Genomic DNA, 110,318 nt, shown 5'->3' on the forward strand with positions numbered 1-110,318 from the left:
CTAAGTAGCATGATGTGGGGAAGAGTAGCAATGAACTGCACAAACCAGCTTGAGATCCTGTGTGAGTACCTGGCAGCTGGTGCCCAAGCTATTCAAACTACACTGCCACCTCTAGATTTCAGTGTAAAGACATTCTTGGTTAATACCAGACAGTTTTAGTAATGTTATTCTCTGCAAATAAATAAATAAATAAATATCAAATAAATAAATAAATATGACACAATCATACTGGCTTGGACAGAAGGAAGATTCATCCACACAGCCCAAATACACTAGAGCTTGCAAGCTAAATGAGCCTGAGCTGACCCATGCTGGAACGTTCTATGTACAACAAACATAAATCAAGAGATCATAGCTGAACCTCTGGAAAGTTTAGACCATGGAAAACCACACAGATAAGGGACTTCATTTGGCTTCCTTGACACTGCAGTGCTATCAGAGGGGACAAAGAAGCAGACCTGTAAGTTATTAGTTGAAGATACAGTGCAAAAAAACAGTCTTAACACACAGGTGAGAAGAATGGCATTTGGAAAGAAAAAAAAAGAGATACAGATGCTTCAGACACCTTTCTGTGGCACCTTTTCTGATGGCACCTTTCCGTTTTTCTACTAATGCCAGTGAATAGATGATGGGAGCGGGCAGGTCAACTTTCCCATGGTGAGAACAACGATGGGAGCAGCTCCATGGTATGACAGCTGCTAGAAATGACAGCTCTGCTTCTACCTTTCTCTTCCTTGCACTCAGCTGTGTGGTCTTCTCCCAGCTCATTCACCAGGTACTTTGTTTTGACAAGGCATTTGTCCTAGTGGGATCACTTTCCACAGCTGCAAAATAGGAATAATACACCCAGTCTTGTAAAATGCTTTGAGAACTACTGGCATGAACCTCAAACAGCAATGCAAAGTGTTTTTAAGTGAAGTTTTACTTTCATAAGTTTTACTACTTGCTTTGTAACAGTTTTACAACACAAAGGCATTATGTCCTCGCCACAGTTGCTTCATTAATTACTAGTTTGGAGGTAGTAGTAATTAAACAGTTGTGTTCTGGTTTGCACTGGATAGGTACCTGCTAATGCTTTTATACCTGGTATCCTTGCTACTTCTTCCAAAGACATTTCTAATTTATATACAGAAATAATGAGACAGAAAAATGTTAAAAGGGTTGCCTGAAAGCTACAGATCACTTCTGTCAATAATTATTTATCAGACCACCATTTAGTCTGTGTATATTTTATTCTTCCTCACCATATATATAACAACAAATTACTTTGCAGAATGAAAGCTGCTTATTTTAAACTTACGATGCTCTCTTTGACCTGTCACAAACAATGAGCATAGTGGAGAATAGTGGAGGATATATGCACATTTCACACGTAATAATATTTTGGTGTTAATTTATTTATATGCATCTGGGTGCTTTCCCAATATAATAGACCAGTCTTCCTTCCATAATGAAAGCAGTCATGGGAAACTTGCTAGAGGTGCTGTAATGAAAGACGATATATTACGATATGTCTTTAGCAGAGTGGGTTAAGCATGAGTACCTTGTGTATTAACTGTTTGTTTCACCTGTGCAGTACAAATTTAGCACTAACAGTAACACCGTATTAGCATTTTGCACAGCAAAGAGTCAACATAACTAAATATCCGTGTCACAACCCCAGAGAGAGGAGAATGTCATTAACCTCTTTTACAGATGAGGAGGCAGTGTTGGATTAGCATTGCAACTCCACTGATTTCCATGGAGTTATTCCACATTTACACCAGTAGAAATGATACTAACAGTAGTCCCCCAAAGATTAAGCCATTTGTTTATGGTTATCCAGTCACACAGCTGCACACTCAGGATTAGAAACTCAAGACATCCTTGTTTCTTTCCCTGTTATTATGAGGCTTGCTCCTGAAATAGCATCCTTATACCTTTAGCTAGGATAATATAAAAACAAACAAACAACAACAAAAACAGAATCTTACCTTGTTCTACCACTTGTGCCTAGAAATAATTGCCCTGTGTCTAGGTTTGCATCTTATGGAAATAAATGAAGAATAAATTATTTTTCATGAACTTCCACTTGACCAGCAATGTGAATGTTTTTCTAGGTAAATTTAACAGCAGCAAAGAAAAATGGGCTTCTGAAGATTGCCAATGAGCAAAGAATGTGAGTTAAAAGCCTTTTTATATGCAAATACTTTATTATGTTTTTTTTTTTTCCTTTTTTTTTTTCTTTCAATTTTTCAAAAGCAAATGCACAATGGGACATCAGTTATTTCGATTTACATATGAATACTGAGAATTCACTTTTCACTTACAGCTATTCCAGGCCCTGGTGGTACCTGTCAGCATTTGAGGTCTGGAGTAAAGTGGGAGTGTGCTGACTCCTCTAGACTGAGTGCTCTGCAGAAATTAAGAGCCTTCGCTGTTTCTGCAAAAATAGAAAACCATTTTGCAAAATATCTGTTCATTTCCAAGTGAGTGGTAGTAACAGCATTATTTGTGAAGCAGCACAACTTGAAAACACTTACAACTACAACTATCATGTCTCCTAGTTAATTTATTTCCAATTTATACATTATAAAAATGCTTAACTGGCAGCTATAGTATACTCACTGCAAGTCTGGGAACTAGAGCTGAAATTCAGCTTTACACCAAGGATCGGTACTGAGCTTCATGCGTGAGCCTTATTCAAAACAAGGTTATGTCCTTCTCACCATTTTCCTTATTCTGAGTGGCACTTATGGGTTGAATGGTCATGGACTGCACTGGTTGCTTCCCTTGCCATGGCCAAGTCGTACCCTAAGTGTTCAAATTCCTTCTTGAAATTAGGTAGGAAGGTAACTGTAACCAATTCTTGAGTATTTGAGATGAAATAATGCTGGATCTGCAAACTGCAAAACTGCTTTCTGCATCAGAAACCAACATGAAGGCCAAATTGTATGAAACAGTTCAGTGACACCAGTGACTCTATGCATATGTAAATTTATAGAGAAGCTGGTCTGCTGAAATTCAAATTAATATTTCAATTGGATTTAATATTCTTTATATTTATTGATATTTAAAATCTGAAAATCTAAATAGGAAATAAAACATTTATTTATTCAGACATTGTTTCTCACATTAAACTCCTTCCAAAGGTAAGGCTACAAGAAAATGAATTATGCTGAAGTCATTGCACGACCAACTTTGAGTCAGAAAATTAAATCAAATCAAATTTTATCAGAACTCTGTAGAACAGTCTATTTCCAAAACTTTGCAGAAGTGACAATAAGGCAAGGAAACCCCAATAATCTGAAAAATCAAATGCAGAATTTTTAGAAGTATGTATTGATTTATAGTAGTACTTACATATAGTAGTACTTATGCTCATGTAAGTAAAGATTACTGTAAATTTGCCAAAGCATTCACTTAGAATAATAATTAATATTCAAAACCTGAACTTGTAAAGGGATTTTGGAAAATACTTATCACTGTTTCATTATTCCTATCACCCATAAGTGCTGCTTTTCTTTCTCTATCAGAGATGCCTCTTTCCTAATACAGCTTATCATCAGGTGGGATTTTTATCCGTCTTGCATGCAAGACTTGAATGCATGAGAGATGCTGGCAAGTCTAAAATTTTGTGTGGAAGACTTTTCCTTTGTAAGCAGTAATGACAACCTTGCTATAGAACTGTGTAGAAAGCCTTTGGATTTCCTGGTTTTAGTTAAACAGCCTAGAAGGTGAATCCTGTCTCATTGGCTGATGCTTGCTTATTCACCTTTATTTCTAATTAATTGTGCTAATAAAACACAATGGGTTTTAGGTGCTAAATACAGAGAATGAGATAAATTCTCCCCAGGGAAAATTTATGATTTATATGTGGATCTTTAGTCTTACATGGTGGGGAAGTGACCACATCCAGCGCTGTCCTTTCTCTGCCTTCTCCTAGCACGGCTTGCAGGTGGATCAGCTCACAGCCCGACATCACAGCAGACCATTCTTTTTCAGGCTCAGCATACCACCAGGTGTGCAGTGTGAATAACTTATCCAGGGGTTGCATTCACCCAACATTTAAAGCACTCAGCCTCCTGTTAAGCTTGCTTTCTAGCATGGGTTTGGCATAATAGAAACTGGCAAGTCAGCCTGGGAGATGACAGGATCAGGCCAGTGCTTAACCAAGAGTACAGAATTTGGATTCCTTCAGAATTATGCTCTGTTAGCTGGCCTTGTGGGTTTCAAAAGCACAGAGCAGGAACTGAGCAAAATTTCAGCTGCCAAGGTGAGTTTCTTTACATGGTTTATCTTACAAATTCCTTGGGAAACACAGTATAAAGTGCTCTAGGATGGTTGCTTGCACAACTGCTGCAGTAGCAGCCAAACGAATGAATCACAGCAAACGTGGTCCTAATGTCCTACGTCTCACCACTTAGATAAAATTTATTTTGGCAACAAAAGATGGCTGGGAGTCTGAAACTCTTTTTGGATAAAGTAATGCCTCCAGTCCAAAACCAAGAATTTCCACATCCCCTCTATTTGAAGACTCCCATGGCTGTGATGCAGGCAGGGAAGTCAGAGGATATGAGTCCTAATCCCAGCTCTTCCACAAACCTTTGTTTTTTACTGGGGCAAACCAAGCAAGGGCTGCTCCAACTCCTTCTGCAGACAGTGGGATCAACTCCAGTTGACTTCGCTGAGGTTGGTTCAGGCCCTTAATCTCTCTGAACACATTTCCTTTTGAACAAGCAGCAGGTATCGATATTACCAGAGAAAAGGAGGGCGACATGAATCAATTTCCAAACAAAAGAGATTTAGGGGCTAGCTGGAATAAAGCACATCCATTTTCTTTAAAGCTAATGAGTAGCATGATCCGATAATAATTTTATCTTACACTTTTCATAAAGCTCTTAAGGCATTTCATAATCAATTAACAGCTCAAGCACGTCATCATTACAGAACATTTTGCAATAATCCATTAGGAATTAATGGAGAGCGAGCATTCCAGCACCATTAAACAAACTGCTACACGGCTAGGATTCACGCCAACCAGACAGGCTTTGAATTTTCTAACGAAGATTATGACCTGCATGCATATTGCCAGGACTTGCTATTCCCCACCACCTGCAATCTTTGTTTTGTTTTGTTTAGCCTTTTCTCTTTCCTCTGGTGAGATTAATAACATCCAGTCTCGCTGTGCCACATTACCTTTGATTCAAATATTTAGGCCAAGATGGATCATAGGAAATGCAATATGAGGTAGTTATATTTCTGGAATGGAAATCAGTCCCTAAAGTGGTTTCATGTATTTCTGAAGTATCTCTTAACCACTCTGTGAATATGGCTTTTAAATACACATTTGTTGACTCTTAAGTCTTACTACACCTCCATTTTTTTTCCAAGTTAATTGTCCTGGATGCATCCCTATCTCCTCAAATGAAGCTCAGCAGGATGGAGAGAGCACCTATGCAAGTATTTCCTGGCTCTTGCCAGATCTAGCAATTAAGTGTGTGGCTCCCACGGGTACTTAGAGCAGCAGCAATGCATTTAGGCTCCTTACAGCACAGAGACAGTCTGGATCTAAAATTCAAGCTTGCACTTAAACAGCTCCCTCGTCTGGCAAGCAGTAGGCTGTTCCCTTCCCATGTGAGCTGATTCTCATCCTCTGCCCAGCAACAGTTTGTCCCTATCTGCAGCAACAGTTTAATGTAAGCATCTTGCCCTGAGATCAGCAGCAGGGATTTTCAGTGTGATTTACAAGGGAAAAAAAAAAAAAAAAAAAAAAAAAAAAAAAAAAAAAAAAGCTGCTTCTTCAAAGATTAAAACTCCTTTAGATGTCTGACGCTGGGCGCCCATACTGACAGCATCACATGGGAGGTAACTTTTAAGCGGTTTAAACAAGACATGTTTTCTGTTGTACAAAGACAGCACATGGGTCTATTATTAATATTTTGCATGAGAGGCATGGCAGTTTCCCCACCGTTATGCCAGACAATATGGTTTGATTGCTGCTGCCTCCTGTCAAGACTCCAACTGTAAATATATAATGTGAAGAGAAGTGCATCAACACAGATAAGGATGCGATGAGGTAGTTAAAACAATGCGGGGGTAATTAAGGATTGGTATCTATACAACGAGCAAAACAAGCCTACTGTGTTCAAGGTATGATTAGCACTGCAGGATTGTAAGACTACCAATTATACATACTCTGAACAAAGTTGAAGGAGAAAAATCATCTTAAAAGAGGAAAGTTTGACACTAAATGCTGCACGTTGGGAATGTTTAATTTATTTAAAGGTTTTCAGGAGAGGTTTTCTGCCAAGCAGAACCAGGAACAGAAGATGGGGTTTGCAGCTGCCATAGCAGCAAGTTATATAGTGAGAGGCCACTCTGATCTTTTTGCTAACATGTACTGCATTGTTATTATGTGCTCAGACCTATGGCAAATGTAGCAATAAGAAAGGGGAACAAATGCCAGTGGCAGAAAAAGCTAGCAGCAACAGATTACATAAAACATGAGGAATTCTTCTTGTGCATGCCACACTTGTAATAAATAAATAAATAATATATAAAAAAAATGAGCTCCGTCTTTCTCTGCACCGAAAAATGATGAAGCAGTGCCTAGAAGAGCAGTGCTAAACCTCGAATTGCTCTTATTAATGCTATACCATGCAACTTCAAAAGCAACCTGCTCCGGAAGGTGCCAGAATGCAAGCGATGGAGTGAGGTTTTCTGTTAGGTTTCTGATCCCTGACTACTGTTCTTCTGCATTTTTTTTTTTTTTTTTTTTTTTTAGAGATTGTCTTTGGTACCCTGCAGCTTTGCAAGGATTGGTGACTCCTGTGTCCAGCTGCACTTCTTTGACTCTTCTGGAAAGTCATTGATTCATGAGTCTTTAATTCTATATTTACAAAGTGATGATCCCTCTCCTTTGGAGAAGAAATCCTCTGTGCACACAGCTGTTGGGTTATATCCCCAGCTGGCAGTGTGGGAAAAAGGGAACTGGGGAATAGGTGGAAGCATTTACTCTCATTGGCTTCAAATGGCACGTACAACCAATAAAGAAAATCTCCTTTCAAAAGATAAAGGAAAACTGAATGAAACATTTCCCTCCAAAAGATACACTGCATCTCCTTCTCCCTCCTGCTAATCATGCCTTGTCCTGTACACGCTGTCATCATGTCTCTTTTAGACGAGGGGGATACTTGTGCAGTGCTAGCTTCGCTCAAACTGAGAATATTCTTACTTTATTTCCCAAAGTGAATGTATCAATTGAACCAGCTCGTCAACTGGAAATTGCTGTGCTGTGAGCCAACCCAAGCTTTCTGTGTTGTCAACGGAATGATGCAGATTGCTGACAAGCTCGACAAAACAGGCCATTTCGCAGTTGTGAGCTGCAGAGGGATGGAGCCAAAGCAGGCTGCCAGCAGTGTGCTTTCCCAAAGAGCTACTGCTGCACACCCCCCTCGTGATACTACAAGCTTTAGGGGCGCTCTACCCTCATTCCTTCTGCTTGGAAAAAAAAAAAATATACTGCAGTGATTTTTCTAAGTAACGATTAACACCAGAGGAAGGAATATTAATGTCAGCAGTGGTCCTGTGACTAACGTACTGCTGGGAGGCTGCTTAGATTAGATTCAAGGCTAAGCTCTGCTGGATGGTCCTGATAAGTCCTTCCTAGCTAACAGCTCTCTGATAAGGAGCCTGGATTTGAATTCAGTCCAGGACACAAACGGCCCAGTTGCTTCTTTTGGCTGAAAGGTTTGAGGTTGTTTTCCCACAAAGTGCCATAATGACCAGGTCACAGAGCACTCTGAGTGTCTCTCTTGACCACCTTTGTTGTCCTCTAGGTGGAGAATAATCAGCATTCACTGGGATCTGAGAAACTATGGCTCTGAAATGTAGTGATTGAGGTAGGCATTTGGAGAGGGATGGGCTTTCTTATCTGTTCTCCAGGAAATGTATGACTTTTAATTTACTAACTATGTGACTGAACATTTATGATGAATGCTGGATAGGAAATGTACAATGACACAGGCTTAAATTTGGTCATAACACTACTTGAAGCCAAACTGCTGTGGTAAAGGAGCATCTTTTCTACTTACTTTTCTGACGTGGATCTGGTGCCTTCTGAAGTAACTTCAAATTGTGGTCAGTGCTACACTCCTGGGTAATTCCCATTTCTGTAGGGTTAAGAACAACGGCACATGGTCAGTGTGCTGGAGGAGTACCTTCCTCTGACTACAGCTAAAGAACGAGGCAGCTACAGGCTCCTTGGATGCACTGGGGGATGTTTAAGCATTTTAAATTAGCTCCTGTTACATTGCTGGGCAATAAAACTGGGATATGGCAAATCTCAATAGGTCTCTAAAAAGTGAAACTTATTTCCAATCTTTTTTTTAATGATCTTGACACAAGGATTTTGAGTTATAACATTTTGCAAAAATGATTGATTCAATATTCAGGAATTAGTAAAAGATTCCTATTGGTTTCAGAGGCTGACAGAAATTACCCACTCCAAACCTGCAGAGTTCATCTTTGAAAATCAGTGATAGACGAGACTAGTTATACTTTTTTTATTGAAACAATTATCTTTGGAAAGTGCCATTTCTACAGAAGTGGAGTTTTTATGTGAAACTATCAATTTCATAACAATTTCTATTAGGAAATAGTTGAAATCTTCCTCTTTCAGTATTCCCCACATGAGACACGTTGATTTTTATCTTCAATAGTCTTTGCCATTTAGCAACAAAGCTCATATAAGAAAAGTTTAAATTGAAACAAAAGATTTGGATTAGGTTAAGTTAAGACATCTAAACTCACCTACAATTAATCAATTAATTTATTTTTATCTAACAAATTAACAGAGACAATTCTTAGCCCCCTCATCTCCCCACTGATCAAAGAATAAAAAATAAAATGAAATAAATAAAAATCCCTCATCCGTCTTGGAATACAGAAAACTTCCATCCCACTGGGAAAAAGAAGAGTTTCCTTCAAGATTTACAGACTGAGAAAAGCATTTCCCAGCCAACTGTAAGAAATAGACTATTGTGTCTCAGAGCAGTAAATACAGTTTGCAGATCTTGCATCTGTTTTTTGTTTATAGTGATGGCAAGATATCTGTATAGATAGATAAGTCAGGTTTTCCATGACAACAGCGTGCACTTCTACATTTCTAGCCAGTAGTGGTGGTTCTTGAAAACACAAGAATAAAAGAATACAGACAAGAACCTTACAAAACAAGCAACCAACCAAACAAAAAACCAGCAAGAATCCAAAGAGAAAGAATTAGGTAATGCATAGAGTAGCTGAGCTTGTTCAAGTAGGTAATTGTGTTAGTATTGACTCAGTGTAACCATATCTCGTTCATAAATGAATGCTTTGCATGACTGGTTTTCTCTGAGTATAAATGCATTGGATTTTTTCTTGTTATTGAATTTTATAGAAAAAATAACACAACAGTATAGCACTCCAGCTACATAGATGGAAGTGAAAAGAGCTAATCTCTAATATTTCCGTATGAAGAGCATACATAGCAATGAATCTGAATGTAACCAGAGATTATTTCAACTGCTAGGGTGCATAATCATACTTAACTCCACTGGAAAAGATCCCAAACAAGAACTACAAACCTGAAACTGCTAGGAATGCACTATTACAAATACCCTTCCACCTGACTGTGAATTTCCACATGGGTCTAGTTTCAAAACAGCATTTCACGCCCATCTCGCCGTTGTGAGATTGCTCCCATAGCCGAGTAGCACCTACTCATGCAAGTTATTAGATTGAAGGAGAAAGGATTTAGGAGTGTCTCCCCCCTTCATTTCTTTCAACATTGCAATAAAGTGCAATATCTATCTTTGCATTATAAATATAAAACCTTGGAGGGAAGAAAGGTTATGGACTTAGACTCTGAGATCCTCAGGACTGAACATTCACAGATACAATATCAGATATTACAACCATGATATAATATGGAGAAATACTTTAGAAATGAGTTCAGGCAAAACTGATGAAATGAGACGGAATCTCTTACATTTTTCCTAAAATCTCAAAGTCAGACATTAAAAAATAAAAAAGGTTTTAAGTCTGGAATTAAACTTGCATAGTTTTCTGAGGGACAGGTCTTTACTGACTAGTTCCATTTGCACAAGACTACAACCCTCAGACTGCCCAAGCTTTCAAGAAATGTGCTAGTTAGAAAGGTAAACACCAAGGGGTTGGTTAACTCACCAAATTCTCTTCAGCTGGAATTAAACAGGAACCAAACATTCTGTCTTTACCATTATATGTATGAAAGTGTCCTATGGTGCCATCATCAGTGATATCTCCAGAAGTAGCTGATCTACAGCCAAAATCTATTCCATTCATCCACCCAACTGCAAGCATAATTTCCTGGCACCCTCCCTTCTGACAGAAACACCCACGTCCACCTTGCTGTCCAAGCCTTAGTGATCTCTCTTCCTAAGTCCAAAGCTGGCTTGTGAACAAGATGTACCAACCAGCCAGTCTGAAATCTTTTCCCATGGACTCCCTCTCCAGTCCATGCAATCCAGCATCTCATCCTTGATGGTGTTGATGGAAGAGGAAAAGATAAGTAAAATAAAAAGTAAAGTAAAGATAAGTAAAATAAAGCTACATCTGCCCAGTTCTGCATAGGCAAGTGAGGGGGCAAGGAAGAGAAAACTTCCTGATCACTTCAGGGAATTGAGACTCAAGGTATGAAAATTATTTACTTTGTACCATGAGCACAGTAAGGACCACAAGCACAATTCTGCTCACCATGTAAGGACCCATGAAGAAACACTCCCCAGATTCATATTTTCTGAGACCGAAAGGAACTGCAATGTCTCCAGCTCATAACCCCAGCATGCAGGCTGTACATTTCTTCCAGATGACTAATGCATATTTTATAAAGAGGATATTAACACTTACTTTAAAAAAAACTTAAATTATATGAATCTATGGTTTCCTTGCTAAGGCATCCTACTGTTTAATTATTCTCACAGATTGTGTTTTATTTCAGGGTTGAATCGATCCCACTTTGACTTAAAGCTTTTGCTTTTTGCTATGTCATCACATGTGAAGGGTTGTCGTAAAGAATTATAGTGACACCTATGTCAAAAAAAGCACACGACCCCTCTCTCTGTTAAATATGCTAAGGACAAAGCTGGATAATATTGCTATGTGATTTTCTAACATTGTCTGGGGATACCTACACTCACTAATTATATTATTTTGCTTCCCTGGTCACTGTGAGATGATCATCAGTGAAGCAGGAGGAAGCAGAAGGCTCTGTAATGTGCCAGAAAGAATAAAGGGCATGCTGTAAACAGTATCTGTGTGCCAAATGCTACCGGACCTTTCAACAGATCATTGAGCAGTCAACAGCTCTGGCCTGGAATTAGGCTGATTGTTTAGAGAAAAAGTCCTCAACTGAATCAGCCTTTTGGATATCTGGCTGCTACGATTTAGGAAAAATACAGAAAAGCTCACAGCATTACGATGTTTATATACATAAGGGAGGCAAAAAAGCTGCTGAAAGTCATGGAACTGCACATTAACTTTTAAAACCAAAAGCTTTTTGTCCTCTAACACTGAAAATAGCATACCGAAGAAAACACAACAGCAGAAGAAGATTATGACTGGTGTGAGAATTGTAAAAGGAACAACAGTAGGTGCTTGCACATTAAGTCAAACTATACCCCAAAGTAATCACGGATATGTAAGTTAATAGAATTCATTTGCACTTGATTCTTTAAAAGTCTCAACTCTTCCTGTAAATAGATGAATGCGTTCAGTTCCTAAAGATCAACAGGAGTTGAAAGCTTTTAGTAACTTGGAGGAAGCTGCTCAGCACTACATGACTGTTTATAGACCCAGTCTATATATATACATGCAGTCTATATATCTATATATAGAGTCTATATATCTATCTATAGTCTGTTTATACAGTGCAGATTTTGAAAGTCTGGCTGGTATGACAGGTTCTTCAGAAAGAAGGAAATCTTGAAGCAAAGAAAATCTTTTCTCAGGCATTCATCTACAGGGATTCACCACAAGTCACATAACTGTTAATATATTGATGATGACTGACTGTGGAAGTGTTGTACACAGACATCAACTCTCAAAATGCTTGTGATTTAGAGACCTGGAGGTGTTGCTTTTGTAAATTTCACATAGTTCAGTGCCAAAACAATAGAAAGTGTGAAAAATTATAGGCAGAGCTCCTAAACAATTTGTATCAATAGCCTGTGCTGAAGAAAGCTTTGTCAATGTCCAGGACTTCTTTCTCTACTTCTGTAAAACATGGTACAGATGGAACTGTCTAATCTGACTTTTAGTCACAATATTTAGCTACCTGGAAGATAAAGTATAGTGTAACACCATACATTTCTGTTCTTCCAGTCTATCTTAGCTTTGGAATTTTGAGCCATTGAAAGTAGATGACATACTCAATTGTTATCAAGTAAATTTTTTCCTGTCGTTTGATCACTTTTGACAGCAAAAGAAATGTAAAAAGACTAAACATGCACTGCAGAATTAGCCTGTGAAAGTTAATCATTATTGCAGTGTATGCAATGCTTAAAATGTAAATTAGCTCATAGAAGTTTCTGAATTTTAATGCTTTTCAGATAAGATCAGCAAAAGTTTTGGTGATGTCACATTTCTATAGGACCTTTCAGAACTTCACACATTTTATTTTTTTAAAAAAGGGACTCTGTTATCCTGCTGTAAACAGGAGTTTTAGGGGAAAGGAATAACATCTCAGTTTGTTTCAATCTTAGCTTCAAATGCTCATAGATCAGAATTTCTTCTTGTGTAAATAAGTATATTTTCATGGACTTAAGTGGAGCCATGCCAAGTTATAGCAGCAGATGAATCCAGTCTTTTGTTTTCTATCACAACTGATATATTCTTCTAAAGGTTATTTTAGTCTCAACACTGAGCAAACTGTAGAGATTGTGCAACTGTTTTCCAGACTTCAGAAGAAAAGAGTTTTTGCAGCAGGGTGACAGTGCAAACCACTTCGTGTCCTTGTCAATATGGACATACTTTCTGTTTGAAGAACTTATCCAATATTTTGTAAAGTCAGAAGAAAGCACTGTTATAACTGACTCCAACTTTCTGCATATAGAGATCATCACAAGTTCTGGACTCAATTCTTGTGGGAAATACAGCAATTTTTTAGGAAAACATCTTGTTGGAATTTATTCATGGTTGGTATTGCTAGAACTTTTCAACTCATCCTGTTTTGTACATTTCTCTCATATATTTGCTTACCTCTTTCTAATCTCATTCTTACTGTGAATATGTTTAGTTTTAATTTTCATCTGAGAGCCTGAAGTGTTTCTTTCTGAAGTCTTGTTCCCCACATAGGTACTTCCAGCTTACAGCCAATTCACTACTATGAGCATCTCTTTGATAAACTTGGTCTACCACAGTTAGATTGAGCTCCAAGAGTGTCTTCTCTCCAGAAGAGAGCAAAAGAGTAATGTAATCTCTGGGACAGTTCAGTGAGCAACATTTATAATGAACTCATCTTTGAGAATACAGATGAAGAGCTAAGTGTATTCTCTCATTTTTCAGAGGCTACCAAGCTACTTTCAGAGAGTAATGACTAATGGTCACTCACCTTCTGAGGTAGCTGCTGAGCTGGAAAAGAAGGCATTTGTTATCCATCACCTCAGGTACCAACCACACCTCCTGAAAAAAAATATTTCAGGACCTTATCTTTCACTACTGAAATTAGTCAGAGTTTGCCTATGGCTTCACTAGTGACAGAGAAGTCTCATAAAATGGAATTCATCTCACCCAGCTTTAAATGTCAAAATGTGATCCACTTCTCGAATACTTTTTATAACCAGGAAAACATCAATAGGCACTTCTGTGACATAGCCCTCTTATCCTAAATATTACAGTTGAATATCATCTAGTGCAAGGGTATCAGATATGAATACAGGAGGCCTCCTGGATGCTTAGAGATGGAATGTGTTTAACATAAGAGAATGAAAACTCAGGTGATGTGCTTCAGGGAGGGTCCCACAGGAGTATGGTGTGAACAGAGTAAAGAAAACAAGAGTCCGGAGTCAATCTGCAGGAAGTGTGGAACCAGAAAGAAATCAAACAAAGGTAAAGGAGTTTTTGAAAACATTTGAAAGGTAAAAACAGCAGCAGAACCCAGAGGTGGACCTGCATAGAGGTGGGCTGGTTTTGCTGTTGCTCCCTCACCCTTTGGGGAAAAAGAACTTCAGAACTGGTGTAGTCTGTAGAAATAAAATCCAAAGAGCCTAGACAACCCACATCTGTTTCTTAGCTGGGAAAGACGTTATCTGGAAGGTTTTGCCACTGTAAGTTCTCTGAAAAGGAAAGATTCTCCTTGAAGAGGCTCTTGTAGTGTTTATAGTGCACCCATAAAAGTGTAGTTTGTATTTGAACTTGTAACTACTTCAAGAGTCATTGCAATTTGATTACTGTTTATGTGTGATTTTTCTCTTTCTCTCCATACACACAGATTTTTAAAAGCATATGTATATATTAAAAGACTAAGCTGCTACCATCACAGAGGTAGCATACCAAAAAAGAAAAAAAAAATCAGAACTTAATAGCATTTCCCATCCTTTTATGCTACTGTATATAAAATCTATAAAGTCTAAGCAGGTTTAAGGGAGGATTACTGCATACAGATAATTCAAAACAATCTGAAAAGACTTTTTTTTTTTTTTTCTAGATTAAAAATAAAGTAATAAAGATTACAATATAATCCTGGCAGCAGATTTTACATCTACATCCAAAGGAGGTGCAGGTTTATTAAAGAACAGTGCAATGTCTTAAAATGTGAACCAAACCTTCTACCGAGCTGTACCGCAGACTCCGCTGCTGCAATCAATACTCCAAACAGCCCTATTTTTCTTGGACAAAAAAACATACATATATCTGACATTTGAGGAAGCCAGGTGAATAAATCAATAGCTAAACAAAAATGCACTTAATCATATCTATTGTGGACAGATGCAGATGGGAAAATCCTATATGGTCCACATATATCCTTCTGCTTAAAGGTTAGAAATGAAACTGTGTTTCCTAAAGGGCAATGTCCTGTTGTTACAGAGTGGTGCTGAAGCTAGAATGATTACAGTAGTAATTACCTGCGTGCCACCCAGCATGGGGCAGATCTCTCCCTGCAACAAGTTCAGATGTAGTTTGTTGTTCACGTACTTCAGCATAAATGCATGACTTAATAGCCAACACTTTATGTCCTTTATAAGGGTAATAGCTTTACTGGAGTAGGTAGGAAGAATTCACATGTACACTGTAATCCTAAATTGACTGAACTGCATGTTCTTACATAGAGTCAGCCCAAGGATGAATTTGATATACGCACACTTTATATTTCCTTAATGGTTTTAAGTGATGACCACTATAGGAAATTTCTCGTGCCATTGCAGGTGATCATTAAACATACATAATAGCCCTATTAAATGTTTATGGATAACTCCAGTGTCTTGGCCAAAAAAAAAATCTGTGTCCGAAGGTACATTTGTGCACAGAATGGCTGCTTTGCTTAAAGGTGTCCCTTTACTTGACATTACTTCGTAAAGCCCTTTGAGATAACCATGGTGCGAGAGATGTTTTAGAAAAACACAATTTTATTTCTTCTCTGCTTTAGCCCTAAGCAGTTCAGTGTTATTTGAACATCAGGAACAGCACTTCTTTACAACTTCAAAGTCAGATTCTAATCTCAAATTGGCAGTACGCCTCGAGATTAAAAAAATCTGCCCACAACTGGAAGAAATGGATGTTTTCAGCAGAGAGAAGTGCAATAGGAAGTAACAACATGACACTCCAATATCACTCAATTAGGAGGTATATTAAGGTTACGCGAAGGTGCCTGATGAGAATGCTCTTGCAGGAAACATTTTGAACTCTGAGAAAAGCACTAGGAGAAGGATGACACCATTAAGCTCGAGAGCAGCTCTGAAGCTGTTATTAACCTGGGGGAAGGGGGAGATCCCTCCCGGCTGACCTTCTGAGTGTAAACCTCCGTGTCAGGCATTCAGAAACCATGAAGCCCAGGTGACGTCTCCTATTTTCAAAATGCAGTCCTGCAAAGAGGAAAATGCAAATAGATGTCTGGGATCTTTTATTGCCTACCAGTTGTGGCTACTGTCTCTTCAGGAACACAGCAAGGGATTTCTTCTCAGTGAGAAAGGAGAGCATCTCCGTGGTGGAGCCAGCCTAAGCCATGGAAACCGCGCAGCACCTACAGATGTTTGGGGTCCTGCTGGTGCAGGCAGCAGCTTGGGGTGGGTTCAATAGGGTTTCTCAGTGAATTCACATTCACACTGTCCCTGTTCACTTGGAGGACAGCAGGGATCCCTCTATGTGTGTTTGGGATGATCATTTCAGAGTGTGACCAACTCCATGCCGCAACAAGTACTTCCCTCCTAATACTATGAAAGTACCTGCTGCTCTAATTCCACTTTTTTTTTTCCACACTCCCCTATTTAATGAACAGACAAACGCACTTGTGATAAGCCTTTTACTGCAACACCAGACAGAGACATCTCCTCAGGAACAGACGATGATTTTGCGCCAGCCTTTCCAGCCGGCTGCTATGCACCTGTCCCGTAGGACCAGACGCAGTGGGGGTCCTATGGGAGGATAATAGGGGACCGGTGGGGGACCAGGGGTCCGGTGGGGGACCGGTGGGGGTCCCTTCACCCTCTTCTACCGAGAAAAGCCACCGAGGGGCTCCCCTGGCCGGTGCCCGCCCGGGGAAGGCAGCGCTGAGGCGGCGGCCGCCCGCCCTCACCTCAGGGCTCGCCTCAGGGGCGCCGCGCCATGAGGGGAGCGGGACGAAGCTGGGGGGACAGCGGGAGCCTCGGCGGGCGGCAGAGGGCGCCCCGAATTCCGCCAGAGAGGGGCCGGGAGGAGCCTCCGGCTCGGCTCGGCCGAGGAGGGAGGGAGGAAAGGAGGAGAAGGAGGAGGAGGAGGAGGAGGAGGGAGCTGCCACGTCCTCTGCGCCGAGCGGCGCCAGCCCCGCGCCTCACTCAGCCCCACGTGTGGCGGAGCGGGGGAAGTTGCGGCGGGGAGCCCGGACTCTGCCCCTCGCTGGCCGCCTGTCCCTGCTCTCAGGAGGGCGCAGCTCCGAGTAAGGACTCGCGGCTGTCCCGGGGAGGAGATGGAGGGGAGGGAAGGGAGAGCTGAGTGGGGAGCGGTCGGGGCTCCGGGAGCCCGCTCCGGGATCCTCCCGGGGGGAGTCGCTGAGCTGAGGGGCTCCGGGCCGGTTGGCTTGCCGAGGACTTCCAGGGGGGCTCCGAGTGCTCCAGGGAGGTTAAAAGCGGAAAGTTTTGAAGTGAGGGGAAGCAGGGAGCCGGCCCCGGGAAGGAGGGACCCGGCTGTGAGGCGCCGGGGACGGCCCGGCCCCGCCGGGGTTGAACGGCGACCCTGCTGGAGGGGGGATCCGTGAGGAAAATAACTCTTGGAAATGTGGAAAAAAACTCCTCAAAAGGCTCGAAACTTCCGCATCTGGAGTCTATTTCTTTAATTTCGCTTCCTCATTCGCGAGCGTGTGTGAGGAAGGACCAAGACCTGTGTTTAAGCAGCCGGCCGAGAGGGGAAGTAAGCTCAGGAAAGCATTAAAAGGTGACCCAGGGGAAAGAAAAATACGATAATCCCTTCTGAATGCAAATATGCTGCTTTTACCCCTTCCTTAAGCGCATTGGATTCATTTGTTCGTGTGTTGTCCCTGCCGTGTGCTGCCGTGAGTTCAATTTGTAGCCTTTTTCGGGTCTCTGTACAGTTGGGTACCTTAAAAAACAATTTACTTTCCGCTGTGTTTCTAAAGCCGTTATGCTTCACACCTTTTAAGACGGTAGGGAAAATAAATGTTGTCATGGTATGGAGATTTCCATATTTCCATTCCGTGGTCCTGCCCCAAATTTGTGTCAGGTTTTTGTGGGCTCGAGCAGTGCCCTGGCTGCGCTGGGGCCTCCTGGGGATTTTCGTGATCCTCTCAATTTGGAAAACCTGATTGTGTGTTATTTTTAGGTCTGATGAAATTGTCTCCTTTAAATGAAACAAATGTCTTGTAGTAATTCCCTGATACCCTGTTAAAAAAAAAAAGTTTCTAATTAGTGCATTTTTAATAACTTTATCTCTCTTCTAACTGCCTTTAGTGGCCTATTTATGCCACGCAGACCTCCTTGACTGAAGTTAAGAAGAAAGCAGGTTTTAGACTGTTCTTAAGCTCTGTAGTTGGAAATTTCACTCATCTTTGTCAGATAAATGAACAGCTCGTTGTTATAGCAATTTTAGCTGTTACTTTCCCTCATGATATGCAGGAAATGTAGAAGGGACATTTACCAACAGGGATTTGGAGTGTGGTTGTCAAATACTTTTTATAACGTAGGAAATTCTAGGAACTACCTGTTTCTTTAGTGCTCTTTCCAGCAGGGACTCGCAAAACTGTTATCTTCTGCTCCTCAAGGGTTTTGGCGAAGCTGTTGACTGCAAATGCAGGGTGATACAGAAGAGCATGGACAGCACTGATACAGACAGAGGTAAAAATGAGCCTTTTACAGAGCTCTGGGCATCTTCAGAGGCTGCCAGGGTGGCTGTCAGAAAGCCCTGTTTTTAAGGAGTCCTTAGCAGAACAACCTCCTGGGGTGTGACCAGTGCTTGCAGGCCAGCAGGACTGTCCCTGTTTTGCCCCGTGAGAGGTAGTGGACACAAACTGAAGCCCAGGAGGTTCTGGTTCCATATGAGGGGCACTTCTGTACTGTGAGGTGACAGAGCACTGGCACAGGGTGCCCAGAGAGGTTGTGGGGTCTCCTTCTCTGGAGATATCCCAAACCTGCCAGGCTGCTATCCTGCACAACGTGCTCTAGGTGATCCTGCTCAGCAGGGGTTGGACTGGGTGATCTCCAGAGGCCCCTTCCAACCTCGGCTGTTCTGTGACTCTGCAAATGACTTTGCCTGAGACAAGATCTTAGCAGTGGCAGCGTGCCTGTGGAAGAGCTCCTGGGCTGTGAGGTGATCCCAGAGCACTGGGCTTGAGTGGGGGTTGTGCTGTGTGAGGCAGCTGCCCTCAGTCACATTCCTAGCTGCTCTTTTGGAGGTGTGCACAGCAACAGGTGAGAGAGTAGACGATCTCCTGGTCACTGCCTTATCAGTATGCTAGCAAAATTTTATATATATACTTAAACTAATTATGTTTTTCCATGCATTAAATAGGCAGTGAAGTGCTTTTGCATATCTATACAATATACATGCTAATTAGGTGGTATGAGCTGTCTTAGGGGATGGTCGATAGACTCCACAGTAGATCTTTTGGCTGTGGCGCTTAATGTGTAAGATAACAGTTTATTTGTTCATTTTTGTTACAAAGTTTTCTTCTCCCTCATCTTTCTCTCTCGTGTGTTACTTTGAAGCCCAACGAGACTGGGCCCTGTGCTGTGTGCCTTACCTAGAAGCAGTGCTGTAGAGAAGCTGAAAAGGGAGAGTTTTCTCCACGAAGAGTCGCAGGAGACCTGCCCTGGTTCAGCAGGTAGCAGTGCTGTCATGGGGACTGCACTTAAAGGAAGATTAATTTATCTTTTACAGTGGTATCAGGGCTTGAGAGAACTGAGCACGAATTCTCTCTGCTGAATTGGCTGGGTTTGCTTTTACTCTTACAGCTGTGTGTCCCAGCTACTCCCGAAGAGTCTGAGCTCTTCGAGAATGGATCTGGCATTTCTTGATTCAGCTATTAGGTCTGTGTGCTCTGGAGCAAAATGATCTGTCTGTCTCCCTGCTAGTTACCCCATGCACTGCAAGAAGTATCTGTGGATTCATTGATGTCCTGTTGTCCCATAGCGATTTGTGTTGCGTGCAGATCTGAGCTGCTCTATTTTTTTTGTGATAATTGTTTGCTTTCTGACAGCATGGAAAGATTTCTGTAATGTCTAGCAAAGAGATCTTGGTTGTTGTCTTCTCAGGAGATCTCCTGGTGTTAATTGGGTTCTTTAACCAGGTGGCTTTTTTTTTTTTTTTTTTTTTTTTTTTTTTTACAAAATAAGAGGCCTCTCTGATTGTTATGTTTCTGAACATCCTCTTCCCCCCCCGCCCCCCAAATTATTATTATTATTTTAATAACTATTGCAATATCAGCTTTCTTGTAAGTGCTGAGAAGTTACCTTCCTTTCAGCCCATGTGGGAAGGAGTTGTGTTGACAGATGTGAGCTCTGTGAGGATTTGCTGAGCTCTTAATCCTGTTTGTGGCTAATAACCACGCTAATGTGGAAGGGCATCTTTCAGTGTATAAAGGTCTTGACTGCTGCTACCTTGGGGAAAGGTGCTGTTAAAATCCTGTAAGTGTCTTAGCAGGAATGGCAGTCCCAGAGGTTGTCGGTGTAAACCTCTGCAACAGTGCAGGCCTCCACCCCTACCTTTTTATTTTTTATTTTATTTTTTTGTGACAGAGAATTTTACTTGTTAAGACAAAGCCTGAAATAATTGCTGTAGGCAGTAGAGGAAGGAGGCTCTGCACACTGGATGTGGCAGACAGCCAGAGATGGATATTTGTGAGCCCTTTAGGCACACGTGTATCTTGAGGGGATGAGAATGTGTGATAATATTCTCTTTGTTGTCTTTTGCCCTACCCTTGGTTTGGTCTCAGGGTTTTTTATTCTTCTCCATCCTGCTCTGTTTGATTTCTTGCACAGTGTTTTCAGTTGCAAAGAAGTTGGTCGCTTCTTTCTCCCTTTAAAAGGTGAGCTCTTTGCTTTTAGATGTCAACGTGACTGGAAGTTTCTGGCCACCTGTTATCATTAGAAATCTTGGAGAATTTCTTGAAGCACAGGGCATGCCCTGATTGAATTGTTCTGTGTTAAAGTTCTGAAGGGCTAAGCATAATTTTAAGTATATTAGCAACTTGGCAGAAGCTTCCCTGCCTGGTCCATCAGTATGCTGGTTGAAACCCAAGCTAAATAAATACTCTGCACTGATAGCATGTTCCCTGCAATTCTGTGTGAGAGCAGAAGACACCACTGTCCACCCTGTGTAATTATTACGTGCTGTTAAAGCACCTTTACTGGGGCCAAAGGAGTTTTGTGTAGTTAACTGGTGATGCTCCTAGGGGCCGAAAGGCTTTCGAGCAAAGTAACCTTTTCCTTGTTGCTAATTTGCAATATTAAAGACACGTGCAAGATAATGAGTGACTTTAGTTCTCTGCTGAAACCAAATGGTTGATGAAACCAGGACTAGGTGCATACATGGAAGACCAAGGGTGATTTGTGGCACTGCTCTACAATGTGTGAGAAGCTCATTTTTTTGGTTTCTTTTGAGTAGAGGTAGCTAACAGTGCCAAAAATACCTTTATTTTTGCCTTTATATCAAGCACTCACTATAATAGCTGCAAGGGAAGGCTTCTGTGACCGTAATGTATTCCTTCTCTAACCGGCTTATAAAAATTGGACAAAATAATAGGGAGACTCAGTGGAAGTGTCAATCTTGAGGAGCTCTCCTTTTCTTTAAACAGGTGGTAATGATAATGCTGGGCTTTTCTCCATCCTTCACAGCTGCCTGTGGACTTCCTGAGGTGAAGGGGTTTAAGAAAGGGCTCTGCATGCAGGTAGAGTGAGCGGGCTCTGGCCCACTCAGGTGGGTATTGGCTACTAGAGAATTATGGCAGAAGGTGAGGAGACAAAAGCCCAAGGTTTTGTGAAGTGGCCAAACCTGTGGTGGAAGAAATGCTGAAACTCATTATCAGACTCATCAGTGCTTGGGAGCTGGGCTGGAACGTTAACCCGGGACTATTGCCTTAAGCCTCAGTGCCAGCTAGCCTCTTATCTGCTCCCTTTCACAATTTTTAGTTTATCTCCTGTTTGGATTGCACATGTTTGCCATTAGACTTTTTTCTAATGATCCTTTTCTTTGCACTCCAGTTATCTCTGTATTTCTTCCCTTTTTACCCCCAGCTGTTTTTTTGTCACTTTGTCTAATATTTTTGTCGTATCGTTAGATTTTTTTTCCCTCCCTCTGTGTCTCCCTCCCACAATGTTGTTTACATTGGTTCTTCCTTTACTTTCATCTTCTTATATTTTTATCCTTTTAACTCTCATCCTTAGAGGAGCCAGTTTTACTTTTGGAGACCAGCCCTTTTGTATTGATTGCCAGCTGCTTTTATTGCAACTAATTTGCATTCTCTGCTCTCATTGTGCTAGACAGAGGACTAGTGATTTTGAGTAGAGCTCTTTCCCCAAAGGCTTTGCTCAGAAATTGTCTCAGTATTTCACAAAAAGAGTGGAAAATAAAGAGCAGCATCAGTGCAAAAGCTGCTTCTGCCTAAACCAACATGTTTGTGCCTTTGTCACATGAAGAGCAGAAATGTGGCCGGCCCTGCTGCAGGCACGAGTAACTTCTCCAGGCTGAAGTGAGCTGGAGGCGTGGAGGAGTGCAGATTGCTGGAGCATTGGATTTACAACTACATGGGCATCCCTTGGACTTGGCACTAGGAAAACCTTAAAAAGCTTTTTAAAAAAAATTAATAAGACCCTTAAAAATAAGTCTCTTAAGAAGTGGACCCTTAAAAATGCTGATGGATCCTTAAAAATAAGACCCTTGAAGGCCTTAAAGCTCTTAAAAAAAATTAGTGCAAATATACTGTGGTTAAAGGGCTGAAGAGCTATGGCTGCGTGATGATATAATTGGGGGGAAAAAATGAAGCAGGTTAGGGTGGGCTTTAACATTCCAGATAGCACCTGCCTTCAGTTAGGCTCTCTGATAAGGGTCTAAGGGTCTTTAATAAGGCTCCCTGAGCCTTATATTGCTACCTATAAAACCCTTGTGTTCAGCCCATCTTGATGTGGGCCTTTGTACCGTGTTAGAGCTATTAGATAATCATGCCTTGGATGTACCAAACCTCGGGGTGTATTCATCTTGTGCTCAGACTGCTTTCTATTTATAAATTGGACTCGCTGCTTTTCCACTGTATGTCTTTCTTTCTTTTTTTTTGACACCTTGGCTTTGTATCCTCAGAGAGCAGTTCTCTGACCACGATACAGTGCTTCGTATCAGGCCCGGAGAGGAGGCGTGCTGTATAAATGTGTTATTAAAACTCACTGAAGCTTTTTGCCTCTAAAAAAGTTCATTTCCTAGCTTGCCTGCCTCCTAGTTGTTAGATGGCTGTAGCATCTTCTGCTTCATGTAGCGTCTTTGTGTCGTGAAAGACCTTGTGCTTGGTCTTGCTACCCAAATAAAAGGATGACAGAAATAAGGAATGGTTCAGAGGAACCTCGAGGAAAACGCTTGTAGTTGTTCATTTTTACGATCTAGAGACCTTTGCACTTACTGTACTGGGTCTCTCCACAACCCCACCCCACCTGGCACTGCAGTGCCACCTCCATAGCAGTGGGAAAGCACGGTGCTAAACTTCAGGGTAGTTTAGGACAGAAACTGCAGATCTTAAATGGCTGGAAGGGGTTAGGTGGTGATGCTGCATAGCACTACGAAAACAGGTTCACTGAATTGACACTTTAAAGGAGTGGCCTGTAGCTGCAGTATTATGATCTGTGAGGTGTGTTTGAAGGCACTGAGTTATTTGTGTGGAAGGGCCTTAGCCTGGAGGAAGGGGGTGCAGGTCAACATCTTGCCTAAACGTCTCTGTTTGGGACTGCTTCTCAGGAGCCTGGATGCAGAACTGAGATTATGTCAGTCTGCAGACCGAGCCTTAGCCAGCTTCCCTCCATTGTTCAAATCTTTCCCACAGTAGTAAGAGAAACATTGGACAGGATAGAAAACACTGTCTGTGAAAGTAAGATTTGCCCTGAAATCTGATTGCCTTGAACTACTTCTAAGATTTTTACATGTTTAAAAGTTGGAACTGGCTCACTCTTTTTTCTGTTGCTAGTTTATTTTGCATGTTAACTCATTGTACGGTAACTTCTAGCAGAAACACTTCTGCATTTTTTTTTTTCTTCCTTAATGATATAAGTTGGGGAAAAGGGACTGAAAGACTTGTATATGAGCATTTTATTTTTTGTCCACGTCTTCCAGCTGTAGCACTGCCTTCCTGAGTGGGAGAATCAGAAAGTGAGACCTTCCTGTTCTGTGTCCAGGGTAAAACGCAGAAGCCAGCAGTAGCAGTTGGAGTGAGAATCCATTTGACTTTGTGGACCCTCGCCCTTGTTAATAACAGGATGGGTTATTGCTACTGAAGGTGGTGTGGGTTTTTTTGATTTTAAAGAAAGTTATTAAATTTATTACATGTTTGAGGTGGAGCAGGGGTTGTTTCAAACACCCAAAGAAAGCTGTAGGAATAAATCCTTGCAGGAAATTCAGTCGCAGGCTGAAATATTCAAGTCAGTCTGTATTTATTAACATGAAGTTCCTCCCAGGCTAATTATCCCCCTCCCAACACCGACAGCAGGTAGCTACACGGTGCCTTGCAGACGCACCTCCACTTCTGTCTACACTCCTAAATAATTAGATAGGAGTTGGATCTTGTCTGTAAGCCTCCTAGCTTTGTTATTTCAGTGCTCAATTTAAAAAGCAGCGCTGAGAGGCTGGCCTTTTTAGCTTAGGCACAGCACTGCTCTAACAAACTGCTGCAGCTTTTGAACTGGAGCAGGTTTGCGTCAGATCTCTGAACAGGAGTGAGGAAATTTGGGACCAGACGTTCCCCACAACCGGTAAGTTTGGGAAACTGTTAGGTGGTGTTCATGGCCCTTCCTCATCCTCTGTACTTGCTCCTGAGGTGCCCAGCTGCCAATGGGAAGGTACCCGTGCACTTGATGCTTACATTTTTAATGCCTGGCTGCATTTTCTTGGCAAAGGTTGGTTTTCCAATGCCTCTCTCACATCAGTGAAAAGAACTCACTGGCCCCCAAAGCTTTTCTGCTTCATGCACTTTGACCTTTTCAATCACTTTGTGGTTTTGTAAGGATACAGCCCTGGATAATTTGCAAATCCTGTGTTGCTGAGCTAAATGACATTTAAAAATAAATTTATTTATTTATTGGGAGAAAGGTGTGTGCTTTGATGATAAATGTGTGTTTTTCTCCGTATGACTTTATCTTTGCTCTGTGCCACGCGATCGTGAAGGAGAAATTCAGCACGAAGAGGCCTTCTGACAGGTTTTGGCCTTAGCAGCCCTTAGAAGCGCAGGAGAGGAAGAATTAAGAGGAAGAGCTGCAGTGTGCAGAGTCTGAAGAATTACCATCAGTATTTCCAGTCCCCGTTTCGTGTGATGTGAGGAGAAAGTTGACTGAGGATGAAATCTGAGAGCTAGATAAGGCCCCACAAGCAGCAGAAAGCTTTCTGGGCTGTGCTCAGTCTTCTAAAATACAGTTTAAGAAACAGCCAACAAAATATGTTTTCCAGGGGCTGAAAAGATTTCTAGGTGGTGATTCCTGTTCATCTGTAAGCTTCAAATGCATTTGATAATCCCCATAAAATGTGATTCAAAAGTATTTTTAAGCTTAACCTTATTTTAATTAAAAAGAGGCATCATGGCAGGATATTCCACATTGCATGTTTGCTGAACCGCATTTGCTAGCTAGATAAATGACAGGAAATTTTTGCTCTCTGCTGTTTATTTGCTGCTGTCTTTGGTGCCAAATTTTAGTTGTTGCAGGGTTGTTTTCTTTGGGAATTGAATGGGGATGCATTTTTCGCTGAATATTTTCATTCTGGGAATGTTTTCATTTGTCGTGTGAAAATAATACGATGCTGCGTTACCAAAAATAAAGAAAAGTTAGGTTGTAGGCATGAATTGTACTGTCACCTGCTTTTTTTCATGTAATAATTTCAGTGAAGGCTGAAGTTTTGTTAGTCTTGGGGAGATACAGTTGCTTTCCAAAATAAATATTATTTGTGAAAGTTTCTTTCAAGTCATCTCCGGGAGAGTGAACAGGCGAGGTGGGGAGTATATGATGTTTCCTTTGGAACATACCTTTTCCAAATGTATTTTTAAAGGCTGCTAAAATGTTTCCTGCCTGGGAAACCAAGGAAGTCAAGGCGAGAAGGAGGGCATGGCCATGGCTGTTAACTTGAGTGCTGTGGCGTTTCTATGACTTCCATCTCCTACGCAGCTACAGGCTCTGCAGGAAGGGGATGTGCAACTTGTGCTGCAAACTTTCAGGTTTCCTTTTTCTGCGAGCACGCTGGTTTCTGGCTGAGCCACTTTGGCTGCTGGGCTGTCTCTTTTCATCTTCCACTGCCCTAGAAGTGTCGTGGTCTCCACAGGTCCTCGCCACCCTGGGTGGTTAAAGATCTCCTCCCTCCAGCCTCACGCTTCCAGCAGCGTGGTAGCATCAGCGATGTGCCAGTCCCTCTGAGTTCTGCTGCCAGTGATATTTCTTGTGAATAAAGTGTTGCTGTTATAGAATTCCAGGGAGCCCTGAATATAAATGTATCAATTATGTGTCAACACAACAGCATCTGTCGTTGAAATTGAGTATCATTTATTTGGCATCAGCATAGCGAAGATTTGGCTGGCGGCCAGGGTAAAATATTCCAGCAGCAAAAGCTGCAACGGGAGCCATCTCTGAAGTAATTCTCTGAAATTCAGGTGCTCTAACATCATCTCTTAATAAATTCGTAGACATTAGGGACCTTAAGCAAAAAGCTTTTCAGGTTTCAATTCATGTCTGGTTTTATTTCTCTTTCATGTTCAATTATTTTTTTTGTTCTTGCTTTCTGAAGAGATGCAGACGAGGTGCTGGGATGTATGCACCCTGTGATTTGAGGTCCTTCTTTTTGACTTTGCATTTCATATTCCAACGCTTGTTTATACAAAAATTCCAAGTGAATGCAATCGGTGATAGCTGCTTTGGGGAAACTGCTTAACTGCGGAAGAGGCAAGGCTTTTATGATAGGAGAGTTAGAAACGGTATCTTTTCTCCTCAAAGATTAGTAATTGTTTTTTTCATCTTGCTCTCTAATCTTGCTCGCTTTTTCTCAGACCTTACCTAACTAAGTTTCGTGTTCCCAGAGATGTGAGTGAGTCAGAAAGGTAATTTCAGAAAGTTAGGAGACCCCCAAGTCTGTTGGACACCCTATTTGTCAGGGATGCACTTGTTGTAGCTTAGTAAGCGTTTTAGGGCACCTGCAGGAAATCAGAAAGAGATCCCTTTGCTTTTATGGAGGACTCTTATCAGCCTCGGAGGAGGTAAAGAAGCAACTCTTCTGTTGAATGGAATCGCTTGTAATGGCCAGCTGTTGCCTTCTGATGTAACTGTCTTGGAAAAAAAAAGTAATATAGGAAGCTGCGATTTGTCAAGCAGAAAATGTGTCAGAAAGATTTGGAGGTCATGGGATGCCTCCGCATTCCTGCCTCGTTTCTTTTAACTGGCTGGGCTCCAACAGTCCCTGTCCCCTCACCACGTTAATGCTCTTCACTCGTGTGCTGAAGAATCTCCATTCTAGCAAAGTGTTAAGAACAATGCAGAGATAAAAGTAGTTGGCAGAAAATATGCATTGGGTTTTCAGTGCTGGGAGAAAGGCTTGTAGAATAAAGATGAGCTTTTCTTATTTATTTTTTTTATTTTTTTTTCTGTGAGGTTTGAAGTCCTGTGAAGTTCAGTTTCTCTCAGAGGGGGGAGAACACGGAAAGGGAGGGAGGTCTATGGCAGCCTCTGCATCTTAATCGAGTCGGTTTCTGTTTGGGTAGAAAAGAAATAGTAAATTTGGATTAACTCTTAACTTTGTCCTGTCAGAAGGAATCACAAGCCTGGAGTTCAGTAATGAAACCTCTTTAGGAAAATCGATGCTGCCTTATCCGAGCTCAATTTATTCAAGAGGGCAGCTCTGCTGCTGCCCTGGCAAAGCCTGGATGTAATGATTAACCTCGTTGTGACCACTCACCTGACTGCTGCCTTTCCACGCAGTATTTACGTAAGCATGAGCCGAGCTGGTAGTGGAATGCTGCAGCACAATTGTATGAGCTATTTGGGGGAAAATCTGTTTCCAAATCCTATGTGCTGCGTGCTTCAGCCCCGCTGAAAGCGAGGGAAGCCCGTTCAGAAATCCGATGCGCCGTCTGCTCTCCGGATGAGTTACAATCGCTGTCCGACGCTGTGTTCAGCAGGTATCCCCGTGAGAGCTCCCAGAAGTGTGGGGTCAGCAGCGCCGCTCGAGAGGAGGGAGAGTGTGCTCCGTGTGAGAGCTGCACAGCCTGAGGTCCAAGGTTCAAAGCAGAGTGGGGTCACGCAGTATACGGTGTGCTTGCTGCAGCTCTGATCGCCTCTGTGGCTTTCTGCAGCTTAAAACAAATCCGCAGTTCTTGTATTTACTTCCCAAAGTTCCGTTTCAGAAGTAGCTTTAGTTAATGAAGTAGCCTGTAAAGTGTAAACTGTGGTTCTCTTAAAGCAGAGAATATCAGGAGGAGTAATCCTAATGCCAGCTGTACCTAACTCCCTAAACCTGGGATCTCAGCCCACCTGGGATACGCAGATGCTCATGTCCGGGGAGAGACCTGCCTGAAACTGGTGGGTACCAACTGAGACAGGTTGCCAGACTGGAAAGGAACTCATTTTGCTTCCTTCATCTTCTTCCCACACGTGCGTGTCCAGAGGTTTATGAGCCATGCTGACTTGTTGCTACCACAATATCCCTTCTTCACCCTTAGGAACTGACACGTGCTATTTGGAAGTGCCCTCACATTAAATTTGGGGGCCTCTGAATCTGCCTTTGGCTCTGCAGCTCTCGTACCGAGGCAGTGCAGCTTTTACCCTGAGGACCAGCCCGTGTGGAGCAGCTGGCAGAGACAGTCCAGCACGTATCTAGTCAGCCCTGGAACCTTACGTAAGCTGTTCTCCATCCACTTTCCTCAAGGAGAACTTGGATGATTAATATTTACATAAAAGTGTTTGTGTTTCCACAGTGAAAGTGTCTCACTCTCAGAAGAAAAGGTGGCTTTTCCCCTGGTGGCTTGGTGTGAAAACCCTCGCAAAGGCTTTCAGCGGCGCTGCCTCCGGGACAGGCATCAGCAGAAAAAACTAGGGTCGTCTCTAATTCGGTATTTCATTTCGTGAAATTGCCTACTCAGAGAGAAATAAAACATTTACATGTATATTAACCAATGTTTGCCAGCTCCTGGAAGAAAGCCAGTTCTCCCAGGGCCAAACAAACACTGAGTGAATGAGTAATAATCTGCTATTGTCACTCCTAATTTATGGATGGGCTGATAGAGCCATGTTTGCCATTTTAAGTTGTCCTATTTGCTTGAAAGGCTCAAAATCGTGATTAGCTATCAGCCTGGAATTGTGGAGGATCCACAGCGTGCCCGTTTGTAGCTGATCTGCTGAATGTAGCTGGTGCAAAACTTCCCAACCTCCCCACGTGATAAGAAGTAATCGTGGAAGGGGATGAGAACACATGAAGGTTACAAGAGTTTGGGGGCTGTCATTTGGAAGCTGCGCCTCTTAAATGACCCTCAGGGTCCCTGTGCCTTGTTTATTTTTTGAGGAAATCTGTTTTATCTCGTTCGTGTTGGTACAAAGTTAAAAATCTGCGGATTCCCGAGATAACGGTTAGATTGAGTTTGTGTGGCTGGTAAGTAAGAAGAAGGAGAACACCATACTGAGGACTTTACAGAGATGGTTTATTGTGTCTTGGAGCCTTTTTATTTGCTTAAATTTTCAAGAAACGCAGTAAAAAAAAGTTTTGAAAACTTCATTTTACACATTTTTGCGTGCTTTCCTAAGCTAACAGCAATCTTTGCAAGATTGGGATGATCAAAAACAGCAACAAGATTTTTTTATTTTTATTTTTATGGCTGAGAAAGCTGCATGTTTTTTAAAGGGAGTGCTTAAAATCCTTCCCGTCTGAGGCCCATGTTCAATACTGCAGAGGGGCAGGTAGCACAGCATCCCTCTGGAGCAGGACCTGAGGCACAGAATCACTCCTGAGATGAAATTCTCTTCGGGCTGTCCCGTGAATGTCTGTGAGATGCCGTGGCAGGCTGCAACACCGCCCCTGAACGCATCAGCAGGAGCTGGAGGAGAATTCCAGACCTCACAGGTCAGCTGCTCCGGGAAAATCCACGCTGCGGAGATGAGACTGATAACCGGTGTCCCTTTTAATGACCTGGCTCCCATCCACGTCTTTAAGCCTTAATTGCATTTCCTTGCAGCTTTTTCCTCCGCGCGCTGGTTGGAAGCTGACCCAGCAGAGGCACCTGGGGCTGGGGCTCCCTCTGAAAGGTCAGACCCGGGGCTTAACCCTGCCCTGCAGAGCCCGAGCTGCCTCTTGGTGGTCACGGGAGCTTTGATAAGACAAGAAACTCATTTGTCTCTGATTTGAGAGGGCAGATAATACGGGATCCAAGCCCTGTGTCTGCTGGGCGATGGGCAGGCTCCTCCCAACAGCCATTCCCTGCATGCCCAGGGTTCCCAATCCACCCACGGGCCCTACAGATGTAAATTGTTGCAGGTTCAGGGGAAAACCCGAAGCGATTTGCTTGCTGAATGCCTGCCCTTGCGTTTAGCCAGAAGATACCCTACGAAATGTGGCTGAGGTGAGCGAGGAAACAAAGCGAGCTGCGTTTTTGAGAGCAGGTCAGTTGGTTGCTGATAAAAATGAGAAGAAAAAAAGCCAAAAACAACACACACAACAAAACCAAAACCCACAAACCCTACCGCATGGAGGAGTTTCTTGAAATTACTCCAACACAGGGAACTCCTGAGATGAATCTGCATCAATCTCCAGGAAGAAAGACAGAAAGATGCCTGCTCAGGTCTCAGCAGCAGTGGGTGCCTGCGGTATTATAAATAGAAAGCAACACAAATTGAGGTGCTTATTCAATTTGCCTTTATGATGCTTTGAAGAGTTGTAACGGAACAGAAAAACCACTGCAGGAGCTGGCTTAGGAGGGTGCCTTAAATACCTGCACTGCCAAAGAAACCCGAACAAGTTAGAATAATGGATAGGCTTGTTCAGGAGAGGTTATCTAGCAGCGATTTGTCCCTACCATGGAGAGGGTGACTGAGAGCTTTGGAGGGATGTGACCGAGCAGTGAAGGGCTTAATTTTTTGGACGGTTTTAGCGTGGTGTTGAGTTTTAATGCATTTTCCAGGAGGTTGCACCGTAATCCCTTCTAGAGCTTATGCCGCTCAAGTTTTTCCTTGTTTCCCTTTTCCCCTTTCCCCTAGCTGACCAAAATTAATTCTGTGGGAAGCGTTCACGCTTGGGAAACAGACGGGTTCAGAATGTTTGCTGCCTTTTTGGATAAGGCTTTGGTGAGGGTTATATGGCATTCAGAGCTTTCTAAAGCTGTTGAAACCCTGTAGGGTCTCCCCAGCGAGGTGGCTGAGCAGAGCAGCTAGGAAAGCAAACCAGCTCAGAGCAGCGGGCTGGACTGGCAGAGAAGCCATTAAAAATGAATCAAAACCTGTCTTTTTTTTTTTTTTTTTTTTTCTTTCTTTAATGAGATGCTCAAATTGATTTAATTTGGCAGGGAGCGCACTGGGAAACTGCAGCGTGGGAAACTCAGACCGCACGTTTGGGAGCCGTGAGCTGGCCTGTGTGAGGTGCTGGGTGCTGCTGCCCCTGGGGGGGTGAGGTGTGCTGTGGGGCGGTGTCACAGATCTCCTTGGGTCCTGCACCCTCCAAAGCAGCTTGTGTGCCACACCAACCCCTTGACGTGACCTAGCTGTGGTTAGCAGCTCTGGAACAGGAAAGTTTGGGTCTGCTCAGCGGGGAAAAAAGCCGGGACGCTGCGCTGGGGGCACTGGGGGTGACTTTGAGAGCACTGAGAACACAGCAGAGCACTTGAAAAACAACCCAAATGGAAAGGAATAAATGTGAAGGGAGCGAATGAACGCTGTTAGGTAGGGAATGTCATGTTTTGGTCTGGGGAAGTGCTTTAGAAGATCTCTCGTAATTTGTGGTGGCTGAATTCTGGTGTGGAATCAATGGCTGCTTGCTGAGCACTGACAGCAACTTGTGAGGTCCCTTCCTTTGACTACCTGCGCTTGCTGGTAATGGACTGCCATTATACACACAGCTCCACGCCGTTTGCTTCTGTCTTGAGTTGTCCTGAGTGTCCTGAGCAGACGGAAAGCCCTGGCAGAGGGCACAGCCAGCGGTGGTGCCAGAGCAAAACTGCTGAGGCAAAACCAGGCTGGTGTCCGGGGGCTGCCTCTGCTGGGAAACTCCCTTTGCTTCCAGCACGCGAAACTTTTTGTTCATCCATCTCTTTTTAATTAATTTATTTTTTTTTTAGGTCTTAATTAAACTTTCTGCATTGGAATTAGTTTGCATTAATGTCACACTGTCTTGTTATGTGCAAATTGACAGACACTAACAGGGATTTGATCAGCCTAATCCAGCTGTATGTAATTATGTGCCTTCTCCTTAAATAATTGCAAGCAGAGTCTATCAATCACGGCAGGGAAGCCTGCTGCGTTATTATAATGTGGGATTGTTTAGTGAAATGCAATAAGGCTGCAGGTTTAAGCTGGGAAGTAAACAGAATGAGGTTTTAATGAGAGCAGTGATAGGAAGACCAAACTCCCCAGCCATCCTGTGTTGCAAGTCTCAGTCCTCATCTTCCCGTCCCCCCAAAGGTGTCCTGATTGCGTTGTTGTCGCAATGTTTGAGCACACTGCTGTGATTTGAAAGGAGCCTGGGGAGGCTGTCAGAGGAGTTCCAGCCTCACCCATGGTGCTGTATTAATGCAAGGTGGGTTTTGTTTCACTCACTGATAACTCGATTACCCAGATCAACCAAGGGAGCGCAGAAGGCAGCAGAGGTGGAAGTGAACTCAGCCACACCACAGCAAAGCAAAACGCTGTGAGGCGCTTGCCCTGCTTGGAAAACGAGGAGCTGAGGGAGGCTCCTTTCCTGCGGAGATGGGAAAGAGGTTCGCCTATCACACACCCTTCAGTTTGGATTGACTTCTGTGTTAGTTCCTCTGTCCCGTCCTGCAGCCCTCCCCTGGCATGTGCATGAGAAGGGAGAGACAGGCCCGGTGCCAGCAGCCTTTCCTCAGCCTCCTACTGCAAACCCAGCTGTGCCAAGAAAAGCTTGAAAAACCAGAACTTCAAACAAGCCCCGAAACGAGTGAGTTTGAGATCACAACCCCTTGTTCGACTGCATCCCGTTCCAGGACACTTCGTACATCAGCAAACTTCACTGTCAGGGCAGAGCTGTCCGTTTTGCCCTGCAGGACTGGCTCGGGAAGCTTTCAGGAGCCCAGATACACAGCAATTTTGATTTCTGTTATCGTGGAGAGTTCGTAACGTGAGCCAGAAGAGGGAGATTTCCCTTTGTGCCTTCCAAGGAGGCTGCTTCACAAGAAATCTGAGTCCAGCATTCACAGAGTGTCGTTGTTTATAGATGTTGTCCTGGTGTCTCTCAGCTTTCCTCCTCTGTTGGTCAGTCTCCATCGTTCCAGCAGCCCCGCTGTCACCCAGGCTCATCCCTTGCCTTTGGGTTTTCGTGCTTTTAGGCTCCACAATCCATTCTTGCTATGGGCACGGATTTTTTTCCCTGCCAAGTTTTAGTCAGGACTGACTCTTTAGTGCCAAAGTTTTGATGACAGTGGAGTTATAACGAAAAGCAGCGACAGTCCCTCAGCTCCCGTGTTTGCACTACAAAACCCTAACGTCAGCCTTCAGTCTTGCAGGCATTCGGCCTCACTCTTGTCTGGAAGGTAAAAAATGAGAATTTCCCATTTAGGATTTAGGGTTTCCCATCGCCAGCGCAGAGGGTGAGTGCTGCTGGGGTGGCAGCTCGGTTTGTGGTGCTGAGGTAGCCACGAAGTGAACCTGGGAAAGCAGCACATGAATTTTAAGGAATGTGACACCGGCGGCTATTGGGTTTATTTAACGTGGCTATTTAGAAGCAGTTTGGATTTCCATAAACGCAGCGGACAGATAAATGTCTCGCCTCCGCCGGATTTTTGTCAGGAACAGCTGAGAAAGCAAGTTTGCAAGAAAGCTGCTGAGCAAACACGTGGTGTGAGGTCGTGTGCTGGGTGCTGTGGGTTGCTGCCCCTCTGGGCAAGATCATCCGTGGCTGTAGATGCGGAGAATGGCCAGCTTTTTTTTTTCCAGCCCGGCCTTGGGAACCGAAATCAGGCAGTGACAAAAATTGCATGTTTATTTTCCTTGTGTTTTCGGTAAATATGATTCCTGCTTCTTCACCAGACTGCCTCTTGCAGAGGCTGTCTTGATACCGAGTCTTTATTATCCGCATGGACAAATCTTGGTTATTTGTCCCTCTGTTTGCAGAGCAAAAGGTCTCGCCTCTTTATTTTTTACTCAGTTCTCTGCTGTTTCTTTGCCATATTCAGGGCAGATCGGATTGCTCTGCACTGGATGCATGAGCCTAAAATGCCATCACCTCGTCTCTCTTCAACAATTCCCCCCCAGATGCAGAAATCCGCGGCTTTTTGTTTCTAATACAGACTGCTTGCTGCCTCCCAGTCCTCGGGATCGTGAAAATCGTATGGAAACAGCTTTTTGTTTTGACGGCCTCGCACTCCCTGGCTTCCTGGCAGTGCTCAGTGATGGCTTTCATTTCCCAAATGCTGTGAGGAGTTTGGAGACTCTCAGAGCTCCATTTGCAGTAAATGTGATGTTGCAGTAATGATGGGGTGACGCAGATTTAGGGCTGTAATTTGGCAAAAAAAAAAAAAAAAAAAAAAAAAAGAAAAAAGAAAAAACCACAACCAAAAACTCACCCCCCCACTTTCACTAAAAAATAATGTTAAACCGACTTCAAGCAGCATCTTAATAGTTCTGTATCATCATGTGCGTAATTAAAAGCTTTTGCCCTGGAAGAGGGGGTTGTTTTGACTTGTTAATCATAATTCTTTGCTGCAGTGAAGTCGGCTGAGGTAGGTTTGTACGGTATTAAGGAGCGGCTTCACGCCGTGCTGCGAAAATCCATTTCTCACAGAGCCAAAATCTTTCTCTTAATGCTTTTCTTCACTTTTAGCGCTCCGAAGTCGTGACAAGTAGCGTCACCGAAACATGAAGATCTCAAATTTAGCACTGCCAGTATTATCTTCGGCTGCTCGCCGGCTCTGCCGCGTAACTTCTGTCTGGGAGCAGCGGGCACGGTGACCCAGAGCATCCCATAGAGCAGGAGCCAAAGTTCCCCGTGTCGCGGTGAGCTCTTCCCACACTCCTTCCGCACTCAGTTGCCTTTGTTTCAGCAGGGGGACAGCTCGTACACGTTAAAAGTTTATTTTTTGAGCAGATAATGGTTGTTTCTCCACGTTAATGGTCCCCCGGAGCTGCGTGTCAGCGCCAGAAGGAGCTGTCCTGCAGCTGGAATTGCTCGCTTCATCCCGAGGCTGCTGGAAGTGGGTTTGGGGGAGGAGGGAGGGAGGGTGTGATGGGGATTAAAGCCTTACGTTAATCTTCTGGGCAAGCCCGCTCATTAGGGTTCAGCTGTTTCAGTCAAATTGACAGATCTCTGCTCCATCCATCTCTGTCACCCACACAAAGGGCTGCACAGAACATTTTGCTCCTTCGGAGCCTGTCAAATAATAAAGATTTTAAAACTTATTTTACACCGAGTGTTTAAAAAGCAGTGTGATTGCACTTGGACATGGCTGGGAATGTAGCTGGACAGTAAGTGCTGCAGTTGGATAAAAAATGCTAGAATCATGCTTGTTTCTTTTTTATTTCCCCCCTCAGAGTCAGGTTTGCAGGAGCGTGAGGTGCCTGGTGTCAGACAAAAAACTCAGGAGCAGTTTTGGCTTCTGACTGCAGGAGCTGGGCGTTAGCAGGTCTGAGCTCTTCTGCAAGTCCCGTAGGGCACCCAGGTCGTGACCATCTGAAGGAATGCAGGGGAGATGCAAGGATTCGCATTTTTCTCTCACATCTGTGAAAACCGAAACACGGGAAAAGCAAGTGGTGGAGCTGGACCTTGGCCTGGCTGGTCAGAAGGGCTGTGTGCAGACCCGAGGTCTCTGGAGACCCCATCTAGAGCTCCGTGCACACGTGTTGCTGTTTGTAAATCTGTCCCGAGCTCCTGCTGAAATACATTTTAAAATTCCTGTTTCGCTGCATCTCTTAAACTGGCCAAATCACATTAGAAATCGGTGACCTTGCCGGTGCTGTCATCGCAATGGCCAGACCTGAGAGCTGCAGGAAAGCAAATCCCCCGGCCAAAACGTGGTATTTCACCTCGAGGCGAAATCAGCTGTGGAGTAAATCTGTGCTCCGTGGGGCAGCCCGAAACAAGCCTTGCTTATACTAAATTTTACCCGGGGCTTAGATAACAACGCCGCACACAGTTCAGTCATTTAAAAAAAAATAAATAAATCGCCTGTGTGGTTTCAAAGGCAGGAAATAAAGTGGGGTCTAAGCAGCAGCCAGACGTTAATGAAGGCGGAACCATGACGCTGTTATCCCTGCCAAGCTGCCGGCCGCAGGCACCCTGAGGTGGCCGGTCCCCGTGTCACGATTCCTTCAGCTGCCACCTCCTCATGGTGGTGGCCTCTTCCCATCCCCGGGGCTCTGCTCCTGTTCCAGCCCCCTTGCAGGGCGCTGCAGGGCCCTGAAGTCACAAGCCTGGCAACAGAAACAAGGAACACGACGATAGGTTTGTGGGTTTGGCTTCTTCCTCTTGACTTGCTTTCGGTTCTGGTGTGTCCTGGTGACTGGGACCTACGGGTTTTTGGGGCTTTTTGACGCTGCAGTAAGGCAAAGAGCGTTGTCTACTTACATATCTTGTGTCCTTTTTCCCTCCCATTGGCAAGCAATTTGGATCCAGCGCATTCTCCTGGTCTCCTGTTCTGTTGTTTGTTTGTTTGTAATGGCTCATTACGAACATACGTGGCCCTAGGGGGAAATTTAAATGATAAAAATTAATTCTTGTCGGGTTGTTTGTTTGAATTTCAAGACGATTTGCTGTCCCAGATATGTTACAGTGTCGGGAGCAGGATCCTGGGGCCAGGTTAATCCAAAGTGGCTCACAAACGCCTGTAATTCGGGATTTGGAGAGAAATTATTCAGCTTAATGCGGTTAATACACTCACACTGTAACAGCAGTGAGAATAAGTTCCTCAGATGTCTAGACGTGTGATTACACCAAGAGCCGATAAACGAAATCTGCCGGAGCTGGCTCTGCCTTTCCTGGTGCCCAGAGCAGCCACGTGAGGAGCTTCTACCTGCAGATCACTGCTGGCCAGGGTTCATCTCACAACAACAGGAGGCAGCGGATTGCCAGAAATTCAGGTTGGAAGATTGTTGATGTGTGTTGCAGGCTGTCAGTCCCTGTAGGTTTTACCACGGCCTCTCCCCTGCTTAACCACATTTGAGTTGCCTTAAGGTGTTGCCAAATGCTTCAGCATCGCTTTGAGTAACTTCAGCGAGCCTACTGACTTGTGCTGTTTGGGCTGCAGAGCCAACCTCAAAGCCTGTTCAGAGTCACTTCACCCAGAAGTTAGAAAGAAAAGTGTTTTTACATGTAGAAAGCAGTTTGGATGATGGGCAGGGGGGACTGTAATCACACTGGCTAGACTTCGAGCCAGAACAGGAAAGCTGTGAGTTGCTATTACGTTGAAGACCAACATTTTCAGGTTTGTCTTCACTGCTTGAGCTTTCCAGGTTTTGTTCTGCTTGAAACCTGAGTTCTTCAGGGTCAAGTTGGAGCACCGCAGTATGAGAGAGAAGAGGCAGCCTCTGAAATGGCTGCTCCAAGCAGCTGCACCCAGTCACTGCTTGCCAGTCACAAGAGGAAGGTGAAATTAAAGACAGAGTGTTGTGGGCTGCAGGTATTCCACTTCTGCGGGACTCTGTTAATCTTTTCTGTTGGTATTCCTGCAAATGTCCCAGCTGAGGGAGTCACTGACCAGCAAAAGCAGTGGCTGACCCAGTTTGGTGTTCATTTCCAGCCCTGGAGGTGGTCGAGGAGTTCCTAGAGAATGGGAGGCAGCCTCAGGGGGATGCTACAGTGTGTGACTGCACTTGGAGTGGAAAGAAGACTCTCAGCTTCTGTTTGAGGAGACAAGGCAAGTTTCTAGCTCTCCTGCAGAGTGAGAACGCTGGCCACTGAGCTTGGAAATGTTTGCACAAGGCTGGAGTACACCGAGGCCATCGCTTTCTCATCACCCTTTTGAGAGCAGCTTGATCGGAGAGATTTTAAATAGGCAGCGATAACTAGGTTATTAATTACAGCCCTCCTGATGCTATATTATCTCCTTCCCCTCCTTGTCCGAGTTTGGCCTTCCCAGTGGGTGAGCAGGGTGATTCCTGGCCCATGAAGCCTACGTGTGGCTGATGAGAGGCCTGGAAGTGGATGAGGACGGCCGTGGCCCTTACTCTGCACCACACGGGCTGCAAACTTTCATTTTATGCAGCTGAACAGTTTGTAAGCACTGCAGGAACACGCCTGCACGTACCCGTACAGCGTCCTGGACCTTTCCTGTGGGCAAGTGTTAACTCCTGCAGAAACCACGCGGGCTCCTAGAGGCAGCAGGAGCCTGGCAGCAGCTCACAGAGCCTGGCGGCCTCCTTTCTGCAGTTCAGGTAGGATGAACCCCGAGGCTCATCTGGCTAAAATCTCTAGGCTGGTTTCTCTGCAAGGCCACCTCTGCTGGTAGCAAAGCCAAATAGCCCGGTCTGCTGGCAGCGTGTTTGAAGATGGGTGCCAGATTGCCAAACTGGAGAGCACCAGCTTGCAGCTCAAGTGGCGCTGACATTTGCAGGGAGGCTTCATGTTCCAAGCCATCAGATGCTAGCTGGGGTATGTAATTAACTCGGTATCATTCTGCTTCACAATGAAATATTCAAAAGAGGCTTGATGTTTCTACTGCCTGGGTAGCAAGTGATGCTGTGTAGAGCAAAGCATACGTTTATTGTTCAAGAGATTGGTTTCATGGCAACTCCTGTTTGTTACTATGGCACGTGGAAAGTCCCAAAGGATTTCACTGTCCATCACTTCTTGGGTCTTGTGAGTAATCCAGACACAAAGCCCGCTGACGTGCACTAACAGTAGAGACAGAAAACAATATGAAAATACCTGAAATGCATCTCTAGTTATCCCAAGGGATAAACGTAAAGCTCTGTTTTGCATAGTAGTTCCTCCAGAGTTCGGTAACAAAGCTTGTGACCAGAGTAGGAGGAAAATGGAAACTGGAGGAGAAAAACAGAGGTTTGTTTTTCCCCAGAGGAAAGCTAACAGTGAGTTGGAGAAGTGATTAACAAAACAAAAAACCAGCCTCCCCCCAAAACACAGATTGCAGCAGTTGCAATACCAAAGATTTTCTCCTGAATCAATAAGAGAGATGAGGATTTGACGAAAGGAACAGGTAATGGTGAGAAATCAGGTAGTCCTGTTTGATTGAACAGACTGGAACAGGGTGTGATGTATTTGCTCCATCCCGTTCCTATTTGCCTCCTCATTATGAAGTTCACTGATGGCTTCTGGTCTCTAAATACATTCTGCATTTCAGTTCCAATGCTGCAGCTGGCAGAAGAAAGACTTTCTAAGACTTTCTAAGGCTTGAACTTTGTCTCCTCTTTGGAGAAGCATCCCAGCCAGCCAAATTTCCCTTTTATGCTTTATCAACACTGAAAGGAACCGCTTGACTCGGAGGCCAAGTTGAATTTATGGAGTTTAAGATCGGAAGAAGCTGGCAAGGCGTGCACATGGGATGCAGAAGGAGTGACCCCAGGTGCCCATGGGTCCTTCATGCTGGACTTGTTCCTCTGGATGGCACCCAGGGAGGAGCTCAGACAGACAGACAGACAGACAGATCTGTTGGTTTGCTGGCGGGTTCCCAATGCCATGGGACCGTTCTGCCAGCCTGGTTGCTTCCGTGGCTTTGGGTTGGCGGAGCTGTCCCGCATCGTACCCGAACTGAGGAAACATCCCACCAACCGACTGGGTGAGATTCACAACAGGCAGCTGGCTGCGAGGAGAAGGGATGGGTGAAAGGACGAAAGCCCTTCTGCAGCGGCACCTCGCTGATAGGTGGGGATTCTCCTTTTGGACGTGGGCTTTTTAGTCTGGCTTTGCTTCTGTCGTCAGGCTGACGAACAAGGCTGAGCAATAACACCAGCAGGAAGAATCTCACTTTCAGTGAAAAGCACTTTTTTTTTTTTTTTAAGGTAGTCATAAGACAACTTGTAACGTTGACCAGAGATGATACATCAAGAAGTCGTGGCCATGGTGAGCTGCGAGCACGTTGCAGCTTTGCTTGTTGCTCTCATCACCTGCAGCAGCACGCTAACATCAGCCTTGTGCTGTGATAGAAAAGAGAGGAAGGAAAGAGGCAGTTGCAGTCACCCACTAATTTCGTCAGATGTTTAATTCCCGGTACGTTGAGTGATGGAAAACCATTAGTTCCTATTCAGTTGAACCAAAAATTAACTGCTCAGCACCAGTAACTGTTCCACCCCAATTTGTGCTCAGGATACAAGTGCCCTGCGTGCAGCAGGGATGTGGCAAGGAGGAACAGAGCCAGCCTGTGGCCCTCTCCCTCCCCCAGCCCAGGCAGTGGCTTACACAGCTGCAGGCAGTGTTGGGGGAGAGAAAAACTTCCCTGCGCCCTTGGGTTCTGTAACACAAGCACCTCCTAATTCTTCTTTCAGGAAGGCTTCACGTGGTGCGGTGTTTTTGTTCATCCTGCCTGATAGATCCTTCTGCTTTTATAAACCAGTGTGGTTGATGCTCCAGAGCAACCAGCTTATTAATGACTGCTTGTCTAAGACAGCGATTTGTCAGCAGGCTGATTATCACTTAGGATGCTCTTTTTTTTCTTTTTTTTTTTTTTCTTTTCTTTTTTTTTTTTTTTTTTTTCTCCATAGAAAAATGACAGCTGTAAGGAGAGGGAGAGCACTGAGTCATGTTATGGTTTAGGCTGTGTTCTGTAAGTTAAGCAGCTCCTTCCCCACGTCCCTTCCTGTTCGAGTACCCTTTATTCCCATAAATACCAGGTGTGGATGATAAATGCTTAATGCTTTTCCTTATGACAGGCTGCCTGCTCGCCCTTCCTGGTTCTGCAGATTTGTGGGGAGCCACAGACCTTTGGTTGGGAGCCTGCTGCTCTTACAAGAAGGGGCAGCTGGTGCTCTGTGTTGACGCAAGACTAATTCATGTTGTTTTCATTAAGTCTTTAGCTGTGTTATCTTGTTTGCCTGGGAGGATGAAATGTATGGTGCTGGGCTTTGTTTCCAGCTTAATACAGGGTGAGTTCAGTGCTCCTGGGCGAATGGACTCATCACGATGAGCTGATGTAGTTTATCCTGGGGAAAGTGTTGCTGGACATCGAGGCCCTGGAACGTGCCCAGAGCAGGGCTACGAAGCTGATGAAGGGCCTGGAGCACAAGTCCTGTGAGGAGCTGAGGGAACTGGGGGTGTTTGGGCTGGAGAAGAGGAGGCTCAGGGCAGACCTCATTGCTCTCTGCAACCACCTGAAAGGAAGCCGTGGGGAGCTGGGGGTCGGCCTCTTCTCACAGATAACCAGTGCTAGGACCAGAGGGAATGGCCTCAAGTTGCACCAGGGGAGGTTCAGGTTGGAAATGAGGAGACATTTCTGCTCAGAAAGAGCAGTCAGGCACTGGGACGGGTTGCCCAGGGAGGTGGTGGAGTCACTGTCCCTGGGGGTGTTCAAGGAGAGTTTGGACATGGTGCTTGGGGACATGGTTCAGTGGGTGATATTGGTAATAGGGTGATGGTTGGACCAGATGGTGTTGGAGGTCTCTTCCAGCCTTAATGATTCTGTGATTCTACAATGAAGTGAACGAACACGCTGCCATTCAGTTTCATTCAAAAAAGACGAGTGGATATTGATGCCAGTTAGGGAAAAGCTTTACCAAGTGAAGCTGGAAATAGTTTTAATAACTGCATTATATATGTAGATTTTGCTCAGAAGACTTGCACTTTTCCCCCTTCTCTTGCAGTTTCTCGTACAGCCAGCCAGTTGAAGGAGACGGAAGATTTCAGCCCCCTGCTTCGAGAGACCTTGGCCCATCTTCTGCAGCTCAACTCCCCTCACTCCTCCGCTTTGGCAACCGAAAGATCCTCAGAGGAAAATGAGGCAGCTAAGAGGGAAGCCCAAAAAAGAGACCTCCAAAGACAAAAAGGAGAGGAAACAGGCGATGCAGGAGGCCCGGCAACAGATCACCACCGTAGTGCTTCCCACGCTGGCCGTCGTAGTACTGCTGATTGTGGTGTTTGTTTATGTCGCAACTCGCCCAAATACGACTGAATGATGCAGTGTTGCAGACTTTCTACCTTCGGGGTATTCATGCTTTTATCAAGAGCCAAAAGAAACTCTCTGCCACTCCTGATACTTTACAAAAGAACTTGCTGGTGTCTTCGGTCTTTTCTCTTGGTTAGGGTTCCACAGTTTCACTTTAGGAATGTAACATAAAACGTATTAGTGAATGTGCCAGTACGTTTTATGGTCCAGTTCATGTGCCTTTCAGATTTTTAAAATGGTGTTTTTCTTAAATCTGTTTGAAGTTCTATATTGTAAGAGGAAATTCTGTTCTGCTATAAATTTGTAAAGAAATCAGCGTTCAGCTTTTATCACTGCTATGGATAATGTTGCTCCCATGAGCTCTTGTCTGTCTATTTCAGAACTTCCAAAGAAGTACATTTCTTCTTTGTACTTAATGTCATATGAAATGCTTTGATTCAGAAAGGATATATTTATTTTTTGAATAAAAGAGAGAAGTCTTACTTGGAATGTTATTTTGCAAAAAAAAAAAAAAAAAAGTGGCTTAATTGTGAAAGCCTACACTGTGTAATATTTTTTTTCATTAAACACTATATAGTTCACTCAAAAATAATTTCTTTTTTCGCAACGAGATGAGAACATGCAAAGTGAATACTTCAGGATCCACCAGATGCAGGAATATCAGAAAGGTTGGAAAAACAGATTTTCTACCATTTCTGCCATTTATGGTGAAATCACGAGTACCTACATAAACACAGAGAGTTGTTTATATGAATGTTAAATATTTAAATCCATAAAGTGGCAATAAAAGGTGGTTTTGGATACAGCCCTTGGTTATTTTTTTCCATTTTATTTTACGTTTCATAAAGGAAGGAAAAGTGATGGTATAACTCTAATCTCTTTACTGAAGTGAGCCACTGTCCTGTGAAATCCCCTTCCTCCCCTGACTTAAAGGGAGCTTTGAGCACAGTTTAGGCAGTTTTAGCCTCGGAAGTCAAACTATAAATTCTGTTTAAAACGCTTGAGTAATTCTGTATTTTTCTACAGCCCTTTCTCGTCCAAATATTTGAAGGCACTCAGCAAGCATTAAGTTTCGAAAGACTTGGGAGGAAGGAATTTGAGAACTCTTGACTCTTGCTTAAATACAGACCAAGCAAGCAAGAAAGCGATGCTACAGCGTGTGGGAGCATAGCAGGACGTGCTGCTGTGCAGGCAGGCAAAGACCATGCCCATTTACATCAGGTGCCACCTATTAGTGGTCCCAGTGAGCTTGGTGGGACTGTTTCTAGGTCTGACTGTGAAAAACTGGGCTCTTGCCCAGTTTTAACCCAAGCATCAACTCAATGTATTGTTCTATCCCTTTGGGTAGCCAAAGCTGTTTTGAAAAAAAAAAAAACAACACCCAAAAAAAACAACTCAGCAAACATAGGCAAGCAAATGCAGTTCCCTGCATTAGGCTCTGCCCTAAGGCAAACGTCCCCGAAGCGTGGTGAGCCTGTGACCAGGTACCAACCAACCCAGCTCAGGAGGGGACGCGTACCCAGTTGTTACGCTGGGATGGCCGCTGCTGTTAATAGTGCCTAGAATTAAACTGGCTCTGCGGACCGGGTTGTTTTTGAGATACGAAATCTGCTTCAAGCTGAAAGGGAGAGTTTGGATAAATTATTAGGATTTGTTTTGTTTTGTTTTCCACCCAGTTGGCAGCGCAGTTGGGATGGCAGCACAGTGAGTGACACAGACAAGATGGTCACCCAGCCGCACGCTAGAAATTTCCTGTGCTTTTGTACTGAGAGCTGCTCCTTCCAGTTGGAGAGATCCAAAGTAGGGCTTTTATTTTAATATTTTATTTATTTTATTAGTTTAGTTTAGTTTCATTTATTTTCATTTATTTTCACTTTATTTTATTTATCAGCCCAAGCAATAATTTCATAGACTTGGAAAGCTTTCCTTGAAGCTGTTCAGAGTCATTATGGGATTTTTTTCCCCCCTTCATTTTCTGCAAGAGTTGAGTCTGTGACACATAAGAGCAATTAACCGGCTGATAACAACAAAAGAGGTAAAAGGTCAGTAGGACTTGATAATATTTAAGATTACTTCTCTAATTAGATGTTTCATTTCTGCTTTTTCTTATGCCTTTCCTTTGTCTCTTGTCATCCACAACTTCTTCAGGTCGCAGTAATCATCTTTTCAGAGCCAAATGTTTATTGGTACGAACCTATAGCTTAATGCTAATAAGAGACTGCTGCAGTTCCCTGAAATGTGCAATTTTGCTGAGTACTAATTGAGAGGAACAGCGTTACATATTCTGAGCTGTTCATTGTGCAGGAGTTAGAATTGGTTTCACAGGCTGAATCTTAAAATATATTTATATATAATAAATATTATATATATATATGTATATATATATATATATTTTTTTTTTTTCTCTAGTAAATAATGAAGTTGGATTCTGACATTTTCTACCCCGTTCCCTTTTGCTAGCATAGGAGAATGCACATTTGGAAAAGTGGTATGAAGCCTCTGTAGACAGAAACTGTCAAAAATCACTGGGAAGTAATCGGGAAGTGAATTAATGGCAGTTGCCCAAATGTCAGCTCCTGTGAACTTCTCTGCTTAAGGTGTAACCGTGTCTGGTTTTTCACTGTATGTATTACTCCAAGTGTCAGTTGTCTTCAGAAGTGTTTTAGAAATAGAGTTTCCGACCGTTTCCCAGCACACAGTAGCTTGTGGGCAAACTTGAATGATTTATTACAAGCATTTTACCAGAAAACTCATGCTGAGATGCTTCTTCAGCAGTGGCTTTATGATATGTTTTCCACGAGTGCTCATTATCAGGTGAAGTCATTATAAACCTGCCAATGCCTTCTGATAAATCAAGTTATGGAAGCAATTTATTAAGACCAGTTTTTCAAAGCATAAATCGTCTGAGTCAAAGAGAGATCAAGGTTTGAATGGAGATTTATGCGTGTCTGCAAAGTGCTGGGAAAATAAAGGAACTGTGTCAAGTGTTCCCACAACGGGTGAGCGGCCGGCTGTGGTAGAAATGGGCCCAAGTCCCCAAAACTGAGTGAGAGAAGCCAGTGGCACTGCCTGTGCTCTGAAGGAAGAACTACACCTGTTTTCAGTACGTAGAGAAATTGATGATCCGTCTTCTGTTTCTATCAAATGTCAAGAAAATATTTGCTTATTGAAATGCCGTGGTCAGAACCCAGCACTCTTCAATGCAGCAGGGAAATAGGGCGTGCTGTCCTTCCACAACATGTTTGCTGCGTGCCCAGCTGGTACGGGTACAGACTCGAATGCCCCCTGGGTGCTGGCAGGGGTGAGGCAGAGCCTGCGCTGCCATTCTGAGTTTTGGAGAAGCATTGTGGAGAAGTTCCTTACCAGCAGAGGTTTGGATGTGCGGTCCCAGCTCACACGGCGGCACCAAACCACCCTGGGTCTGGCCATCCACTGCCCAGCTGCGTGGCTGCATCATCGCTGTGGCTCCAGGCTTTTGCTGATCCTGTCCTCTGTGAACCACCTTTATTTGTACCTGGTGGAAAAGTTTCAAGTAAAAAAAAAAAAAAATCCTTGCTGTGGTACTTAGGTGGGATACCAAGGACCCAGGACTTTTGTAGGATTTGTTGCTCTGTCTGGGATTGTACAAGCAGGCATGGCAAGTCCATAAGTAAATTCATGGAACCACAGAATGGTTTGGGTTGGAAGGGACCTTAAAGCCCATCCAACTCCAGCCTGCGGCAGGGACACCTCCCACCAGCCCAGTTTGCCCAAAGCCCCATCCAGCCTGGCCTTGAGCACCTCCAGGGATGGGGCACCCACAGCTTCTCTGGGCAGCCTGGGACAGGGCCTCACCACCCTCTGACTGAAGAATTTCCTCCTTGTATCTAATCTAAATCTTCCCTCTTTTAGTTTAAAGCCATTTCCCCTTGTCCTGTCACTGCACCCCCTGACAGAGTCCCTCCCCAGCTTTCCTGTAGCCCCCTTTAGGTACTGGCAGGCCACTGTAAGGTCCCCCTGGGGCCTTCCCTTCTCCAGGCTGAACAACCCCAACTCCCTCAGCCTGTCTTCACAGGAGAGGTGCTCCAGCCCCTTGATCATCCTCGTGGTCTCCTCTGGACTCACTATAATACTTCCGTGTCCTTCTTGTGCTGGGGTCCCTAGAGCTGAACGCAGTAAATTCTACATCTGTTGCAGGAAATTCAGAGACAGGATGGTTTAGGACTGCTTTTTGCACAGACACTGGTTTTCATAAGGTAAGTGGGCAAACACGTTTTTGATAAATCTGTTTTAAGGCCCCCAGCATTGTGGCTAAGAGTAGGTAATAGGAACAAACCGATGGGTTTGTTGCTTTGGGAAGTGAGTCTGGAGCATCATGTGTCAGTGTCTTGGGGTGTTGCTCAACCCACTAATGGAATTTAGGCATGGTACATCAAATTACAGCCTATTCCTAGATTTGAGGGTGCCCACGTGATCAAACAGTACCTCAGGCCCAGTGATTAAATAACTGAGATCTGAACCCTAGAGTGAGGAAAAGCCAACATGGAAACACATGAAAAAGGTTGTGGAGATATCCCAAACCCGCCTGGATGCTGTCCTGCACGTGCTCTAGGGGCATCGTGCTTCGGTGCCTGCCATGAGACACCGCAGCCGTAACTCCCCGGGGCTCATCTCGTTTGACTGTCTCTGCTCATGGCTTCTTCCTCCTTCCCACCACTGTTCTGGCTCTGAATGACCGCGTGGCAGAGGGCTCGATCCTGTGCCCTGCTGCACCGCCGCTAAAGCAGCAGCAAGAAGGGGATTCAGGCTTCTGTGGGGTCTCTGATCGCAGCAGAAATTTATCTGCCTTTCACTGGGGAAGTTTAAGCCATTGTTTTAAGTCCACACGTTGGAAAAGCAAGAAAACCATGCCTGTGAGTTCTCATGTTTGCCCGTTTTTGTGCTGAGTTGGCAGCATTTTGTCACTGCTGTTTGCATCCCTTGTTTATTGCTCAGCGCGCCCATGGTTTCATGCTGCTCCTCCCTTCCTAAATTTCCCATACAGCAGAGAGTAAAAATGATGTAGGAAGGAAATGCACTAATAAAATGCACTAAAAAATAACCACTTTTCTCCTAAGTCACTTTTAGATGTTTCTGCTCACTGCCAGTCCACTGCCAGCCCCATCAGCACAGGTTTTGGGAAGCAAATTGGGTGGCGGTGGCCTGGCAGCTCCTCTCCCACCAACTATTCCGAAATTATACCTTCCCGAAACATGTTGGCAACTGTGTGTACGTGACCTCTGGTTTTGCTTCAGCAACAAAAGGCTGGTGGCAGTTTGAACCATTGTGCTCTTTATTTAAAACAAGCCTTTCAAGCGGGAGCCAAAAAAAAAAAACAAAAAAAAAAAGCTTTTTGGTGAAGCTTTGAAAAATTTTAAAAGAAGTCCAGCAGCTCGCAAGAATTTTCCATTGCCAGCTGTTCATAAAGTAGAAACCTTCTCCATCTTTTGACTGATCCGTAGCCCCAGAACACTGCACCTTGTCCTGTCAACTGAACTTACAATTAATAATTCATTTATTTTTCATTTTTATGGGTACTTTCAGACTTTTATAGCCTTGGAGCTGTATGATGATTATTTTTTTTGACACTACATCTTCAGTCCCTGTTTGCAGGTATATCATTTCTTGGCGTATTGTTTCTACTGCCCATCATTCTTTAACATATTCTTTAACACAGGCTGTACAAACGCAGCTGCTGGCTTAGCAACTTCTGCAGGTTGGGGCTGGTGAAGAGGAAGGTGGTACGAGCAGGAGGTACGAGCTGGCTCTGTGACCTGTGCTGACTCTACAGATACCTTAAAGGAGGCTGTAGCGAGGTGGGGGTTGGCCTGTTCTCCCACGTGCCTGGTGACAGGACGAGGGGGAATGGGCTAAAGTTACACCAGGGGAGTTTTAGGTTAGATGTTAGGAAGAATTTCTTTACTGAAAGGGTTGTTAGGCACTGGAACGGGCTGCCCAGGGAGGTGGTGGAGTCACCATCCCTGGAAGTCTTCAAAAGACGTTTAGATGTAGAGCTTAGGGATATGGTTTAGTGGGGACTGTTAGTGTTAGGTTAGAGGTTGGACTCGATGATCTTGAGGTCTCTTCCAGCCTAGAAATTCTGTGATTCTGTGGCTCAGCACGTTTTCGGTGGAACATGCTCTGTGCAGCAAGGACTGGGAAACAAGGCAGCTGCTCGGGCACATGTGCTTTGCAGCTTTAGTGCTCTTCACGTGGAGTTTATTACACGGCGTTACACAAAAGCCAGGCTGAAACTGCCTCTGTTATCTCATTAGCCAAAGTCAGGAGCTTGGGCAGGTCTTGAAAAGCTTTAGAAAAAAAAAAAATATCTTATTCGCTTTTTGATAATTCCAACCATTCGCTCTACATAATCACAGCCCCGCATCATGACAGGGATCCTTGGTAGTTAACAGGACTCAGACACATTTCTTTGCAGCTCTGGGGCATACTGACTTCTTGCTTGTTTAAGTCTTGCAGCTGCAAAAGAATCTGGCTAACAGGCTAATATCCTTTTTTCATTCTTCTGCCCTTCTGAAAGGTAACATTTCGCTGTCTTCTTGCTTCTGCAAATCTTCCCCATCTTAAAATTAAGCTTTATTTACAAAAGTTCCTCAATTTCCTCATTAGTCCTTTTAAAACACCCAGATGCCTCTCTCCTTAGACTGAGGACACATATATATTTAGTTTGTTCAGATGTCCTTTCATCATGTTTTTATTCAGCCTTTATTCCCCCAGCTGAGTCTAGCAATTTCCCTGAATTTTCCTGTAAAGGATCTTTGATGTCCTCATTTTCATTGCTCATTTTATTGCAAACTGAGCCAAACTGGTATTTAAAATCTTGGTATTTTGTGTAAGTGTGATGTAGTATATTTTGTCATAATGGAAATATAACTTCCAAAGACAATTTACATTTTTGCTGTGGTCTTGAATATTAACGAGGCTTCTTTTACTCACACACTGGAGCTGTTTGACAGTCTGGCATTATTTTCATCTAGATTTTTCCAGGAAGTTGGCAACAGTTCATGCTGGAAAGCAGCACTTCAGCATCTCTTTCACTGAAATTGGTGGTTCATCAACACTGTCTGTAATTTGTTTTGCTTACACAGCAACAGAATCCAGTTTGAATTGCAAATAAAAGGAATCTCAATATTATGCAGTTTTTCAGCAAAGAATCACAGAACCACAGCGTGGTTTGGGCTGGAAGGGACCTTAAAGCCCACCCAGCTCCACCCCCTGCCATGGGCAGGGACACCTCCCACCAGCCCAGGTTGCCCAAAGCCCCATCCAGACTGGCCTTGAGCACCTCCAGGGATGGGGCATCCACAGCTTCTCTGGGCAGCCTCTGAGTGAAGGATTTCTTCAGAAATGCCATGCGAGCAGAGCAGAAGGGGACAATCCCCTCCCTTGCCCTGCTGGCCATGTTGCTTTTGATGCAGCCCAGGACTTGGTTGGCTTTCTGGGCCACAAGCACACATTGCCAGCTCATGCTGAGCTTCTCATCCACCAACACGCCCAGGTCCTTCTCCTCAGGGCTGCTCTCAGTAAAACATATAGAGCTGAACTAACTCTGTCCAGTTTTACATTTTTTTTCCTTATGTTGCAGAAATATATAAAGAATTTAGGCCCTTTCCTAAGACTCATCACAAGTTTTCTGAAGTAAGTTTTTTTCTCTATTCCAATGTAGTTAAACAATGTGCCAACACACTATCAAAAGAGGTGCTTTTGAAGAAGGGATTAAAAAATTCAAAGCATTAATATAAAGCATAGGAAGCACCTGAGATCACGGTCCCAAGTGAAGTCTATGGGTCTGGCAAAAGGAGTAATAGGGATGGCTTCAAAGTATGTTTGTGCTTTGTCTGCTTGTGTTCCTCTCACAGAACGGCATGGCTCACACCATAAGAAATGAAAAGCTCAGACCTCATTTCAGGAGTCCCAAGGGCTATTTCTATAGCCAAGAATAACCAGAGCAAAGATTAGCTCTTTACGCCTGTAGCTATGACATGGCCAAAGGCCCCTATTATTCTTCTTCTGTGCAATCTAGAGAATTTTTCTTGTCTGATTCAATTTTTAAGGGAATGATTCCACTTGTTAGCCCTCTGTACATCACAGAATTGAAAGTGTCTTCATTTACAGTCCTGCAACGGGGTCCCAATTTAACTATATGAACCTACCCTGTGTACTTCATAATATGTCTAGAGTACAATGTTTTGTTATGTACAATGTTTGTCCAGTTGCAATATACCCAAATCTGCAGGATAATGATTATCTTATTGAAGCCTCCATGTTAAAATACATACAATTCATGATGTGCCTAAAGACATTAAGAAGATAGTTGCATATTTTAGTTCTAAGAAAATCTGGAGTGATTACGCGTGGCTTTATTTTGTTGATTGCGTGCCTGGCTTAAGTATGCCTGCTTTCCTGTAGCATGGCATATTTCTTTAGAGTGCTTTCAGAATGTCTCTGCAGTTCTTCAAGGTGTGAATTTAAACGTTCTTCAAACTCTTTTGTATGTTTCTCTTCCTCTTGAAGGAACTTTTCTGTTTTTGTGAGGATGGACATCTCAGGAGAAGACTGAGAAATGCACAGAAAGAAATAGTAAAAAACACAAAATTCAACAACGTGCTTGCATAATCAGTTTTTAAACTTAAACACATCTTAAGGCAGAGCAGCTAATAACCCTCTAAAGCTTTAAACATCTCCAAGAAAATATGACTTCAGGCATACATTTTTACATGCATTCTAGTGGCTAAATAACATAATGTGAACATGATGTTTAAACACCTCTGACATTCAGAGCATTGGGATGTAGATTTGCCATTAAAAAATATAAATATCCTGTTAGACAGAATTAAACTGCCTCAGAACCTCTTAAATCTTTGGATCAGCTAAAGGTCATGTGAGTCATTTGTGTAATTTAGACCAGGACAGAGGACAATAACCTGTTCTTTGGAACTATAGAAGATAACTAGTGTTGGGTACTGCTGATTGCCTCCTGTAATTTTCTCCCTCTGCCTCTCTTCCATCTCAGAAGATGCTTTCTTAGGAAAGGAAGAAAAACTGTACTCATTTCAGCACTGTCTACTTCAAGTCCTGATATTCCGGAGGACGTACTAAACTTTATTCACTGCAAGTAGTTCACTGAAAAATTTTATTTCCATTTAATGAACATTTAGTAGACAGAGACATAAAACATATGAAAATCAGTCTTAAAATGGTTGTCATGGGACACAGAGTTGTATAAAGCAAAGGATGTGAATAAATCTTTGCTGGAATGAGTTCTAAAACTGTAAGCAGCATTCTTTGTTAATTCCTTTTGCTAATATTTAAGATCTATTCATTGGAATGTCTGTCAAAAAAAAAAAAAAAGAAAACAAAACCCTTTTCTTGGTCTAAAGATAATTTGCTTGTTTAAATATATTCAATGTTTATTTGTAAAGATAAAAATGATTTTATGGCATGAATTTTTAACAGTCAACTGAGAAAAAACTTCATACAGGATCTGTAAAATGTTAAGAGAAAGATATTTTTCTGTCTTTATGTGACCACATATTGAGTAAGATTATTAGAAATTATCATCTTAATTAAACCCTGTGTTGAAATATTTTTTAATAACTGTTAGAATTGTTAGCATTGAATCTCTAGTTTTGTTTTTCCTAGAATATAAAAAGGAGACTGCCAGTACATCAAATAGGAAGGGCCTCAAATGATTTAAATATCCAAATGCTTTGTGGAAAATGCCAATTCTATTAAACCTGTAAATGTTTATTCTAGGATCCATTATATCGGAATGGGGTATTCCCTATTTTCACAGCAACTACAGGCAGATTCAGTCTTTGCTTCAGCCTGGTTTAAAACTGCCCTTAACAGCTTCTCAGGCCAGAAGATATTAAGTAGAAAATATAGAAATGCTGTAAAGCACTATCCTATTCAAATGGTTTGCAGCAGACCTTGAGATGAAATTTAGGGATTTCCCATAAGAAATCCCCTTACTTTTCACAGTACAGCAAGTAAACGATAGCCAGAAATAAATTCTGGATGTAATACCACCCTCTAGACTGAGCCAGGCTTTCTGGACATACAGGGTTCCTAAAGTGAAATTCACAGATAAAGCAGAATTTTCCTTTACTTGGTGCCTCAAAAGTAAGTGTTTTAATGGGGCAGGGAAGAAAGTGACTTAATTTGCCAGGTAGGAATATGTAAATATATTCGTTCACCTTGTCCCACAACACTCTTCTATCGCTCCCTGCACTAGCAGGGATCTTCCAGTGCTAGAGAAACTCTGGAGGGAAATCACCCACCTTTTGTTTTTCCCTGGAAACATGTGCATGATTCCCCACCCACAAATCACCATTGTTTTCACACAAAGAGATTTTCCTGAGATTTCAAATGCTATGGCTACACGCAATTTTTTTCCTCCCCTCTCACGGGCTAGGTCACATAAATATTTTCTTGTGATGTTTGGATTCAGTGATAGAGTTGGCAGTACTACTCTGAAGTGTTTTAAGATAGCTTTGCATTATGAAGAAGCCACTGTACGTGGAGGCTTTATTTAAAGCAACACCATGTTTCACTTACTCCAAAATCACTGAGTCAATACTGAGCAAATAAAACACTTCCAGAGAGAAGCAAAGGAAACCAGGCAGATGTGCCAGTCTTCAGAAATATTACATCAAGTTACAAGAGGTTCTCAGAGATTCATTACTGCAGTGTTTACAATTGCTGACTTGTCAGTAGAAACATACTGGCCTCACGATGAAGCTATCTTCCTAAAATGCTACTGTCCTTTGCTTCAATTGGTACTCACTTTGATGTGTTTTTCTTGAAATACAGTGTGAACCCCAAATGAGACGTTTCTGAATTTCCTCAGAGGAGAGAGGAATGTTTATCACAGAACAAGCAGATCGTGGCTCCTTGCAGCTTCTTACCCTGAGGGTCAGACATCACTGACTATCATTTTAGATAGGTCCCTAATGCACTGTGTTTATGCACTTTGAGAGAAGGTTGTATCTAAACAGGTCTAAAAGGCAAAATTTCTTGTTAGCAAGTAAGCTTTGTTTTCCCAGCCTCTGGTCTGTTCTTTCACTATGTCCTATATTATCTTCACTTTCTGTGCCTGAGGAAGGAAAACTATAAAGAAACTGCTTTAATCCCTGTCTCAGATGAGACTCACGGTCCCTAGTTTTGAATTTGTTTTCTTCAGATAACGCTTCCTTTATATCTTTCAGTTTTCTAACTGGAGCTGTGCAGAAATGGGTTCATTGGTAAGATTTCAGCCTAACTGGCTGGGTAGTTAGGCAACAAGGACTCCGCTATTTCATTACTACAGTGTCAGCTCCCCCCGTGCTTCCTTGGTGTAGACCAGTAACAGGAGCCACCCCTTTGCCTCAACATTTGCTGGAAATGAAGGAGGGCACCTGATATATAGACGCATATCTCCATATGTGATACATGTTAAATATGTCTTTTCCTTAAACAGAAACTACTCAAAATGCTTATGAGTTATGAAACTGGGTTGCTGGGCAGAAGTGCTCCGGGAAGCCAGGTCTATTCTCTCGCAGAGTGCCTGATTAACTTTACTAGTGCTAATCTGTTTCTTGCCCCATGAACTGTCCAACACTCCTGGATGCACATTTAGCAGTGCAGCAAGAAAACATTAACATTCAGGATAGTCTAATGTTTAGTGGTCAAATCATGCTCACGGAGCATTAAAGTCTTCTCATGTTTAGCCCTTCTACTACTCTGGAAAGTTGTCACACCAAGACTACGAATTGGTCTGCCTAATTTTAATTTTCAGGGTGCAGTTTCCTCTAACCCTGCACTGCAGTACACTTTAGGCAGAAGATACAGATGACTTTCTTCTCAGAAGAATGTGCTTCTGCTTGTATATGAAAATTGAGATTCCTGGGATAACTTCAAGCCACATTTGGAAGACCTAAATACCTTAGCAAGTAGGTAACAATATTACAGAAAAGGCATGGACCACTGTGTGCCTCTGGGTAGGATCAAGACTGTCAAAATCATTCCTAATTATGTCCAGTGCTAAAATTTCCACAACTATCCATTGTAATTTATTTATTAAGTCATTTCCCATCCTTAAAGTTAGAAAGTTTCCTAATGTCTGATTTAAATTTTCTTTGCTACAACCTCTTTATTGTTCTACTAAGTCTTGAAAGCAAGAACACGTGATGTGTGTCCATCACCTGAAGGGAACATGACAAAGTATTTGTGACTAAAAGTCACAAATAAAGATCCAGGTTGGGAAGCACAATGTACATACCTGCTTGCTCCAGCTAATATAGAGAAATTATATAGAAATAGACAATTCTGAACCTGCCAATAATCTTCTTGAATAAATATATATGTATATAAATGATGATTTGATTTTATTGATCTTCTGAACTCCTACCTGCTTTGATCCCTCTCATTTGGGCTTAGACTCTGCTTGAGAAACATCCCTTGCTTAATAGTTTCATTCTGTACTTTGCCCACACACCAGCTGGCAATGTTTTCCTTACAATCTAGTCAACTGTCTTGGCACCAACCCTGTCCTGAGTGCCAGCTGGGAAATAGTTTCCCTGCAGCTTGCAAAACTGTCTCAGAATGGGCATTTTCCCTGGGCTGGCTGGAAATAGAAGCTTTGTGCCCTGCTATCTCTGTCTGACACTTCTGACAGAAGAGAGGATGAGAACTGGTGTTTACCAGACTTTTCCTGAAAAAGTCCAAACAATTCTTTTTGCTGCTAGCAGTTCAAAGAGGAAAACTTCCAAGCCAATGAGAAACCAAAAGCCATTCACTTAAAATTCCTATGAGATGGAAACATGGAAATGAGGTCATATAAATGAGGGCTAGCTGGTTCACTCTGACTGCTGGGCCACAGCTGCTGGGAGCACAGGCTGCACTGCAATCCCTGCTTCCCAGGCAGGTAATCTGTGAATAATGTGGTGCTGTTGTCTACTGGGAGCTTCTGGAGCATCTTCCAGCAGCCACATCTCTGACAAGAAAGGATGTGTGCACATTTATGAAGCGTACAGCAGAACTGGGGCACGACCAGTGCAACCTGCCTGAAGATGGCTGTTGGTGTCACGATGCTCTTCTGTCCTAATTAACGTGCCATGTGGCAAGAATATTGCCTACTGGTCCTCCCCATTAAAAGCTGACCTAGTCTTCCATTTTTTCTCTCAATAGGACTCAAGCACAAACAGTTCAGGATCTCCTGGGTACAAAGACGCATACATCACTGTTGGACAGAGAGATGGCCACAGTCCATTCCTCAATAATCTGTAAATTCTATTAAAAGTTGGTGTGGTTGTGTGGTTTGAGGTCTGGAAAACGAGTGCTAAATCTTCTAGTGGAAAAAAACAAAATAGGGGCCTGTAGTGGATGCCTAAGGATGGAAAAAAGATACTAAGGAAGAATATAAAGCTCAAATTTAAAGAGAGAGCTGAAGTCGAAGAATTCTGGAAAGTTTTTCCTTAGAAGCTGCCATAGCCAAAGTGGGATTTATTCCACTTGTCAATGGAGGTTGGTAATCTGCACCCTATGAAGACTGAAAGAAAGAATGCTGCTCTATTACTCTTTCATTTCAAGAAAAATAAGGATTACAGCAGTTATCATTTCTGTTCCTTTTCAAATACAATAGCTAACACACAGAAAATAGTTGCTGCAATTCCTCTAATTTCATCCATCAATCAAATGCTGTGGAAACCGGATTTGTCTAACAGCACTTAAGGCAGAAGTTTGCAGGTATTATGGAAAGACATTTAAAGCAGTGCCCCTACAGAAGGCAATGTGAAGCAGAGTGCCCCAATATAGAAGGCAATGAGCTAAAATGTAGAAGTCTCTCCCGCAGTCACATAATGGCAGGTAATTATCACCATCGTTACTAGTACAGAGATATGGCCCAGTAGGGGATGTTTAATCTTCAGAAAAAAACTGTGGTTATGTTAGGATAAGGTATTTACAGTTTTGCTGGGCTAGCACTGAATAAATAACAGTGACAACAGGAATAATCTAATTTTTGGTTCCTTCAGGATTGCATTTGGTCCACAGATGGATGTGGACCATTAAAAGAAGCTCTGAAAATATCTATGTTGTAGAAAAACAGTTACTTACTGATAATTTGATTTCTTCTGCATCGTAAGCATGGCTTAGTAAACCGCCTGTTGTGCCTTTTTCAGAAAACAGCCCGCCAAAGCACAAAGGATACCCCACTGGTGATGATGGAGATTTATCATCCAGTTCCTTTTCATGACCTCTGTCAAGTTTATAAGATAAAGTGATATCACTTTTTGAGCCAGTGATATTGCCTTGGCCATATGAAGTTGGGCTATGGTTTCTGTGGCATCCACTGGCTGTGAGCAGAGCAGTCTGTTGAGCTTTCATGTGCCATCCATCTTCATTTTGGGAAGTTCTAAAATAGCAATAAAAATATAAAATCAAAATATGAAAACCAGTTGAAACTCCGAGCTATCAGAGCAAAGCCATGCTTTTTGTTCATTTGTTTGACTTTGATTACTCAACTGTTCAAACTGCTTCCTGCACCCAGTTATGGACATAAGATTACGCATTACCAAGCTGCAGCAATTTAGCAACTTTCCACCTAAGTTACTGTGATTGTCTGAGTGTGCATTCTTTGTCTGCTTCAGCTGTAACTTAAATCACACTGATTTAAACTCTCCCATCGGAATTTCAGTTGAGTAACCTTGCCATATAATTTTGCAGGATATGATCTAAACCACAAACTGGCCTCAGTATGATGAGAAATATATAGAACTTAGCCACACAAATACTAGAAACAAAATATCAAATCATAAGAGAGATGAGATTATTTGTGGTCTGGATAATTAGTCAGTTTTGATCTAATATAACTTTAAAGAACTATATTCGAATAGCTAGAATTTAGAATAAATGCTTAAATCAGTTAAATAAAAAGGATAGTACAGGAAACTTTGATCCTAAATCTTTACTGTAACACTAATTTTGCTACTGATTTAATGATAACCCACTGGAAATTAATAAGAGAAAATGCACTGGAAATTAATAAAGGAAATGATGAAATCTTTAAAGTAATTTTTTTTAAATTACACACAAACATGCTTTTGTAACAATAAGGGAAATCTTCAAGCTTATTGAATTTTCAAGTATTTTATTATGATGTTCCATAACTCTTGTATCCTGCTTATAGTGATCAGAATGGATGTATGAGCATATATTTGCATTCATTTGAAGCTCTGTGAAGCAAACAATTTTTATGGTTAACTACAACAACAACAAAATCTTGCTTCCCATTTCAAATTTCTTCTTCTGACAGTTAACCGAATAACTCTGAAATCACATAGATTAAAGAGCAGAAAATTTTGAGACTTGTTTGCCCAGATGTCTAATTTTCAAATGGATCTTTACTTGCTTTATATACCAAAACGTGAAACAAACAAACAAACAAAAAAGACAATTCAATTATTTCAGATTTTATTACATTTCTGTGACAACATTTCTGGCTATAGTAGAAATTGCCACTGTAGGGAGGCCTGTGCTTATGATGAAAAAAAACTTCACTCTTGGGAGGTAACTACTGTACTTAAACATGATAGATGTCTGGAAAGATGTTATCATTTAAAAGATCCTAAAACGCTTTACTAATTTGAAATGCAGCTATAAAAGCTTTTAAAGATCAAGTTCTCTGCCACTAAAACGTGATTACTGTTATATCTAAGAATATGCAGTGCTACTCAGATCCAAGGAAAACAGATTTTATTTTTAATAAAAAAGGAAGAATATGCCAAGCACAGGGAAAGGGCAGTGCTGTCTGCAGAAAGATCACACCATCATTTTCTAATGTCGGTTTAAATATTTAGTGCTGGGAGAAGCACTAAGTATGTGCAGCCCTAATGGCTCCTGCCTGTACATAGGCATGCTGGGGCTGAAACGTGAGACTGAGTCCTCTCTAAATGGGCTGTGCAGGATAACCCAGAAACCTGATGAAGAACGTATTTTCTCGGATTATAAAGTAGTAGAGATTAAGTTACTCCGAATGCTACAAGAAAGCAAATTATAAGCATGATACTATAATATTATTATTACTATGATATTGTTATTATGCATTCAGAGACAAAACTCTCTGAAAATATGTATCAAACCTTCCAGTTCTCTAAATGACCTAAACTGTTTATCATTTTGGGGGCAGAAATTTCTTCTTTCTTCCATGCTTTTCATTAAAATAAACACACTCTGCCTTTCTGGGCATAGGAGAATGCATTTTATTTTTTTTTCTCCTATTTTAAATCTATTCTGCCTATTGTTTGTATGAAGGCCACAGTGAAAAAACTGACACCTTTGAAGATAGATGGCAACGAATGACAAAATCACAGACTTTTTTTTTTTTTCATTTTGTGTTCTGACCTTTTTGGAAGTAATTTCCTCTGAAAACCCCTAGTAAACTCCATGTGATCTGTGTTCATTTTTTCCCCAGAACTGGTTCTATATGTATTTAATAACAGTTATTACTGTTATTTTATAGCTTACCTCAGTAAGACCAGAATTTTCAGACTTGGGTGCCTACATTTATGGTCGCTTTCACATAGTAAAAAGACATACCCCACGCCCCAGAAAAGAACACCACCAAGACCTGATTTTTTAAAGGCTCTACTTCCTACTGTATTCAATAAATTGCTGGGGCTGTTTGCTGTCTTGGAAAAACACGCCACCTACGTTTAGGTGTTGTGATATAGATGCTATGCCTTCACTCAAGACAAATTTCACAGCTGGGGCTTAAATTTCTGCTAGTTCAGTCCAAAATAAAATCTAAAAACAGAGTTCTAGGTTGAGTACAAATATAAAGGTAGGCAAATATCTGCAAATTCGTAAAAAAAAAAAGATCATTTGTTAATACTGGCGATGCAAATTCACTGTAACTGCAGTTGAATAACTTACGCTTTTAGTGGGGTTATAGAGCATTTAACATACACACATACTTCACAAAAATAATGTCACTGTTGGCATGGAGACATATGGGACAAGAAATGAAAGAACAATGTCCTCACAAAGGGAATTTGAGAGAGAATAGATTTTTCCATACTCAGGTATATACAAAATCAGCTAGGTCCCCATGAGATCAGCGACTTCCGTGGTGCAAAACAAACTCCTCATGCAGCTCGTGCTGCTTGACATACCTATTCTTGAGAAAGAGAACAACAGATCTTTAAAGACCAGGATGCCTGCGGGATTATTGTTGCTTTTACCTTGCAAGTGTAACCAGTAACTTGATTTTAAAAAACTGCTGCTAAGTATTTTCCTGAAGAGACTGTTTTTGCTGCTTCCAGTTTATCTGCTGCAATAACTGATAGGGCCATGAGCATGACTAAGAATGTAGGACCTCCAAAGGGTGGTGAAGACTTCTTTATGACAGACATGACACTGTCCACACATCCTTTAAGAGACCTCTAGCTACCTCAGCAGGCATTCAGTCCTAGCCTTTACCTCTCACTTTTTCCACACAAAGTGCAAAAGAGCACTTTGGCTTGGCCAGTTATCTAATTTGTGTATCCATTTATGGTAACTTTGCATGGGAACTCATGTGCATGTTTTAATTTCTGAAGAAATATCAAAGAAAATCCTCTTCAGTCAGGCCAAAATTCAAACCAACTGTACATGTACAAAGTATGAACAAGGGATAAAAACTCTGGGGATAGAGAATGCTTACTTTAATATTAATAAAATCAATTATCATATATGAGAACAGTAATTAATTAGAAGCAGTTATAGGTAGGATGTGGCCTCAGTCTTCTTTAGCACAAAGATGCTACTTCTCCATGTGCTGCTTTGTGATACTTAGAATGTCACTGAACACCTAAAGAAAGAAGAAAATGCCTCTTCCTAAATCATCAGCCTAACTTCCTGCAATTACCTGTATTTTCTCTAGAGGTCTCCTGTCTGTGCCCATGCCTAGGATTCTAGTAGTGATCATGAGAGAAAAATATTACAGGGTACACTCAAAGACATTTTTGTCCGTTGTGCAAATATTTCTAGGTTTCTGAATGCACAAACAAAAAGTACAGCTTCTGAAAATTACCGTTTAAAACACAACCTCCCCACCTTGCACAAACATTGTGTTTCCTTTTTTTTTTTTTTTTCCTGTGTAAAAAAAGTCTTTTTGCCCTTTCTCCAGTACCATAATTACCATGGAAACAGAACTGCAAATTAAAACAGAAATAACATGGTTTATGCTCACAATAAAATAAAACATACCCCAGAGTTAAACCAAACCAACATCAATTGCCTGGCTTATGTGCTCACATTTGATGGTTGAAAATTCAATTTTCTTTTTCTGAGAAAATCTTGGGGTAGTTCCCCATCTGGGGAACAGAGAACCAACAGTATACATAGGGCTCAATCTTACAAAGACTGCTGGCTGAGGTATACATACACTGCACATGGAATTTGCCCTGTCTTGTAATCTCTATATGCATTAAAAAAAAAAAAAAAAAAGCCTTTAACTTAGGAACATAAATACATGTTTTAGAACCTGAAAAACAGGCCCAATACACCTTTTTCATCAGATTAATTAGAATTGTAATTTAACTTGTGTTCAGTAGGGGTGACTGGGATTTCTGTTGTAAGGAAGGTTTCTCTCTCCCTGTTTTGGTTTAACGTTGGGTTTTAATGGTTATGAAATCAACATCCTGCAAAACACCTGCATAACTCTTTACACTGAATTCACACGTATGAAGTTTCACAGTTCCTCATGTACAGTAAATGTAATTACTGATACAATTGGAAAAATCTTATTTTTGCTCACTTAAGAAGAGTGGAAGCATGAGCAAAAATTGCACCAACCCATCTTTAGTGGAATTATGAGATCTACAGGTGCACAACAGCCTGTACCTTAATTTGTCAATCTTTGATTCAGCAAAGCCTTCAACATCATTTGAAGTTTAGTAGCAAAACAGACATAGCTGCTGCTTCTATATATGCCTGTATATTCACACAGATATTCATATATACATTTATTTCCATGTGAATACTACCTCCATCACTAAACATCATATTTAAAAGGAAAGTTTAGGCAAGACTGTATCAACAGATAATACAATGCCTTTCTACTATACAGAAGAAAATCACTTTATGGTTTGCCATAAGCTTGAATGTATGATTCTGAAATCTTATCCTGTACAATTTTGGCTCCACTTTATTTAAACTTTTGTTTCACAGAACTGTTTTACATTAGTGCTATTGCATAAATTCTTTGTTATAAATGATCAAAATATTTAGATTTCTATTAATTTTTAATCTCCTGTAGTGTGAAATATTGTTTAGCAGAGAGTTTAATTTTCTTTTTATTACTGCAGTGCCATGATGATAACACATTTGAAGGTCCTTCAGTGCTTCACTGAATACAAGGAATTAAGAAGTAAAGACATCACTACCATACGTTTTCTATGAGACTAAGTGTTCTTAAGTCACATTACTTTTCCCTAACAAGTTTACTGTGATAACAATTTATTCAGGGCATCTGAATTTATGTTTCTTTAAAAAAAAACCACAAAAACAAAACACAAAACAGATCACCCAAGAACACCAAAACTTTACAAGGCATTAAAATACATTTAATGAAGCTTCCAACAAACGGACCTGGTAGGACACAAAGCTTTTCAGCAGGAGCTGTAGTTCAAACTGCTTATTAAGATAACCTCCTGTGGAGCAGTTTACCTCTCATGTTAGTTTGTATATCCTTTCCTTGTCTTGTTTTTATTTGGCAGTAAATATTCATTCTGTCCTGTTTTGCAAAACCTGGAGCTAAGAATAACTTAAGCAGCGTAAAAAAGGTTTTAAAACTATTTCACATGAAAAATATTAAAATAGGCAAACATTTCTGAGACTTCATTTATTGCCAAATTCAGTTAGCCATAAAAATGTATGAAAACCTTGCAAATATACTGAGTCTGATATTTAGGTTGGTGGGAGTTCTGAATGAAAAAAAAAAAATCCTTACAAGTTCGGTCCAATTACATACTTCCAGGAAGTTAATAGAAAGTTTCATATATAAGTACAATCTAAATATTACCTCTCTTCCTTTTCCTGCATCTTTGAACTGGCTTGGTAACTGTGCTCTGTTTCTCCATATATATCCATGCCACCCAGTATTGATGTTTCTGTGTCATTTTGTAGTTTAACAAGACTATTCTGTAATCTTACATTCTCATGTTCCAGTTTGTGAATGGAAGCTGTGAAATTTCCATGTTCTTTGTTAGATAAATCTATACTCTGTGAAAGGAGATAAAGCCATCACTAAATAGGCATATTTTCCACAATAAATGGGTGTTAGTATTTTCAACAAGCAAACACAAAACAATGTTCTATGCTAAAGAAAGACCTAGCTACCACATATAATCATGCAGCACTTATAGCAAACCAAGAGAATTGCCTCCAGAAAAAAACAACACTGTAGATAAATGGGAAAGAAAGGATAACAGCCTCTATAACACAATAAAACAAATTAAAATTTCTCAACGAACAGTGCATTCAAAATGTTATTGTTGTAAATTCATCATCACTAGCATTGTAAAACTTATGACATAAAAGCAACCATAACAACTATAGCTATAGACTGCATTGCTCCCTCCAGTAATGACTGCACCAAAAATAACAAGACAAATTATGTAAGTTCATTACTATACTAGATCCAGTGTATATCTACAGGCACGATTTAATATCTGTGTTGATAGACAGTCACCTTCAGCTTCAGAAGCAGTACAGTCACGTTATCACAGCGGTCTCCACCTGTGTTACTAAATCCTGCTTCTTAGTTGGGTAAACCCACGGAGTACACAAGTCAAAATAATGGAAGTGCAAACAAAGTGTGCACTGCAAGCAGGGGCTGAAGAGGCCCATCCACTAGGATGCCAAGAGTGGAAGATAAAGATTAGCTCTGATGGTTGACTAGCAATAGCAGCAAGCTGTCACCAACAGAAAATTATCTCAAAAGACTTCTCAGATCATACACAAAAGGCTAAAATCCCATACACTTTATTATGAAGTGCTTTCATGTATTTCCAGTTTACTTTATTCTTTTGGAAGCCAGTAATCCATGAGCATTAAAGATTTGGTTTTAGCATGTTGATAGCACAGCTAGGGTTCCCGCACCTGAAAGCTTGCCTATTTTTTGGATTAATTGGTCTAATGTTATCTCTTCCTATAAATCTTGCCTTGCTCGGCTAGTTTTATGGCAAAATTATGAGCCAAGCTGTCACAGAAGTGCCAGAAAGTCATTTAAAAAAATGACATTTTGTCCAAGGATGGAGGCAGGGGCTCAGCTATGTCTCACATCTGGAGAGGTGAGGCAGAAGAGACAAAGGTGGCTGCTAAGTCACCCTAAAACCGATAGCTCTAGAACCAGCTCTAGTGCAGTTATAATGGCATGAAGCCCACAACTGAGCTGACACAGCTATATATACACACACATATCTGTAACATTATATATGGATGTATAAATAATATGTCCTGATATGCCATTTTAAGGGTATGGAAAAGGTGACATTCGCCAGTTTACAGTCAGACAATTACCAGGCTATGAATCCCCCAAAGACGTATTTACAGCAGTATTTACAAACTGCATTTTGGTGTTTTTCTAGTGACACACACAATAACTGCAGATATTCTGTAAGGAGGGAAGGTTTTAAAGCTCTTTGTGGAACACAGTGTATGAAATGTTTATTACATCTGTATAAACTGTAATTCCACATTACATTGTCACATTTTTATGAATTAAACTTTAAATATTCCTTATTTGAAGAGAAATAATTACTAAACTCTGAAAATAAGCTGAGTGGGGGAAAGTGTTGTGTCAGGTTTTTTACACCATTATTTAAATGCCAGATCAACAAAAGGGGAAAATAGTAAAAACGGACATATTTTTGTATCTGTGAAAATTACAACTGTTTAAAAACAGCTGTAATAAGTGGTCAGTTACAAAAAATTGGCTCCAAGAATTTAGTATCTAGACAAAATAACTGAAAAGTCTTGTTTGCTTCTAGCTTACTACAATTAAGGTTAAAATTATTCCTAGCTATATCCATCTTCAGGCTCTGCATGAATACCACCTGTCTTTGATTATGTCACACAGTTTATTTTTATTTATTTTACACAAGCCAGAGATTTCTAAATTTGCCACGATCTCAATCTCCATTTACAGTAAGTATAAGTAATTGCTCTTCATATTGCTTAAATTAAAAAAGCAAGAATTACCATGCAACTTTTGCACTCCTGATTTTCTATCAGCTCTTTTAGATGCGTGTTTTCAGATTTGACAACTTTGTAGTTGAAATCCAACACCTAGGAAAAGATAAGTTCTTAGACATATGAATATTACTGTTAACTTGAAAAAATATTGACTATATGTATGATAAGTTAAATTTTGCAAAGTATACATGAGTAATTATGAACCTATCTATTAGAAACAGTTTTTTTTTTTAAAAAAAACATCAGTACTAAACCAGAAAGAAATATTCAACTATCTATGAAAGACATACAAATGATCTGCTACCAGTTTTATTTACCTTTTTTGAAAGAAGTAATCAGTTATACAAACAAGGGAGTAGACATACAGTTACAAAATACCAAGGACAGACCTTGCAGACCACTGAAACTGCTTGAAACCTTAGTCATGAAGCCTAGGAACCACATTCACTCTTAATGATACCATCTAACATATGGCCCAGTAAATAGTGCCACACAGCAGCAGTGTCACATTTCCCCAAACACTAACTTTCCTATTGTCAAAAGTAAAGTATTATGACAGTCTACTGATAGACTCAGTCTACTGAGTCTACTACTACCATTTAAAAACATCAGTATTTTACAGTTTTCAGCTTTCAAATTGCCATGCTTTTATGCTTTTCGAAGCATACTTGAAACATTCTTTACAAAGCTTTTTTTTTTTTTTTTAAAAAAAGGCTTAAAAACTAGGAAATGTTCTAGATAATCTAATAAATGATTCCAATGATAAAGCACATACAATAACAACAAAAAATTTTTTGAGATCTTTTGCATATTAAAATGGTGACTACAATTGATGGTCAGGGTGATCTGCAATTTAGATGTACAGTTGACACTTAGTGGTGCTTTATTGTTCCAGTATCAAATTGACTGCTATAATATTTGGCCGTACTATTTAATAAATACTACTACGTCACTGCTGATGGAGATGAAAACTACAGAAATAAAAGTAATGTCTTTTTTACCAGATAATGTATGTCATCATCAATAGTGTGGAGTAAAATGGCCTAGGCTGGTTTTGCCTGCTTGCATACCTGTTGTTTTGCTAACAATTTGTCTTTTATCTGTAACTCCATTTTTAACTGTCTTTCCAGAAGACTAGCTTTCTCCATGATAGTTGCTATAGTGATCTCCTTCTGATGAAGCTCTTCTGTCAGGTCAGAGATTTCTGTCCTTGTTCTTTCCTGCTCAGAGCAATGGGACTGCTCCTCTCGATAAAGATGGTTTCTTATCTGTAGCAAATACGTTTCAATAAGAAAAAATGTTGTGCAGTAAATATGACTGAATCACTAACCACATACTACTGACTTTTTTACGGTCTGCTTCCAAGACACCAACTCTTCTAACCAAGTCAGACATTTTTGAGATTTTATAATAAAATGTCTTCATGAGGCAATGCACAGTCTTATTTATTTTTACGTTTTTTTAACCCTTCTCATTTGCTAATTTAGTATTAGAAATGAACAAAATATAAAATATTTGTATTAAAATTTTAAAGGAATGCAATAATAATAATGCTAATTTCAAGAATTGGAAATTATGACAAAGAAAATGCAAGGAAATATCTTTTCAATAAACCTAAGTATGATTTATTTATAATGCTCCAAAGTTATTTTAGGCTGCATTAAACATGTCTTAAACTGAAATTAACTCCAGAGCAATATAAATAAATAAATCTAGAGACCTCTTTATGAGAAACTGTGATAGAAATAGAAGAATATATATGGTAAACCACTTTATGAGAATTTTTCTGCCATTATATATAAAATGTAAGGTCAAGCTTTCTCCATTATCTCCCATGTAAAGGGTTCTCCAAAGAATCAACACAAAGATTGTTTTCCTAATCTTTCAACTAATAACCAAAACTGTAGTACTGATAGATTTTCGTAATATGTAAGAAACATTACTATTAAAAACAGCAAAAATACCTTTTAATGCATTTTAATAATTCTTCACAGTACTGTATACAATCAGTAACAGATGGCATTTCATATTTATTTATGCAAACTGCACAGAAATACTAGAATTGTAAACAAATAGATATAGATGCAAAAAATCTGACAGCTAGAGCATGATTATCATGCCAAAATTGCTGCAGCATCCAAGTCAGCTGCATCCAATTCCAGATGTTCATGCTTACATTGCTACTCAGCAAAAAACACAGCGTGTCTGTAAGGGGAGTTCCAGGCACCTTCTTCCTCAAAGTGTTAACCTGCCAAACCATGTGTTATTCCACAATGCCATGCCACAACTGCTTGCACACAGCAGTTCTGAAACGTGCAATGCAATATGATGCAAAACTCAAACAAAGAAGCACTGCCCTGGATTGTGCAGCAGATGACTGATAAAGTAGCTTTGTGTGGGTACCAGCCATAGTGATTTTACTGGTTGATCTGTTATTCGCATGTCTGAGACCACCTACAAACTGCTACTTACCTCCTACAACCTATTAACTACCCATAGCCTTGGAGGACTTATTACTTGTAAGGTATTACCTAATCACAGTAATATTTAGGCTTGGGCTTTTCCATTACTTTCATGAAGTAGCAACCTCAGTTGTTAGTGTGCAGAGTCAGAATACCATTTGCACAGCTATACAATTACCTCCAGGAATGCAACCATATATGAAAACTCCATACTCTCCTAAACCCTCAGTTTATCCTTCTGCTCTCTTTTGCACATGTCCAAGCTCACTACTTTGATCTCTCTCTTTTTTTTTTTCTTCTCTCTCTCTTTTTTTATTTTTTTATTTTTTTTAAATCCTAGACTGCAGTGTGAGACCTGGAAATACTTAACAGTGTGACGTACCTTGTTTAGCACTTCTTGTTGGCTTTCTTGACTTTGTGCCAGTAGTAATAAGTCTGAATTTTTATTTTCTGGTTGCTCAGTAAGTTGTACAGAAGATGACTGATGTCTTTAAATTAGAAATGAAAAAAAAAAAACAAAACAAAACAAAAAATATGAAATAAGCAGAATGTGCAATAATCTTTCACTTAAAAATCTTCTTCCCAGGGTAAAACTGGGAACTTGTTTGGGGATGAAAAAAAAAAACAAAAAAACACAAACCAAAACAAAAAACACCACGAGATTTGGCCTAAAAAAGGTTGGATCTTGGGAGATTTCTAGAGATTAAGAAAAGGGAAGTATGTGCAGAAAGAATCCTGAAATCTCTTCTTGATTAGTATTTTATGTGTTCTTTGACAGTTATGGTAGATTAGATAAACCATAACAAGATGAACATTTTACTCATAGAAGGTTAGGGAGAATCATAATTGCTCTATTTCCAAAGTGTTTTAATGTCAAGAAATAGAAAGGCACTTAAAGCATATAAATAAAATAGGTTAAATACATTGACTTGCAAAGATCTATGCAACATAAAGGCCTTTTATCAGAGGGTGAACCTACTGCCTTTAATCTTGTCATGTATGAAAATGTTCATTCAAAAGTTGTTTAAAAGTCTGACACTTGAATCCTAACTATCTTTTTCAACAGACTTGATTTAAATCAGAAGTAAGAAAAAAAATGATTAGCTTAATAGTATTTGTTATTTTAAACATTATCTTTAACACACATACTTTATTTGAATTTCCTGCATTTCTCTGATTTTCAATAATTCTGTATGCAATTGTTGGCATTCCAGATGTATCCTTCTCCAGAGAGCATCACGTGACTGCAGCTCTTTTTTCATTTCTGAAAAGCTGGCCTCCATGTTCTAAAGAAGAAAACAAATACACAAATAGCCAAATAAAATGAGAGAGCAGTAGCTCAAAATGCTGTATTTTAATGCATCATTTCTGACACCTGTGTAATGTGTATGAAAGGATATAAATACTTATATTCTGAGCTTTATTTCTGAAGAAGGTACTGCTTCCACATCAGCTACTTTCTCCAGAAATGCCATCTAAAAAACAGATACTGAACATTCTTTAGCTCTTGCAATGTTCTGATACATGTCTCTGAAATTATCATAGGAGATACTACTTAGAAGCTCTTTATCACACAGAATACATCTAAAATACAGAGTTTGCTTGATTAAGCAGCTTCTACACCCTTGAACATGCTTCATATGTAAGAATTAGTGCCGTAAGTAACTTTTATGTTGCATTTTGATAACAGTGTTTCCAAATTTAAAAGCATGAAACTACAAAGCTATAGAAAGGCAGGATTAGGTGCACATCTTCATTAAACGTTGCCTGGAAGCTTGGAGCAGATACCTGTGGACTTACGTACATGTGTATAAGTATGTATATTGTGTGTGTTCAATCATCTCCAAAACAATTCTGTCTCCATGTTGGTAATTGCCTGGGTAGATGAACATCACCAAATTTTCACACAATCATAAAATATTTTCCATAGGGACTCCACAAATCTTGTCTCTAATTTACCTTTCATTTCTGACTGATAATCTATCAGCAAGTTGTCTGTCACATTATATTTGACATCATAAAATCTGAGCTCCTATAGCAATTACCAAAAAGTATACTAAGATCATACCAAAGGTAAGAAATTGGAACTATAACTGCCAAATAATAAAAGCTGCAACAGTAATCAGATTCTTGTAATAACAATAGAAATGTTCAGATAACATTTATTTCCTCTTACCCAAGATCCAAAAGCATGTTCCAGATAAAAGGATTTTCCAAGTATGCTGATCCTTTTGAAAAAACAGTTTTTTTTAAACTGTTACACTAAAAACAAGTATTTCTCATAATTTCTTCATTTTAATATAGTTTCCATGTTTAAAAGCAAAAATAAGGCTTTTAAACATTCAAAAGACAACTTTAAAAAGTGAAATCCAGAAATGACTCCACAAGCAAGGAACTTCAAAGGTTTATTTCCCTTAGAGCCTCATATTAGAATGACCTTCCTTCCAAGAAGCCTGTGGTTTTCCTGTGGCTGAAAGGGCTGCTGAAGACAGATATGAAACTTTTTTTTTATTATTTTTTTTTTAGGGGCTGCAAATACAGATTTAGTCATTATATTCTTTGTTAAATGAAAGCTGAGAGAGCTTTTGAACTCAGAAATAGAAGTGTAGCCATATTTTTAGTGAAATAAAGCGTAATAAATTGTTAAAATTCTCTGCAGAAACTTCCTTATGATCAGCTTAATGGCTTTAACATTTATGAGACAGCCACAATTACTTTATAATATATTATTTTTAGGGTGTGTGTGTGTGTACACCTCTGATTTGATTGTGTGGTGGATAAGGGAAATGCTGCACAACTGTGTGGTGGAAGTTGAAGCATCTGTGGCAGGCTGCATTCAACAGGCATATTTATTTAAATTGTATTTTCTTCTACGAATTACAATAGTACCAGGAATAACAGCAGCAACAGCAGTAGCAGCAATAATAATTGAAACAAAATTTCAGGTCAAGAGTTTCACATATCACTTCAAAAAAATCAATTAGATACTTATCATTTATTATTTTCAGAAATATCTATTGCATTTTGTTAAAATACCAAAATGAAAATTAATTTTGAACCAGAAAAGATAAGGTTTTGTTTAGAAAACATACAATAAAGTATTACATTCTCAGAGACTGTTTCAAGCTGACAAAAATACCAAATGTTCTCTTTTCCTCTGTGAACATGTTGCTTTAACTAGATTGCCATGTTTGATATCAAAAGGAAGTCTCAAAACTTTAGAGATCAGCTCCTGTTCTAATTGTACTCAACACTGTTCAACCTTTCTAATACAATCATATACTATATTTCTACATAAATTAGTGTCCACTGACTTAATGCAGACTTTCTGAGAGTTTCGTGTGATGCTCTCAAGCTGCCTCTCATGCATGGCTGCAATCAAGTTTGTCAGAAAGTTCATCTGGTAAGGAAATACTCCACAGTCTCGGTTTGAATATTCTTATTTTTTTTTTTTTTTTCTGTAGAGCAGGCAAACTGGTGTTCCATACAGTTCACTTTATCACTTCTTTCTTGCTATTCAATAGTATGAGAGAAATATGTAGAAGCACAAATGAAATAGTTGCAGGCATGGAAGACGTGAGGCATTGCAACCAGCCTTCTTCCCACCAGGATGCCCATCTACTCCTCCCTGTTTCATCCTCATCAGGTCCAACTATCCTCACCCTCCACCCAGCATTCCTTCACACAAACCTGCTTACTCCTGGCTGATGGCAGACACTGCACTTCCTTATTTCTCATACAGACATTTCTAAAAAGAATATTTTCTCTTAGCTGTTAGCACTTAGCTCATAGTGACATTATTTTCACCGTATATTGACTTACATCAATGTCCTCTTCTGCAGCTGTTGGCAAATACAGCTTTTCTCCCTAATACAGCAATTATCTCACAAGAAAACCACAGTTATTCTGCAGCTTTCTGCTCTTTAGCCAATAGTATTACATGTATCTAGCTCCACTTCTAATTAAAACTCTTCACATTCTGTTCACACAATTCCAAAAATCCTCCTTCTTGAAGATTTTCTTAAAGAAGGCTACAGCATGATGCCATGTACTCTCTACAACATCTGCCTACTTGCTCCAATCTCTATGTTCTGTTCCACTCTAAATATATCTAATCCTGCTACTATTAATTGGAACCTTTTTAACAGGCCTCAGATTTTTTTGCTTGCATACCGGTAACTTGCATGCAAGCAAATGACTCAGGGAACTAATGTGTGAATTAAATGTATAAACATCATGTGTACAAAACTTGGTTGATCTGACAACACCTGAAAATAATCTCCAGCATGTATATGTTAATTACTGTATATTGCAACTGAAGTTAAAACTCAGCAAGATTGTCTATTAAGAGAAATAGATTATCTTTCAAGAGAAAGAGTTAAAGTCATTACAGTTCCCTCTATATATTAGTGAATATTGAAGTGCTTAAATAAATAAGCAGGGGTATGTTACCAGAAAAATATGGAAATGAGAATCTTATTCCAGATCTGTTTCAAACTTCACTAATAAAAAAGTCTGAAGAGATCTTGTATTATTTCAATCTTGTCAAATTTCATAGATTATGAACAAAAGAAGAGACCCAAATAGCTGTCTTCATATATCATCTGCAAAAAAGCAGTAGGCTAAGATAAAAACTGATGGGTCTTCACATGGTTGGCAACTTAGAAATTCATTGCACTGAAAAATATTCTTACAACAACAAAGTATAGCATAGGCTTTTGAATATAAATATTTAGTAGGTATAGTCAGTTTAGTAGGACAGTTTGTACAAAAAGAGGTAACAAGATAAAGAAATTTTACAGAAGTAATTTTTATACAAGGAACCAAGTGAAGTAAACAATTCACTTTCCGTCTGCTACACGGATAGGAAAGCTATAAAAACCTAGATAAACAGATATGAATAAAATGTGCTACTGTATATCAAACATTTTTGTTTTCATGTATTACTCAATAAAAATTTACTGTTCACAGCTCATTCTGTGCTCCTGCAAAAAAATTATATACGATGCTTGTATAGATATTTTACATAGGCATGCCAGTACCACTTCTGAAAGTATACCTGTAAGTAATTAATGCTCCAACATTTATACCACAGTAGTTATAGAAAAGAAAAACTATCATTACCTGGCACTGTTTTTGGAACATTTTTAGATCCTCCTGGAGTTTCAGATTTTCCTCTTGTAGTCTGTTCCTGTGTATTGCTATTTCATTCACAGCTGCCTTTAGCTTTTCAGTAATTAACTCATCCTTTTCACTTGCAGGATGGCCATATGTAATTACCTCTTCTTGATTCTGTTTCTTATTGCTTATCTGGAATTGATAACTCTTGGTCTGCTTCTATAAAACAGTAAAACTCTTTTAATGAAATTAAATAATTACATCTATATTGTTATGGTCAAACCATTACTACTAAAATCACGAAGCTATTTTCGTTTTCTTCACCAGGTTTTTCTTAGAAAAGATGACATTAATAGAACAGTTTGCATTACTTCTCGAAATGATATTATCTTCCTTGAGCCTCAAGTTCCTTACCTTCAGTGAGAATATTTCAGAAACTTACAAGGTTACAGACTTTTCAAGGATTTTTCTCCTCTGTTGTGTTTTTTTCCTAGCACTTAATATTAGCCCTAAATGTAAAAGGGTGATTACGACGATCTAACTCAAAGCAGTTAACTATAACCTTTTGGGGGGAGAAATGTTGCTCTTTGATACAATGAACTCAGTAGGAATTGTGTGTATGTGCCTCAGGATCAGAATTAACCTTTGACTAGAAGGCTAGTATTACGTAGTTTATGTATAAACAGCTCAGTTACTACAGTAACTGTACTCCCTTGATATCGTTATCATTAATCTTGTGCAAAAATCATTTGCACATTCGGCATCTCTAGAAGCAGTCACAAACTCCATTCAGTTTCTTGTACTGATTAAAGAGTCCTAAAAAAAAAACTTTAGAAAATTGCTATTGGTGGTATTTGTGAATTCACGGGCATTGTGAAGAACCAAAATACCTATAGTAACTGTTTAAAAAATCCATATGGATGCTCCTACTGGGACACAGTAGCAGTACTCTTTCAGAAGACTGAGAATTAGCTGAAAAATGACAACAAAATAAAACCTACAAAACATATATCAAGTGCAGAGATCAAGTTGAGCAAGAAAACTTACATTAAACATAAACACTCATGCTACAAATGCTGTATTTGGGACTGCAAAAAGGCATTCTTTAGACTCTTTTGATTTCACTATGTTCTCATAATTTGTGTTGGCTGAACACATAAGTAGAAGTGGCCACTGGCTGCATATTAAATAAAAAGCCTAAAGAAATTGGCAGGTAAGTTTAATTTATACTGATAATAAATTAAGGTCCCCTGAAATATAAATTATGGAGTTTGACATACCATAATGTCAAAGCATCCTGTGAAAAAAAGGGCACATCTCCATCTGGAAATCAAAAACTCACAGAAAAGGAATTTGGGGCAAAGACACAGGACAAATTAATGCTTTTGAAACACTCCATCAGCTTTGTAATTAATAAACTAGCCAGTGTGATGTTGCAGTTACAATGAAATCTGTCTTCAAAGAAAGTTCACTGATGACAGTCATGTGAACCTCGAAAGAAAGATCATCTTGTGCAATCTACTTTGACTCGTCTAATTATATAATCACCTCCACATACATCAGTCAGTAGATTTGTCTAGTCAAAGCCTTGCTTTTTTTCACACCTTTGTATGAAAGTTCAATAATTGCAATATAGTGCTTTCAGCATCTGTAAATGAAACGTAACTGTCATCCTTGGAAATGCTGGATATGGGTAAAGAGTCTCATATGAATCATTAAGAAAGTGTTTCACTAGATTAAGATCCAATGAACTTAGTCCCAGTGGAAAAGAGGATTACCAGTCAGCAACGTAATTGGCTTCCCTGTACTTCATTATTGAGCTGTCTTGTAGACCCATTATTTTTTTAGTTATTTCTTGATTTTTTTTTTTTTCAGAGCAGGATATGTTATCAAGAAAGCATGAAATCAATATTTCATTCTGGAATGGAAGGAATTAAAAAAAAACAGTAGATCAATAGGCAATGTAAAAAAAAAAAAAGTAATAAATTGGCAAGTTAAAAAGGATCACAAAGCCAGCCATGGTAACTTGAACGGTAACTTGAAAGCTGAAAAATATGATCAAAAAGGGATAAGTGATCCAACAAACATTTCCAAGTGTGATTTTGGAACAGCACATAGGAATTCAAATTTCTTTATAAATTATACTGTTTATTTATGAACTTCAAAAAGTAAGGGATATCTTAGATTGGAGGGGATGTACTTGTAGATTAGGAGTGGCATGTACTGCTTACTTTGTAAGATACTTATCGGTAACTTGTCATTGCAATTAATTGCATATTAATAGATAGCATAGAAGATAAAAGTATGCTCAGAGTATACTTAAAAAAGTAAAAAGCATTGCATTTTGCAGTTATCTTTATCAGAAATATTCTATTTTTCATCATGATATTTATGCACATAAAATGAGGAAAAAAAATAATTGTATGAATCAGTAAATCTTTCAGTATGGATTTGCCTTAAAACAATGTATCCATATTAATTTTTGATACTATAAGCTTAGTAGTACATTTAAATTTTTAAAAATAAGTTGTAAATAATACTAGCTGAACTAACTGCTCATTTAATTCTCATATTCCTTCTAAAGCTTCTTATTTTACCTGAAATAAATTACATTTCTCAGACAATAATTTTTGCTGAGCATCTAAATATATGAGATGATTTTGGCAGATTGTCCCTTTCTTATCCCATTCTCTTGATTTTGCTTTAAATTCCTGAAAGACAGCAAAACAAGGTTACTAAGTAGAGGGAGAACTACTTCTTTTCCTTAATCTAAATAATTTTGTAATTTGTATGGTTCTAAGAAAAATACAGTTTTATAGTTAATACATAGTCTTTCCATAATTTCATAAAGAAGATTAAAAGAACAGTCATATAAAAAGCCATCCAGCCACCAGCCACCGTCACCAGAAAAAACAGTCTTAAGGGCTGTTAATCTGAAAAACTTCAGTGGTAAACATAATCATTGAATAGAAATATTCAAATATTCAAAATATTTCAAGTCACTTAAAATTAGGGTAGATCTTAAGAGTTGTGACTGTAAACAACAGTCCAATTTTATTGCAGGGTAGTTCCTGTGAGTTTGAAGTAAAGTAGAGTAATCAGCATGGATTAATATTAATATTCAGACAAATGTTTTGAGTGCCTTCTTTTTTGTTCTTTTTCTTGAACAACAGGGAAAACAACTACAGTGAATAATTTTTACTTCTTGCTCTCTTTTCGATTGCTGCTTCAGGTTCAGAATTTTTCATCTAAATTCACCTAGTTTAAATAAAAACTTGTTTAACAAGCTCTAGTATAACAGGTCTTGTATTTGTATTTACATTCCTATTTATACTGTATTTGAATTTCCTTTTCTATCGTACCAGACCTTGTATGTTCATGACTGATCTTTAAGGCAGTATCGTACCAAATAAGTAGAACTCCAGAATTACTAAAGTTGTTGCTCTTTTTCTTTGCATGAAGAATTACCAAAATAAAAGTATACTGTTTAATACGCTTTTATAAAAATTTTCCTTTTTAACAATGGAATTGTTGGTCCCAAAAAGGTAGATGAGTTTTTATAATTATGCCTAAATTGGCATATTCCTTGAATTTTAAAAAATAAGAATTTATTTGCAAGTGAAATTAAATCAAATGTTTGCTAACATACACAAATACAAGTCTTAGCTTTCCTAATATCTGCTTTGGTATTTTAAACCAACTAAAATCTTCCCCTTTTAGCAAAACGTGATACAAAAGGACTTTCAGACTACTAAATGAGGACTGCAGATTCAAGGCCTTACTAAAGCACTGCTGAGCTTAGTAGATTTTCAGCACTGTAATTATTTCCTGAATACTAGAATTTGCTGTATATATTCCAAGCACTCATTTTTCATACTGCATAATTAATCAAATGATAGCATTGTGTTACATTATTTTCACATTTCAATCTTGAATAAGGTCATTCTCAAATTAGCTGGATCAGACAGTTTCACAGTAGCGATATATTTAGTCAACAATGGTTGTATAACCCATTTATTATTCTTGTAGTAGCGCGTGTTGGCAGCTATGCTGAAGTCCAAGGCCTAGCAGCTTTTCTGATGACAAAGACTCTTCCATGTAGAAGAGACATCAACATTTATGTGTCCTATATCCTTCAGTGTAACAGAGAAGATAGGCAAATTCAAAATATATATCCTAAAATTCTGCTTAATTGCAGCTTAAGTATTATGAAAGTACTTAAAATCTATTAGATCTTAATTTTTTTGATTGAGAAGTTCTCTAAGTATGTAAACTATCTACAGCATAAATTTACATAAATCTAAATCATGAGTCTCTAAGTCTTCACAATGCTTAACAGCTAGGTAACTAGTTCACGCTTAGTTTCCACTAGTTTCCTCTGTTTACTTTCCCTACAAGACATAGTGTAGTAAATGCTTGAAGCACACAGTACTTTATCATGCTTTCTGCAAAGGATAGCAGATATTTTTTTTTTCCTGATCCTTCTATGCTACATGAGACTAGTGGTTAGACTGTTCTCCTAATATGGGGGAGACTCAGTTTAGTAATCTTCCAAAATCTCTCCAAACAGAATCTGAACCAGAGTCTTCCCAAGTTATTTTTCTACATACTATACTATATATTAATTTTCATCAGGCACTGTAATTCCTCCTTTTGAAGTTTCACTTTACATAGGATCCTAGAAAATCTATTAGATAAGCAAGGAAGAAGAAAGGAAAATGAGTACAGCTAGAGATTAGATTGCTCCGTTATCAGAGGTGAGACTGGATCCAAGTTTCTGAGCCAGCGAATGTACCCATCAGTATTTAAGAAGCCACCGTATAGAGGCACAGTCTATACATGCCATTTCTCTGTGCTAGCTAATTCTCCTATTGGCCCAGTAAATATTTGGTTATTCCACAGGTCACAAAGTAACCGCAAACAATGACAAGTCAAGGCTGGGAATTCTGATCAGAGATCAGCATCTTCCGGTATCCATGAATAAGTCAGCTAAAATCCCTTCTGTGTCTGGATGGATAGGAAATGTAACTGAATCCTATCCTCAGCGTCACACATTATCTAGTCCCCCACTCAGTATATTGGATTCTGCGGACTGTATTTTTCAGTGCCTTATCCTTCCTAATGTGTGACCTAGGAGAATCAGACACTGAGACCTAGGCTGTGGATTGCCTCAGGCACATAGGTGCTGACAAGATATGTGTATAACAAGCAATTTTTCAACCCTAAATCCATTTTCTATCTAGCCCTACACAATCAAAGATGTCCTGAAGTCCATAAACCTAAATTAATGGTAGGTATCATGTGACAATATCCTGCATATGTAAAATCTCTGATGCCTCAATGGATACTATTCAGTTTAAATATATTAATCAGGAAGGAAGTAAAATTTATCTGTAGATACATTTATGAAGCAAATTCTATCTATTACCTCTTAAAGCTACTAAAAACATTACTAAAACTTGAGTGAGGGAACAAAACCTGGATATCAAACTACGCACCTTCTCTTGCCAGTTGAAGACAATTTTATAATTTTTGTAGAATAAGCAGAAATTTAAAGTTTTGACTTAAATCCACAAATTATTTCTAAATGGATATTAAAAGTAGAATATAATGACAAAGTATTCTTACCTCCAATTTCTTGCTTAAGTTACTCAATTCAATTGGTGTCTCTAGGCTTTCCTCACATTTTCCTCTACTTTGAAGATCTTTTTGTTTTAACTGGTGTAACCATAGCTTTTCATAACTATGTGTCAGCTTTGAAAACTAAAAATGAAAGCAGAAATGAACATGCAGAATCTGTAAAGGCTAACCACATGGGCAAGGTTTTCTTTATACTAGAATTGCCAACTGCAGCTTCAACAATCTAAATATTTAATCAATACAACAAAGAATCAATTAATAAAATTAATTTCTTAGCTGAACAAGACTAAGATCTCACATAAATGTTAACTAACTGTTCAGATAGGTTCATCTGGCAGCTATTTCTGCTGAAGTTTTTTATCCATCTATTATCCATCGTGTCATTTCCTCTGCTGTTTATATGAAATGTTTTACACTTGTTTACTGCCATCTTGTGTATAAACATCTCTGCTGTTTATATGAAATGTTTTACACTTGTTTACTGCCATCTTGTGTTGACATTTTTAAAGGGTGCTTCACTAACCAGAACGAAGGATTATCATTAACATATTTTAAACTCGCATGTTTCTCTTCTGTTGCGAAAACTGTTGAAATGCTATGGATAGGATGACTGCTTTCTTCTGGAATCAGGAAATACCAAAGAGTATCTATGAGAATTGGACCCTAAATAGTGTTCTGCCTATTGATCTTACCATGATAGCGTGGCTTTGGACTCAGAGGAAAAAGAAGTGAAGGTACCAGCAGAAGTACCAGCCTCTTCAGAAGAATGGCCACTCCGAACAGTTTGCTGCACTACACAAGCAAAGGGGCTATGGATGTTTATACATGTAGGTTTGATATAATAGAGATTGCCATTGTCTGGTAGAGGTCATAGAATCACAGAATGGTTTGGGTTGGAAGGGACCTTAAAGACCATCTAATTCCAACCCCCCTGCCATGGGCAGGGACACCTCCCACCACATCAGGTTGCTCAAAGATATGTACATCTTGTTTTGAAAAAAAAAGAAAACCAAGGACTTCATCAAAGGAAACACTAAATATATGATCTTGAGGAAAGCTAAGTGAAAGAACTTTGCAAAGAATGTTGACTAGAAAAGAAGCTTACAACTATGAATACTGCTCATGTCTCTTGTTTTTTGGCTCTTTTAAATTCAGGTATACATGATAGTTTACATTCTTTGTAATAATTACAGCTTCACTTTAAAAATTTTGACTCTAACATGATTTTCAAATAAAATCCATAAAAACTCCATGTTTTTGTTCAGCTCTAAGGCAAACTGCTGTCTGGAAAAGAAATAATTCCCAAAGGGGAAAAATAACAAAACTGAAATGGAATCCTATTGAACCAATGAATGAGTAATTGAGGTCTGCACAGAAGGTCCAGAAAAACAGATATGGGAGTTAAGAAATCATGTGGAAACCTCCTAGAGATATTTGAGATAATTTGAGGAACCTGTAAGAGGGAATAGAGAAAGGAATTGAAAAGATGACCAGCAGGTAGACAGTCATAAACTAGGAAGTGTCATGAAATGGTGAGATCCAGGAATAGATCTGACCAACTTGGAATTTCTGAATAGAAATCTTATAACATGGACTTACAGAGCTGAAAGCTCACCTTTTAATTAAAGTAAAAGTCTTGTAGAGATGCTGCCTATATTTGAAATGGACCTTGCCAGAGAACACAGGTGAGATGGAATAAAGGGTGAGATTTAAAATGTGTCAGATTATCCAAGCTCATATAACATGGAACTCACTGCCTTTGGAAGAAAGATATCTGTTTTCAACTAACAGGAGTTTTGCTCTTGAATATACGATGGCATATGGAAACTGCCTGGGAAGAGCAAACCCAGATGAAGACCAGTACTAGACTGGTCATGCTAAAAAGGCTAGGAAATGTAGGACTTCAACACTCCAGCAGATCAATCTAAAATGGAACACACAAAATGAGAAAAAATGAGTTTTCATATTTGATTAATTTAATGAAATGCGGATATTTAATAAAGATTATAGTCTGGATGTTATCCTGACTAGAAACTAGACTAAAAGCCAAGAATCCTCCCATCTGGGGGCAGAGAAGGAATGAGTTTTAGTGACTTCTAGGGTGAGATTCATCTAAGTTCAGATTTCTGAAAGTTAGACATCCAAGCCTGAGCTACTCTGAATTAGAAAGAACTATCTCCAAATGCTTAGGCATTTCAGCTATTTTAAATTCTCACCAGACAATGGAATGCATTATATTCTAGGGGTGTCCAATTCCTTCCATCGATTCTGAGGTAGCTCAGACTTAGGCATTTAACTTTTAAATGCACTTAGTTGTTGAAGTGCTTAGAGCAAGAATGGATTCTTTTTCTTTTGCTGAAGGTTTTCTCTCATTTTCAAAGTGCGAATGACTACTAAGTATCTCTATAGAAAAAGAAAAAGAGAGAGAAGAAAGTAATAGAGATAAACCCGTAAAATTTTTGCTTTTTACATTATGACAAAATGCTGTACATATATATGTGGATGAGTGCAACAGTGTGGCCTAAGAGTTTCAGGTTACATAGCAGGAATTATTTCCCTAATAGGAAAAAAAAAAACAGTAAAAAAAAAAAAAGGTTTTACTGCATTCGGCAAGCACATAATGAATTCTGTGGGAATGTTACTCATTAAACAGCTGCTTTTATTAGTATCAAGGGTAAAAAGCACTGAGGTCCACAGACGCAGTGTTATCATGGAGAAATTTGTTCTAAATGGCCTTAACTTTCTTAGAGCTAGAAAAAGCAATCCTTACTGTTTCTATTAAAATTAGGATGGAAGAAAAACTGGGAGGGATTATAAGAAAACATCTCCACAGAAAACACAATGCTACTGGGTAAACAGTAACACGCCATATGTGCAACATTAAATTGTAGCTCTTAATATACACCGGAGAAGGTGTAATTTTCAAGTGAAGGTAAGAACCAAAAGAAAGGAGACAAAGGACACAGGGTAAAGATTAATATTTTCAGTGGAGCTCAATATTTTAGATATGACTTTGTGCAGCCTAAAATTGGGGACATTAAAGTCATTCTATAGCGGAGACTGTGCAGCACTGTCATTTAAGAAAGAAGCTTAACAAGGAGATTTGGTGAAAGCTAGAACAGCAGAGTGGGACAGTCCTACTGCCTAGCATAAGCATTTGGAATTGTTTTGACAGATAAACTTTCTGTTTGTCTCACAGAGAATCTAGGAAGGTTTCCTAACTTAGGCACTTGCAGTTCTTCAGTCACTGTGTACAGGATGGATACCTCATGAAGAATTAAGGTTGGTGAAAGAGGAGGAATAGGCACTGGAAAATGAAATGCAAATGGCATCCGTGCTAGAACCTTTGATAAAATAGGTTGCCTGAAAGACAAGGAAGTGGTGGATGACACCGGTTGGGAAAGTGATGTATATTAAGAGCCAGAAATCAAAACTTCTTGCATAAAGATGAAAGGAGTAGCAATCTGGGCACTCACAGAAAGGTTAGATGGTCAAAATAGGAACTGAAAAGAAGAATCTCAGCAAGAAGCGCAACCAGTTACACAGAGAAACTTGAAGGTAAAGTGTCAGATTCTTTAAAACAAACAATCAATCAAACAAACAAAAACAAACAAACACAAAGAGAAAACAAATTGTATTTGCTCCTGAGAAGGATGCGTAAGGTGAGTAACAACTTCAAAATCAAAAGCTTTATGAAAAATGACCCAGAGTTTAAATTCCATAAAGAATAGCGAAGATCTTAGCAAAAACATGTAACTTAAAAGCAGCCATTTTTAGCATGAGACAAAAAAAATCTAAGAAGTGAAATACATTGCAGGAAATGTGACAAAGGATGAAGAAAGAGCAATCTGCTACAGTTTTGGGGACCGTTCTGTACTGCTAAAGGCACATCACACCATTTTTCGTTGTCTAATGCTTAACTTCTCAACAACCATGTTAGACGTTGTTTCTTTCTCTGTAATATGTGCAAACTATAAAACAGCTTTTGTTTCTAGCCACTTTCTTAAATGATTAAAAGTGTTAATTACATATTAACCAAAACAATCTCTGCTTACTCTCAGAACTGTTTGCCAAATCAGTTTCAACATATAAAAGAAAAAATAAATGAGAGAAAACACAATCTTTAAAGTAAATTATACATTTATTGGTTTGATGGACTGTGGGCAAGAAGTGTTACCACCTCTAAATGAAAATAATGATTTCCAATTTAAACAATCTAAGACAATTCTGTGGTAAGTGTGATTGCTGGAAAATTTTAATTACTAAATGTTTGGTAGGAGAATTCAGTGAAGGAAACAGTAGAACAACAGGAAAAAAATTAGAATTTTGTATGTTAACTTGTTAAATCTGATAATTAGAATAGGCTCAAGCTTCTAAGAATTTAGATTTGTACCTGAAGTGGAAAATAATGAAGAACAAAAGCACAGGCACAGAGCAAACAGCCAATAAATAAAGGCAAAACAAATCCACAGTAACAATATTCCAGGTTGCTGTAGTTTTGATACTATGTTCACTTATGGAAAATGATCAAGCCTCTAATAATCCCTGTAAACCAGGCAAACTAAACCCAGAAAAAAATCTATAGCAAAGATGTGACGAGAACAGTTTAAGTCTTCAAATCCCTAATGTGCATCCCAGTCTTATTAGCATGAATCTAATTATCTGTTCTATTAATTCACCAAGGTTTTAAGTTATTATTCCATGATCAGAAAACCTAATACTTGTCTTCATAACAGAAGTCATAATCACATCAAGATCCATCCAAAGAGTTTGGACATGTCAGTACAGTAATGACAATGAAGTCAGGTAAGAAGTTGTAGTCATCATCATTAGCATGACACAATTCGTATTTCCCAAATCCATAAAGGTTTTATAAAATCCATAAAATCTATACCATTAGGCATGTATAAGTTTTTTTCTAATGCAATCAGAAAATAATGAAACTGTCATTTTCCTTACTTGAGATTTCAGTGCTTGAAGCTGCGTTTCATAACTCTGAGCCATTTCATACTTATTTTTCTGTAAGTTTTCCAGTTTCTGCTGAAGTAGTCCCACCTACAGTTAGAATAAGCATTCACTTTTACCTTTTCGGAAGTGTTCCATCTACATTATTTTTGAAAGTCATTTGAAATTTTGAAAGACTGTTGCATAAAAGGTAAATATTAAAAATACGTATTCATTCAGTAACTTAATAATAAATCTGGACACCACAAACCCAGATGGCAGCAACATCAAGATAGGGATTTTATAGTAAAAAAACCTCATTGTATGCTTATATTATGATTTAATGATAATATAGTATGTCTGTCAAGACCTTTTAATGAAAGCATTTCTGAACCAACCACATAAATGAACTCCTGTGCACCAGTGTGAAAATTTTGTTTGAATGGTTTATATAATCATATAAATTACTTTCAATTACTTATGTTCAAATTATCATGAGACATTTTAGACCTATTTCATTTCCCTAAGTACAGTGCTATTTGACATATCTTGAATTATCTGAGATTTTCACAAAGATCTGAGAAATATGACAAAGAGCACACATGACACCTAAGTTTTTCTGGAGAGGCAGCTGGAAGCCAGTTGGAATATGCTAAAATATTTCAGATAACATCTGTTCATGGGCAAATAAATAGATGTTTTGGGTATTGGCTAGCTGAGTTATTCTCTTGGCTCCTCTGACTGCAATGACAAAGGGTAAGTTCTGGTAATTGCTCATTAGGGAGTGAGATAGCATTTTCAAGACTCCCACTGGCAGTTTAGACAACTAGCTCACAAGAGGAGACCTATGTGTAAACACTTAACTTCAGATGTCTTGAACTAGAGCTGAATGTCATGCTAGGATTCACGAATACTTCTGAATGAATATTCAGCAGACTTGACTGGGAAGTACAGATGATGTCAGGTACTCTGGGGTTTTCAGTTTGATAAGCAATTCTAAGTGGTGATAATTCATATCTCCACTATTAATAATAAAATTACCATTTAGCCAGTACAGAATGTAAAATGATAAAAATGGAGTATAAACATGAATTACAAATACATAATTTTGTCAAACTTTTGAACTGTACATCTCCTTTTAAAATACCTGACGAAACTAGACGCATTGGCATTTAGGAAAAAAAAAAAAAAAAATCTTTTTTCAACTAAACTATTTGATTTAGACTTTAGGGAAATAGAAGAATCACGGGACTTTCAATGACATTTTTACAAATACTTTTCAGAACAGAAGCACACTTTAAAACAAAACAGTAAGAGTAATTAGTGACCTTTAAAGGGTGTTTGGTATTTTTACATGATAGAACAAACAAGCCTACTTATAGAGCATTTTGAGCGTACTATTAACTACCTCTCAGAATAAATACTTTATAGAATGTGACATTTTAAAATACCTCTTGACCTTTTTGATCCAGTTTGCTTTGGGCTCTTGCTAGTTCTTGATCCTGGATATCCATCTTTGCTTCCAAAGCTTTCATCTTCCTTTCCCATTCCACTTTTTTGCTGTTTACTGTGATGTCAATTTGATGCAGTAACTCCTGAAGTTGAGTGTCACACGGAGAGGCTCTAGTAATAATAAAAAATGGATTTATTTTTTCAAACACAGAGTAAGGCGGAAAGTAAATATCTATTTATATTGGTAAGACTTGATTTTACTTCTGATGAAGATCATCATTTTTCAACATCAGATAGAAAGAAATAAAAAAGCTAAATGATGCCTTCAAAAATTAAATCTTAAATTTGTCCAAAGTCCAAATGGGAATATTTAGTACATTGTGGATCTTTTGCCTAGCTTAAAGGCTGTTTGATATCCTCTCAGTCTGTCAGGTAGGAACTGTCAAATGAGCATAAGTTAAGTAGAAAGTTTCCAAGCTTAAACCTAAAAGGACAATAGTAGGACAATCTGAATATTAAACTGCACGTGGGCACAGGACTTTCCACTAAGGATAGAGGCAGTTTGCTGGAAGAAGTTATTAAACAGTTGGCTTGAAAGCTAGCCACTGTTCTTGATTGCTAGCTCTACTTTTACCCTCTGTTTTCCCAATCTCTTTGTAGAAAATGGAATAAGACAACTTCTATAATACTAGTAAGGTTTAATTCTATTAGCAACCACAGAAGTGAGCACATTTTGAAATTGAACTTATCTTTGGGAGACCATGTGCTGGATTTAACATAAATGTTAGAATTTTTCCAAACTTCTGAGGTTGAATTTGTAATACATCCCTTACATGATAACTTCATCACCAGTGATGGAGTATTTTTTGTGTCACTCCTTTAGAAATATGATGTGTCATAAGCATCAAAATATATAGTTAATATATATATATTAGAATGTAAACAGAATATATAGGTGTATCAGAAACATAAAGCAGTCAAAGTTGCCCTCTTATACTTACTATTATGGAGGAACAGCATATTAATTTAACAAAATTAAACACTGGACAGTGTCAAACTGTTGAAATCAGATGGCATACACCATTTAGCAGGTACATAAAAAGCATCTGAATAATATGAAGCTTTCTTTATTCCATGTAAATTCAAACTTTGTATTTGATGATGAATGTAAGAAAAAACTGAAGTAAGATATACATTATAGAATATTTGGTTCTGGATACATTTTATGCAAGAGATTGAACAATTATTTCTGCACTCTAAACTTTTTATTTGTAGAAATGACTGTTTTGCGTCTAAATTACACTGTTCTTCTCTGTATATGAGATTTTTTTCTGTAAGTATTTTGGAGAATTTATTGCCCAATAAACTCAATTGTTTTCTGAACTGGGAGTTTCACTCAATCTGTGAAATTATATCTGGCATTGCAGAATTGCAACGATTTTGTTAAAAGTCAGAATCTTTATAGAACTCATGGTTCTATAAAATTTGCAGTGAAATACTCCAGTTAGGAAAAAGAAAATCACAAGATAATTCATTTGTTTATTGAAATGTTCCTAGCTATTTTATTTTTCTGACTCACAGCTTCTTATCCATTTAACCTAGGATTCTAGGGTTTGGGAAAAAGAGAAATGAGACCATGTACACTCCTGCCTAATTCCTCCATATAATAAAGCAGGGGAATTTTATTCCATTAAAACTCAGGGCTGGTTTTGGACAGCTATAAAGAAAACTTAGCTGTTGAACAAATTCCTTAACTATGTCAGAGTGCCTATAAAGTTTCTATAAAACTTAATTTTCATCAAGTTATATAGGAAAAAAAACAATCAGATTATCCTCTATCACTATGACTAATCACACATCACCAAAAATCAGTATTTGTAAGTCACTGAAAACTTCATTTTGACCTCAGTTTACTTAAACTGAGATACCAGATCAGAAATAGTTAAGGCAGTATTTTGATAAAAGCCTTTGGCAGACTTACCACTGTAACACTCACTTCTTGTCATTTCTTGAAAGGAAGCTATATTTATCAACCTTGTATTTCTTTGAAAATCCCACAACTTCTAAGCATTTTTACTGTGTTCAGAGCCCATAGGATGTGAGATGGAGATACTTTTATACTAAGTACCAAGTGGCATTATACTAAGTGGCATTTATCTCACAAGAGTGAAGGAAAATCTTTCGTTGATTGTTTTTAACCAGTGGAATACTGTATTGAATCTTTACACTTTTCAGGAACAACATCTCTTTCATTTCACTTTCAGCAAGTAAACATCTGCTTTCCTCGCAATTTTCTTTAGTGGCATCTTTTATTTGCATATCTCCTTCTCATATTAGTTAATAAACTTTCTTATCTGCTTTTTCTTATAACTTTTTAATACCTTCCTTGTTTCCTGTTCTAGTTTTAATTGCTTTAAAATATTTTTGCTTGATTTAATAAGAGATTATATTCATAAATTGCCCCAATATGCAGCTCTAGTATTTTCTTTAGAATACCTATCTCTATCTTATCTTTATCACATACTGGGAAGTATTGAAATGTGCTACCTTTAGTCACTGCAATCTTATCTTGATCATGAAAAAAAAAATCTCACCTAAACCCCTCATTATTATCAGGTATTATCTGAGTATTGTGAAAATTTCTACATTTTCCCTCCACAACAATTTAGAGATTAGTGTATCCAATCCACATCTGTCATATCTACATGAAATATGAAACTGCCACACCTACGTGAAAGTAAAAGTAAATTACATTGTGCTGTTTCTTCAGTGTTAACCGTCTCCCTCTTATCTCAATAGAATATGCAATTAGTAAACAGTGGTACGCCTGTTTTCTCTTCACCTTTTTTTTTTTTAATCTGTCACAGTGCTTATTCATTGCACAATTAAAGTTTAATCTAAATGTAATTTCCATTTCCTCATACCGTTGCATGATTTTCAAGCCTCTTATTACTTTTTTGGGGGGTTGGCTACAAGCCTACATTGAATTTCCTGTTGATTAAACCAGCAACTGTATTATTTCATAAATTTGTTAATCTAAAATGATGTAAAAATGTACTGAAACCTATTACATTTCATGATAATATATTTAGCCTTCTGATAGACATCTCTTATTTAAAATAAGCTAAGAATGTTGTGTCATTGTTTTGAGTTTTGCCATGTTATATTTTCCTCTCAAAAGTATCATTTATCTTACTGACCTGTTCTAAAAAAAAAACAACAACTAAGAGTAACAGTCAGCAGTTATAGTGCTTTAATTTATGCAGTTTTAAAAGTTATATATTCTCTCTACTGCTGATGGTACATACATCTGTGTGGCACATGCCTTCATGATCACTTATCAGTTTGCAGTCATTCTAATACCTCTATGGCATGATGGTTTGCTAGAATGACCTTGGCTATTTCTTTTATTAATTCTTTAGTATTTCCTAGCTTTTCTTCCTCTCCTTCTGACTGGACCTGTAAATTGACTATTTATGAAATAATTGCCATAAAGATGGTCACACAGAGACAAAAGACAGTGCAGCATCTGCATAATGTAGCAGTAAAGTACAACAGGGTTAATGAAAAACCACACAGCAAAGTACCTGTAACTCCTCAATCCTAGGGAGTATCAAAGAGGATTTCAGTATCCAAAATTAGCACAGGATGCTGCTTTGTGTCATGTACATTACAATCTGGCTTATTTTTTTTGGGGGGGGTCACTGCAACCAAGAATGTACCAAGCAACTAGGAATGCTATTTTAGCAGAACTTCATGTATTCAAGCACAAAGCAAGGCAAGCACTCAGAGGTAATACCCCTAATGCCAGGGAGACTTCAGCTGCTGGGTGTGCTGCCAGCACATCGCTGAAGAACACAGTACATGTACTCACATGTTTTACTCCTGGTGGTTGATACCACCTTCTCAGGTAAACACCAGCACTTGTTTCAAGTAAACAACCTTGTTCAAAATGGCAAATGCCGTGGATAAAAATGCCCCTGTGGAAAATGTTTCCTTTCTTTTCTGGTAATCCTCCATATCCCACCTGTTCAGCCAGCTCCCCAGTTTCCTGCCCTCCCAGTGCCCATGCAGACACACTGAAGTTCCCTGTCTGTAGGATATGCTCAAGTGAAATGCTTGCCCCACACATTCCACGTGTCTTGCATGCTCAAATTCTAACTGCAGTACAGTAAAAAAAAATAATAAAATAGTTCCTTAACATGGAAAAGTGTTTATTGAACACATTTTCTTGGCGCTTAAGTGATGCATATGCCATGTTTTGATAATTATTACAGAAACTCAAATCTGCAAACCTGTTAAACTTGGAAAGGTTTTATAAATATACAGAAATCGTAATGCCTTTTAATGTTAAAACCGTTAGCACTGCCATTTTAACATTTAATATCAACCATAGGGTAATAGTTACCAAAATGCAAGCCAAGCAGTATACTGTATGCACATATCAGAAAAAAAAATGTTTCCCCTGCACCCCAAAATGCCTGAAACTCATCTCAGAATTGCATTAATGATGCAGCAAACTTCCCCCCTTCCTCTGGGGGGAACTGGGGAAATATGAAACAGGATTTTAAAAACAGAGGATGAAGCTGTACTGCATCAGGACTACCTTTCATTTGATGCTGCTGTTTAAGCACTGGTGCCCTTCCAGCCTCAGGTATTGTCAGGTGGAAACACATTGGTGAGCAATGAGCAGTGACTCAGCTATCTGATTTTAGCCTTCAGAAGTAGGTACCTTCTTCACTGTGTTTTATATGGATCATCTAAACATTGCTGTGCCAGTGCAAATGCACTCTCCACCCTGGATCATCAGACTACCATTCTATGGTATGTCACCATGGCAGACATCTTCCCTTCTTGAGTTGTTTCATCTGTCCTTTTAGATCAACCCTCACAAGGCAAGTTCTGCAGATGTTCAAAGACAACTTTCACCAGTTCTTGCATGTTTTCTGAACTTAGAACCACCAGTATATAAAAGGGGGCTCTTGATGGAAAAATCCTTTCTGAAACAGCTTGTCAGCTCTACTGTTTTCACCTTAACGTCTTTGTCTGCTTCTTCACCTAGATCCTCTAGGCTAAAACAGGAGAGCTGTACCTGAACCTGTAGGTTACTGCAGCTGTTCTGCTACCAGAAGTGCTCTGTTACATGGCTGTGGCATTACACACCGTTCTGCATAAAGGTGTATGTGGCTGTTACCACACTTACCACCACAGAAGTACTGAGAGCTGCTGTGACTATTATTTTAATGCTTTTAGTGTTTTGAAAATAGTGCTAACTATATTCCACTCAGAATATGGCCAATCATATCATATGAGAACCATGAGAATTATCACTGGATATAAAATGTGGAACTCTGGCATCTTTTGCTTAATATGCCATCATATAAACAAACAAACAAAAAAAACCCACAAGTGTTCCCATGAAGTGAAGAAGTATGGGAACCTATATGCATTCAGCATTCCCCCATTGCTGAATGCATACATCGTATGCATCCTTCCCACATGGAAGCGATGGCCTGTATTTAACAAGTGGCATCTATTCTTTTTGTTGCATTGATTTTGACACAGTTCAGAACACTTAAAAGCAACTCATTTTTAAAGTGATGTACACAAACTCTTAGCCTTATTTTACTCTTATTTCTATACTAGTGAAGATAGAGATGATTCATATTCTGTGGTCATTAATAACTATTTATTTGCATAAAAAATCTGGATGTTTCCAAATGTGGACAAACCAAAACCCAGACAAAAAGTTTTACCAACTCTAGTCCTTCACGACAAATGTCGTGATTACACAATGATTTTTGTATTAGTTAGATCTTCCTAGCTCTATTTATCCACCGTTTGCTTTGGAGTTCTGCACAGATCTGAATTTTAATGATTGTATCTTAATAGGCATAGAAAGAATATTCTTGTCCATACTCTTTAGAAAGAAATTGTAATTTAGAAACTGAAATTTCAAGAAACGTTTAGTTCATACTATCAGTCTCTAGTTCATGCATTTTGTCCTTACTCTCAGGTTTGCTGACAAATAGAAAAATACGTATGACCATATTTCTAAAAACACATGCTAAACTTATGCAGAACAATGTAAACAAAGATTTTCATCTTAAATAAAATACATTAATTATTTTTTGATCCTTAACTCAGCTTCTAGAGCCAATATTAATTCATTTTCCCTTCTTAAAAGTTGCTTTAAAAATAAGAAATATATAAAATGATTGTGATATAGCACTCCACTAATATGTTTTACCCTGTATATGAACTACAATTAATTTATTTAACAATTATCAGCCATACACAGTCATACACATGTTTGGATGGGTAATTTTTGATTTATGGGATCTTGCAGCTGGCAGATAATTGCCATGATTTCTGCCACCATTATTCAGCTCTTTTCCCAAATTTGAAAGCTATCTGCATTATCTCTGCAATACTGTCAGCACAGACTGAAACATTAATCTCCTATCATCAGAAGTGTATCCTAAATTGCTCTTCCAGATTCTTTGTATTGGTAATGGAAATAAACAGCTATCTAGAATACCTGTTTTATGATAGGACATATCACTCTCTAGATCCATCTGCAGTGGCTTGAAATTTCACATATGTCAATTACAACTAAAGCCAGCAGGAAGTGAACTCTTAAAATGAGCTTTTGATGTTTTAAATAACAATATTTTGATATTTTTAAATTCTAATTTTAATTATGATATTTACCAATCATATCACTAACAAAAAGAATGGCCCTCTGAGCCAAAAAAAAGGGCCACATTGTTCAGAATATATTTTAATGCTGCATACTATTTCTGTTCCATTATGAAAACTGCACACATTGTTCTTCAGTACAACAGAGCACACTTTCAAACCATATTAAAGCCTTCCCGGGCCAGGTCTGATTGAATATGTGTGTCTCTATTATTTTAAGTTCTTTTATACTCAATATGTGCCATATGACCTAGGGCTGCTTCGTGGTAATAATGATATATGAAATCATTTCATATGAAAAGGAGGTATTAAGTTTATTCATAAATTATAATAGATAAATATTCTATTCAGCTTATCGTATCAGGACGTACTTTTCATATCATTGTGTTCCTTGAAGAGGCTGGATGGTATGAGGCCCTCTTTTAAATCTCCCCCATAGTTTGTGCTGTACTAAAACACTGTAACAATTAAATTTGGATTATGTAAAAAAAAAGTTGATTTTGTTGTGAGGAAAAGTGCACCTCATACTTGGTAGATCAATTTTGGTTATTACATATGAAAAATAGGACTATAGCTTTAACAATTAATAGCCTTGTTTTTAAGGCTTCAGAATGTTTTAAAAGCAGTGTTTATACTGCTGTAGCCTAGCAACAACTTTTGAAAAACATTTAAAATAAAATTGCTTAACATCTTAATAAAACCCTGCATAGTTTCACCATTTCTCTTTTGTTTAGATATGCAAATTTAAAAAAATTAAATAAGTAAGATACAGTCAGTAGGGTATTACTGTGATAAGCCATGTTGTCTTAGTTATTAGTAACCTCTTCACAGTTTGCAGAGAAAGCAGACAAAGAAATTGAAAAATAATGTTTGCTTCTCGTATCATTAATATTTTGTTTTACATCTTTAATAAACCCACAAATTCAATTCTGTTATGTATTCAACTCTCAGATATTCTTTACTCACTTAGCGAGAGCTTGTTCCTGAAACACTTCCAAGCACTGTTCCATGTTATTGATAGTCTTTTTGACCTGTTGAAACAAACAAATCAAGTAATTCAGATTCTTACACATGCACATTTGCATAGTGAAGTTGTGTATACTGAATCATTCAGTGCTTTCCCTTCAAATTCTGTAATTCTTCCACTGCGAACAACAGGAGCAGAGAAATGTGGCTCTACATCACATCCTGGAATGAGCAGGATGAAAACTTCTGGAGTAAGCTCAGCTCTCCGTCAGCAGCTTTTGCACTTGCTGCAACAGTGAGATACTAGAAGGGGTGATAGCTTGAGGATAAACTTGGATTTCCACGAGGAAGAGTTTGTTTTGGATCATTCTCTGTCACGTAACATCAATGATTCACCAAGGCACTCTGGAATATATGAATGTAAATTTGTTGTAGATCTGTGGGTGCAGTCAGCAGCCTTTTCTCCACTGCCATGGAGTGGAGGCCAAATTTCATACCTTCGTATGTTCTAATTAACCTATAGCCAGGCTAGGATGGTTCCCAAACACACTTTTAGACTCATGTGAACTATTTACTCCCTTGTCTGGCAAATGCAGCACGGATCCATGGAGCACTCACACACCTTAGCAGCAAGGAAAGATCTGACTGAGCCTGACCCTGGGACAGGTCTGTGGGGCTGGTGGGACAGGGATGTAGGGCATGGACAGGGAGTTTGGACCAGATATCTCCAGAGGTCCCTTCCAACCTCGGCCATTCTGTGATGGGTGTGAGGGCAACGCACAGGAGGGAGGGTGCCATGAGACAGCCCTAATTCCTTAGGGGGCAAAAAGCACGGCTCTCAAGGGGATGGATACCTGTATGTACAGGTGTGTGGGGACACCGCTGTGTGGCACCTGAGGTGACACAGGTGCAGTGACTCCACAGGGGACCTGCACCTGAGTGCCACAGGCACAGGATCAGCTGCCTTGGCTCCACAGGGGACGGACACCTGAGGTGACGCGGGGACATTTGTGGCTCTAACGGAGACAGACACCCCGGATAACACACGCACAGAGGCACTGGCTCCACAGGGAACGGACACCCGAGGTGTCCCAGGCACCGGGGCAGCACCGGGGACCGATCCACACCACGCTGCGACGGGCACCGCCGTCCCCCCCCCCCCCATCCCCTCCCTGCCCGTTACCTGCCGCGCTCCTCCCGCCGCTCCCTCCGCACCCGCCATGAGCAAGGCGTGCGCCCTCTCAGCCCCTCGCCCCCATCCCTTCCTCCTTTCCTCCCTCCCTCCTTCCCTCCCGCCCCGGCTCCCGCCCGCCTCGCCCCGCGGCGGTTGCGGCCAGCGCCCGGCGGCTTCTCCAGTCGCCGCGGCAACGCCGAGAGCCGCGGGGCGAGGCGGGGAGGCGGGCGGCGGCCATGAGGGGACGGGCGGGAAGCGGCGGCGGGCAGGCTGCGGGAGGGTGCCGCAGGGGGGCATGAGGGGACAGCGGGGCCATGAAGGGACCGGAGAGGGAAGGGGAGGGTGGCTGGGAGAGGGATGGGGTGTGACAGGGCTGCCAAGGGGGGAAAGGGAGCGGGGAGAGCCCGCGGGACCGATCCCGGGACGCCCCGGTGTCGCTTCTGTCAGCGCAGGGAACCTCAGCCCGGGCTGATGGCAGGCGTTGGGAGCTCCTCAGGCAGCTCGGGGCTAAATAACATTTAACTTAATTTAGGAAAACACTAGGCAGTTCCGTCTCTATTTATTTATTTATTTATTTAAATGCCATTACCACTCCGTGACGCGATCACTACCCATTTCTTTCTGGCTGACTGTGCTTCCCTCAGATGGTTTCTTATGCTTATAACGTGAGTGGTGCAGGCTTGGGTGACACTTTTACGTCCCTGTGCGCTTCAGTTTGTCAAATTCAACAGCAAAACGTGAAGGATCGCAGCCGTTTCGACTTCTTTCAGTAGTAATTTGTGGTTCCAAACTTAGGGTTTATAGATCCCTTCAGACTCCAAGGGCAGCACAATTCACTTTGGATTTATTGTCCTGAAATCACAAGGAGTGTTCTCAGGAGCTGCTAGTCTATTTATTTACACCAAATTTTGACCTTTTGCTTTGTTTTGCTTAGACTGTTTACTTAAATTAACTGAGTGAACTGCATTTTTAATATCAGTTCCAGGGAATAATTTGTTTTGCTTGGTTCTTACCTCCTGTGCTAAGGCAGATGGTTTTCATGTCAGCAGAAATATTGTTTCAACCTATGAATTATGGAAAACGTTTTTAAAATGAAATATTAAAATAAAGTTATACACGGAGTTTCAGGAAAGTTCCTGATAAGTTTATGTACTAACTCTAGAAAGTGCTGCAGTAATTTCCCATTGTGGTTTTCTTAAAAATTAATAAAACGTTTTTATTTTTGCTTTACATTTTTTCTTTCATTGGTGTATTTCATTTCAGAACTGTCCCAGGAACATTTTGGTTCTTTATTTGCCAGGCAGCAGCAGCAGGAGCAGGTGAGGGCAGGTGAGCTGGGAGCTGAGGGTGATGGCAGGGAGCTGAGCAGTGTCCTCACTGCCACGGCACTGCTCAGATGGTGCCTGCAGTCAGCCACAGCCAAGAGGTGGCCAGACAAGCCTGCAGCGATGGGCAGGTCTGAGATGACACCAGAAGGCAAGTCAGCAGCAGGTCAGGAGCAGCCAAGTGCCATTCTGAGCACAGACACATCTACAGCATTGCTCAGACAAGGCTCAGGGGCATGGCCCGGAGCTGAAATCCTGAGCCAAGGGCAGAGGCCCCCAGCACAGTGTCTCATGGCTCTGTCTGGTAGCAAGCAGCGTTAACTCTAGGTTATCACTGCACCATGTCAGAGCTGGCCTTGAGGACAGGCAGCCAAACCCAAGGGGCAGAGGGGGAGGAGGTTACAGAACCTGTTTCTGTGCACAGAACCCTGAAAACATTTTATTCGTTACAACTGATGTCTTCACTTACTGTGATAGAATGACTGTGAAGAAGTCACGCTGAAACATTTGATTATCAATACCTGAAATATTTCAAATATAATTTATTCTATTTGGAATGCTGTTTTAAGTTTTTTTCCTTCTTCCTTTTTTTTTTTTTTTTTTTAATCCTGAAATTTAGAGTGATTTATTTAAAATACTTAAATTTGGAAGGTTTAAAATATGTTATAAAAGTAGTTCCTAATGTAGCTTCCAGTGAATTTCCAGTTGTTCATCTGCAACAACTGAAGTTAACTTTTCAGCCATATTCCCAGTGTATACATTTTAATTTTCTCCCTATCTCATCCTTTCTCAGTAGTAATCAGTTATGCAGAATTTCAGCTTCCATCTGTCATGACCAAATAAAATTTGAGGGTGCAACTTCAAAAAAAAACCACACAGATAATTTTAAAATTACATATAAATGTTTTCAAAGCTTTTTTTGAAGGAAAATTCCCACTGCAATTAACCAGAGTTGTGTTTCTAACTCCTTGATGTGCCTTTGAATATCTCATTCGCTAGCTATATTAAAAAAAATGCCATATCAAGTTGTTGACATTTTCTATTTGCTTTTGCTCATCGACTTCTATCTCTTGACTAGAGTTTGTCTTATGAGAACCAAGTCTTTTACTTTTTGACTTTAAAGAGGTAATTAGTAATATTCCAAGCAGCTGGAGAATAAGCACAATAAATACAGAATAATTAAAGATTTTGTGATGGGTATTTACACATGCTTCAAATTACGATAGTCAGCAAAGAAAAAAAAAAAGTAAAGGAAACTACTTTCAAACCAGTTTACAGATTAAAATTACTGGAAAGCTGTGAGCACAATTCTGCAGAAACAAAGGATGTAAATCAGGGCAGGGACTTGGATATGACCAAACATCAAACAAGGCAAGATACAACATCGATATTTTTCTAAAAACAAAGGGAATTAGCTGGAAATATATTCACAGTCACAACTACCTGGTAACAAAAGAGTATAGGGAAATCCAAATAGCAAGCCAGGGGGTGTAAGGTTGTATACCTTCAATAGGACACCCCTTTCCTCAGTCTGGTTCTGGGATTCATGAGCCAAGATGAGACTAACAGCTCTAGTAGAAAAATTGCAAGAAGCAGTATAAAAAGAAATGTTGATCTTTCCGTGTCTGCAACTCAGAATTTATTTTTAGCTTTTTTTTTTCTTTTTTTTTTTTCTTCTTTTATGTGGCATTGCAACACATTATCGGTGGGAGGGCATCCTTTCTGTCCACCTAACAGAGCATATGCCACAAATGTTCCTGTTTTGGAGGGAACAATGGAAAGCAAGGTTCTTTGTATAGGATGTATTTTGTCAGTGGTGTGGGCTTTACATTACATTGTTGAGCTTTTGTCAGTAATATTTGAGAAGCGTGTAGCTGGTTTATGAGACTTACTGAAAGAGAGGAAAGCTAAATTGCATTAACAAATCCAACAAATTCTAGTAAGAGCTTTTAAGGAAGTCCTAATTAAAGTAATGCTTTTAGTCTAATAATTATTCTGAGAATTTAGAACCCAGAATCATGGAATCAGAGAACAGCCCACGCTGGAAAAGGGTACCTTTCCAGGAAAAGGGTACCTGGATAAAATTATCTAGCACCCCATCCAGTCATGCCTTGAAAACCTCCACTTATGTGGGTTCTACCACGTCCCCATGGTGGTTCTTCCAGTAATTAATTGTTCTCCCTGGCAAAATTTCTTCCCTTTATCAGGACCTGTTGCTCCTTTTCATCTCCATGTGGCTCCTTGTGAAGAGAGAGCCTCTGTCCTCTATGCAGCTGCCCTCTAAGCACTGGGAAACTTACATGATGGATTCATAGTAGCTCTAAAATAGTTTAATAATGATGACATTCTATACGTTAGTCAGTTTGGATATTTATGAACTTACCAACTAAATTTACAGAAGTGCTGTTAGAAGAGACAGATGGAAAGGAAAATGAATAGCTCAGTATATGCCATTTGTCAACAAATGCACACAAGTCACTGAGCCAATAAAACCTGTGGCAAAATCCCTAAGACGTAAGCAATAAGAGAAGAATGACATTTTTTAAAAGAACCTTTGCAAGAAGGATTTTTTGTTTTTGAAAATTAGGCATAAAATCTGCCTGGGAATTCTGAAGTTACCTACCTAATTTACTAGCAGGAGGTAGTAGAGGCAGCATAATAGAGGCATAGAGGCAGAGCTCTGTTTCTAAATGTTTTGTTTCAAGTTTAAACTGAAAAGTACTCTGTTCTTAAGCAGCTTATGAGATCACGGAAGGGAAGAACAGACAGAGCTTGGATTTAGTTGGATTTGCCAGGTAAACTGGTTGATAAGCCATCCCGTAGGCTGGAACCTGTTCTAAAAGTGGAGAACTGTCAGAATTTATCCAGTAACATATAACAGCAAGAAATCTGATAATTAAGGGTAGTGCTCTGAGAGAAAGCAGAAAGGGGTTAAAGGTGCCATTTGGCCTGTTGCTGTGACAGTTAGAATTTCATCTTTTTGTTTCTGATGAAAAGTAACGCTAGATAATGTATGCACAAAAGAAAAATCTGCTTGAAGCTTTCTGCTTATGTTTTTCTAGAAACTCATGGTAATGTCAAGCAATACTGTAACATCTTTAAGCATGCCACAGTCTTTCCTTTGTAGTTGTTGCTACTGCAGCATAAAAATAATCTTGACGTTTTAGCAACATGGGTATGGTTTCTAGCACTCTATAGGCAGGAATATTTCTTGGTTAATTGGTTTTTATTTTTAAAAATGAAATGAAATGATCTCTTGTCTGTGATCAGTGGCAATTAAAAAAAGAGAGAAGACTAAAACTTCATAGGGAACATTTCATCTCTGGCTATGTATTATGCCACAGTTGCTTCAGTGCTACGATGAAGTGAGGATTTCTTTTTTTTTAGACTTTTTTTTTAGTTAAAATAGGCAAGTTACAGAAAAATATCACCTACCCAAGGCATAATTTTCAGTTTGTACTGTCTGAAGGGATTACAGGAAACAAATTGTACATTTTGTTTCATCTTAAATTCAAATTGTTTGATATCCCTACAATTTTGTTTTTCAGTGGTATGAAATGCGATGAAGATTGTAGAGGTAGCTTTTGGTAGCATTTGAATTTGACAGCTGAAGGGTGGATAATTGGAACTTTTGTCACCTTGCATTGATTTTGGAGCAAGCCTAGTATTTTGACTCAAGTGCACGAAGCGAATATTCAGTTGAAATAACTTGCAGAGGAATAATTAACAATGCTGACATTTAAGATGTCATTCCAGGGTTTCAGAGTTAGCAGCTGAGGAGATGACATGGGAGCTCACATTACTCACTTGCGTAAGAATGCACTCAGATAGAGTGCGATCCTTTATTGGTTATATTAAGATGGTATTTTCAGGTTATGCTTGGATGATCATGCACTCTAACCTGGTTTATTTCTTTTGCCATTGACTCATGCATTTAGTTTTCTAATGACTTATATGTTTCTATTTTTAGAATTAGTGTTGGGGTACAACTGTAGAGCAATTAAAATGTATTGCTATGTTGCCCTCTACAGCATCCCATGATGAGTGATTTGATTTGTCTGTCAAAGTTAAGTCCTTTTTTGACTTGACTGTAAAGGGTTTTTTGGTCAGTTGGCTTAGAGACTCAGTGGCAGGCAGATACAGTAATAGCTCTGTCACTCTCTTGCTTGTCTCTAGGAACAGAAAACAGTGCTTTTTAACAATCCAACATCTGAAGCGAGCCTTTTGACCTGGAAAGTCATTATTTTTATAGCAGAAATAACAGCACAACATTTGCTTTTCTCCTTTGCCTTTTGCAGGCTCCTGAATGTCTACATGCTCAGGGCTGAGTTCGGGCTGAGCAAATACAGCACCTACTTGTATATCAAGTTCTGCTTAACCGTTGACAGTTAATGCTGATGAAACTTCAGTTAATGTGAGTGCTCCTCGCAGGGCTGACTGTGCTCAGATATAACTTCAGTACCTGCAATGGAAATCTTGCTTCAGCTTGCTGGAAAAAGCAAGTGCAAGCAAGGCTTTCAGCTAACAAATAAGCTACATTTCCTAAAAGCTGAAAATGAGGGTTAGAGTGCTCTGCCACTCTTCAGCAGAAGAGCCAGACATCTTCAAAGCATGGAGCCTTAACCTTGACCTTCCCTCACAACCTGGATGCCACCATCTCATTAAGGCCACATTACAACTACATCTCAGATATCACTAAATAGTACTTCGTGAGCATTACACTGTCATCCAAAAAAACTAACTGGCTAGATACAAGCCACATTCCATTTATTCTTTTACTGAGAGTAGCAGATCAAAGTAGAGGGAAAAAAAGTATAGGATTCATGGAGAGATGAACACAAACACACACATGTACAGACACACACAGAAGTGCACACTAAATCTTACACCTGTACTGGGCTATTGGCCACAGCAAAATATAGCTGGAGAGGCATGACTCCTGAAGGATCCAATCTCCCAACTCTGTAAGTGCAGCAAAACAAATCCTACACCTGATTCTGGCTTCTACCCTTGGATAGCTTTAGGGTTGCTTGGCCAAGTTGCTGCTGGACGTTTGTGGGATGTTACGTGGAGTTCTCCTTGAAGCAGCTGTTCTCACCAAACTCCCTTTTGGGCCAGATGATCTGTTTTTCCTGACTGGAACATTCAAAGCTGCCTTCTGCCCTTTGTGTGTTCCAACCCAGCCTCGGCCAGGTCTCCAGACAAAGCAGCAAGGATACAAACAGCAAAGGCAGTGTATATCCAGGGAACATATTTCTTATACCACTAGTATCAAAGGCTGACTTTACTTAAGCGTTGGCATTTTTTTTTTCCTCCTGAATGACTGGCAAGGATTTGTGCCAGTCTTTCAATTGCATGAGAAGGAGCATCACTGTTGAATTTCAGGAACTTCAACCTCTGGTAGGTTGCCTTTTCCATTGCCCTTTGTAGGAAATAGCAATTAGATCTGTTGTTCTCTCATGTGCACTCTTTATAAGCTGATAACATTGCTGAAAAGAGGTGACAAGAAAACAGGAAAGAGCTCAGCCCTGTTTTTTCTCTCTCTGGCCTTTGAGGAAAGAGATTTATTTTCTGCTTCCTCCTCCCTATGTGAAACACAAGACTTGAGAAAGAAAATGGACCTGTATCAGCCTCCACAGACATCAGAGTGGTCTGTGAAAAACACCAGGGTTAAAGGCAGAACTGAGAAAGGCTGAGGAAAAACTGTGTAGGTGAAAGGATAAGGGGAATGGGAGCAGAGCTGGCATGACAGCATAGACAGAATGTATTTAGTACAGACCAGATTCATCTTTGTATATCTGGGGCTCTTTGGAATGTTAATTGCTAGCTATCCACACCCTGAGGCAGGACAAAGAAGCATTAAAAATATAAATTATTTTTATTTTTGGTTATGGTTTGTGACCCAGTTTTATGATGTACCTGTTATGTTGAGTCCTTAGTGCATAGAAGTACACTGCCTCTGGAGCAGGAGAGGGTAATGCATCAGCTGAAACAGAGGACTGAGCTCTTAGAAAAAGGAAAATCAACCCTCCTTTCAAACTTTTCTAACAGGTATGGAGGAGAAGATTTGAATGGTGAATACTCTTTTTATTTCCAGAACTTCCTTAGCTGCTCTCCTAGCATCCCATTAATAACAGATGTACTGTGGACATAGCTCTGCAGGGAAGATCTTGGTTCATTAAGAACTTAATTGTTTTCTGAATAGCTAGATAACAGTTGTTTAGTAACAAGGGAACCATCATGTAATTGCTGTATAGCAATCCTTTCACAGACTTCTTGAATATTCTCCCTCTGCTTTAGAACAATTCCAGTTCCATCTCTTCAGCATCTTCTCTGTCAATCCCTCACAGATTTTTACACATTCTTGTTTAGGAACATTCAGATCAAAAACTACCTGTGACTAGGATTGCTGTATTCTGCATCCTCTACCACCTCAAAAGCCTCCACTTTTGTCCCCTATCTCATGCCACTTTTTAAATCCAGCTATAAAATAATTAAGCTGTTGACTTTAAATACTGCCTAATGGTACTCCATATGCACAGATTTTGCATAAGATTATCAATGTCCGAAATGCCCTTGTTTAGTCTGTTGTGCTGCTTTTTACTCCCAACATCTGATTGCTGCAATCTGTGATTGAGTGAATGTGCTTTCCTTTATGAATAGTTTGTAGATGTCCTAGGGATCCTCTGGGACAAAGGCAGCTGCATATATATAAGGTGATATTAGTATTTTCCATCTTATCAAAAAAAGTCCACAGCTGGGGAGATATTAAACCAATATTTTCAGCTCTCCACATTCCCAGTAGTTTAAATTGAAAAACCAAATATACAATTACTGACTAAAAATAGCTTTCCCCCCCTCGATTCACAGCATTACAAAGAACCTGCTGCATTACCTACTTCTCTCAAGACCACAGTGATCTTTAAAGGCCATTTCTAATGATCTTTATATCCAGGCTAGATTTTATTGACTGAAACAATGGCACTCTTCTGGAGATTTTCTTCAACAAGCAGGTAGAGTTCACTGCTGTACGTATTTTTTGGTTCTTTATCCAACATTTTCTTTCACTTAGTGTCACTTCTCCCTCTTAACAAATTCCTCTTCCCACATAATGTATAGACCAGTGCAGTAGGGTCAACCACACCTACCTTTCAGCAATTTTTTTTCTGAAGTATTTCTACAGTGATGGTATGCCAAAACCATTCACTTCCCGGAATAGAACTATTCAGTAGGATAACTGATCTCCTAAAGTATCAGGGGATGCATGAAAGCAGTCGGTCTGTTCACACTCTAGGACTTGCTATATGTGGTTACTGAAAAAAAAGAAAGAAACTATGAAGGCCAGCTCTACCCAGCCGTAACCATTAGCACATAGAGAAGGAGGGTGGTTCTGGGAACTCATGAGTTCTGGATTCAGCTCTGAATCTTGTCATAGGCTTCATAAGCCTTCCAGCAAATCATTTGGATTAATTTTCAGATATAGAAAATCAATTAGAATATTAATTCTACTCTCATTAAAAAAAAATAAAAAAAAATCTTGTTTGCCTATTGCAGTAATGACCATGTCCTGTTTATTGTACATGAAGTATTCAGGAAACAGAGTTCTGGCTTGGTTAGCAAGTCCTGTTACATCCAAGAATTCTCTTGGCTGGGATTTAATAACACAGGGGCCGTGACATTAATTATTCATATGCATTCTTCATTCACAGATTGTTCTTACTCACTTCAGTGAAAGTAGTTACATGAAATTTTGTCTTGCTTGATAGAGAAAGATAAATCTTCTAAGACAAACTAACATTTCTGTTAATACATTGTAATAAAAAGGTGCTCCACATTCTCATCCTGTTTCCCACAGAGGTTCACACATTTCATTGATCATTTTACAAAACAACTGCTAGAGGTGTATTGGGATCCTATGGATTGCATTCACATTATCAGAATCAGTGGGATATTGGATTTTTTTATGTGTCTTTTAAGCATTGCCATGTCAAGAAATTAGGGTTTTAACATGCTTTTCCACTTCTTTATTTAAATACCAGTTCATTTGTGTGGAAACATTGTAGATAGGTCTTAATTGCTGTTTAGCATCTTTGTGTTTGTAAGCAGCCAGTTTGGACCATTTAGGATTAAGCTGCTTTGATGGTTCTTCTTGTAGAGTGTAAAAGTTTTTTTCCTTCAGAGATTTCTGCTGGAAAAATTCAAAGAGTCAACTGACATACTGATAAAGATTTTTTTTTGCGTTTTCCTTCCATTTTTTCAAACCTTGGGAAAAAAATCTGTTCTTTTGAGGTGCTGAATTCTTTATCAGCCCATAGAGAATAACCATATTTGCAAATTTACAGTATGCTGTCCAAAAAGATTCACAACATTGCTCTCCTTTCCTTAAGCTTTGGGAAGTGAATGATATTTTTATTTTTTATTTTCTTAAGAGAACTCCCAAGCCACATGGCTAGTCATCTGTTACTGCCACATGCAGCCAAATCTGAGAGCATTTCTGTTTCTGCCTCCTGCCTCTTTTCAAGGTCTCGTAGGTTATTTTTCAAATTTATAAATCTTGTCATATGTTCTTGTTCAAGTGGTGCATTTTGAGTTATATTCTATCACTTTAGTTCTCAGGCTTAAAATTCTGCATCCTTCTTACTGTGTGAAAAGCCAGTTACTGTTGTTAGCATGTCTGATATGTGCATAGTTTGTGTAAAGTATAGCATGCATAGCTGGTGTAATGCAGAGAGAAACTGCCTAAAGTGTCTCTGAATCAAGAAAAAGAGTTGACTCAATTGTACTTGGAAAAAAAAAAAAACGTGCGAAAGAATCCTGGTCAGTTGATAATGCATTCTTTCCTTATTAAGCATGTCCCTGTTACAAATCCCTTTTTGTTATCTTTCATTTTCTGCATATAGCCCCTGTACCGTTTGCTTCAGTAAAGATTGCCTGTTGTTATTAAGGATTTTTCCGTATCACCTTTTGCATCTCAATAATCCTTTGCAATGAAATACAGGAAAAAAATAATTTTGTAAGTAGCTATTTAACTTGTACAAGGCCAAGCATAGATTTTTAAACTGTTTTATGGTTCTTTGGAGCCAAGCGTGTGATCATTTTTTATTTCAGTCAAATCAGGTTCAATTACATTGTTTTTATTCCATTAAATGTCTTTTCTACAGTGCTAGGTTCTGGGTGCCAAGCTGGGTTCTAGACATTTCAGCAAGGTAAGACCTAGTGTCTGTTTCATCATATAGCAACTGGTTCATTGTATAGCAGCTGGTTCATTGTAAATTCAACTTTTTTTGTTCTTGATATGCTGCATATTTGAAGTAATTTAAGCTAGTTTAGCCCACAGTTAAAGGAAGGTTACGGTAAGAGATTTTTCCCTTAAACAGTCATGAAAAATTACAAGAAAAAGAGGAAAAAAAAGAGTTTTTCCACTATCTTTTTGAATATAAGACAAACGATATGCAGGAAGTAAAGAAGAAGAATATAGTCAAAACGTGTACAATTTTTCAATTGTATCAACTTTATAAAATATGTGTTGCATGCAGCGCAGGAAGATGTTCTACATAAGTGCTTAAGGTACCTACGTATACCTTTCTAACTCCAATTAACATAAATACCTAGATGTCATTTAGGTATGCAATAGAAATTATATGTTCTTCAAATCTGATTAAATAATGCTGCTTTTATATTATCCTACACCAAATTAAGTTGATCGAGGACTCAAGACAATACAAGTCTCTTTGCAGCCGTTGTCTATAGCTGAATTTTATGATTTTCTGTCCCTTGACAATCCATAAGAAGAGACAAGCATTTCTAGGCACAATTCATCTCTTCCTAATGCATGTATCAAAGATGGGGTTGATGAATTTGGCTTTTAGAGTCCTCATTTCTGTCATTAATTGTGAAGGAAAGTTAGGATGCCAAGTCCACGTGTAAAGCTCTGTGTTACATTTGTCCAAAGTTAAGTGAAATGAATCCTAAGCTCAGGAAACACCCTTCACATCAATGTGATACTTCCCACCAACCAAAGTAATTAGAATAGCAGCAAATACTGCACAGGCAGTTTAAATATATAGTCCTGCTGTTTAATGTGACATTTCTTTCGTTAAAAATGCTGCTGCTAATGAAACGATGTAGGGAAGCTTGTCAAAACAATGTCTCAGGCAGGAAGAAATGTGATTCAGTAGAATTTTGATTCCTTGAGTTACTGGAATTTTTTTAAATACTGCTTTTTGACTACAGGAGAACAGGCGGCTGTAACTACTTATCCCAGTTTGAAAAGTAACCTTGTGATGCTTCTAGGAGCAAGTTATTCAAGTATTCATTTATTTGGTTTAACTGTAGGGAGTTGTAACCTCTCAAAGGACCCTGAAGCCAGATAATTATTGACATTTTATTTTTACACATATCCTTTTGAAATCTAAGACTACCGGATTGTTTCAAAAACAACATAATGAAGGAGAAACTTTCCCTGCTTAGAATATTTTTTTTTAGAAATCACACTACTATAGTTCTGATTAAAATAAGATAGTGTTGCAGTTAGGCTTGTGTGACTTTCTCAGGGGTATTTTTACATTCTATCATTTCCACATTCTCTTTTCTGATACTTTCAGAAAGTGTCCGTAGGTACCTGTTGAGTGTTTGGCAAACTTGGTATTAGTTGCTTTGAATGGTATGGACCACGTCAAGATGTCATTGTTTTCAGAATAACATTTTTCATCAGAGAACAGTGGCTGGTGAGTGGGACAGTGAGCTCTATCTGTTGAAATTTCATGTTCACTCTGAGGTGTACATTCTCTATGCAAAAAGAACTTTCAGCTTTTTTTATCCATTATGCTTTGCTTTGGAAGCCATAGGTTTTATTCTTGTTGTATAGTTTTGAAATACTTTTAATTAAAAGAAAAATAGAAATAAATCCATCAGAGTTCTACAGTTCATTGCTCTGTGTAAGTCTTCACTTGTGAATTTTCAATAATAACTGCTGGTACAGTCACTGGGTCACTCTCTTTCTGTTATATTATCATCAGATCTTCTGCCAAGGTTGCAGTCATACCAATAATCATTGCCTTAGATAATTCTGTCCTAATCCTTAGGTTCTTTTTCAAGAATTCATATGTTATGTATGAGTGTTTTTCTACCATCTTGAATAATTATTAGCTTCTACAATATTAAGGATTAGGTTTTACTGTTTTTTGCTGCTTCAAGTTGATAGAAAGATCACTTCTGCCTTTTGATTTATGCCTCTACAGCTCCATGGTTTACTCTGATACTCCAGCTTGGGGCTGAGCATATTATGGCTCCCCTGAGGCTTGTTCACCAGCCTGCCATTCCTTTTGCTTTTCCATCCAGAAGGACTGACTAAACTTCATAATACTCTTTCCTCAAGGCAGGATCTAAGAAAAAGAGGTGTATCTTCTATACAGTACGCTATGAATTGTCTTAGATATGTAATATTTTTAAGAGATTTTTTTTTTCTAAAATTGATTTTCACCTAGAAATTCTGTGATTAACTCACATAAATTTTATTTCCATTATTTCTTTCTTCTATCTCCTTCTTACCTTGTCCCCTCCATGCTATAATTACTTATTTGTGTTGTGGTGGCTTCTGAAGGATCAGAGCCCTCATTTTTCAGACAATATACAGAGATCTCTGCTCTAAACCTTTAAATCAAGAAACAGAGAAACAGAACCAGAAGGCATAGAAATTCTTCTTAGTTCACAGACCAAACTTTTTGTAACTTTGCTTATCTAAGACAAACATCATAGGAGGTAGATAAATTAAAAATGTATACTTTTTAGCATTCTTCTCTACCTGACCAATTTCATTTGGCAGTTACCATTAGGTGTCTTTTCAGTTCAATAATAATACTTTCTTCAAGCTTTGAATTTTCTTAAGGCTTTCTTGAATGAGAAAGTAAGGCTTTTAAGAGAGAGTAAAATTTGCATTTACTTTGATTTAACAGTCTGTTATCTTTTCTCACAACAGTATGTTCTAAATGTGATTCAAGATGACTGATGCTCATAATTCTACAGAGGATTTTGGTTTCCAGAGCTACAGAATGTTTCTGTTGAAACATTGTGCTTTTGTTTCAGTCCTCTGCAATACTAGGTTTTCTGTAAGACCAAATTGCTATTTAATTTCACCAGAACAAAGAATTCAGCATGTTTTACTATGTCTTAATTCATGAACTTACTCACTTTTGGAGAAATTCGTTGATTTTTGTCACTGTTTTGTCACAGAATTGCAGAAACTTTTAGGTTGGAAGGGACCTCTTGAGATCATCTAGCCCAACCCTGTTGCTCAAGCAGTGTCAGTGATAGCAAGCTGACCATTTCCAGTTGGCTTTGGAATGTTTCTACAGATCACAGGCTCTGTGACTTCTCTGGGCAATCTGTTTCAGTGTTTAACCACACTCACAGTAAAAAAAGAAAGTGTTTTCTTGTGTTTGGGAGGAATTCAATGTTTGTATGTTTGTTTGTTTGTTTTCATGTTTATTAATTTGTATCTGTTACTTCTTGTCCTGCCAGTGGGCAATACTATGAAAAGCCCATCCACTTCCTCTTCCTTCCCTCACACCAGGTATTTATATACATTGATGAGATTAACCTGAGCCTTCTCATCTTCAGGCTGAACAGCCCCAGCTCTATCAGCCTCTCCTGGTAGGAAAGGTGCTCCAGTCCTTTAACCATCTTTGTGGTCATGCAATGAGGATGTTATGGGAGAGAGCATCTTGCCTTATTAAAGTCAAAATATGCAACACCCACTGTTCTGTCTTCACCCACCAGGCTAGTAACATCACTGTAGATGGCTACTGTGTTCATTAATCATGACTTCCCCTTTGTAAATCCATGCTGACCATCCCAAATTCCCTTCTTGTCCTTTGTGTGTTTGAAATAGTTTCCAGGATTATTTGCACCGCCAACTTCCCAGGGCTAGAGGTGAGTCTGACTGGCCTATAGTTCCCAGGAGCATCTTTATTGCCCTTCTTGAAGATTGGAGTAACATTTGCTTTCTTCCACCCTTTAGGAACCTCTTCCAGTTGCCATAACCTCTAAAAGATAATGGAGAGCGTCCTCAGAGTGACATCAACCAGCTCCCTCAGCACACATGGATACAAACCATCAGACCTGATGGACTTTTGGATGTCTAGTTCAAGTGTTCCCTAACCTGATCCTCATCCACTGAAGGTATTTCTTCCTTGCTCCAGACTTTCTTTCTAGTCTCAGAGGCCTGGGATTCCTGAAGGCCAATATTACCAGTAAAGATGGAGGCAAAGAAATCATTGAGTCATTTGTCACCATTTTGTCTGGTGACTACACCATTCAGCTGTGCTCCCACATTTTCCTAAGTTTTATTTCTGCTGTGTATGTACTTGTAGAATCCTCTCCTGTCACCTTTCCCATCCCTCACCAGATTCAACTCCAGGTTGTCCTTGGCTTTCTTAACCCTGTCCCTAAAAGATTAGAGACTCCTCCTCAGTCATCAGCCCCTGCTTCTACCTCTTGCACATTCTTTTTACATCTGAGTTCAGTTAGGAGCTCCTTGCTCACCTGTGCAGGCCTTCTGTTACATTTACTTGATTTCCTGCTAGTCAGGATGGATTTTTTTGAGAGGTTGAAATGGTAATTCTTGAATATCAACAGTCTCTCTTATACCCCTCTTCTTTCCAGGCCCATATCGTATGGCATACGGCCCACTGTCATATCTTTGTGTTCAATGGCTGCCACATTTTATTGCATTTTGAAGCTTTTGGTAATAGTTTATTATCTCCTATTGCTGATGAATTAATTCTGTGTACAAAAAGACCGATAGATATAACTGTTAGAGGATTTTAGAAGTCATTTAAAATTATCTTTTATCACTTTTATTGGAGCTTGTTCAAGCCTCTGTGTGTAGAAGAATTCAACATCAATGAGACTGAAGGAAATCAAAACCAGGAGCTGTGTTCTGCAGACTGGTGAAAAAAGACTTTGCTCTGAGGAGAAGAGTCTTGTATCTATCCTGATCCTTGCTGCCTGTCTTAATATGTTTTTAACAAATTTCACTTAAATAAAGAATGACTTCCCAAAATCTTATCATTGGATTACAGAAAATTAATATTGGAATAAAAATATTCTTTAAATATAAAAGAGTGACAATCCAGTGGTACAGTGCAATCTAAACAGGAATAGACAAAGATGTGAAAGAAAATCACAATTCATTAGTATGACAGATACATGGAGCTTGCTGATTTCAGCTCCTGTTTTATCTGCTTTTGAATGAACTTTTCTAAAAAGGCTCTCTGGATTTCTTCATTTTACTTGGGGAATGTGGCAAAATTATAGGTAAGTGTGTTTGAACGTGTGAGGAATACTTCTTCTTTAGAAGTCATTAGTCTGTCTAGTCTATATTGCCACCCAGCTGTGATCAGAGAAACTAAGTACAGAGGGCTTGAATGTTTAGTTTTGCTTCTGTTCAAAAAAATAAATAAATATTACAGAGATTACAGGATGTTCTTTATTTGTAGTAGGACAGAGTATGAACAGACTGCAGTACAAAGGATGGCAAAACAGGACATTGGTAGCATCAGCAGTCACAGTCAACTTGTGAAGAAAGAATTCCCTCAAAGGCTGTGAGGATCCTTATCTTCTGTGACATTGTGCTCAAACATGACAGCTGTCTTTTGCTGCCTATGATAGCTCCTCTTCCCTTTTCCTTTGAAATATCTACACTCAAGTCCATAACTTTAGTATGCATTTATATTTTAGTTTCACTAAGTCCTAAAAGCATCGAAATATTCAAGTGTTTTGTTCACAGTGGTTTACAGCAGACCTCACTTACATCAGTACATCTGATTCTGTGTTCAGCACTGAAGTGGGACTGAAAAGAAAAAAAATGAGCATATATATATGTATATGAGGAAATGCATACTAATTGCTATACAAGTAAGAACATTGTAACATTTGCATCCAATTCACAGCTTTATGAACATACAGGCATAGTGAGTACAGAGAAAAAAGCATTACCCATTTTTGATGAGGAGGTAGAGTAAGGAATACAAATCAAAGAAAATTATGAATCCATGTTTTGCTTCATGTTTTTGCTGTTCATTTTTTTTTGTTTGATCATTTTTTTTTTTTTTTAATTTTTAAAAACTACAAGGAATAAATTTTCTGTAGGTTTTACCACTGCTGCAGAGCAGAAATTGTTCTGCCACAAAGGTATATAATATGTAGGATCTAAATAAAGGTAGCCGAACTATAGAAGTACATTTTCTACCTTGGTAGCTGTGTTGTTTTGTCATGTGTTGAACTATCTTCTATTACAGTAAACGTGAAAAATAATGATGTCCTTGTGACACCAAATTCCAAGAATACAAACTCCAGTGTTAGCAGCTTAGTTTTGCCCAGCTTCTCCCAGATCAGCTGCTCTTTTCAATCAAGTGCTTTTTCTATTTTTTCTTTCAGGCTCTCTTCAAAGTTTATCCCCATGTTAAGTTTGTCGTATGGCAAGCTGATTTCCTTTTCCAAATTAACTGTGTATTGACTCTGGGATTAGTAGCTCTTGTGTTGTGAGATGCCAGGATCTCCAGCACAGGAAAATGAGTCACGCTGTTTCGGAATGTGTCCAATGCAATATAAAGAGTAATTCATCAAGGAGCTGCAAAGTTTGAAAATGGATGCAAATGGTAACCATGTAATGAGTTTTTCCAGAGGAGCCTTGGCTCTTTTTATCTATGTTTGTGACAATTTCACCTGAAATATCACTTAAATCTTGCAGGGAGTATGTGCAGGTAGATTTCTAGACCACAAAATCTTGAGTCTTCCTCAAGTTTAATTTCTTAAAAGCAGATTGAAGATTTATAATTAATAAATTATTAAAACTAATCATTCTGATTCTGGTGACCTGATTTTCAATGTGAACATTAGAACATTGTGTCCTCGGCAGTCTGAACATGTCTCTTTCAAGGACTACCCTGAAAGTACAATGAAGGTTAGAGATAGGGACAAAATAGAATGGTTGCAGATGTGTGAACGCAGAAGTACACCATCTAGGAACCATGCTGAGTGTTTCATAGCGCTTTCTGGACACGTAACACCAATAAAATTCTTTCACTCTTACTTCTGTGAGCGCTGCACAGCAAGATGCATTCCTTTCCTTTGCTGCTGCTGATAAATGAGTT

General features: G+C 39.7%; 1 protein-coding gene, 3 long non-coding RNA genes and 1 other non-coding gene across 9 annotated transcripts; 3 read left to right on the forward strand and 2 right to left on the reverse strand.

Moving 5' to 3' along the window:
• Positions 1 to 242: 242 nt before the first annotated feature.
• Positions 243 to 13,775, reverse strand: LOC140001511 (uncharacterized). The gene is made up of 4 exons (XR_011806757.1): positions 13,610 to 13,775; positions 8,076 to 8,153; positions 2,310 to 2,422; positions 243 to 824 (listed from the first exon to the last, which is right to left on the reverse strand). It is a non-coding gene; the product is annotated as an uncharacterized lncRNA (long non-coding RNA).
• A 2,005-nt stretch (positions 13,776 to 15,780) lies between these two features.
• Positions 15,781 to 42,932, forward strand: LOC101800550 (uncharacterized). Its single transcript, XR_011806543.1, has 2 exons — positions 15,781 to 17,128; positions 41,826 to 42,932. It is a non-coding gene; the product is annotated as an uncharacterized protein (transcript).
• On the forward strand, positions 17,616 to 34,855 carry LOC140001355 (uncharacterized). Of its 2 annotated transcripts, XR_011806545.1 has the most exons (4): positions 17,616 to 17,740; positions 18,467 to 18,539; positions 25,060 to 28,761; positions 28,841 to 34,855. It is a non-coding gene; the product is annotated as an uncharacterized lncRNA (long non-coding RNA). The 2 variants fall into 2 exon arrangements; XR_011806544.1 differs by lacking the exons at positions 17,616 to 17,740; positions 18,467 to 18,539 and adding an exon at positions 20,138 to 24,647 and having other exon boundaries at positions 28,841 to 34,853.
• A 7,537-nt stretch (positions 42,933 to 50,469) lies between the features above and the next one.
• On the reverse strand, positions 50,470 to 93,016 carry DEUP1 (deuterosome assembly protein 1). Of its 3 annotated transcripts, none has more exons than XM_072032780.1 (14): positions 92,849 to 93,013; positions 91,666 to 91,730; positions 83,997 to 84,168; positions 82,561 to 82,656; positions 77,590 to 77,724; positions 74,559 to 74,672; positions 71,968 to 72,180; positions 67,993 to 68,129; positions 67,226 to 67,331; positions 65,452 to 65,649; positions 64,388 to 64,474; positions 62,208 to 62,407; positions 56,261 to 56,558; positions 50,470 to 50,719 (listed from the first exon to the last, which is right to left on the reverse strand). In XM_072032780.1, the coding sequence occupies exons 1-14, from the start codon at positions 92,885 to 92,887 to the stop codon at positions 50,549 to 50,551; spliced, it is 2,031 nt and encodes a 676-aa protein (XP_071888881.1). In that variant the 5' UTR covers positions 92,888 to 93,013; the 3' UTR covers positions 50,470 to 50,548. The 3 variants fall into 3 exon arrangements, with proteins under 3 accessions (XP_071888881.1, XP_071888882.1, XP_027323145.3); XM_072032781.1 differs by having other exon boundaries at positions 84,005 to 84,168; positions 92,849 to 92,981; XM_027467344.3 differs by lacking the exon at positions 74,559 to 74,672 and having other exon boundaries at positions 92,849 to 93,016.
• A 126-nt stretch (positions 93,017 to 93,142) lies between these two features.
• On the forward strand, positions 93,143 to 109,921 carry LOC140001356 (uncharacterized). Of its 2 annotated transcripts, none has more exons than XR_011806546.1 (3): positions 93,143 to 94,158; positions 107,183 to 107,343; positions 108,663 to 109,921. It is a non-coding gene; the product is annotated as an uncharacterized lncRNA (long non-coding RNA). The 2 variants fall into 2 exon arrangements; XR_011806547.1 differs by lacking the exon at positions 108,663 to 109,921 and adding an exon at positions 108,030 to 108,646.
• Positions 109,922 to 110,318: the final 397 nt, after the last annotated feature.

The sequence above is a fragment of the Anas platyrhynchos genome, chromosome 1 (genome assembly GCF_047663525.1).
Source record: "Anas platyrhynchos isolate ZD024472 breed Pekin duck chromosome 1, IASCAAS_PekinDuck_T2T, whole genome shotgun sequence".
NCBI classification, from domain to species: domain Eukaryota; kingdom Metazoa; phylum Chordata; class Aves; order Anseriformes; family Anatidae; genus Anas; species Anas platyrhynchos.

Coding starts and splice junctions, on each gene's coding strand:
- DEUP1 (XM_072032780.1), bottom strand. CDS start 92,887: ATGGCGGGTGCGGAGGGAGCGGCGGGAGGAGCGCGGCAG. Junction 84,169..91,665: donor CAGGAACAAGCTCTCGCTAA/GTGAGTAAAGAA, acceptor TATTATTACTAG/AGCCTCTCCGTGTGACACTC. Junction 50,720..56,260: donor CAGAAGAAATCAAATTATCA/GTAAGTAACTGT, acceptor TGCATTTCTCAG/TCTTCTCCTGAGATGTCCAT.